Genomic DNA, 144,179 nt, shown 5'->3' with positions numbered 1-144,179 from the left:
GTACTGGGTGGCCTGGTGGTCCGGTGCCAGGATAGGGATGTGAGTTCCATCTATGGCCCCACCGCAGTTTGGGAATCCCATCGCTGCAAAGCCATCTATGATCGCCTCCACGTTTCCCAGGGTCACTACCTTTGGCAGCAGTACATCAACGATTGCCTTGGCTACTTGCATCACAACAACCCCCACGGTAGATTTGCCCACCCCAAACTGGTTCGCGACTGACCGGTAGCTGTCTGGCGTTGCAAGCTTCCAGAGGGCTATGGCCACTCGCTTCTGTACACTCAGTGCAGCTCGCAAGCGGGTGTCACTGCGCTTCAGGGCAGGGGACAGCAACTCACAAAGTTCAAGGAAAGTTCCCTTCCGCATGCGAAAGTTTCGCAGCCACTGGGATTCATCCCAGACCTGCAGCACTATGCGGTCCCACCACTCAGTGCTTGTTTCCCGTGCCCAGAATCGCCGTTCCACGGCATCAACATGACCCATTGCCACCGCGATGTCCTCGGCGCTGGGTCCCCTGGTTTCTGACAGGTCCGTGCTACTCTCAGACTTCAGGACATCACCGCGGTGCCGTAGCCTCCTCGCCTGACTTTTCTGCATCTGCCTCAGGGAAACCTGTATGATAAGCTGCGAGGCGTTGAGAGCGGCCACAACTGCAGCGATGGTCGCAGCGTGCTCCATGCTCGCAGTGCTGTGGCGTCCGCGCTGTCAATGACTGGAAAAGTGCGCGAAATGATTTCCCGCCGGCGCTTTCAGGGAGGGAGGGCGGGAGTGATGGACGGATGACGACAGTTACCCAAAAGCACCCTCGTCACATTTTGTTACCCAGAAGGCATTGCCGGCTACACCCAGAATTCCAATGGGCAGAGGGGACTGCGAGAACTGTGGGATAGCTGACCACAGTGCACCGCTTCGAATGTCGACGCTTTCACCGTTAGTGTGGACGCACAAAGTCGAATTACTGTCCTTAGTGTGGACACACACATTCGACTTTGCAATATCGATTACAAAAATTCGATGCAAGTAAAATCGAACTACTCTCGTAGTGTAGACAAGGCCTCAGTAGATTTGGGAGCGATGTGTTTCTGGGTAGAGGGGTGCGGTCAAAGGATATCCATTGTTCTAATGTCTGCAGCATCAACCTTGATAAAATCACAGAATTTCCTTTGGAAACTCCTGGTGGAGTTAATACAGACTGAGTCAGCATTAACTCTGAGGTCTTATCAGCAGCAATCTCCTTGGGAGGGGGAGTCAGTCACTGCATGGCTCTGTGTTGCCAAGGGAGATGGGAGAGAGCCTGGAAGATAATACAGAGGGATCAGCCTGCCATGTGACACTCTGGAGATCCACAAGTCTTCCCACAGATCTTGGGCTATCTATGACTCAGGGGAGAAAAGAGGAGTTGGTTATGCCCTTCGTCTACTGTGACGGAGTAGGGAGTATTAACCTGGTAATGTTGCATGGGAGTTTTACTAGTTTACTGGCTTCTGCTAACACGGGACATGCCTCCATTTCCCTGGGGTACTGCACCAATACTAGATGGGGATGGGAAATAAGGGTGTGACTTCACTGAGGGATGATACTTGATGGCCAGCACGTAACCAATGGTGGCTGCCCTTCATAACCTGAGCCCAGGAGAGGGTTGAGGCCGGGTGACACCTTCTTCCCAGGAAGCTGGACAAAGGCTGGAGGAGGGGTCAGGAGAGTGGGGGTGAGGGAGCAGGAAGGGGTTTCAGTTTGGAGCTGGCTGGGGAGATGCGGGGAGGCCCAGAACCTGAGTCTGGGCTCCCCACCTCCCAAGAGGGACCTGACTGAGGGGTCCTGTTTTCTTTACCTACAAGTTCTGTTTTAGACTGCCTTCCTGTTTATTTTACTGGCTGGCTGAGAGTCACGGTGAATTGCAGGAAGTGGGGGCTGCAGGGTCCTGACTCCCCCACACTCCATGACACCTACTTTCACCAAATCTTCTAAATACCTTTCCCCCCTACTGAAGGCTTTTCTCATAGAGAGGATTGAGATGGTCCTATATCTGCTGTGATTGGTTATTCTATTAGTTATTGAGTGCTGTCAGCATACAAGACCAGTCTCTGTACAAAGGGGCTTAGAAAAATGCAAATAACTTTTCATTCCACTGTTTAGAATAAATTCAATGTGTGATGTGAGGGTTTAGTGTTTATAGTACTAAATTTGGATGGCATTTTCCCAGCCCTTGAAATGTTTAGTTTCAGATTCTGATTAAGATCCGTCTCTATGTAGATTTGTTGATGAGTAAAGGCTTCCAGTACTTTATGCCTCAGTCCTTTACTGTTCACAGTTGCATTTATCTTGGCATTCTCTGTGTAAACAAATACAAATGACCTATACACAATGGTTGAATAATTACCTTATTTTGACTTTTTCTTCCCACCCACAGCCCAACTTTCCCCCAATTAAAGTGATCAAAGGATCAAATGCTCATGGCCCCTGCATAGCAGCAGCAAGACTAAAACACCACCGAACAATTTAGGCTTTGCTGTCTCAAGGGAGGAGAAAAAGAGGAATGGTATGACAGTTCCTCAGGGTGCCCAGGAGTATGAGTCACCTTTTTTACCCCCCTGCCTCACTGAGAGAGAGGCTTGCTGGTGCTTAACTGGGTGTCAGCTCCCCAACAGCACCAGTCTGTTAACTATCCAGACAATATCCTCTGTGCTCTGCCTTACTTGGCCTTGCATGGTAACAATAGGTGCATCCCAGTACCTGAGCCCCTCTGAAAGCATCCTCCTGTAGTAGCTAGTCCCTGTCACTGGACACTCACAGTATTTACCAAGTACACTGTTCCCAAGGGAACAGTATACACACAGCTTGATTGGGACAACTCAGGATCAGGTCCTTTATAAAATCACAGCAAAGAGATATATTGATAGTGGAACAATCATAATTTTTTTATCAAAAATTAAATTTTAAGAGCTTCTGAGTAAGGGTAATGGAAGCAGAAATGGTTACATAGAAAACAAAAAGTATAACACACTTCACAGAGTCTCAACTAACAGGCTAAAATTCTTCTCTTAAGTAGTTTCTCATCTAAAACTACTTCCCAGTATCAACAACCAACATGGTTGGGATCCATCTTTCATGGATGCATAAAACACTGTCCTTTTTGCTCCCGCCATGATGGAGAACAGGGTGCTGCCCCTGTCCCCCAGTTATAGACCAATAAACATTTCAAATGCACATCTAGACAAAGCTCATTTTCCCCTGCTGTTTGTCTCTTCCTGTTGATTTCCTAGCCCCCTGTTGACACAAATATAAATGGGGCATCCATTGCTTGGGCTAACAATGCATAGTCTACATATGAATTTAGGCAGACAGATGAATAAGCATCCCTTTGTGTGGCAAAACTAGTTTCCCCCCTCTGCTGGGGGGTAACACCTTAATACAAACTATAAGGACATATTTTCAGTATAGAGACCATTTTAAATATTATCTTTATGTACATTCCCCAATGATATTAATGACCAGCATGAGCCTGGCTTTCATTTAAGGTCCTGCACCACATTCTGTATAGATAAATATTATGGCAGCAGTGTGTTGGATGTAGTGAGTTTGTCAGGCATTACTGTTACAGAACATCATTTGGGGGGAGAGATAGCTCAGTGATTTGAGCATTGGCCTGCTAAACTTAGGGTTGTGAGTTTAATCCTTGAGGGGGCCATTTAGAGGTTTGGGACAAAAATCTGTCTGGGGATTGGTCCTAATTTGGGCAGGAGGTTGGACTAGATGATCTCCTGAGGTCCCTTCCAACCCTGATTTTCTTTAGGGGGGGGAAGTGAACCCAACATTTAGGTATCACTAACATCACAGAACCACCATCCCTAACCATATTGGCAGTTATGATTTTGTTGGTGGGCATGTACAAAGCTGCCTAAGGGTATGTCAACACTTTGCCCTGGGGTGTAATTCCCAGCTCAAGGGGACACTCTGACCAACCTAGCATGCTAAAAAAGAGTGTAGCTGCAGTACTGCAAAAGCTACCTGTCTGAGACTCGAGGCACAAAGTTGGGGTGTCTGGCCCCTCACACTGCTCAGGCCCCTGCAGCTGCACTCTATTTTTAGCATGCTAGCTTGATGAGAGCAAACATGGGTATGTCTCCTCAAGCTGGAAATGACATCCTCAGATTGAAGTGAAGATATACCCTCAGGCTTGAAGGTGCCCTACAGCTTAAGAGCTGTTTGGAGCCTTTGTTCATGCTTAAGCTTTAGCAGGATTCTAATATGAGATGTTCCCCTCCCTCCTCCCAGGAGGGCCTGCTCCAGTAGGCATGCTCAGACCATGCCTAACCCACACAAAGACGGCTGTGTGTGAGAAGGTCACAGATGTTTTGTAACTGGCAGGCATGCATGTGTCCCTCAGAATACCCACTCTCCTGCTGGTTAGGACACACACCTGGGGGTGGGGGAGTCAGGTTTAAGGCTCTGTTCCAGTTAATATGTGTTTATACAAAGCTGAGCAGAACAAGAGAGATTGAGAGAGATCAACCACAGAACACTCAATCACTCGGTGCCCAGGGCGCTCACCTGGGCGGCGTGAGACCCAAGTTCAAGTCCCTGCTCCAAATCGGCTATAATGGGGTGGAGGTGTCTGTCTCCCCTTTTTTGAGGAAAAAGGCTGGCCTGGCTTAGGTGCCTAAGTCCAGGAGATTGTTCACAGCTGAGAATCCTGAGTGGGGTTAAGCATCTCCCTTAGGTTTTGTTGCGAATTATACCTATAGGTCATGTGCAGTTCTAGTCTAGGTTGAGGCACATAAACAAATCCATAACTGCAGAGTATCCAAAGATAACAGGTTTATTATGCCTGAGCGTGGTGCCCCCCTGCTAATCAGGAAGGGACCCAAAATGGAGGTTACACAAAGATTATATACCTTTAAACCACATGATTTGGGGACTTCAACAGCAGAGTCAAGGGAAAGGGTAGGGACGGCTTTGTGGCCTGCATCATGCGGGAGGTCAGACCAGATGATCATAATGGTCCCTTCTGACCTTAAAGTCTATGAGTCTTAAGCAAGGCATGCTGCCCTCGTGCATCATAAGCCTTATGATGCACGAGCCAATAAACAACCCTTTTTCTTATCTACCACCTATCCCCGCTAGGCCCTTGCCTGTGCTGTCTAAGGTTGCAACTACTTAGGCATGCAATTAGCTTTTTTCCCTGTTGCCCTTATCCCTTTGTGTCCAGATGTCCCCCTTCCTCTCCCCTTGTCTCCTGGTACACGATGTGCTTGCTTCTAGCTAAGGGCGGGCCCAAACCAAAATGGAGTTACATGAGCAAACTTTCCTTAACAGTTTTGGGCACCTGACTGACCAGCCAAAGTCTGTTTGTGGATCTAGGCCTTAAGCCCTTTCCTCTTGCACTTCGCTCCTGGATAGCTTAGTTGGCTTTGCACTCAGTTAGCTGGTTTCTGAGAATCCCTTTCTTAGGTGCCTAACTCTCCTCTTGGCAAGACTGGCTGGGGCCTAACTCGAAGCTGTGAATTCTACTTGAGGGCAGGGCACCTAAGTCCCCTTTGTGAATCCAGTCCTTGTCCCAAGTCTGTCCACTAGCCATACGCTCGTTTGAGAAGAGCTGGTGCACAGTAGACAGCAGCGGCTTCTACACATGGGTTGAAGGATTTGCTGAAGCTCAATTACACAAGTGCTTTGCCACTGGGTGGGGTCTGGGTGGAAGAATCTGTTCCCACCCTCTGCCCCAGAGCACCCAACATGCAGTGGAACAAGTGCAGTTCTATCGTGCAGCACTGAGGAGGTGGGAAAGATGTGGAGACCCTGTGTCCCGCCTGTGCACCATGGAGCCCAGCTGATGCCAAGACATTTCTATCATACTGCTTGCTCACTGTGGGTATTTTATAAACTTAAATGGAAGCACTAATGAAACATACCTTAATGAGGGTGATTTAAAAAAAAACATTTAAATGACATTATGATAGTGTAAAATGTTTTCTGTACAGTTACTGTTTTGCAGATATTTTTGGATTAAGTAGGTTTTCCTATTATCAGTTTATTTCTGTGCCATGTATTCAGTGGTCTCTTGTCTTCCAAATATGCATCTGACTTCCATGCACTCAGAGTAAGCATTGAATAGAATCTCAATGGGCACAGCCTGGCGTAGGGAGCGACAGGCAATAAAAATAACTGGGAGCTCTTCCTGAGTAAAGATTGACTAAAAATGAAAGAAGGGCTTTACTCTTTGCCTTAGGTAAACAACAGTCAGTGTTCACTGAACTTCCACCATAATCCCTCTGATGTGTGTCCATATCCCTCCAAGCAAATCTTAGGCAAAGTTAAAGGTGTCTTTGCAGACAAATAGTTTGTGCCATCTGTATAACTTCCATGTTGTGTCCAGGTGACACAATCAAAACTTTCCCAAGATTTTGTAAAAATTATGCAAAGTGAAAACCCAAACTTCTGCCTGCTTCTGGTACAATAGAACTGCCCTGCTAGCTTTAGTGGGCTCCAAAGTGATCTTGGCTTTGAAGAAAGTTTAGTGATCAAATGCTACACTGTGCCTCTAAGGTAGACAGCACAGAACCGTCAGCCCAGGGGAAGAAGGGCTTTAAGCCACCTTTGTGCTCTCCTGATTCAGGGTTGCTCTGGGGGTTGGAGAGGCCCATGGTGTAACTTAAACAGATGGGGCAGGGGTGTGTGTGTGTGTAAGTTGTGGCAGTCTCCTGGGAATGTCCTATTGGCTGCAGCAAAACCTGGAATTTTTGCTGTGCTCTGGCCCTGCCCCAACATATCTCTCCGCCAGTACACTCCCTCTGCCGGAGCATACGAGGGGGTCTTTGAGAGGCAGTGTTACAACTGTGGTCCACAGTGCCTCCCCAGCCAGAATGGGGGAGTTTAGGGACTCTTTACCCCATTTTGGCCAGAGCAAGGGAGAGGGTCTCGCTGTGAGGCTTGTATTTGAAGATTTATGTGGAAAAAAAAATTAAAATACATAATGTGAAAAACCAACTCTGTGTCAGGAAGAGATGTTTTCGACTCTATACTAACCTGCCTTTCAGCACACCTGTGGCGTACTCCTACTTCCATTGAAGTCATTGTGAAAACTCCCATTGAATTCAATGGGAACAGGATCCGGCATCTGTACTAGCAGTTCACTCCAAGTGTGGAGAATTATTCTTTCGATGACAGTATTTCCTGGTTTAGTTGATTTGATTATTATTAGGTCCTTATGTAGTGCTCATGTTTTTGGTTAGCTTGACTGAGTCAGTAAGATTAGAAAGCCCCATAAGCATGTCTGCTGTTTTCTGACCTTTGACCAAATGTTCTTCTGGTGAGGTCCTTAAAAAAGTGGAAGAAGAATGTCAGAAGATACAGACTGTTGTACCAATGACTGTCATTATTTCTCCCATGACCTGACCCTACTATATATGGAGTAGCACCATAGAAGTTTCTGCACAATAAATTAATAGCTTAATATATCAACAGTCGAATCCTTTCCAGTAATGTACTGACAGAAGTCACTTTGACATAAATATTTTAACAATGATGAATTGGTTGAAATGCTCAGGCTAAGTCCTGTGCTCAAGGATTGTTCTGTCTGAGTAGAAACATGGTGAGGAACACATGGTTTGGTCCATTTTGAATAAAATCAAGAGCTAGATTATTTTTAGATGTTACTGGCAAATAATTCACTTTCTGATTTTTCAGGCTTCTTACTCTGCTCACGTGCCATAGGTTTAAATACCTTGGGCCCAGGTTTTCAGTTGGTGTCAGTTGTAGCTCCACTAACTTCCGTGGAGTTATGCCCACTTTGATTGGTTGAGGATTTGGCACCTGGCAGTGAATTATTACTCTCAGTTAATGGGTCTAGTTCTATTCTAAGTTAAAAGGGTGAAGCTTCCATTGACTTGATTGTGAGTTGCAGCTGTGTAATGGAGAATAGGAGATGCCCCAAAGAAGCCAATTTAAGTTATTCTAATTAATACTGTTTTAAAAATATTTCTTTGGTACTGTTTCAGTTTCTATTCTTTTGCATCCACATACAGAGTGGAGGAAATGCTGCCCAATAATCTGCAATAGCTAGGTGCATACATGCCCTCTGGAGCCAGCAAAGACAAAAATCAGTGTTTGAAAACACACACATCTGTTTTTCTCCTTTCAGAGCATCCCATCTAAGACTTCTCAGCAAGATATTGATGTCCCAGCTTCTCAAAGAAGAGCACCTTCAGCCTAAAAATGTAACAAAATCAAGGGGTACTTAGAGATTACATTCTTTAATTCTGCCCTCAGTTACTTTCATGCATGCCCATTTGGCCAAATTCTGCCCTGATTTACATCTTGTGGGCTCATTTCATTTCGGGTTTAAAAACCATTTATTCCTTTAATGGGAACATGTGTGCTATAAGTGGTACCAGCTGTTCTGATAATTCATTCTTTGTCTTCCTGAAAATCTTATTTGGTTAACAGGGGAAAATGTAGAAGTCTCTGCTATAACAATTCAACATTTTAAACAATTATTGTTGGTTTATTAGTCATATTGCTATATGCTATATTGCTACAGCGTTGGCCACTCTATAATCAGCTTTAATTATATTTAATGGGTTACTGAGAAACAAAATTACATATGGGCTACATATGTGATAGAATGAGCACATGTTCCACAAAAGTTTGGGGTAAAATAAATGAGGGGCTATGAAAGGCTATTGCTGATTCACAGTCATCTGCTTTATTATTGACATTTTGACCATATTTAATGTAGAAGTCACTATCTGCCATGACAGAAGGGTACAGTTACGAAACTGTATGGTGGGAATAAAGTAGTACCTATTTAGTAGGAGGGGAGTGTTTCCATTTCTCCAATGTGGATATTGAATTTATGAGCACACTATTAGATTCCAGTTCAATCCACAGTGAAGTAATAGATGGTAAAGTGAACTTGTGCTCTTGGATTTATAATGATGGGATGGGCACATGTCTGGTGAAATGAAGGTGGCTGGGAGACTCAGGGACTTAGGATATCTCTAGGGAACTTCTGTCTTATTGCTGTTCAATAACTTTGGGGGGCAAAAGAGGAACACTTTCTGTGCTGGGAACTTGACATCAAGTTTGGTAGGACTCTGGACTGGTTGCTGTGTTTTGAAATCTAAGCTTGGTTACTGACTCTCTAGGCTAGATTATCCTGCAGTTAGGCAAATTAGCACCTGCTTTTTAGCAGGGTTCTTAGTTTAAAGGAAAGATAGTGGAATATATTATTAAACAATCAGTTTGTAAGCACCTAGAGGATAATATGGTTATAAGGAATAGCTAGCATGGATTTGTCATGAACATATGCCAAATCAGCCTAATTTCTCTCTTTGACGGGGCTACTGCCCTAATGGATAGAGGGGAAGCAGTAGACATAATATATCTTGATTTTTAGTAGGGCTTTTGACTCAGTCCCACATGGCATTCTCATAAGCAAACCAGGAAAATGTGGTCTAGATTAAATTATTATAAAGTGGGTGTACAACTTGTTGAAAGACCATACTCAGCGGTTCACTGTCAAACTGGGAGACCATATCTAGTGAGGTCCCATAGGAGTCAGTGCTGGGTCTGGCACTATTCAGTATTTTCATTCATGACTTGGTTAATGGAATGGAGAGTTTGCCTATATAATTTGCAGAAGGCATCAAGCTGGGAGAGGTTGCAAGCATTTTGGAGGACAGAATTACATAAGAACATAAGAACATAAGAAAGGCTGTACCGGGTCAGACCAAAGGTCCATCTAGCCCAGTATCCTGTCTACCGACAGTGGCTAATGCCAGGTGCCCCAGAGGGAGTGAACCTAACAGGCAATGATCAGGTGATCTCTCGCCTGCCATCCATCTCCACCCTCTGACAGACAGAGGCTAGGAACACCATTTCTTACCCATCCTGGATAATAGCCATTAATGGACTTAACCACCATTAGAATTCAGAATGACATTGAAAAATTGGAGAATTGGTCTGAATACGACAAAATGAAATTCAGTAAAGACAAGTGCAACGTATTTCTCTTAGGAAGGAAAAAATCAATTGTACAACTGCAAAATGGGGAATAACTGGCTAAGTGGTAGTACTGCTGAAAAGGATCTGGGGGTTATAGTACATCACAAATTGAATATGAGCCAACAATATGATACAATTGCAAAATAGGAATTTTTTTTCTGAGGTAAATTAATAGGACTGTTGTATGTAAGAGGTGAGAGATAATTGTCCCGCTCTACTCAGCACAGTGAGTGAGTCCAGAGGAGAGCATCAAAAATGACAAAAGGGCGAGAAAATCGAACCTATGAGGAAAGGTGGAAAAAAACTGTGCATGTTTAACTTGAGAAAAGAAGACTTAGGGGCAACCTGATTACAGTCTTCAAATATGTTAAGGGTTGTTATAAAGAGATCAATTGTTCTCTGTGTTCTACCTTCAGTGGACAAGAAGTAATGGGCTTAATCTGCATCAAGGGAGGTTTAGATTAATATATGGAGATATACGTATCTCATAGAGCTGGAAGGGACCCTGAAAGGTTATGGAGTCCAGCCCCCAGCCTTCACTAGCAGGATCAAGTACTGATTTTGCCCCAATCCCTAAATGGGGGATTGAACTCATTACCATAGGTTTAATAGGCCAATGCTCAAACCACTGAGCTATCCCTCCCCCTGAAAAAACTTTCTAACTTTAAGCAAACAGCTGTCAGGAAAAGCCTAGTTTTACTTGGTCCTGCCTCACCACAAGGGTCAGGATTTGATGACTTCTTGAGTTTCCCTTCCAGCTCTACCTGTACTTCTGACCTTTGGTTAAGCTGATCTCCAATTCAGATCTAAGATCTATTTGTGATCTATCTGTGACAGAAGTGTATGATCTGTAGTAATTTATGAACACTATATGTGATCAGATAAGTGAGGGGAAGTTATTTTATATTGGGTTATAAGATTTTGCTGTGTGGACACATTGATCTCACTTGTACTGGAGCTATGGGATGAATAAACAGGAAGGGACACAATGGCTGCCCAGAACTAGAACACTAGAACACTACACAATAGAAAGACAGTGCAAGCTGTTTGACTTCCAGAATTTCCTGTCTCAACAGGTGCAAACTTGTTTTGCCAGAGCCAGGATCCTAGAGATGAAAAGGAAATTAAAGCATTATAAAGACTTTCTGAGGGGAAGAAGTCTTTCACTTCTCAGCAACTATTTAGCAGCCATATGCCTCTGCTTTAATGTTTTTATGATGGGGTTTCTTTTTTTAACTTTTTCATTGTTTTTATATACAGTATAAATACATAATGAAGTAAAACACATAATCATACATGCACAAGATGGAAATACCATATAAACAACAAAATTCAGTGTTCATTATTTGTAAAACCTGAAAAAAAAAAACCAACAACAACCAACCAACCAAACAAAAACCTGAATCCAGAAAGGTCATCAATTATTAAAGTGATTAAATAGATAAATAAGTGAGAACATAAAAGTATCAGGGATTAATATATACTAAACTTTATGTAATAGTTTCATGTGTGACCAGATTTCCTCATATTTTTTCCAAGAGTTTCTATTAGACAGAGTCATTTTTTCCATTGCAGTAGTAGAGAGTTCACTAAGCCAGTTTGTATATGAGGCAGGAATTGAAGATTTCCATTTTCTCAAAATAACTCGTTTGGCCACTAAAATAGGTACTGAAAATTTGTTAATGCTAACTCAATGCATCTGGCACCCCTAAAATGCACAAGTTTGGCAAAGGAAAAATAGCAACACAAAGTTTTTGAGAGAGCACCGAATATGATGATCCAGAACATGTGCATTTTTGACAAGTATAGAGGATGTGTGAAAGGTTGGCATGGGGCTGTTTGCATGTCCAACAGTCACCGTGTGTTGCCAATCTAACTTTGAAGTTAAACAAACATTCTGGAGTCTAGTAATAGCTGTTTAATATCTTGTTCTGGAAGAATCACAAAATTAAGCCACAAAAACAACGAGAAGTCCGGTGGCACCTTAAGACTAATAGATTTATTTGGGAATAAGCTTTCATGGGTAAAAAAAACCACTTCTTCAGATGGGCTTTTACTCACAAAAGCTTATGCCCAAATAAATTTGTTAGTCTTTAAGGTGCCACTGGGCTCCTTGTTATTTTTGAGAAGAGAATTAGTAAGATCAGATGCAGTAATTGTCTTAAAGTGTTGGAGGATCCCCCATGTAGATGTAAAGATTGGATTTTTCCTTAAGGGTGTGGGTAGCCTTTTAAGGTATATAAAAGAAGAAAGGGAACCAAATGGCATAGCGATGACTCTAACTAAGGGTGGTGTGTATATAGACCCACTGGAAGGGAACCACCTTACAACACGATGCATTTGGAATGCTAGATAATATAGAATTCTTTTCCAGGTGTCTAGCTGGATCTTGCCGACATGCTCAGAGTCCAACTGATCATCATATTTGGAGTCGGGAGTGAATTTCCCCCCAGGTCAGAATGTGAGAGACCCTGGGGATTTTTCGCCTTCCTCTGCAGTATGGGTCAGTTGCAGGCTTAATCTAGTGTAAATGGTGAATTCTCTGTAACTTGAAATCTTTAAATCATGATTTGAAGACTTCAATAGCAGAGCCAGAGGTTATGGGTCTATTACAGGAGTGGGTGGGCACCATTTTTAGCCCAATTGAATTATAAGTCTATTTATTCAAGCAAAGGAGATACCTTGAAAGGCAATAGGCTAATGATATAAATCATTCTTGGGCAGATATTCATTTTGGCTATTTCTGTTCTCCCCAGTAAGGACAGAGGGAGGAGATGCCACCTCTCTACATCTCTGGGAATTTTTTAGAATATATAGTCTGTATTTTTAGAAACAATTTTGAATGTATTAGGACAAACCTTAACACCTACATAAGTTATTTCCTTGCATATTTGAAATGGAAAATGCTGAAACTGCGCAGCATCTGATCTTTTGGATACATCCATTGCTTGTGATTATTCCAGTTTATGCGAAAACCAGAGATCTTTCCAAAAATATCAACTTCATTCAATAATGATAGGATTGATGAGGATGAATTCTTCAATAGTACAAAAATATCAGCATATAAACTGAATTTGCATTCCTTCCTGTTTATAGTCACACCTTCAATGGCTGAAGGCTGATGCATGTGCATTGCTAGTGATTCAAGAGTGAATTAAAAAGGAGAGGCGAGATGGGACAGCAAGATGGGTTTTCTGTGTAATGTTTTTGTTCTAAATCAATGATACTTTGTTTTAAGGGGCAACAGAGGGTCCTGTGGCACCTTTGAGACTAACAGAAGTATTGGGAGCATAAGCTTTCGTGGGTAAGAACCTCACTTCTTCAGATGCATCTGAAGAAGTGAGGTTCTTACCCACGAAAGCTTATGCTCCCAATACTTCTGTTAGTCTCAAAGGTGCCACAGGACCCTCTGTTGCTTTTTACAGATTCAGACTAACACGGCTACCCCTCTGATACTTGTTTTAAGGGGTCAGTCTGGTCACTGATTACCATGGTCTTTGCTCCAGAGAGAACAAAATTGCAGAGTCTGGATGGACATAAGTCAGAATTGCTCAGAGATCCTGGTTGATTCACAAGAGACTACCACCCAGCACCTCACCTGACAGCGGGAGAATTGCGTGATTCCATCATGAGACAGGTGATGGCTTGAGACCTAGAGGTGGTCACCTGGAGATACCAGGAAGGGGTGTCTGAGGTGCAGTCAGTTAACTGTGACACTATTTGTTTTTCTTCATTGTTTTTTTTAACTGTGAAATACATGACTGAATGCCTGCAGCTGCTCCTATGCTGAGACCTAGTTAAATTGTTTATCATAGAGACTTTATCTCCAGTCTTGTGGGGCCAGTGGCTGCAGCTGTCTAAACAGAGTGTAGAAAATCCTGAATTCCGTTTTTTTAATCAGCTATCAACTGAAATGTAAGTAAAATATTTCAGACATCGGGAAAGCTGAATATTGGAATTTGTTCCATAAAAACCAATGTGTTGACTTAAAATACTCTCCATGAAGTTATGCAAGTTCAATATGACTGAGTATCTAAGTACTGCTATAATTATTGCATATTTATAATATTATTACAACTACCCTTCTGCCTCTACACTAGATCCCAGTTTCCCTCCTCTGATTTAGCATGACTCCATGTCCCATCACCCGCAGTACTTCCTGTCGTCAGATGCTACCAGTGTGGTCAGGGCTGGCTCCAGGCACCAGCTTAACAAGCAGGTGCTTGGGGCGGCCAAAGGAGAGGGGCGGCACCTGCAGCAATTCGGGGGCAGCAGATCCCTCACTCCCTCTAGGAGCGAAGGACCTGCTGCTGAACTGCCGCCGCCGATCGTGGCTTTTTTTTTTTTTTTCCACTGCCCCCTAGGCTGGACCAACACACCACCCCGGGATGCATTCTTATATACAGGTACAAACAAGTTACACATCACTCCTGAAGTATTGAGGTGCAACCCCTCTACATAGCAAGGTATAACCCCTCTACGTAGCAAGGTGCCGCCTCTCACCTCGTACATGTTGGTTTGAACAAAACAGCTCTATTCATCATTTATTCTTTTGGCCCTGTCATTGGGATAGGTCAGCTTGTTCCTTGTTATCTATATGTAGGGTTACCATATTTTAGTTTTAAAAAAGGAGGACACTCCACAGGGCCCCGGCCCCGCCCCAACCTCTGCCCCCTCCCCTGAACGCTCCGCCCCCTGCTCCTCCCCCTCCCCTGCTTCCCACGAATCAAATGTTCGTGGGAAGCCTGAAACAGGGAGGCAGCAGGTAAGCTGGGGCGGGGTGCGGCGCGGCCCAGTCCGGCCCCCCTGGCCAAGTGGCTCCCTCTGGCGGCCTGCCGGCCCAGGCCAAGAGGCTCTGGCCCCGGCATCTCCCGCTCGGCTCGGCTCGCCACGCCCGGCCCTGGCCTGGCCCCCGACCGAGCACCGCCGGCCCTGGCCCCGCACCGCCAGCTCCGTCCCGGACCCCAGCCGAGCACCTCTGGCCCCATCCCCGTCCCGGCCCCGGCCAAGCACCGCCGGCCCCGGCCCTGGCCCCAGCCCCGACCCAGCACCGCCATCCCCAGCCCTGGTCGAGCACTGCCGGCCCCAGCCCCGTCCCCGTCCCAGCCCCAGCCGAGCACCGCCGGCCCCGGCCTCGGCCCCGGCCCGGTCCCCGGCCGAGCACCGCTGGCCCCATCCCCGGCCCAGCCCCAGCCCGGCCCCGGCCGAGCACCCCCGGCCCCGGCCCAGCCCCGGCCAAGCACCGCCAGCCCTGGCCCCAGCCCTAACCCCGTCCCGGTCCTGGCCGAGCACCGCCGGTCCTGGCCCCAGCCCGACCCGGGCCGAGCACCGCCGGCCCCAGCCCCGGCCCCGGCCCAGCACCGCTGGCCCTGGCCCTGGCCCGGCCCCCGTCCGAGCACTGCTGGCCCCAGCCCGGCCCCGGCCCCCGGCCAAGCACTGCTGGCCCCAGCCCCCGGCTCCGCACCGCCGGCCCTGGCCCCCAGCCCAGTACCGCCGGCCCCGGCCCCGCACTGCCAGCCCCGGCCCCCCGCCCCTCACCGCTGGGCCCTCCCTCCCTATTTTCCCGGACATGTCCGGCTTTTTGGGATTTCCTCCCAGATGCGTATTTGAGGCCCAAAAAGCCGGACATGTCCGGAAAAATCCAGACGTATGGTAATCCTACTATATGAAATGTGCAAGTATTGGAGTGTTCTGATATGTAGTGTTCAGCACCTTTTAGGTATGTATCTTCTTGCAGCATCAGCCCTTTCCTTGCCAGCTTCTGTGAGCAGGGCCTGCCTCTGGCTCACAGCTTAACTTTGCTTTATATTAGCAAAGTCTTGACCATTACTTTAGTTCAGGCCTCATACTGGGCCTCTGATAAGGGTTTATGTTTCAGGGCCTCATCTTACTACACTTCCTATTTCCCACACATCCCAGCTCCAATTTTTTATTACAGTCTGTACTTTTATTCTTTTTTTCACAGATCTGGAAACTAAGGTCCCAATCCTGAAAACACTGACAAATGCCATTGAAGTCAATGGACACTATGGGCCTGATCCAAATCCAATGGCAAGACTACCTTCCAAGTTTATGGTAAGAAGGTTATAAACGGGTTTGCCAAGATTCTCCTCATCCTGGCGTAAATCAGAAGTAATTCTGTTAGTCAATGGAGATACACCAGTGTAAAACCGATCTAAGTGAGAGAGGATTCGGGCCCATTGATTTCCATGGGAGTGCTCGCATTGGTAAGCATTAAATGTCTGATCCAGCACTTGTTGAAAACAACGGGAGTTCCATAGGTCCTATGCTCAGCAGCACGTGTCTGACAAATCCAGGTTTATTAATTCTAATGTGCCAGTTCTCTGTATGTTTATCAAACTTCATATATGTTTGTGAACAAATGTTGGCTGTCCTCTGGCATCTGTCCCACCCCCACCTTTTCCGCTGCTGAAGCACATACGATATTCTTTAATTAGGGCTAAGTGTGTTTTGGAATCAGTTATATACTTTCCTGAGTTTCTCCCACCCTCCACTTCACTTTAAAACAGTGCGGTTGAATGAGGCTATAGGAAGGAATGTCAAAGGAACCACAGCCCAAAGTTAACCACAATACTTTCTTCATTGTTGGTAAACTTAGTATTGACAGGGACTTAGAAGTCAAGTTGCCTAAGTGAGGAATTTTCCCTAGCTGACTAGGTCCAATCCCTATGGTCAGCAAGGAAACATGAATAAAGTGTTATGCAGAACCCAAAGACTTATCAGAAACAAAGTGGTCATTAAGAACATTTGACAGCGCCTGCTAGTTCTTCTCACTTTAACTTTCCAGGAGAGTGGTTGTAAATTCAAAAACAAATTAAGTATTTTAGCTCTGGAGGATATTGTCTATTTGATCTGATTAGCGTTTGGTTTTGATAAAAAGCTAGAGTGTCTGATAGTATTGCTAAAATTCTTAATGCATTGTTATGGATTTTCTATAGTGTTATAGAATGCAAACTGGTTACATGGGATGATGCCTGTCTAAGCCTGACAGCAAACTATTGATTCCTAACACTCGACAGGTATAATGTATTAACTTTTTAAGTGATGCTTTATGTACCCTGGTATATGGCGCAAAGCACGTCAGGTGCTTCCCCATTAATGATCAGGAAGGCACCTTTCTTCTTCGAGTGCTGTCCCTATGGGTGCTCCACTTCAGGTGATGGTGCATCCTGGTACTGTTGATCAGAATTTTCGGAAGCAGTGCCTGTTCGGGCCAAGCTTGCACCATAGCTGTCTTGTGGCACCATTGGAGTCTTGTTCAGAATGCGCATGGCCCGACCCCCTAAGTTCCTTCTCAACGGTCCTTGGCTGAAGATGGAGCTCAGGGGAGTGTGACAGCTTCTCCCCTTAGAGATAATAAAAATAGATAGTTGATCAATTCAGTTATTTGTTTCCTTAGCTAGATAGTTAATTAGTTTGTAGTGTTTTTTTAAAAAAAGAACATTTTAGTTTCTTTCCCCGGTTCCTGGCTCCCTTCGGAGCACAAACCGCAAAAGTTCTCTGTCCACCTGAGACAGTAGCTTGATCATGCCAGACTCTCTGGCTTCAAAATATGCGGCTCCTGCAGGGAGGCCATCCCACGGTCCGACGGGCACTCTCTCTGCATGAGATGCTTCAGAGAGACACACATACCATCCAAGTGCACCCATTGCAACAACTTGAAGGCAAGAGCCCGGCGCGACCAGGATTTCTGTCTCAAAATTATCCTTATGGAAAAATTGCTCCAACTAGGATCAGAAAAGGACACCCCAAAGCCTTCTCCCAAGTGCTCACCAACTCGGCCTGAACCAACCAAGAGCATGGCTCCATCCTCTCAAGAAAAAAGGAAGCAAGCCTCAACCGCTCCGCAAAGGGAACCGCACAGAAAGAAACAGTGCCCTGCGAGGTCGTTACTATTGGTGCCGATGACCCTGAGAGTCAGTACGTATGACTTCCCCAGCACTAGCCACGTCATAAATAAGAGCAAGGAGTCGAGACACGAACCATGCCATGTCTCCTCGGCACCGACCATACCGACGACCACATCGGATACAGCACCGACCATGCAACCTCCACCAGTGCCAATTATGACCATGATGCCTCTGCCTTGCTCAGTGCTGACAGACAGCACCGCAATGGGCCCACCGACCCCAACAAAAGTGAAACAGAAGCTGACTAAACACCTGACTGACACAGATAAAACATCATGTCACATCCACCAACATCACAACAATTTTTAACGCAGAAAGACATCACTGTTGCGTCTGTGCCCCCAATCACCTCTCCTCGACACAGAAGGACCACCAGTCCTCACACAACCAACATCGCCTACGGCACCATCAGTGTTGAGTGACAGTGACAAAGGACCAAGAGGATGGAGTCTTTTCACCACAATGCTCCCCCACACCTCAACATAAATCTACTGGGGAGACACTGCAACCTAAAGACCATCAGGCACAACCTCACTACCCATGGTACAGCCCACCATGGATGGGTCCTCCCATGGCATTCCCCATGGGACCCAGGGGCAGCATACAAAGCCCATTATAATCAAACATTCTCGCCATGTAGAGGAGAGCTCTGATCCCCTCTGGTATCTCCAGTTCCTATGACATTAGTAGCCATGGAGGAGATGGTCAAGGAACCAGAGGAAGAAACTGGTTCTGAGGAAGTGTCCATTGCACACAATTCTTCTTCCTCTCCTGATGAAACCATTATGTCACCTCCACCCACACTGGCTGATGACTTTAAACAATTCCAGGAGTTATTCAAATGCATAGCAATTAGTCAGGACATTCCCCTAGAAGAAGTCCAAGAAAATCAGCATAAGCTGTTAAAAATCTTGCAACCATCCTCTTCATCGAAAATTGCTCTACCCATAAACGATGCCATCCTTGACCCTGCGGAAACAGTCTGGTAGACTCCTACCACCACCCTTCCAACATGCACATGGGCAGATGGAAAATATTATGTGCCAGCCAAAGGAATGGACTTCCTGTTTTCCAACTCACAACCAAATTCTCTAGTGGTTGAAGCAGCTAACCACTGGGCCAAACAAACTCAACACCGCTCTACATCATGAGACAAAGACCACAGGCGACTGGACCTCTTTGGTGGCAAGGTCTACATATCCTCAACGTTACAATTCTGGATTGCCAACTATAGTGCCCTCCTAGCTAAATATGATTACGACAATTATGGAAAACTTTTTGAGTTTACCTTGGATCTCTTTGAGGACAAGAGAGCACAAATCAAATCTGTGCTCATCAAAGGACAATTAGTCACCAGGATGGCCCTACAGGCCTCCCTGGAAGTTGCTGATACTGTTTTGAAGGCTTGGTCGAAGCCTCCCTTTTACACCACTTGGTCACCACCTGCATCACTTTTACCAGGCGTGGGAGCACATTACACAAAACCATTGGGTCTTAGAAATAGTACGATTGGGCTATTCCCTCCCCTTTACTTCTTGCCTCTCTATCCTACCCCACCCCTTCCCCATCCCTCTTCAGGGACCCTTCTCACAAGCACATTTTAAGACTGGAATTAGATCGCATGTGGCACCAGTACCAATACAATACAGAGGGAATGGTTTTTATTCCCACTATTTCCTGACCCAGAAGAAAAGTGGTGGATGGCGCCCGATACAAGACCTACAAAAAAATCAACAAATTCATACGCTCCCAAAAACTCAAGATGGTCACCTTAGGCACAATTATCCCCATGCTGGAATGGGGGGACTGGTTTTCAGCCCTTGATTTACAAGATGCATATTTCTACATTACTATACATCCTGCTCACAGATGATTTCTCAGATTCACAGTGAGACACTGCCATTTTCAATACAGAGTACTTCCATTCGGCCTGTCTACTGCACTGAAAGTATTCTCCAAAACCCTTGCAGTAATCGCAGCTCACCTGTGCAAACAAGGGGTCATATTTTTTCGATACCTAGATGATTGTCTTCTCAAAGGACACATATACAGAGACAGAAACAATCACACAACTGACCATCTCCCTCTTCCTAAAACTGGGGTTGCAACTGAACATCCAGAAGTCAACATTGGTACCCACACAACATCTAGACTTCATCGGAGCACACGTGGACTCAGTTCAAGCCAGAGCATTTCTACCTCAGGCCAGATTTCAGGCCATAAAACATCTCATAGACACCATCTCCATCTGCCCACAAATCATGGCAAGGACCTGTCTACAACCACTGGACACATGGCCACCACCGCATTTGTGGTAAAGCATGCCCAATTACACATGCAGTGTCTACAGGGCTGGCTGAATTCAGTATACAAGCCGACCAAACACAGCCTCCACATAATGGTAACACCAAAGGTTCTAGCATCCCTACAGTGGTGGGCAAGACCCAAGAAACCTCTGTGAAGGGATCGCCTTTCACCAAAGACCTCCCTCAATCATGATCACAACAGATGCTTCCCTACTGGGCTGGGGGGCACACCTAGATCTCCACACAGTACAAGGCAGGTGGTCACCATCGGAGACACGCCTCCACATAAACGTGCTAGAATTCAGAGCAGTAAGGAATGCCTGCCTCCACTTTCTACCACTCATAAGGAACAAATCAATATGGGTGCTGACAGACAATGTCATGTGCATGTTCTACATTAACAGACAAGGGGGCGCCCGATCCCATTCCCTATGCACAGAGTCCATGAGGCTATGGAATTGGTGTATCCATCCACCACATCGACATTTCAGCTTCCTACCTTCCAGGATGCCAAAACACCGCAGCTGACACACTAAGTAGAAGGCTTTCCCAGGAGCATGAGTGGAAAATGAATCCTGCTGTGCTACAACAGATATTCCATCAATGGGGGTTTCCCTCAATTGATTTATTCGCCACAGCACAGAACCACAAATGTCCCCTATTCTGTTCCAGGGTGAGATTAGGGCCCTGATCTTTGGGGGATGCCTTCACATGGGAGAGGACACTCATGGATGCCTTCACATGGGAGAGGACACTCATGTATGCATTTCCCTGAATCCCACTACAACGCAAGATCCAGGAAGACAAGGCCAAGATCATCATGATTGCTTCAGCATGGCCCAGACAGACCTGGTACCACTACCTGCTGCATATGTCTGTTCATGCCCCATGAACTCTCCCAATGAGAGCAGATCTTCTTTCACAAGCCAACAGTCGGATCCTACACCTGACTTGGAGAAACTCCATTTGAAAACATGGCTCCTCCGTGGTTCCATTTACATGAGTTAACCTGTTCAGAACAAGTCAAACGTGTTATTGAACAGCAGACATGAATTCACACGCAATACTTACCTGCAAAAATGGAAATGGTTTTCCACATGGAGCCTAACCAAACAGCCTAACCCCCAGCTCACACCCCTACCTATGGTGCTAGAGTACCTTTTAGAACTGAAGAACTCAGGCCTGTCCTTAAGCTCTATCAAGGTACACCTCGCGATGATCAACACTTTCCATGAGAAGATCAGCAGATTCTCGATATTTACACATCCAACTACAAAACATTTTCTAGCTGGCCTCCAGAATCTCCACCCTGATGTTCACTTACCCACTCCCACGTGACCTAAACCTTGTCCTCAAGGGACTCATGAGACCTCTGTTTTTAGCCTCTGGCTACCTGCTCCTTACTACACATGTCCATGAAGCTAGCATTCCTGGCAGCTATCACATCTGCGAGAAGGGTTAGCGAGGTAAACGCACTGATGGCCAATCCACCATACATGATCTTCAGAGACAAGGTCACACTGTGACGTCACCTGAAATTCCTTCCCAAATTGGCAACCTTCCACATTAACCAATCTATTCATCTCCCTATATTCTACCCTAAACCTCACAAAAATTCACAGGAAGCAGCATTACGCATCCTGGATGTTAGGTAAGTGATAGCCTTCTACCTAGACAGAATGAAATCTTTCCGTAAATTCACAAGGCTCTTTACCTTGATGACGGAATGGTCCAAAGGGGCTGCCATACCCAAACAGAGGCTTTTAAAGTGGATATTGAGCTGCATTCATTTGTGTTACCAGGTATTGAGCTGCATTCACTTGTGTTACCGAACAAATAAGACGGAACCCCCGATAGGGATCAGATCCCACTCTACGCAGGCCATGGCAACATCCATTGCATTCCTGTACAATGTACTATTTCAGAAATTTGAAGGGCTGCCACATGGGTATCAGAACATACTTTCACCAATCACTATGCGATCACACGGCAGATGCCATACTAGGCCTTAAGGCCCTCTCCTCTTCCACTATGCATATAACTCCAAAGTCCCCCCAGCTGTAAAGGACACTGCTCTACATTCACCTGAACTGGCGCACCCACAGGCACAGCACTTGAAGAAGAGAGGGTTACTCACCTTATGCAGTAACTGTGGTTCTTTGAGATATGTGGCCCTGTGGGTGCTCCACTACCCACCCTCCTCCCCCTACTTTGGAGTTCGATACTAGGACTCTATGGTAGAGAAGGAACTGAGGGGGTCGGGCTGTGTGCACGCTGAACGAGACTCCAGCAGTGCTGCGAGACAGCTACAGTGCATGCGCAGCCCGACCAGGCACTACTACCGAAAATCTCCAATCAACAGTGCTGGGACGCATTGTCACCTGACCACTACAAGAACACCCATCTCGAAGAACCTCAATTACTGCACAAGGTGAGTAACTTTCTCTTATGTTCCACCAGAATGTACAAACTGCAGAGAAGCATTGCTGCAACCTACTGCAATGTAGAAGCTACAGTAAACACAGAAGTAAAGGGCCCTGGTGGAAAAGAAGCACAAGTTCAAGGACACTTCCAGGAAAAATGTTTGGTTTGGGCAGAAGATTCCAGACAGGACACTCAGCTTGAATAACTCTTCTGGTAATATACTCTGAGTATATTTGATAGCTAAATGCCATGAAACTAATTGAGAATGTCAAATCTTTCAGCGGTGGGGTCAGAAGAAAATTGTTGCCAATTTAATGACAAGAATTGCAGACAATATTTTTCTTTATGTAATTACAAAACTTTTCAGTAGCAGAATGAGTAAGGCCACTTAATAAGACAGTAACTCTGCTCAGCGCAAAAATAATGAGGGGGTTTTTTCTCCAAAAGGCACCTAAAATGTTAGTGTTAGTAGTGCAGTCACAGAGTAGCTGTCAGTAGGGAAAAAGAGAACTCTCAAACAAATCATTAGGGTAACTGTAAATTAAATGGAAAAAAGTACAAGCAATTGTTTAAGATCACAAATCTGTACAACACAAATACAGCTCCCACCTCTGGGTACAGAGACTTCCCTGGAAGTGGAACAACTACAGCATGTTATTTGATTCATTGGTACATTGCTTGACCCAGGGCCTACATCACTTTTGAAAGTGGGACTTGGACTCCTAAGTCACTTCTGTGTTTTTGAAAATGTTATTTCTAATCCTCAGTGAAGTTCTTCTGAAGTCACCTGCCAAGGACTGTATTGCTTTTTAATAAGAAGGAAGAAGGAACCTACGATGTAGCTATGCAGTCCAAAGTCAGATTGAGAAAGCAAGTCTTTGCATGCACCTGAGTTGAATTCAATATAACAGATTTATCATTAGAAAAAATAAAGGTGTGGTGGTGAAATGTGAAAAAAGCTTCCTGAATTGGAAAGGATGCGAAAAAGAATGTCATGTAACCTTAAGTTCCCTTATATCTCTTGGTGTGTTATTGAACATGACTTGGACTAAGTAGCAAGCTTCAGAAATATACAACCAAAGGACAAAATAGAATTTACTGGAAGGATAGCAGGATTAGCATATTCAAGCTAACTGATAACTTTTCAAGGAAGAGACTGTCTGGCTGTGCTTTAAAGAAGACAGACTTTCCAACTCTTTCCTGTTGTCTGGATGCTATCTTTGGCATTCTTTGTTCCTAGACTTTCTACTCTTTGTTATCATATAGAAATCTTGGATTTCCCTTTAAGTACAAGACCTTATTTCCTATTTGATATCCTTCACAATGTTGCATTGCAAAGAAAGAACAGTTAGTTCATTAGGAACAAAACAGGGTTTGGTGAGCTAGGAAATTCAAAATCTCTATGGTGTAATAATTACTTTACAGTAAGTAATTCGTTTTTGCTGCCCTCTGCAACCCCACTTAAGTCAATTAGGCTCAGATCATTCAATGGGAGATTGGCACCCAAATACCTTTGAGGATTTGGGCCTCTGCCACAATCTTCCTGTGTAGCCTTGGACTAGTTATTAATCTTGCCTGCACCTTTTCTCTTGTGTTAAGTGGGATTACACCTCACACAAATGCTCTGATTCCAAAATAATGCATGTTTATATAGTGTTTTGAAATCTTCCGGTGGAAGAGAAACAGATTGATTACTTGAGGCTGATGTCAGGTTTCCCAATGTAACATCCTCACAAGCCACAATCTGCTTGAAGCAGTGACAAATCTGCTTGAAAGCCACTTTTTTGGCAAGAAAAGGGTAAGATGTATGGTGGTATGGGGTTAACAGTGACTAACCAGAGCTTTTGTGAAACAAAACACAGAATTGAAACTGGAATGCAGAAAATATAAAACTCAGATTAAAGAAATGCAGGAAGTAGAATTGAGAAACAAGGTCACTGAACTATTGACACTATGTACAAGTTTGGAGGCTTTGAGAAAACTCAGGAATGTGAGTGTCTTACAGTATGTCTACACTGCGTAATGCTTGAGCTTGGGCTCAAGTCTAACCCCCCTTGCATCTATGCTGCAATTGTGCTAACCCAGGACTCAAACCCAGGCTCACAGGACACCACAAGGTCTGAGCACAAGTCAAGCTGGGACTCAAGGTTCGCTCTATTGCTTTGCAGTGTAGACGCTACTCCTTTTGACTTGTGTCCCAGTAGTCTGTCAGAAGTATCCCACAATTCCATGGGACAACTTCCTTAGTCCTCTCTATCCCAACAATCTCCAATCCACTCTAATGAAAATGGAAGTCACCCTCTCCCCGCTTGGGGAAATGGCAGCAGCTCAGGTCAGTGTTAACCCATTCCGTTCTGATCACCGGTCTGCAAGCACACGATCATATCACTCTCTGGGTTTGCAATGAAGAATGATCCCCTCAAGCTTTTTGCCAAGCGAACTGCTTCATGGTGAAGGGAGTACAGCCAAATTTTGGTGAATCTCTGTTGTGAGGCCAGTAAAACTGTGGACTTCAGCAAAAGCACCAGGAAGTGGGCTGTAGTCCACGAAAGCTTATGCTCTAATAAATTTGTTAGTCTTTAAGGTGCCACAAGTACTCCTGTTCTTTTTGCGGATACAGACTAACACGGCTGCTACTCTGAAACCAGAAATTACATGTGTACCAGAGATAGCTAAAAAGCTGGCAGCTCTGTGTGAGGTTTTCCAGACAGGTGACCAGTGCAGGGAGCATATTAAGAAGCTGAAGAGTGAGTGCTGGAAGACCAGGGACAAGAACCACACCTCAGGCAACTTGCCAATGCCAGGCCCATTTTATGATGGCTTTGACCAGGTTCTGGGCACTGCACCCAGCACAGAGCCAATCATGCTTCATGACGTCCTGGCAGCCGGGGTGGTGCCCTGTTGGCCCCTGAATCCAGCATGGGGACTGGGGGAGCCCGCAGCAGGTTCCCAGTGCGAAGTTTGAAGTGTCTTTTTAAATGGAACCAGTCCCAGAGTAGGCTCTAGATCAGGATCAACAGCAAATTCTCAGTCCCTATTCGGAAGAGTGTTTGATTTTCCCCTCTTTCCTCCCCTCCCCTGGAACAACCTGCTACCGAGCCAGCAGCACATCCACTGGAGACAGACACTGCCCCCGAGTCTGGTAAGTGTATGACTCAAATGCACAGTTTATTATCACATGAACGGGAAGGATTTCTGCTCTAAGAAGCATTACAAAAATGATGAGCCTCAGCTACCAGCATGTGGCCACTATTGGCAGATTGCATCACAGTAGCCCAGAGCTGATGTGTGTGGGGGGGAAGCCGTACAAATTACTGGGGCCCAGTGGTCCAGAAGGGGGCCCGGGGCCCCGCTTCCTCCTCCCCTCCCTCATCGGCCCTGTTTAGCCAGTCCGCCCTTGCTGGGGGGCCCGGAAATTATTTTTCACCGGGGCCCGAACCCGCTCTCGGCGGCCCTGCCTTGGCCTCCCCCATTCCCCTCCCCATCACCACATGGAGTTCAAAATGGTGACCTGGAATTTCAAACAACCCTTACAGCTTAACTGTTAAATCACAGAAGTCCTTTCAGTAATAAGAAATTTTACTCCTGTCTCTAGGAAGCTGCCTGTAAACAGTGAACTGAGTGTGTGTGTTTGTGTAAGCGGGGGAATGGTCCCGCTATTGTGGGGAACTTTCCTGGCTTCTGCACTACCCCGGTGAAGTGGGCTGGCGAAAGGATCCGAGTCCTCGCTCCCACTTCCTTTACCCAGAAGCCTCTCTGCCCTTGAGGACTCCCCTTCCACTCTCCTGTCTGGCAGAGTCCTCGTAAACCCCGACAAGGCTGGGCCCAGGATTCCTGGGGGGCTCGACCCCCAACCCTGCTGTGGTCACCCAGGACAGGGGCTAGGGTGTCCCCACTCCGGGGTACTCTCTTTGCACTGGGCACCTCCCTGACCCACTGATCATTTTATACAATTTTATACATTTTATACAACCCTGCTGTGGTTGACCACAGTGGGGGGATTTGGCTTCCATTTGTCCTGTATTTTATTACATCTCCGGCGTCTACGGCTACGAAGTGGTACACAGTCACCAGATCTGATGAGAGCCCTACTGGACTTGCTATCATAAGTCCTTTTTCTACTTTGGGCTGTGTCTTTAGTTGTACTGAGAGCAACTTTCCAGGCTGTCTTCAGCCTGTCATGGTGACCTTTGACCTGGTCATCATAATTGGTCACCTCATTCTTAGAAAAGACTTCTTGATGCTTCTCTGGCAACGCCCTTATGTTAGCCACATGTGCAGGAATCAGCCCTTGACGTGCCGCTTGAACTGGAACTGGCAGTCTCCCATCACATCTTTCTTGAAAAAAGGTAACTCGTCCTCCCTTCTCCTTCGTCACCTGCAGCTCATTTCCTGGTACACAGCTGTGTTCGTCAAGGATCTTCCCTCTCCAAGGAGGAATAATGGTCTTCCGTTCTCTGCCCACTTTAACATTTCCCATATGCCTTGTGGGGCCCAGGGAAAGACTCTGCCTCTCCTCTCGAGCCAGTACTTTACTCAGCACAGCATTCTTCATAGACTGCTCATGACAGTTCATCCTCCTGGTCCCTTTTCCTGGTAAGAGTAGCTCCTTCAGCTCACTAATGATGTTCATCCCTAGAATCCCTGGGACTCCTTCTCCTATATGGCTCCCTTTTGAGGCTTTGTCTTTCAGGATGAAGATGCATTTTCCTGGCAGAGTCTGGCCCATATACTCTATGTCTGCTTCAAGGCACCCCACCACTGGGATTGCCAGTCCATTAACAGCTGTTAGACGTACAAATCGTGTGCTGTGCATGGTCAGGTCCTTGTCCTTCAAATATTTTTGAAAATGTGACTCAGTAATGGTGGTGACTTCTGAGCCAGTATCTAACAAACATCTGGTCTTCACCCCTGCTATACATACTTCAGCAGTTAGACAGTCTCCAAATGCTCGCTTACAGAAATCGCTAGATATGCTGGCACTGCCCATGTTCCTCTCAACACTATATGCAGAGGGATTTTCCATGAAGGACAGGCCTAGGAATCCTTCTGCCACTGCTTGGCCTTCTATTGTACATGGACCACTTGCTCCTGGTGCCCCATTGGTTTCGAGTGCCTGGGACTCTGTTCTCCTTCTCAGTGGATATTCTCGGCTAGTATGTCCTGGCCTTTCACAAGTGTAACAAATGTATCTTCCCAGCTCGTCCTTCAGTGGGGCTCTTCGGGATCCCGGTGCCCTTGGATACTTTGGCATACTAATGGGATTTTTTTCTTTCATCAACTCAGTCATTACTTTCAGTATCTCCCCCTGTTGGACCGCCAGTTTTTGGACAGCTTCACTTAAGCTTTCCAATGTTAGCTCTGTTTGGGGCAGGGCCTTTTCCCCAGCAGCTGCATTCACTAGGCCCCCACTTCGTGTATGGGGGTTAGGCTTGGCCGCCTCTGCCACAGGAACTTCCTCTTCTTCTGACCACATAATGGCAGCCTGCATGAGTTCATGGAACTTCTTACTGGGCTGTTCTTTAAACCTCCTTTTCATTTCACGTTGGAGGGAGTCGTCATGAAGCCCCAGCACCAACTGCTCTTTCAGAACCGTATCTGGGTCTGGAACTCGCTGAGGGTCTCGCCGCTCCACTTTGCTCATTCTCTCCTGGAGGTCATATGCGTATGCCCGGACAGTTTCACCAGGCTCCTGCTTTTTCTCAAAAAACTCCTTTAGTCGGGTTCCAATAGGTACCTTGTCTCCATACACTTCTCGGAGGAGTTCAAATACCTTTTCCACATCTTTCTTGTCTGCCACTGCCATGAACTTTACTGTGGCTTTGGCCTGGCCCTTGAGGTGCTCCTCTATGAAGTCCACATGATCTTCTTCAGGTACTCTTAGCACACGCAGAGCCGCCTTCACAGACTTGACCCACTCCTCTACTGTAATGTCTCCTGGTCTAGTCGGGAAGCCACCAAACTCCGTGACCTTCCGCTCCCGTGGGACATAAATAGTAGGGGGTTTCTTAGCTTCTGCTGTCTGTTGGTCTATTACTGCCTTGGCCAGCGATAAGGCTTCTCTCTGTTCAGTTCTAGCTTGCTGTAATGCCTCCGCTTGGTCTGATAATCTGCGCTGAAGTTCAGCAAACTGGGTTCGTAGTTCTTCAATTCCAGCCATGGTAGGGTGCTCAACCAGGCCTGGACCGTGCTACTAGAACTTAACCAGAAAACCAATGGGGTGGACCCTGTGGATAGGATCCTGTTCGTGACGCCAATTATGTAAGCGGGGGAATGGTCCCGCTATTGTGGGGAACTTTCCTGGCTTCTGCACTACCCCGGTGAAGTGGGCCGGCGAAAGGATCCGAGTCCTCGCTCCCACTTCCTTTACCCAGAAGCCTCTCTGCCCTTGAGGACTCCCCTTCCACTCTCCTGTCTGGCAGAGTCCTCGTAAACCCCGACAAGGCTGGGCCCAGGATTCCTGGGGGGCTCGACCCCCAACCCTGCTGTGGTCACCCAGGACAGGGGCTAGGGTGTCCCCACTCCGGGGTACTCTCTTTGCACTGGGCACCTCCCTGACCCACTGATCATTTTATACAATTTAAAGCAAATACAAGTTGTTTAATTAACAATTAATTTTAAAAAAGAATAAGGAAAAATGGGAAAAGTTAAAGGAAAACACATCACCCTGCTCTGTGGCAGGGAACATCACAAACAGTGTCTCTGGACATCAGGGCAGTTCACAGTCTGTTCCTTGTAGGTCCCAGGCTCCTTCTCAGGCCCTGGCTGTGCTGCAGGGACGCTGTGGGTTGGACACTTGCTCTGGCGGTGGCCACACGCTCTCAGGCTTTAGGTGGCAGGACCCTTCTTCCCAGCGTTGCCCCCGCCCTGTCAGGTTTACGATCCCCCCTCCAAGTCTGGCCGGCAGAGCCTCTTGGCTGAGGTGTCTCCCTGCGCTGGGCCCACTGCCCAGGGTCCCCCTCACTCTCCCCAGCTGCTCACCGCACCCAGCTCCGGACTGCTCCAGCTCCAGCTCCGGCTCCGGCTCCACTCTGCCTCAGCCCGGCTGCTGCTGCTGCTCTGCCTTCAGCTCCCTGGGCTGCTTCTCTGGCCTCTCTGGCTCTGGTTACTACAGCTCTGCCCCCAGGACAGATCGGCTCCGCAGGCTGCTTCTGTGACTCTGCTCCCAGCTCTGACCTGCTTCCTGGCTGCTTGTCTGGCCCCTCTGGCTCTGGTTGCTACAGCTCTGCTCCCAGGGCAGGTCTGCTCTCTCTGGGCTGTGCTCTGGCTTTGGGGCTGCAGCTCTGCTCCCAGCTCAGCTCGGGCCCCTGCTCTCTCCTTAGCTCGGCCCCACTCTGTCTGACTCAGGCCATTCCAGTTCACACGGAGGACGGGACCCCCCCCCCCGGCCTCCTGACTCTCTGATTAGCCTGCCCGCCCTGTCAATCAGGCTGATCTGGAGCATTGGCCTCTCCCCATTGTTCCTGGGGACAGTCAGTCTCAGGCTCCTGATTTACCATCGACCCTTCCCCTTTTAGTGCTGGGAGCAGCCAACCAAAACACCCCCACTGAGTGTTAGTAAGGGGGCAACAGTCCCCTTACATTTGGGAAGCAGTATTCTGTTTCCAAATCTAGTCCATTTCAGCTAACGAGAGTCCATGCGGTCTGTGGGGCACAAAATCATTTCTCCAAAGTATAAGTGGGGTGTCAGTTTTTTTCCCAGAACTGTGCTGGATGTGGAGTGGAGAAAAGCTGTAGATTTCAGCACATTTGCGTACAGCAATAACTGGGTAAGCCGTCTGTGAGCTAATACAGCATCATGTTGGTTCCCCACGGATTCTGACTCAATCCTGGCCACTGATAGCTGCAAGCATTTCCTGAAGCAGGAGCTCCAGATAGCTAGTTATACAATGTGGGGAAGGGTGTATTTTCCAGGCCCCCTCTATAGCTGACTAATCACTTACAAATGTGCTGTTAAATACGTCAGTTGCATACACCGCAGGTTTCCTTTCAACAGCTTGGAATAACATTCTTCTCTGGCAATAGGGCATCAGAACAGTTATGCCTTCCAAAATGTGAAAGATCTAAAATAGCAGAAAAGCCTTTTGCAGACAGGACACTACACACATCTCCCTCACCACCAGCCCCATATGGCAGTTAGTTATGAAATTTCTATGAAATAGAAAAAAGGTTATAATTTTAAATGTACCATTGTCTCTGCACTTCTGTAACTACAATTAACAAGGCTGTATCCAGAGACAGTATGAGGTGTGAAACACCCCTTCACAATATGTGTTGGTTCACTTTAGAAATGTTACATTTTATGTCCTTGAGATTCCACAATAATTAATTCTGCTCCTCCTATGGGCTAGTTTAGATAATAGCCTTCTGTTTCTTGGCCTGTTTCAGGCCCCTCAGCCTGCACTGCCTGCTGTTCTTCAGGAACTCAATCCCTATGTCAACGTACCTTCACCGAATGTTCCAAAAGGAAGCGTTTCCGTGATGAAGTTCTGAGAGGGCAGACCAGCAGGTCCAGTACCAGAAGAAGAGGGACAACAGACTGGAATAACGGCATGCTGACAGGCAGGAGGAAAGACTGAGGCACGCCGCCCCGGTGGAGGAGGAGCTCAACGAGGGAGCAGGCACTTGCAAAGCAGTTCCTGGAACAGGAACAGTGGCTAAGGGAGGAGAACAGATTTCAACAGAGAGAACTGTTCCAGCAACTCCTGTCCATAATGGCTCCTGCTGCCTCCTGAGCACCATGACATGATGATCACCCTGCAATGTACCCTCAGTACAGCAGTAGCTTGGACAACTCCATTTCAGAGCAGCCCATGCATTCATGACTCACGAGCAGGGCTGGCTCCAGGGTTTTTGCTGCCCCAAGCGGCGGGGAAAAAAAAAAAAGCCGCGATCACGATCGGCGGCAGCTCCACCGCGTCGCTTTCTTCTTTGGCGGCAATTCGGGGGCAGGTCCTTCCCTCCGAGAGGGACCGAGGGACCCGCCACCCCTTCCACTTGGCCACCCCAAGCACCTGCTCATGAGCGGCTGGGCCAAGGTAACTAAACCCCATGCAGCCTTCCCACTTCACCCCCTCTCTGGTGGAACCTCTGCTGCCAAGTGAGGGGAAAATGTGTAAAGCAGGGAAAGGAGAACATGGGGTCAGGGGACATGCAGCTGTAGGGGCATTGTGTCATGATTTACTATTTCCTGCCCTTTTTTGTGTCTGGTTTTGTAATGGCAGCTGGACTGGTTTACTATTTTAAGACTTGTTTACAAATAAAGCTCATGTTTTCAGGAAAGTTTATTGCTATCATTGCATCACGTCATACAATCATGATTTGAGATGATAAAGCTACAAACATGTTCAGGAGCAATTAAGCATTAGTAAGCAAACAGTATTCCTCCGTTTAGCTAGGGACAGCAATTCACATTTCTATACATTGTCAATACACCCATTCTACCCCTCCTACCTCACCCCCCCATTCACTATTCATCATGTCATTCAGTCTTACATTGCATGGCAATCAAGCCCACCCTCCTCCCAAGCACAGCCCTCCTACTCCCAAAAAATTGAGCCACTTTTCCCCACAAGCACATTTGTACAGATATTATTCCCCCCTCTTCTATTGGGCCAGGCAAGTCCATAAAGTGAGAACACAAAACATTCCCTACTTCTGCTGCCTTGGTGAAACCAGCTCCCGCAGAGGTAGGTGCACTTTCTGGCTGAACATACCAATCCAGTGTCCCCTCACTGTCATAGGTCTATTCAGGAGGTTGTGAAGAGTGCAGCAAGCCACAGTAATGTGCACAGCATTGATGACTGGAATCCAAATGGGTCTGTAGACTTTTCCAAGGGGATTTTAATCTGCCAAAAGCGCATTCAGTAACCATTCTGCATCTGCTGAGAGTGGAATGAAATCTCCTTTTGCCAGGGCATCTGAGATAAGGGTATGGTTTCATAAGCCAAGGCAAAAGTGGGTACTCAGGGGTCCCCCAGAATAACAGTGAGGACAGTAACCTTGTTTATGTCAGTTGGTAGGAGTAGCCTCCCAGCCTGTCCATGAATATAAACTTCTCAGCAGCCGAAAACTGTGGCATCATGAACTTGCCCACATTGACATGCATAAATGTGCCTCTGGTCCACTAGTGCCTGCATAATAATAGAGTAGTATCCTTTGTGGTTTACGTACTTGTGCTCCTTGAGGAGGGCAAACTATGGGAGTGTGAGTCCCATCAATGGACCTGGCACAGGCAGGAAACCCCATTCTCTCAAAGCCAGCAATTACCGCTGGAATATCTTTAATGCCTGCCACCTTGGGGTAAACTGCACGCCTGATTGCCTCAATTACTGTGCCACAACTTTACCCACAGTCGACTTTCCAACCCCAAACTGGTTGGCAATGGACCTGTAGCGGTCTGGGGTAGCCAGCTATCAGACGTCTATAGGAACCCACTTCTGGATTGGCAAGGGTGACCTGAGTTGTGTCTCATTATGCTGGGGTGGAGTGGGGGCAAGCTGCTCACAAAACTCCAGAAATGTGGCTTTCTTCATGCAAAAGTGCTGGATCCACTGCTGGCCATCCCAGGGGTGTGGATGATGTGGTCTACGTAGAGGGCCGCAGTCGCTATGTCAGTTATACTGAGCAGCATCTGCCAGTGTGAGTCTGCGATGCCAGGGAACTCCTCCTCCTCCTCCAGTTCCATCAGGGTGGGACAGAAAATGCCACCAAACTGTTCACTAGTGCCTTGCAGATGCTCTGCTAGTTTCCTGACACAGGAATGAAAGTGCAAGCAAGAGAAGTTTATCAAAAGGCTCCTCTTCCATGTTGCTGACTCCAGTGGCTAGGAGTGCACAGACCCAAAGGATTGCTCGACCGGCTGGTCAAACTTCCTGTAACATGCAGGGCAGGCAGTTAAGGTTTCCTGCAGTTCATCACTGTCCTGGGTTTAGAGCAGCCACATTTCAGGAGCGAGGCATTCTGGGATAGGGTTACTTTGACACAAGTCTCTGTGCTGCAGTGTGGATGCCAGAGCCCCAGGTTCAAGCACAGATTAGAAAGTCTTAACGTAGGGTTAGTGAGACAAGGTAGCTGAGGTAATATCTTTTTTTGGACCAACTTCTGTTGGTGAGAGAGACAAGCTTTCAAACTTATTCAGAGATCTTCAGGTCTGGGAAACTTAGGAAGTAGATGTCACTGTTGAGTTTTACTTCCCTTTTCTTCATATTATGGCTTAAAAACAATGTAGATGTTCAAGACCCAGGAGTTCCCTTACATGGCTCAATTGTGTCAAGTCCCACTAACCTAGGGCTTATACTGCAGTGTAGACATGCCCTGAAGGAGCAGCATGGTACATTGTAAACACAGTTAGAAGCTGTTGGAAAATACAGAACTGACAGGAACTTTTAATCACAGTGAAACTTTTGGAAGGAAAAATGGCATAATGTGGACAGTGTTGCACTGTCTGAAGTAGTTCCAGCTCCTTATAATCCACTTTTTCGTTCCTTGAAAAATCTGGATTCTAAAGCCCTTGGTGCTGTGGAGCCTATAATCACGTCCAGAGTCCAAAATAATCAGGGTAGTGGTACCTGTACAGATGTGAGGGTTAAAATCTTTTGCCCAGAGAAGGCTCAGCCATAATGAAAGAAATAGGTCCTTGGCTCCGAAGTGGGAGCATAGAGGAAGTTCTACAGTGGCTTGTGAAAACTGGGGAGCAGGTTGAATTTTGTGATCTGATTAGAGGAGATTGGGAGAGAATTTTGCAAAAGGGCATCAGCTCTGGGGTTGGGCAGCATATTCCACAGGGCTATGGAGCTTAGGGACAGTGGCAGTTCCTGTGGTCAGAGCTTATCTGAGTTTTATTCAGGTCTGTTGTGGCAATCACCATTGTTGGTGCAGTTAAGCAGAAAGCGAACGAGCCCCGGGCAGAATATGAAGAGTGACTTTTTTTTCTTATTCTCTGATCGTGAATAATTCAACTTGTGATGGTCCAAGCTACCCACAACTTGTTATTGATGGGCAACTTCCAGAGGTGAGAGAGGCAGCTAAAATGGGGTTTGATAGGGGCCGTACTTACATTCAGATGTTGGTTGAGAAAGCAGCAGACGGTGCTTGTCAGCATACCCAGGAGGGTAAGGCTCAGGACCCAGGGGCTGAGAGGATCCAATTCTGAGGGTAACACAGGAACCCCTGGGTATTGGAGAGGATGCGGCCAAGGAAAAGGAGGCAGCCATGAGAGCCCCTGGATCACCTTTTATGACGTGCAGAGGCATAATGAGGAACTGGAGGAAGAGGTGCAGAAACTCTAGGAGCTGACCTGGGGGACAGAGCATAGTCCACCAGTTGGAACTGCTTCCTCCATTCCTGCTAGATATACTGCATCTCCTCCCAGTCATTGAGGATTTACTCACATTATTTTGGATGAGTGAGGATGCCTCGAAGTGTTATCAGTTATGTGAAGCAATTGTAGGCAAACTGTATTTGATAATGGAGGGTCTGTCTCTTTAACATCTAGAATTCAGGCAGGGGATGTCCCACAACAGTGTATTACCATGAGCAGCGTGACAGGGCAAGGAGCCACTGTCTGGCTTACTAAACCCTTAGATGTCACTGTAGGTAGTTTTCTGTTACTCATAGCTGTGTGGGTGATTATTCTACAGAGATTTTAGGAGCAGATTGGATGAACGCTGGGGGTTGTATGGTGCATTTGCTGTGGAATATCTCTAAGGACAAAGAGAACATATCAATAGCTATGGCTCACACAGTGTTTACAGTTAAGGAGGTTCATTCTTTAGATTGGCAGAAGCATGTGACAGATGCTGAGGTTTTGGAGCTGTGCATGCCACTTGTTGAAATTTTTGCTGAAGATGAGTGTGGGAGGATAGATATATGTTCCAGGTTCAGGGACAGGATTTTCCCTCCCTAGAAATAGTATCGGTACCCTAGAGAGGCAGCGGACTCTATCCATGTGATTATTTACAGCCTGAGACAACAGAAAGCAGCCATCCTTAAAGGACTGTGTATGGGAGTACAGTTTTGCAGACAAACTGTGCTAAGCTGAAAAATGAATATAAAAGGCACAGAGGTAAACTTGAATCTGCCAAAAACACTGGCTGAAAACTGGATCATTCTGGGTGAAAAGTTTATAATCCCAGATTCAGCAGCCAACGAGGCCTTGGGAAATGTTTTACTTGACAATGAAAAACTGATGCTGAGTGATTTCAGGAAATGTGAAGTTAAAAGCTGTTTTCCACAGACTCAGAACACTGCAGAGCTCAGAGGAAAATAGACAGCCGGGGCAGTGCAAGTATTAAAGTGTTAGAGGGGAAGTGCAAGTGTTTAAAAGGATGTCTATAATTAAACAACAACAATAAAAACAAAAAAGAGAAGGGGGAAATACCTAGTAAGTAAAGAAGAAAAAAATGAATAACACAACAGCTACCATCGCCTGTCAGAGAAAGAATAGTAAAAAATGTAGCAGTAGAACTACTGAAATCTATGTTGGCTGAGCCTCAGAAAAGAACAGAGAAATCAAAGTGTCAGTAAAATGTAATGTTGCCAAAATATAGCAATTAACAGAGCCCAGACCAAAAACAATAACAAAAAGTTCTCTCGGCTGTGAAAAACATATTCAAAGCTTCAGAGTGGTAGCTGTGTTAATCTGTATCAGCAAAAAGAACGAGGATAGAAAAATAAAATTGCAGTTTAGAATGTGAGCTGCTTAATTCAGGGGAAGGCAAGTGAAAAATTAGAAGTTATTTCTATGGCCAAGCTTCTGGCAAGGAGTATGAAGTTAGGGAGCAGGGATTTGTGCAATATGTTTCAGATAAAAAGCCCTTCCAAAAGCCATTTGGGAGGGTCCTGGGTAATGGAGAAAGCTAGTCCATCAGTATATCTGGTTTGGATAAAGGACGAAAAGGGGTGGTGAATCAGTGGCTGTGTGTTACGCAGATGAAACCATACAAGGGGAAGGACAGGAGAGAATCTTAATGTAAAAAAGAGGGAAGCGAGAATAATTGTTTTCTCTCAGGTTTTGATCATCTTGTGAGGCATAATATGCACTATGTTAGGGTCTGTGGAATTTGGGATACAGCAGAGAAACAAAGCCGTGACAGGTGCATAAGAGGTAGAATGCCACCCTAGCCTTACGGTTCCCAAGTAATCGTGCAGGAAAGCCTACAGTGTTCCGGTGCAGACTGGACTGCAGCCAAGATGAAGGATCCTGCAGCCCAAGTAAATCTCAGGATCAGGGACTTGGACTGGGGGATCTGCAAAGGGTGATGTGTTTAAGGGGTGATAATGGCTAAGGTGGCTATTCACAGCATGCAGTTAATACACACAGGAAATATTACAGTTACTTGAGCAGATCACTGAACTGTTGCCCAGGAATCCACCCACCATGTCAGGAAAGTGAAAGTGACTGAGACTTTGACCGGCTCTGGGAATGTCATTAGGGACTGGCAGAGTACCACTACCACTCCTGAATATACTGGAGTAAGAGTGTCTCCTACTCCAGAACTGAACCAAGATGATGAACCGTGCCCCAAAAGAGAGGCAGGACCTGACAATGGACTAGTGATAAATTGTGAACATCAGATTATGTATAATGTACAGTACCAAATGATACCTGTAGTAATGAATTTAACCAATTTTATATTACCACAGCAGCTCAGTCATGCAAAATATGTGCACTTCTATATGCAAATGATAGCAAAAATGGTGCAAATTTTTAGACAATCAGTGGACGGGGTAGCATTAGAGGAAATTTGGTGGCCTTAAAAGGGAAAGAGGCAGGGAGAAAGATGTAAAAGAGATATAGGAACAGTACTAGGAGTTGGGGCATTGGCAACATCACCATGGAATCATATGTATATCACCATGTTGTGGGAGGAAAATCAGAAAGTGAGAGTTCAATTGCAAAACTTGTTAAAGTTAAGTAAATGACAGAATCAGGATATAAGGGAGGATTTAAAGGATGTTTAGGGTGCTAGAATAACAGGACAGTTGTTCTAGGGAAATGGAAGCAGTCGTCCATGAAATGGGAAAAATCATGAACTAATGTATTGAAGGCAATCACCTGTTTGTGGTATGGCAGCTTCTTAATACAGGAACTACAGGTAGGACTAAAGGAAACTCAAGGTGTGGAAGTGCCTGGGTTCATAACAAATAAGATGTTGGAATAATGGACAGAAATAAAAGAAGTAGATTTGTTGAGGATTAGGTGTAACTCAAGGGTCTCTTCACACTCAGAAGAGGTGCAATCTTGATGAAACTTGGATACTTCCCATGATACTAGCAATACCTGTAGCCACAGAATTAAGTGAGGTATTAAGTGTATAGTGTCCCATCCCTAAGGATGTTGGAGCCTACGATAGCAGGTAACACATCAAAGGAATATGTCATTTGTCCTCAGGTACTGCTAAGGATGGGAGGGGGTATGGGAAGCCCCAGATATCTTATGTTGTTTCAAGAGGCATGGTACTTGGCTATGTCATTGTGATGTACTGCAAAGTGCATTGCCAGTGTTTGAGTTCCTCTTGGATAAAGAAACCCAAAATTGCATAATATGGCTGAGGCAATGGGGACAAGGTCAAGCCAAGGTTGCAAAGGCTGGAGAAGGCAAATATTGTGCAATCTCATGCGTCAGACACTTTCAATATGGGACACAAGTTTGATGTTATGATTGGTCAATTGTAGGCTTAGGTCCAAGGAAGGTTACCCGAATAGGGGACAAGGTAATTTTTCCAGTTCCCCAACGTGAGATCCACAGTCTGTCAGTTGATGGTCCTCTGATTGGTGTTGCCCAGGTACTGTGAGGTATCATTAAGTCAAATGATACCACCATTACATTTAATGTGCAGGCCTTAATGAGTCAACTTTCAGAACATGTGTTGACCTTAAACCGGGAGAATCAAAATATTCAGTGACATAGATATGCTGGGAAATGCTCCATGGTGGAGGTTAGCATATAGCATTGGGGAACATTCAAGGATATGCATGATATCAATTGGCTTTGTAACTGCAAGACATAATACTAGTGGTGTTAATTGCATTGATTTGGAAGGTTAGGAGCGTGGTTAGGCTGTTAGGAAAGAGAAGAGATATATATGAATTACAGGCTTGATGAAGCCATAGAATAGATTCTATGGCTTCACAGTAGGGAGTGTTGGAAGTGAAGCCATATTTAGGTGTGATTAGAAGCCTCGTGTTATTTAAGAGTCTTTTCTGATCATGTTTAACAGCATATGCATAAGTGAACTGTATGTGTAACAAATTGCAGAGTAATCGTGTATAGTGTTGCACAAGTGTAAGAAAGATGCAGAGTAACCATGTTTGTAAGGAAAATAAAAGAGAAAGCTAGAAGAAACTGGCTTGAACTAACACTAAACCTGTACTGACAGGGGAAGAGAGTTAACATGGAAATGGGAGACTAATACATGTATATACAGTAACTCCTCACTTAAAGTCATCCCGGTTAACATTGTTTCGTTGTTACATTGCTGATCAATTAGGGAATATGCTCATTTAAAGTTGCCCGATGCTCCCTCATAACATTGTTTGGCAGCCGCCTGCTTTGTCCACTGCTTGCAGGAAGAGCAGCCCGTTGGAGCTAGCTGGTGGGGGCTTGGAACCAGGGTGGACCGGCAGCCCCCCTATAAGCTCCCTACCCCCCTATCAGCTCCCCGTTCCCCTAAGTTCCCTGTGCAGCAGCCGCCCAGCAGGCTATCAATTGCCGGTAATTCAGCTGTCCCTCCCCCCACTGCCCTCTGCCTTGGAGCTGCTCCCGGGAGCCTCCTGCTTGCTGTGCAGGGGAGGAGGGAAGAGGGAGGTTAATGTCAGGGTGTCCCCCTCCCTCCTACTCCTGCCCCCTGCTTACCCCTTCGCCATATAGAACAGGGTGGGGACAGGACAGGGCTCAGGATGGAGAGAACTTGCTGGCCGCAGCTGCTATCTCAACTTACTGATCTTTTTAAAGGCAATGTACTTAGAATGGTGTCAGCATACTTAAAGGGGCAATGCACATCTCTCTCCCACACACACAGGGTGTGTGTCTCTGTCTGTCATGCTGTCTCCCCTCTCTCCATTCATGCTGCCTTGTAGAGTGAGGCTACATTAACAACAATCTGTTAACCCTTGAGGGCTCAGCCGAGTGCTAGTTCATCATTTAGCAGCAAGGCATTCCCTGGGAAATAGCCTACCCTCTTCCACCCTCTAACTTCACCACCTCAATGAAGCTTCACAATCATCATTGCTGTGAACAATATTAACTTGTTTGTTTAAAACTTATACTGTGTGTATATCTATCTATCTATCTATCTATCTATCTATAAAAATAGTTTTTTGTCTGGTGAAAAAAATTTCCCTGGAACCTAATCCCCTCATTTACATTAATTCTTATGGGGAAATTGGATTCGCTTAACATTGTTTCAATTAAAGTCGCATTTTTCAGGAACATAACTACAACGTTAAGCGAGGAGATACTGTTTAAGAAAAGATAACAGAAAGTTATAAATAAGTTTGTAACAGATTGAAGCTGTATTGTCCATTGCTGGAGGTGACTGTGATGAGATTGTCCTGTTGTGGTTTCCACTTGTATCTGATCACTACTTTCTGAATGGTTTGCCTTAATCAAGATTTGTTAGACTCACCTGCTGAGTAAGTGAATCTCAGTCCAGCAGTTTTAATACTGGTGTGTATAAAGGTGTGCACTCAAGGAAATGGAGCGTTGCAAGAGTCTCCCGCACTGAGTCCTCATTGTCTTCCTCTTTTGCATAGGACAGAACCTTCCAACCCTGACGTCAAACCAAATAATTCCTGATTATAGTACTTTGCTTCTAGCTGGTTTCATTGAAAAATAGGAGAACCTAGGAAACTATATTTAAAAAAACAATAGTTGAGACCATTACATTTACATGGTTAATCAATGAAGAGATGAGAAATAACACAACTAAGTGAGCATACACAACCTTAACTCTGCCTTGTGCTACATGGGTTAAGACCACAATTCAAGAAAATATTTCAGCACCTCCTTATGCTATCAGGAAAGCACACAGGCATGTACTTAAATGCTTTCCAGGATAATACTTAGCTCTTCTATAGCACTTTCCATCAGCAGATCTCAAAGCACTTCACAAAGGAAGTCAGTAGTAGCATTATCTCCATTTTACAGATGGGAAAACTGAGGCACAGCAACTTGCCCAAAGTCACCCAGCAGAGCAGTGGCCAATCTGGGAACAGAACCAAAGTCTCCTGAGTCCTAGTTCTGAGCACTATCAACTAGGCCATGCTGCCTCCCCTGAATTGTTTTCCTGAATTGGGGCCTAAAAGTGTCTAATTACGTGCTTTTATACTATTTCTTAAATAATATAACTAATTTCCTCCCGTCCCCGGCAGTCCTGTAGGATGCTCACTCCAACTCCCCTGAAGTGAATTTTGTTGCCTGCAGTGGGAGTTGGATCAGGCCCCAATCAAGGGACAGTTGTTCTGTAAAGGCTAATTTGATAAACTTCTTGGGCAGTGTGAGGCCTTGTCTACACTACAAAGTTTTGTCGGTAAAAGCTGCTTTTTGCCAACAAAACAGGGGAGGTGTCCACACCACAAAGCTACTTTTGGTGGCAAAACATTGCTGTTTTGCCGGCAAAACAAAACCACCTCAGCAAGAGGCATACAGCTTTTTGCAGCAAAGTGAAGTGACAAAGTGTCAGTGTAGACACTGCTGTTTGTTTTGTCGACATAATTGGCGTGGCTCCCTTGACACCTTCGAGGAGCAGTGGGCGCTGTCCGGGGTTTTATGCTCGGTGTCCCTGTCAGATTCCCTTTGTTTAGCCCTGTGATCTCACTCCCGTTCCTGTTAGGGTTACCATCCGTCCGTATTTCCCCGGACATGTCCGGCTTTTGCGTCTCTAAATAGCCGTCCGGGAGGAATTGGTAACAAGGTTAAAATGTCCAGGGTTTTTTTCTCCCTCGCCTCCCTCCCTCCCTTCCATGCAGAGTGTGGCTGCTGATTGGGTGGCTAGGCCGATTGACCCACTCCCATTGGCCTCCAGCAGCCAGAGCCCTCCCCTGCTCCCCCCTCCCTCTCTCTGTAGTCCTGTGTAACACACAAACCGACCCACGTGGAGCCAGAATGGTAAGAGGAGTGGGGGGGGGGGGCAGTCAGGGAGTGGGGGAGTGTTGGATGGGTCCCCAGCCTCCACCTGCCACCCCCCCTCCGTGCATCCCCCCCTCGGTGGGTCCCCCATTCCTGTCTGCCTCTCCGTTGTCTGCTGTGCTGGCTCTGGCAGTACACGCAGACAACTGCTGTCTGCTGCCCCCGGGTCCTAGTGCCCCCATCCACTAATGGGAAGACAGGCTGCCCTTACCCTGTCCTTCCACCCTAGCCCTGAGCCTCTCCAACACCCCAAACCCCCCAGCCTTCATCCCCACACACCCTAATCCTCTGCTCCATCCCTGAGCCCCCTCCTGCATCATGAACCCCTCATCCCCAGACCCACAGCCCTCACCCCTGCATCCCCTCCAGCCCCAAACTCCCTCCCAATCCCCCTCCCCCCTTCCCACACACCCCCTCCTGCCCTCAAACTTCCTCCTAAAGCCTGCACCCCCTCCCTTTGCACCGCCTCTCACCCCCAAACTCCATCCCAGAGCCTGCACCCCTCACCCCCTCCTGCACACCCACCCCCTGCCCCAGCCCGGAGCCTGCACCCAGCACCCAAACTCTATCCCAGAACCTGCACCCCTCCTGCACCCTAATCCCCAGCCCAGGACCCGCACCCCAGACCTCCTCCCCCCACCCAACCTCCCTCCCTTAGGCAGGTGGGGTGGGGGGTTCTGGGCACCACCAAAATTTCTACAACCCTGCCACCCATGCGAGTGGATAAGGGTCAGGGCAGTCAGGGGACAGGTAGGGTCCTGGGGGGGGCAGTTAGGGTAGGGGGTTCTCAGCAGGGGACAGTCAGGGGACAAGAAGCAGGGGGGGTTGGGGTTCTGAGGGGAGCAGTCAGGGGGTGGGAAGTGGGAGGGAGTGGATGGGGCGGGGCTAGGGCGGGGCTTCCCCCCCCCCCCCAGTGTCCTCTTTTTTGTTTGTGGAAATATGGTAACCCTAGTTCCTGTTATATCTTTAGTTGTCCCCCACAATCATTTGGAAGCCCGGACTTGTGGATCCTTCCCTTAGGCTGGGGGGAGGTCCTTTGGCTTCCACCCATCCCACTTCCTGGATCCCAACAGGACCAGTATCCCACAATGCCTGCCATGACATCTCTGCTCACTGTTTTAATCTCTGCTGCCCTGCAGCGTGTGCCCCTCCCCTTTCAAAGCTTCGGGAAGTATCTGACAGCTGAGCGTGTTGCTCTGCTCCAGGAACTAACCATTAACATGGAATGGTCCTGTTCTGCCCTGAACTAGGAACAGCCGCAGGCAGCCTGCTGTCACAGGGAGCGGGAAGGGGGGCAGGGTGGGAGGAGAGGGACTGCTGTGCTGCTTTGACATTTCTCAGCAGGGATTGCTCACAGAGCTGCTCAGGATACTGCTCCCAGTAACTGAGACAGGCTGTGGAGGGGGAGAACTCAAGGGAATCACAGAACCAGGCAGGCAGAGCAGGCTGCTTCGGGAGAGACTGCTGTGCGGAGCAGAGCTGAGAGCTGACGTGGCGGGGGGAGAGGATATTTCCCTCCCCCTGGTTCAGGATAGGTTGGTCAGCCTGCTGTCTCCTCAACCCCCGACACACTGCTCTCCTCTCCCCCACCCCACCTCAGTTGAAAAGTGGCTGACAACCTACTCGGATGCCCCTGGAACGATGGAATTGAGAAACCTGCATCATGTGATGCCGTACCTGCCCATGAGGCATTGCAAACCCTTCCCAAATCACCCTACAGCCAGTTGCACAGTGGGGTAGCTACCCACAGTGCACTGCTCTCTGTGTCGATGCAAGGACTGTTAGTGTGGATGCATTCTGCCGACACAAGGAGCTAGTGTGGACACGCAACAGCAGTTTTATTTAACGCACTTTAATTAAAGCAGCATAACTTTTGCCAACAAAACTTTGTAGTGTAGACAAAGCCTAATTTGTGCATGAAACTGGCTGTTAACCAGCTGCTTGCTGAGGCTACATGAATGGAGAACATGACAGGAGCCAGGTACACTGATTAAATTGTAAAATTTGACTTTTTCTGTCAAGTACCAAATATCCTCAAATACTCTTGATTTGTTTTAATTTTCTAGTGGATGCACCAGTGAAATGATTCATTCTTTTGTTTACAAAAAAAAGAACTGTTGCCAACAAGCAACCCGCACTGTGGTTATTATTACAAATATTTCTACAACTGTAACAGAAGTAATATGTTTAACAATGTTTAAAGTTCTGTAGTTTGCTGAGATAACATGTAAGCAAAACCAAGACTTAGCTGTTAATACAGGGATGTTGTGGAAATTGATGTATTTATTCACCCGCCAAGTCAGTTGGAGCTGTCACATTTCCAAGAAAATAAGTGATTATTTATTAACTAAACACATTTACTCGGCCTTCCACTTCATTCAGTCCCCAGTAAATTTGATCATTGTTTCAATTTGATGATAACCTCTGGCACCTAACTACTTGTGTGTAGTAAAAATTGTAACAGTAACAAAACCTCCATCCTTTCCAGATAAATTTGGATCATTTTAAGCACACACTGTTGGATAATTCAACCCTAGAAAGATGTACTTATTTAGGAAGGCCAAAATTCTGGATTGCCTACAGGTCTTCCCTGGACGTAATCCAAGTGGTGTTATTCAGACATCATTAAGCTCTGCTCTTTGCTAGATTTTTTAAAATTTTTTTTTTAGAGAGGAAAATACTGCATTCCTCCTTTCTGCTGGAGAGAGTCCAAACTATTTTTTTAAATGTAAGCACCGATGTTTTTATTGCTTATGTGAATGTGTATCAGGACTCTATTGTAATGCACGCATACAAGCAGTACCCACTGCTCTGAGGTGAGGGCTGAGAGGGGTTGGTGTAGAGCTGGCTATGTGCTCATGAAAGAGTCTATTATGCCAGGGGAATGCTTGGCAGCTAGGTGGCTTCAGGTAAGTCAGTTCATATCTGCTTTAGTTTCCCCATCTACAAAATGGAATAATACATCACCCTTTGGAAGTTTACTGAGTATTAATTAGTCAATTAACAATGATAGGCATATGCATTATATTAAATGGAGGCAGACAATTTGGAGCTCAAAGAAGCTCAATAAAAATGAGGGACCTACAGCAACTGATTCATGAGTAGATATTAAGAATTTAGTGGGTTTAGCTCAACTTGGTGATGACTCAGGGAGGGATGTGTGGCTGTCTACAGGTACAAAGAAGAGGGAGAGGAATTATTTAGTGTGTGCAAGGAGGTCTGATTAGAAGCATAGTCCTGGGAACTTAAAATTCCACTTGTTGAGCCGAATCTTCTACTCATTGAAGAATACCAAAATATCAAATTCTAATTCACTCCCTGAAGGACAGTTGGCAGACTAAGGGTTTGTCTACACTACCGCTTAAGTCGATATAACTTATGTCACTCAGGAGTGTGAAAAAGTCACCCCCCTGAGCTACGTAAGTTATATCAACTTAAAATGATGTCCACACTGTGCCATGTCGGTGGCCTCTTGTTGAGGTGGAGTAATTATGTTGATGGGAGAGCGCTCTCCGGTTGACATAGTGCGTCTTCACCAGATGTGCTAGATCGGGGCAGCTGCATCAATGCAGCTGCGCCAATATAGCGCAGTAGTGAAGACAAGACCTGAGAGTCTCAAACTGGAATGGAATGAAATTAAAAAGAAAACTTAAGCGGAATATCAGGAAAACTTCCTGACGGGGACAAATCCTTTCCTCTACAGAAAAACTTGCAGGAAGAGGAAAAGTTCTACCCTAATACCAGCATTGTGTGCTTGTGGAATTTCCCATGTCAGGGGTGAAAAGAGGAGAACAGTCTGAAGTCTTGTAATTGTAGTGTCAGAGGATCAGCGGGAAATCTAGTATCAGTGGTATGGAAAATCTTGGTACACATTGCCATCTGGTGGGCAATTAAATTTAAGAATAAAACATTTAAGGAGACAAATCTAGTTGTCTGTGGGAAAAGATGGTATTTTGTTTCCATTGAACAAAAAAAAAAAACACCCAGAAAATTGCCTTTTTTCTTATGGTATTTTAACTCAGCTTGATTTGGAAATCAAAATAGTTTGCAGAGTGGTAGGAACAACTACAAAAACTGGAAGAAAAACAAGTGTAAAAGAAACTTGATTGAGACATAAAAAATAATTAATTGGATAGTGAAAACTGATCCTTTTTACCATGTCTGTCTCCCTTCAGAATACTGCGCACCACTGTGGTGCTGTAGGGTACATCTCCACTACACGCTTCTTTCAGCGGCATGTAGTGCAGTGGTTCTCATCCAGCGGTCTCGGGCCCACTAGGGGGCCGTGAGCGGGTTTCAGAGGAAACATCAAAATAAACCAGAGAGTAGGGCAGGTGTTCAACTCACTGGGGCTGAAGCTGAAGCCCGAGCTCCACAGCCTTGGGCTGAAGCTGAAGCTCAAACAACTTAGCTTTGCAGGTCCCCTGTGGCATAGGGCCCCAGGCAATTGCCTTGCTTGCTACCCCCTAATGCCAGCCCTGGCTTTTAATCTACTGGATATGCAAAAAAGGAGTTGTTGTGGAACAGGTGGGCCGTGGAGCTTTTATAGCATGTTGGGGCTGCCTCAGAAAGAAAAAGGTTGAGAACCCCTGATGCAGTGTACATACACGTAGACCTCCCCTAGCATGGAGGTAACTAGCAGCATAGACTGTGAGCAAGGCGTAGGCAAGTACAGACATGCCTGCAGGGTGTGGCTATGTACCCGAGTACATACCCTACACGCCTCTCTACTCCCCACACATTGCCTTCCTGTCTCCACTGCTGTTTTTAGCAGTGTAGTGTCCTGCTGCCTCCTCACCACTGGAGTAGGGAAAGATTCTGGCAGGGTGTGGACAGTGGGGGAAAGGCTGAACCTTCCTCCACTGCCCACCCCCTGCCAGAGTCTTGCATTGCCACAGTGAAAGGCTCCAGCAGTGGGGGAGGATTTTGAAAATACTGATTTCTCCAGGAAAGTGTTTGAACAAGATTCAACCCTGATTTTTTTTAAATAAGGTTTTGCAGAGTTTGTCTCCTCACAACAGTTTCCTTTCATAATTTGTCTGCACATGTTGAGTCACTTTATGCATGTACAGTTTCAGTTTCTCCTTCCTATCTGCTTTCCTTTAGCTTGAACACATTCGGTTCTCTAAGCTTTCCATACATAGTAGGTTTCATTTTCCAAACATTCTATCCTTTCTGTTGCTCTCCTTTAACTCTTCCCAGTCTGCTCTGAGGCCTACCCAATGCTCAGAAGAGAGGCATTTTGAATGTCTGTTTCCATGCATGATATAGCTATTATCCTTTGGGGTGAAAAGTGTCTTAAGGTGTAACTAGAATTGTTACAAACCCCACCACCACTCTGCTAGTATAGTCACTCTATCTGTGGCAGCATCGTGTTGCAGTTTAAAAAAATGAAAGAGTAATGACTACCAGGCTTAACAGTATTCTGGGTTCAGATCTGCAGACTTCTCAGAGGGAAAATATGACTCACTCCTTGGGGGCTTTTTGTTTTGAACAGTCCCTCTGACAGTGCTTTTTTGGGAAATTCCAATGTATCTAGACCCAATTTCACACTAGAGTTCACTACTACAAATGTAAGAAGTTCATTTTAAGGTCCCTCTGTTCCAAACTGGACAAGCTGTGTGACCCACTCAGGCCTTAAGAAATGGGCACTCATAACTTGCACTGGTCAATAAAAAGAGGCCAGAGCCTGTGCTGCACCTCCTCATAAGCGAAGCCAGAATGAGAGCCCACAAGGAGGAGATGTAGATGTGCCTTTAAGCTACTTCTTGTACTTCTCTAATTCTGGCTTGCTCTAGGGGTTGGCATGGCAGACTACAGAATGTTTGGCCACACTCTCTCCCTCCTTCTTCTCCTCCACCTACACGGGGACTACATAGGAATGTAGCGTAGCACAGTCCATACTAGCCATATTCTACCCCTGCATTGGGGAATTCCCAGGAGGTCATTCCATCCCCTTTATGGCAGTGGAGCAGCATAAAAGGGCTGCAGTGGGGGACGTAATCGGCCCCCGGGGGTGTGAGATCTGTACACAGACAAAGGCAAACAATCTTGTTACTTATTACTAATTATTCATATAGTATCAGCGTGCCAGGCAGTGCCGTTCAGCTCCAGCAACTCTTCCGATCATGTGCAACATACAGAACACAGAAGTTAGATCACCTGTCTCCGAGCTATCATTGCAATTAGTAAAGGGCTACTTGAGGAAGATTGTGAGCGTTTTGGCACTCTGTCTCTGACATCAGCATGCTGATTGGCATTAATACATATGGGTTGGTCATTTTGAATGTATAAGCATGTACTAGATGTGAAGTCTTGCTCCACGCATGTCAAGTGATGTTTCCAAAAGTGCAGCATGCGTGTTCTATGTAGGAATTGAGGTGTAGTTGTGGATCCTAAACTAGGTGCAGGCTCTATAGCCATAAAAACTCCATGGACAGAACCATGAATGGCTGAACTTTCTCAAATGAACCTTATTGAGAGGATTGTCTCTCATTTTAAATTCAAATTTATCTGTTTCACACAAACCTGGCTTTAGCACTGGGATCCATTCAGGTCAATCTTTCCTTCACAGCCCTCCCAGGTCATGCAATCCTGGAAGATTTACTGTATTTCACTGGTAGCGTGATCATTAGTAGCAGACACCTAATACTGGTCTTAGCATTACACAGCTGCTCAAGCCTGCCCTGTAGTTGATTCACAGCACCTGATGCTCCTTTGCCTTGCACCCTTGTAGTCATTTAACTTGGGCAAAGTGCTACTTTTCTGTTTACAACCACTTACCATAGCTGTAAATGACTTCATGAGTGCAAAGGCACGAGGTGCAGACGGGGGAGAAACAGGCCCATACTCTTTGAGTAGCCAAAGAGCTGTTAGTAGCAATGTGGCTCATGGAAGCAGTGTTAGGCGGTGCACCGAGTGTGACTAATGGAGTTACACTGAGAGGCAGTGAGTCAAAGAAAAAATAGTAAAGGCATCATGTGACCGGAAAATCTCAGTCAGGAAGAAGAGCAGCGTTCACCAACCTAAAAATTCTAATGAGACTACCAATGAGCTGCATGGAATCAGTGAGTGGAGGGGGAAAGACAGTCCCCAGACTTCAGTGATGAGGCGGAGCCCTCCACAGGAGTCATGAGAGATGGGAGACTTCCCTCCACAATCAGCCCAGGTAACTACTTTTCTTTTCAGCCAGCTGCACAGGGATGCAAGAAAATTAACATGATGGACAAATGATGTGATACAGTGTAGCAAATATTTTCACCTCACTTTCTCGTGGAGCTATATAAGGGACCCAGGAGAGAGAGGGAGAAAAGGAAATAGGTCCAGCACAAGAAATTTTGGTTCATAGGAAGTAGGACACTAACAGGCTTACAGATTAACCTTTCTTTCCACAGAGTAGCCCTGCAGTTCTCTAGATTCTTTTGGAGGTTGATAAACTATGTGGCAGCCTAGTCATGCTGAATAGATTGGTCTGGTGCACAGCTTTCTGGGCTTCATATGGTCCTGAGATGAATGGAGTTCTCAGTTTTCATTCCTGTGGTTTACTGATACTATGAATCTGAAATCTTGAAACTGAGGTTATTATAGGCCAATTTATACAAATTAAAGGAAAGAACCATACACTATTTCAAGCTCTTCTTTTATTGCTGCTTGTGTCTTACTAGCTTTTCTAATGCAAAGATTTAAAGTATCAAACATTTGGGCCTTGGAGAGATCACAGCTGGTATTACAGACCTTTAAAAATTGAGGACCCAGTTCTGTCCTTCAGATATACAGGCACAGATCCCATTTCATTTCATGGATTTCTTTTAAGACCAGAAAGGACCATCATGATTATTGTAGAAGGCAATAAGCTGCACCCACACATCTGAGGTTAGTTTGGGGTCCTTCATGAAATATGTACATGTGCATATGCTTTCACAACTGAAAGTACCATTCAAAGTAATCTATAAAAACAAGTATATTCATCTTGCAAATACTTACACAAGTGAATAGCCCCACTGACTTCAAATGGGATTTCTCATATGAGTAAATCTTTAACATGTTTACAGAGTACATTAAAGTTAGTCTTTACATTTAAAATAAGAACTGAAATCCTTTTTTCCCTAAGTATGTTTGCTGAAAATATTGTAAACATAACACCAGAGTTTTCATTCTTTTACATAAGGAAAATAGCTATAAACCATAATTTCAGCATAACTAAACACAAAGATCACCTATTGTCTGGGACCATAAATCCTTAGCTAAAGCTTCAATCCAAAATGTTGGCTGACTTTTTTGTGTGTGACACAGAAGCATTGTGAGTCCTCTGCATGAACTCCTATATTGTTGCTTTTTTAGTCACTGCTTCCCAGAATCTCTGTTCCCAGTCCTTTACAAAGAATAGGAAAATCTCAATCTTTGAAGTGCACATCGATGCATTTCCAGAAGTTAGCCATGCTGTCTGTGCTTGTTCACTCACCTCTTCTTTAATCAGTTAGAAATGCTGAAGGAAACGGTCTTTGAAAACTTTATTTACAACATAAAAATAATACTTACCAGTTTAGAAATATTTTTCTGCTGACTACACATTATGCCCATCAGAAAGGGCACTGCTTTGCTCAGCAGTATTGATATTTGATCTTCCGTTTTCTTGACTGCTGGAAGTGACTACATTCAGTTTTTTCTCAATTTTATCAGCAACAGTACGCATACTAAGTTTTCTCAGACTGACGATCAAATTTCCATAAGCCCCCTTCATTCCATGATGTTGATACCAGATATGGAACAATTTGATTTTCTGCTCAGTTGAATCATTTAAATAGTCCTGGACTGTCTGCTCTATGGCAGGTTCTGGGATTTCATGTCTCCGAACAAAATTCTTGACTTGTGTTAGTGTCATCTCCTCCACAATAGCAGGAATGTAGGTGCTCAGGTCAACATCTGACAATACAAATAACATTTGAAAACACAAACTCATGGCACTAGTATTTTACTGATCTTTCGCATGTTTTAAATATTCAAAACAGATGAAGTTTCAAGCCAAATGAGAGAGCAAGAGAGTCTTTTACAGGGAAATTCATAGTAGGAATGGGTCAACATGCTACACTTTCCTTTATGTTAGAAAATTCAAACATTCAGGTATGGACCCATATCCCCGTCCTGTGACTTCAAATAAGCCCTCAGATCTTTCTATAGGACCCTTTCTTCTTCCCTTCCTCCCATCACCAAATGTATGAATGTCATGTTAAGCAGGCAAGCACCTCTGGCATCCTCTTAGCTGGGCACTGAATCTCTCCGTGATGATACTTCCATTGCTTGACTCATGCACTTGACAGTTCAGGGTCTAGAAGCCTATCTTCTGGGCTTTGCGTACGACTACATTTCAATACTACATTATCTGTAATACAGGGTGAATGCCTTTGGCTTTGGAAGCTGCAGCATCCAGGAGATTAGAATATATGAATACCTGAGATCCGGCAACAAGCTTGCCAGCGGATCTACTGAAACAGTAGTGGGTTTCCTAGTTAGAGAGTCCTGTGGGACAAAATCTTCAAAAATTTGCATATACTCACAATTTTTTAACAAGCAGGAAAACAGTTAGGTGCTTATCCAAGCAGAAACATTTTGGGTTTTTCAATAACTAATTCCTGCTAACATGTATCAAGTAACATAGAGTCTGCAGCCCTTACCGAGGCAAAACTTTCTTTGATTTAAAAACAATGAGAGTTGTCTTAATCAGGACTGCAGGGTTGCTTCCATAACAGACATTTATTTAATAAGGAGAGCTACAAATCAGTGAGGAGTGACAGCTTTTCAAAACAGAGACTGACCTGGCATTAAACTGAACAAAACATATATTCTTGCATATGGTTTCTAAACCATATTTCTCACCATTTCTATAGAGAAAGTAAAATGTTATTTCATACCTGGGTACACAAGACGCTCCATTTCCTGGAAACAGATAAAGAAAAAAGTGTAAAGGAGGCCCTGCAGATTGTAGAGTTCTGCCCTCCCCCCTCTCCCCCGTTTTTCTTGATTGTTGATTTTGTTGTTGTTGTTTTCTCACTTTTTTCCATCTTCCCTTCTTCTTTCAGTGGTAAAGTCCCTTTTGTACCTTATTGGGGGGTGGGGTTGGGCTCCCACTACCAATTTTTTTTAAAACACCAAATTATGCAAAATGCTAAATTTCATGAAATTTGGAGTTTTCTCCCAGCTTTATCCATGACCCCTCTCTTTAGTAGCCAGGCCATGTTTAGAATACAGTGCACTAGCCAATTTTAAACTGAATAATAGAAATGAAGGAGGTCTCTATATGGGTCACCGGACTAGTACAAGAACTTCAGGATCTTAGCTATTCAGAATGCTTAAGCAATGTATGGAACATTCTTTAGGAGAGAAATGATCCTTTGTCTAAGTGAGGAGCTCCGTATTAAGCTGGAGAGAGATGCTGCTGCAAGAAGGTAGCTTCCGCCAGCTCCACACCCTTCCTGTCTACAGCCCACAGACAAGCATCGGGGGGAGGGGGCAGAAATGATGCTCAACCCCTCCTCCTCCAGCAAACTTTGGGCCACTTTTTGCATGTTTCTGTAATGATCTGACCCTAATGAGTCAGGCCAGCAAATATGTTACATTTTTTTCCGCAGGTCCTCTGTAGAAAACTCTTCTGACCCCCACTCTCACTCTGCTTCCTCATGGTTCCCTCAGTGTTGCAACTGTCCTTTGGCCATAGAGAACTGGACGAACTGAGCCCCTCAGTGCTGCTCACAGATGGGCTGAGAGAGTAGAGAGGGTCACAGCAGAATGACACAATGTCCTCTCTTAACTGCTCGGCACTCACTGCTAGTCCCTTCCATTCTAAGGAACAATGTATGTTTAAACATAGGACTATTTAGGGGATAAAACCTTCAACTATATCTCAGGCAGAGAGACAGTGGAATGATCCGAATAAAATCCCTGACTTCCTTCCTAGCTTGTGTGTGTAGCTGGAATAGGAGGGTTTGAAAACTTCCTCTTGTTCTCCATATATACATTGTACTATACAAAACACTCTCTTTTTCAGAACTGCTTGGCAAAAATAACCTGGAACTCTCCCCCAAGTGTCTTTCTTTCTGTGGTGAAGTTCACTTCTCTCACATAAAGCCAGAGGGTAAAGGGAGGACAGGCCTCCACAATCTACACAGCCCCAATGTGGATTTAAGTGGTGCAGAGGGCCTCGTGCACCAAGCTGAATTTCAGCCATGCTAAGCAATGATACTTACAGGGGAGGGTGGTTTGTGGACAACCCAATGCCGCATCTGATTGTTCAAATTAAAATCCTGCCGTTTCTTCTTGTCTGAAACAAACCATGCCAAAGAATTTTAAAAAACAGCACAGAGTATGTATCAGTGTTAAAATGGAGCACCTAAAAGAGGAGAATTATGATTAATTAAGCAGTAGAGTAGTCAATTTAGTATACAGTATGGATGAAGAAAAGAGACTAACTTACAACAGTATACTGCTACGGCTGATAGTGATGCGATAGCGATTACGATTCCAACCACTACTAAGATCCACCAGAAGTTTCCTGATAATTTAGAGCATTGTAAAATTTACATAAAAGCAAAGCACAGAAAAACAGTGCAATACAACAACACACGTGGAACCCTTCACAGGATTATAAAGGTCAGACTATGGAAGGCCCTTGTATAGATGTGTGCGGTGTGGGGAGACGACCAGTGAGATGCAAGGAGTCTTCCTTCTCTGCTCCTTACATCCCTGTGCCAGGGCAAGACACATAAATTATTCCTGTTCTCTCCTGCCAACAGGGACTGCTCCCTGTTACTGTTCCCTATGGTACAAGCCATTCTACAAGGGGCAACCCTGCCACACCAGCCAGCAGAACTGACCAGTCCATGACTGGTGGCCATGGTCCACCTTTGTGCAGCCATGTGTGTGCTCTCCCTGCATACCAGGTGTCCCCAGGAAGCATTTTATATGGTGGTGCAGCTCCATGCTGCCTCAACCTTGGGCTTAACGCACACAATCTGGCCTACATTGCATATCTGATTCCACTGTATCCAACTGATTCTACCTGTGGAGATACCAAGATAAAGTAATTCATTCTCACTTTTACATATGGTATTTGTGGTCGGGGTGCATTCTTTTTCAATTGCGCCATTTTCACACCTAGAGAAAATATGAAAAATGTGTATGTATTTAATAGTAATTTAACAATAGAAAAACAACACAATCTGTCATGAAAACAAGGCAAAGTTATCCATGCCCCCCACACTGTTATGAGTTGGCTTTTAATATAGTAAGAAAGTGGAGTTTTGAATTTAGTAGGGAGGAAGAAGTGTCTCTCTAGTCCTCCAATGTTGTTATATTTAGTCTCTAGGGATTCTTGTCCAGTTTCCTGTAAGTCATGAGTCATAATGTAAATGATAATACCACTATTTACAGAGTGCATCCACATGGCCTTGTGATAAAACAAAGGAGGGAGCCTAATAGAGAAAAAGGAGTGAAGAGAAAGGCAATAAAGAAAGGACCAACAGCGCTCCTTCTAAAATAACCCAAACACATTTGGAATAAAGTTTTTACTTGCTTTTTAAAAGTAAGGAGAGATTAGGACAGAGTTAATTTTGGGAAGGCAGAAACAGTTCCACTCATTAAGGTGCCCAAAACCAAAAGCACAATTGCCTACACCCATTAATAGCTGAGGGGAGAGGGCACACCTTGATAGAACCGAAAAGCCTTATTCACAACAGAGCTGGTAATCAAACACTCATGCAGCAGGAAACAGAGGGTATGCCTACAGTACAATTAGACACCTGTGGCTGGCCAGTGTCAGCTGACTCGGGCTAAAATAATCTGGCTAAGAGGTTATTGAACTATGGTGTACTGTAGACAGTAGAGCTGGAGCCTGGGTCTAGGACCCTGCGAGATGGGAGGATCCCAAAAACTGAGCTGCAGCCTGAGTCCAAACTTCTACACTGCAATCAAACCTCTTTAGCCTCTTAGCCTGAGCTCCTTAGCCTGAATCAGATGGCACAGGCCAGCTGTGGGTGTCTAATTGCAGTGTAGACCTACAGAGAATTGCCTGTTGCACCAGGGCTACATGACTGTTTATGAATAGGAAACAAACACATCTCTCAATCTGCCAAGGCCCCAGTGTGGGATGCAGTCAGTGTGTGACAAAGACCCAAAATCAGAGACTTAAAATACTCATACCAGAAAACTAAAATGCTGAGGGATTCATTCCTTCAGCCAAAATCACTCTAAAATCTCAGTTTCATAATTTTAGATTTCTGATGAAAATTAATTTATGCAGTAAATGAAGGAATACCAAATCTGTATGCACTATACTTACTTTGTGACTAAAATGAGATGTATGCAGTGTTGTTGTAGCTGTGTTGGTCCTAGAATATTCGATAGACAAGATGGGTTACGCAATATCCTTTATTGGACAAATATATTACCTCACCCATCTTGTCTCTCTAAAATGAGTGATGTCACTTCCGGGGGGAGGGGGGGGGGGGCTAGAGGTATGGGTCCAAGGGAATTTGGCAGAAGAGAATATAAAAGGCACCTGCTGCTTTCCCTGAAGTTCTCTTCCTCTACAGACTGTCACCCTCTGGTATTGCCAGACCTTCCAACTCTACTTCCTCCCCCATCCAATCCATCATTCCATAATCTCCTGACATGGAATAATCTTCTATCCACCCCAACAGAACACACAAAGACAAAGCTCAAAAAAACTTGGAATGGGAATTATTAAAAGTGGCCTCTAAATGTGTGTGTAGATTTGTGCATTCAAATACATATTTGGACACAATTGTGGTAACTGTCCATGCAAATGGGGACCTATAAAATTTTAGGCCTTGTCCAGACTAGGTAAAAAAGTGCTTTTTCCCTCTAAATGAATGAGTTCAATAGAACTAGCTTAATTCAACTGAAAACCTCGTTAGGCTATAACTTGACCGCTAAACTGGAGCTAACAGGTGTTTAAGCATGTCTACATTGATGTGGGATTTTCAATTGAGTTAAGTGAGCTAAATTGATTGGAAAAACTAGTATCTTTCTTTCCTAATCTAAACACTGCCTTAGAGGCCACATTGATATTGACAAACTGGCTGAGTCTGGCTAATTCACATTAAATAACGCACCATTTGAATAGTTAAATAATAAAGACCTCAAACTTACTTGCTGCATGGGTCGCAATGATGACAATGGCCAGGAGAACTGCAAAAGTAGTGTTGTTTACATCTGCATTGTGTGTCCTGAGTGACGGTACAATGTTCTGCAACTTCCAAATCTAAAATAAATCCCAAGAGTTTTCTTCAATTAGAAGAAGAAGGTGGCACTCTAACTATTTTAGTGCACCATTAGCAAATGCTATGCTCAGGCCTAGTGCTGTTAGCTCTATTACTGTATGCAGCAACGTGAGCGGCTCATAATACCAAGCATCACCATATTGTTTTCTACATGCTCCTTCTGATTGTGTGATACTGGGAAGAGGAGGGAAGGAAGGAGTCCTCTGCAATCAAATGCTGCAAAAAAGAGCTGACAATAAGCACTTGCTTTGCTGGAAGGGGACTAGTATATAACATTACAAAATACTGGCAGTTTTTTTCTCATTCATCATTCTATGATACTTTATATAATTAATGGTCTGGTCTCCTGCATATTCAGTTGCCACTTCTGTAATGGTTCCCTGTGCATCTCCTGCATCATCTGCTGGCATCATCCTCTGGTGCAGTTCCCGGATGTCCATCTACTTATTTGAACTGGACATTGGGTAAAACAGACAAGTTAGGCAGTGCCGAGTCACTCTGTTTGGCCTGGTTTGAACTAGTTTAGTCTTCTTCTAGTAAGATCTTGCTATTTAAAGTCAACTTTTATCCATCATTGGCTATTAAGATTGACCTGACTGCAGAGATCTTATAACAGCACGAGATACCCATACAGTACCAGTAACACCCCTAGATCTGAAGGTGACCCTTAAAAATATTTTCTTTACCTGACAACAGTTTGAGTCCCAGGTGAGGCAGGCACTCAGATAGCGAGTGGGGACATTTGTCAGTACCTCGAGAGATATTAAAGGAAAGGACATGCTGCTGGAACTGAACCCCAGCCCCCACCTAAAAATGCCAATTTCAACAGCCACTGAGGGTTGTGATGTGGCTGCAAGAGAAGGCTCCTTGTGCCCCCTCCCACACACTTGCACAGCCAGAGGGCCAGACACAATCAAGCACAAAACCCTGCTCAGGGTCCTGAGATTCTAATAACTTTAAAAAGAAGTTTAAATTCATTTAAAATTAATACAACAATTCCTTATTGGTAACTTTTTGTAAGCTAAGGATTTTCAACTCTTTGATGTGACTTGTGGCCACTCTCAGCCACCTGAAAATGGGTTTCCTCAAATGCCTCTTCTAATATTATGCACAAATTTCTACTATGTCTTGCTTATGCAGAACCTCTGAGTTTGAGGAGAAGCAGCTGCACACCTGCTTCAGTGAGGATAGAGTGGGAGCAGGTTTATGTTCTCCCAGATGGTTGCTTTGTGTCATGGGTGTGTGTGTCCATTTTAAAACACTCAAAACTGTGTCTCTGAGAAAATTAAGTTGTATCTCACATTGTCTAGTTTTTTTTTTTTTTTTTTTTTTATCATAAGGAACGATTCAAGGTAACTTCTGTAAGCAAGGTATTAAATAGAAACATTGGTTTTGGTGTACCCTTTGTTAACATCCTAAATGTTTGAATATATCTAAAATGTTTTCACTGTGGACCAGATTGTGAGCCAAGGTAAATGCCAACACAAGGGATTCTGAGGGCATAAGGTGAGTGTGACCGACTGCACCCCTGTATTCTGACCCTACACAATCTTTGTACAAAATATGCCTTGTGAGGTATCATTTGAAAACTAATGACTCACTAGTCCAGGGTCGGCAACCTCTGGCACACGGCTCACCAGGGTAAGCACCCTGACGGGCCGGGTCAGTTTGCTTACCTGCCACGTCGGCAGGTTTGGCCGATCGCGGCTCCCACTGGCCGCGGTTCGCCGTCCCAGGCCAAGTGGGAGCTGTGATCAGCCGAACCTGCCAACGTGGCAGTTAAACAAACTGGCCCTGCCCGCCAGGGTGCTTACCCTGGCGAGCTGCGTGCCAGAGGTTGCCGACCCCTGCACTAGTCAATCATATCATAGTGAAATGCACGTAATGACATTATATGTACAGTTATGAACATAAGATGAAGTTTCAACTGACACGTGTTTACCAGACAAGTTTGGGGAGTGGGTAACCAGTTTCCCAAAGACAAAGGACAAGCTGATGCCGCTAACCAAGTGTCATCAAAGTTGACTGGCCATCGCCTGTCAAGTGGCCATACTTTGGCTGCAAGGTGGGTGGCAGGAACAAATCGATTCACATTTTAACTAACAACATGGAACCTCTTTCACCACGAGACCCCATGCCTCCACCACCATAGCTGGAAGGTAGTTGATCTAGGAGTAACCCTGAGGAAAATGCATTTCAAAGGGTGGCTAGACTATAAAAGAGAGGGGGCAAAAACACCCCAGGTAGAAAAAATAGAGAAAAAGACTCTCTCTCTCTCTTGCTTTTTCATCTAAGATGACAAAAGAAGCAGTCTTTGGACTTTGGGAGGGGTTCTGACCAGAGACCTTGGTCAGCCCTGTTGCTGGAAACATTTGGTAAGAACCTTAAACCAAGTCTAGTTTGTTAACTTTTAGTTACTAGAAAGCATTTTATCTTTATTTCTCTTGTAGCCATTTCTGACTTTAATGCCTTATACTTATACTCACTTAAGAATCCATCTCTTTGTAGTTAAGTAAACTTGTTTTATTCTTTAATCAAAATTAATCCAGTGTTGTGTTTAAACTGAATTGTTTGGTGACTCCAATTAAAGTAGCAAACTGTTGTAACAGTTTTCAAGTACGTAAAAGGTTGTTACAAGGAGGAGGAAGAAAAATTGTTTTTCTTAACCTCTGAGGAGAGGACAAGAAGCGATGGGCTTAAATTGCAGCAAGGGAGGTTTTGGTTGGACATTAGGAAAAACCCTGTCAGGGTGGTTAAGCACTGGAATAAATTGCCTAAGGAGAGTGTGGAAACTCTATCATTGGAGATTTTTAAGAGCAGGTTGGACAAACACCTGTCAGGGATGGTCTAGAAGATAATACTTAGTCCTGCCATGAGTGCAGGGACTGGACTTGATGACCTCTCAAGGTCCCTTCCAGTCCTATGATTCTATGATTTGACCCCTTACAGAGGAAATGGATCTATAATACCTGAACGGTCCAGGAGAGGGCTGGACAGAGTAGAAAACGCATTTTTTGGGGGAAACGTGGGACTGGGAATGTGTTGGGCCCACCCTGCAAGTGGAAACCAAGTGGGAGCTGGAGTTTGACTGGAGTGTTGCTGGCAGGTTGCAGCTATAAACAGATATTCAGGGTATGACCTGCACACTGTTTGTCTGTTTGTGAGGGGCCCAGGTTGGGACCTACAGCACCATAGCATTGTGAGGCACCCAACGTTGCAAGGCAGGTGGTGACACAACCCCTCACTAGTCTGGATTGCACCCTGGAATGTCATAGTGAACTACCCATATCACATGTCACAGTGTGGGTGAAAGAGCTATCTTGAGGGACTTCTACTTGCCCTCCAACACAGGTGGGTGGGGAGTGGACAGAGCCTTAACTCTGTTCCCTCTCAAAGTGCCAACAGTGCACCTGAACAATTGCTCAGGAAAAGCACTGCCATGGCATACTCCCTCCCCCTCACAGAGAAAAGGGGACCCAGAGACCAAATTGTAACTCTGTCACAATTTCCTCCCTGGTCTATCATAACTATATGCTACCCCTTTCTCGAAGCTTGTGGTAACTCCCCAGTCTTGTCCTACGGAAAGTTTTTGTTGCTTGAGTTGCTATTTTACAGACATACCAAGTTCAGAGTCACATGACTTGCACCTCATGCACTTATCAAGGGAATTGTCATAATCCACGTATGTTGATCCTTCTGTGCATGGTGTACAAATTGTGTTTTTGTCCTTTGTGCAATCACCAGATTTAAATGAACCTGTAAAAAAAAAAAAAGCGAAAAGAAAAATGAAAGTTGTAGTATCGATACCTAGAAGTTGTCAGCTGGAAGATCTGCTTCAGATTTTCTGTTTCTCTTCATCTCTTAAACTTTCTAATTTATGAATAATGACAGGATCAACATTTTCTAAATGCTACAGATAAATTATATGGGTTTCGATCCATACATGTCTTTTGGTAATGTAGCATATATAGGGTTGGATTTAAAATTCTAACTATTAAAAACAAGAAGGAAAATTTACTAAACAAATGATCTGTTCAATGAAAATACCCATTCACCAGTATAAATGTGGAGTTGTGTGGGCAAAAGAGCATGAATGCATTTTTTTTTTTACCTCCTTCAAAATTGTGCATGTAAATATCCCAGTGCTTTTCTATGAATCCAAGTAGCTTACACGGACTTGTCTGAAATCCATGGGAAGTTATTGGCATGAACTTAGTAAATATTTGTGTGTTTTTCTATGATTCTGCATTCTAGCTAAGCTTGGAACAGATCATGTGAAAGTACTCGCATAGCATGGAATAATCATATACATCTTTAGGGAAACAGCTTAAATACAAGCAGGTTAGAGTCCAATCCACAGAATACAGTTTTCAGTGCCCAAGGGATTTCTAAATGAAAATATGAAGCCAATGTAGTCCTGTCACTTGGGGGCCAGAGGAAGGCCCTATAACACTGTGTCCCAGTAGAAGCTTCAGCATGTAGAGCAGGGGTAAATTATTTTTATTTTCGGGGTCCATTCAAAAATGTCTGGCAGTCCAGATTTGGCCCACAGTCCACCTATTGACTCCCTCTGATGTAGAGTATTTATCAAGCAGTATGCAGTTCTGCCTGTGGCCATTTCCACTCACCTCTTTATTTTTCAATAAATTATTTTAAAATGATACCTACCAGGTGGACACATCTTACAGCAGATATTTTCTGCAGCATATTCTCCCTCTTTACATTTAAGTTCCCTTTTAGAAATATTCCTCTTTATAGACAGCTTATCATATATAGTGTGTGCAGCGGGTACATCACTGTCACATTGTGATCCAATAGTCCAACCAAACACCTAGGAGAGAACAGTAAAATTATAGGTGTGGGAAAATTGCTCAAACTCTTCCTCCTACCCTGTCTTCCTGCTATTTGTAGAATGGGCCACAGTAGCACTAGACCCTGAGAGAGAAGTAGATGAAGGCGTGGGAGCAGTACCCCACAGCAAGGGTTGGAGGAGAGGTGGGGAGGGGAAAGGGCGGAAACAATGTCTCACAATGTGTTCCATATCTCAGGGGGTCACCCTACACAAAGATGCCATAGTGACAGCATCATTGCCTCCTTCCAGGCCTGTGAGAAGATTGGCTCTGGGAGCCAAAAGTACTCTGAGAGCACTGCAGGGTGTGGAGGTGTGTCCGTGTCCCCCAGCGCCTGCAGCAGCTCTGACTAACTGCTTTGCTAGGGGACCTACAGCAGGGTCTGGAAACCCACAGTCCATGGGGAAACCTGTAGGTTAGCAGGTCTGACATTGTGAAGTGGACTACACACAGGATCAAAGAAGTAAAATGGAGGCAGAATGCCCTTAATTCATCTACTTGGGCTATCCTGACCACAGGTGCAGCACACAGGTGTAAATGGGGCTACACTGTCAGTAGGCCTGAAGGAAATTATGATGCTGTCCACGAACAGGAGGGCTGTGACTCAGAGGGGTTTCTGAGTCACAATGCTTCTCAGAGCAGCTCTTTGGGCATGTAGTCTAGCCATCATTCCTTGCTCAGGGCTGTGCTTAAAGTCACATTCTTGCTCTGAGAAACTGTTCATGTTCCAGAAATATTTATTCTCAGACACACGGGGCCGGATTCTCCTCTCCTTTGCTCTTTTATACCAGTAACAGGTGCAGTTCCAGCAATTCAGAGGAGGTAATATTGATTGATACCAATGTGAGAGAGAGAGAGAGAGAGGAGAATCAGCACCAGAGTATCAAGTCAGCAGCTGTCATTTGAAAAGGAGGATACAGTGTGGAACAGAAAGATAAATACAGGGAGAGCATACGGTGGAACAAGAATCAGTGAGCCAAAATGTACAGTGTTACACAAATTCCATTTAGTGCTAGGGACAGAAAGTGAAGGACAAATACAAGATGAGCATGAAAAGAAAAAGGTGTAAAGAATGGGGTAGAATGAGTTATTATAATAACTTTCTAAATGACAGACACGTGCAGAGCAAATAACTGATAACTATGCAGAAACCACACTAACAAACCCTTCTAGCTTCTACTACGTGCATGCATGAACTCAGAACTCTCCTCAAAACCACCAAAACCGCCCCACCTCTCCCCCTTGTTGACACAATAGGGAAAGACAGAAACATAATCTATAGTAACATATATAGAACCAATTCATTACCACAGATAATCCTGTACTTCCTAATACAATAAATGTGGACTACTTCTCAGGAGCTGTCTTTCAAGTAGCATCACATAGGCACGGCACGCAGAAACTTTATACATTGCCCTACACCTGATAGTCTTCCTTTTTTTGCTTCTCTTTATCCCCAAAGTGACATTCTAATTTTTCACAATATTACTTTATATCCTAGAGTCACTTTATTCTTTTTCTTTTGATTCTCCTTGGAATTGCCACTCCCACATGATATGCAGTCCTCTGAAATTAAAATTTAATTACTAATAACAAAATGAACACTAATGTTAACACAATTTGATGGTACGCTTGGGAAACCAATCATGTCCTCAGTAGTACCCATATCACTCAGTGGCAATAACTGAAGGTACATGCATGCATTAAGGGGATGATAGGTGCTTTTTGATCTGTTTTCATGAAAACAGATGTATACAATGTATGCTTTCAGCCTAGAATGACTCATAGAGACTTGGTTTTGTTCTTTTCCTAATCTAAAATAAATGCCATTTTTAAAACTAAAAGTCTAAACATCCAGTAGGAACAAAATAAATAGGGGCAACTAACCCCAGAAAAACCCTTAGAAATCATATTTTGGGCCAGATTATCAGTTCCAATTCCAATTGATCTGCTCAGGCATTAACCTTCTTTCAGAGCCCCTCTCTATACTGGGGAACCCATAGAAGTGCGTTCCAATGGCAGGCACCAGTCGGGGAGTCCTTGGCAGTGTGGCAATTGAGCCAAGCTACCTACAGAGCCAGGGCAGAACCATTGAGGACCTAGTGGCTCCTCCGGATCCATGTGATTTGTGGACAATATCAGGTCTCTTACACAGGGGGAACAGTTCCCACAAGTGGAAGACTTTAGAGGAAACACTATGTAGGGGCATAATGATCTAACCCTACCATTGTCGTAATACATACAATATTTGTATGTGAGACCCAGATGCGTGGATGGACAATTGCTTAAATAGTAAATTGCTTAAAAGAAATTCTCTGCTTCCTCTAGTCACCCATTCTCTTCTTTCATTGATTTCCCATCCCCACATGGGAGCGTGCTCCTGCATCTATTAATTTGGGGCCATAATTTTCATCCATTCAAAACCTCCCATCTGTTCTTGCATCAGTCACACAGCAGCAAGTGCACATAGCTCATTAGGGGCTTTCAAGAAATTTAAAAAGGGGGAAAGGAGATTTCCTTGCTTTGGTGTTGGATAGCAAGACATGGGAAGTTTCGTTTATGTTCTGATGTTTGTCTGCTCTTGGTAGTTCTTTCACTAATGATGACTTTATGAACAGTTTATCCCCCTTTTGCTATTTTAATGATTTTTTTCTTTTGCAAATTCAAAAGCTTACATTAATCCTAGCAAGATGGAACTATCAAACAGGTGGTAATTTTATATTATTTGGCAAATGGATCCTTTCCTTGCACTCTTTTAGATGAAGCAGACTTCTTACTATAGCAGGTGATCTCTGGTCCAGACATGCCAAACCCATGGGAAAAAATGCAGAAATTGGGCTTGTTTTTGGCTTAATTGGCTTGTGAGTTGCTTGTTGGCTAGTTTTGGGCTTGTAGCTTGTTGCTTCTGTTTTTTTATCAGCTCCCAGCAAGCAGGGACAAGGGGCAAACAGGGGCAAGGAGGGGACAGAGTCAGGGGTGCACAGTGGGCCCACCACAGTCCCAGACTGCACGCCGGGGGGGATCTAGTCACATAGAGTGTTGGGGTTCTTAGGGATTGGCTTGTTTTGGCCTTGTTTTCAAACGGGGTTAGCTTAATTTTTGGCTTATTGTGAAAGTCAGAGTGCTTATTTACCGTGTGAAAGTTGGCAACTGTGCTCTGGTCCAGTTTCCAGTAGCACATTTTTCTCTTTCCATTCCCTCCTCTTTTTGCTGTTTTTCATCTATCCTATTCTTTTTGACACTAAAATGAAATGGACAGTTATCAGTGAACTTCACTGAAGCAACCACTCAAAGTGACAGTTCCTCATGTTCCAAAGTTTTCAGCGCACTTGAGTCATGAGAACCAGTGGGGCCAGAAAGAGGAATTGAGTTTAATTTTGCGAAGTCAACTGAGTTACTGTGGTGTAAAACCCCTAGAATCTGCATATCTTTGGTGCTGAGGTTAATAGGATCTGTGTGTGTTCAGTGTGTCTGGAAATCAGACTCATAGGGGTATAAAACCCTAGTTCCCCCAAACAAGATCAAATTTGAAAATGTTGGCATTAATTTCTTGTCTCTGTTTCCCCACCTGTACAGTGGGGGTAATAACACATCCTTGTATCACATGAGTGTTCTGTGGATTTTTTAGAGTTCTTTCTCAATGCACATTTATTAATGGTTACTGTCTATTGTTAAAACTTGCAGCAACACTAACAGCTTCTATCTCATTGTTGCTACTCTGTGGCCGGATGTCAAAATGGAAGATTCAAGGGAAGCTTATGATCTGTTTTTTTCTTGTATACAATATATTGCAGTTCACTTTTCAGCATTTCCTGGTTGTTCAGTGTCTTGCATCAAAGTAGAAGAAAACAGAAATTCATCTTTGCAGTAGAATAGGTAAACATATTGTGCAAATACAGACCCAGTTATGCAAACACTTATGACAAGATTCACTTTACACGTGTCATCCAGTCGACTTGAATCTGACTATTTATGTGCATTCATTTTAAGCACGTGTACAAATCTGTGCACTACTAGAGTCATAAGGAGAATCATGGGTGGAACAAACACTTTAGTGTGAGGGCCTTAACTTCTAAGAGGTCTTTTCTAAATTCTCAGAAATTGGCCACTTATTATATACACAATCTTACTATATGAACTAGAAAATTATTGGCTAGTATTAGTTTGCTGTTTTCAAGGTACCCAAATCTGTTCCTATTAAATTTAGTTTTATATAGGTTCTGGTACCACACTCATCATCGTACGAGTGTCCTCCAGCTGTTTTTTCAAATGGCCTGTGTTTTGCTTTTTATATGAGGGCAGGTCTATGATTAATCTTTAGGTAACATAGAAGGAATAGTAAGAGCCTAAGGAGGGACACCTGATCAAACATCACCTAATGAAATTAATAGGCAGCAGAGGAAGTACTTTTTCATGCAACGCACAACTAAGTGGTGGAACTCATTGTCATGGGATGTTGTGATAGCTAAAGTATCACTGGGTTCACAAAAGGACTGGATAACTTCAAGGAGAATAGGTCCATCAATGGCTATTAGCCAAGATGGTCAGGGACACAGCCCCATGCTTGGGGCGATCCTAAACCTCCAACTACCAAAAGATGGGAGCAAAAAATAGGGGTGGATTATTCCATAATTGCCCTGTTCTGTATGCTCCCTCTGAAGCTCTGGTATAGGCCACTGGGTAAGATGGACCATGATCTTATGTGCTTAAGGATCTGCTTCTGCAACTGATGTGCCATGAGTACAAGAGTTTGCTTCTGTGGAATCATCTACAGGATCAAGGCCTAATAAACCCAACTACTTCCATGTTCTTGTGTAAGTAAATTAATCGACCAGACACATACTGCAGGGCTTTTTTTTCTTTTCTTTTCTTTTTTTTTTTTAAGTGTGGTAAAATCATATGTTAGAAAAATCAGGGAAGAGGGAATAAAAGGTTTCTGGGAGATCTACTTCCTCTCTGGCTAATGGGACTGGGATTTGACAGAGAGCCTGGTTTAGACGGAAACATCAGCCTATTGTGTATATTAAAGGAAGGGATGATGGGAAGAAGTTTTGTTTACACCACTATCAGTTTGACCTAAATTCAGAATATAGATGCATTTCTATTTCTGACTGTGATTATGTCTATTTAAGCGTGATATATTTGGAGTACGTCTCTGCAATTGGTGTGCTGTAGGCGTTCTCCCCTTTTGACACACGCAGCATACACTTCCGCTGTTTGGACGTTGAGCATCCTCTATACTATTTAATTTATATTTTGGTGTTTTGTGGAGTGGCACAGTTGTAAGGCTCCATAGTATAAACTGAGTCACATAACTGCATTACCAAAATTAATTTCGCACCCCTCAAGTGATGAATAAAATCTACTGTTAAAATTTTGCTACCAATCATCTCAATACTAGCCTCTGCTCCGCAAACAATCATTCAGTGCCAAATATAACCATGCTGCGGGAAGATCTTATGTGTGAAATTCAAGACCATATCGCTGAGAGAGTTGACAGCAGTAACTGAGGGACAATTCATACAGTTATGGTCCTCAGACAAAATGCTAGAAAACATCAGAAAGAGCAGGGGTTCTCAAACTGTGGGTCAGGACCTTGCAGGGTGTCGCAAGCTTATTCCATGGGGAGTCGCGAGCTGTCAGCCTCCACCCCAAACCCCGCCAGCATTTATAATGGTGTTAAATATATTTTAAAGTGTTTTTAATTTATCGGGGGAGGGGGTGTCGCACTCAGAGGCTTGCTATGTGAAAGCGGTCATCAGTACAAAAGTTTGAGAACCACTGAGAAAGAGTCTCAGGTCCAGTGTATCTCCCTGGAGTGGAAGAAGGGAATGATAAATCCCAGTCCTGCAAATACTTAAGCACACGTTTAACTTTACTACCCTGAGCAGTCTCACTGATTTCAATAGGAGAACTACTCACGGTAGCAAAGTCAAGAATGTGCTTAAGTGTTTGCAGGCTCGGGGCCATAATAAGTAAGTTTTATAAACTGAGGATGTCACATTTTCAGGGTCCAATCCTGCTCCCAACTGATATCAAGAGTAGTTTGTTCATTAATATTATTTAATTTCATCTCAAGTCTGCAGTTTGCATGGATCACCATTAAAGGATCAGTAATTGCCAACTGCTGGGACAGTTTTCTTATACTGGGAAATAGATGTGATAACTGTGTCGTGTTGGCAAATGTCAATTTTCAAAAATAGAACAACAGCTCTCCAAAATTAGGAATTCATTTGTAAGCCAGCCAAGGGCTATACCAACTCTGCAAAACATTCAGTTTGTCCTCTATTGCATCATGTTCTTTATAACTTAAGTACAAGTCAGGGAGCGAAAGACTTCAGTTTTACTGCATTGCTTCACTCCCCAGAAATACCCAAGTGACAAACGTACGGGTGAACGGAGGAGTTCCCTTTACAGCTACCTGGAGTCTCCCTTCACTAGTCTTTTTAAAACATCCCCAAAATCAAACCGCTTCTAGGAAACAATATTTCCGAGCCACGTCTCCTTCACATGGTCTCTGAGTCAATTGGCCCCAATCTTAAGGAAGCAGGAATACTTTCTGTTTAGTGCGGCTATGTCACGCAGCAGGCAGGACTTTATCTCTACCTGATCTCACTTCTCAGAAACGATCATTGTTTATGGTCGAAGTTCGAGCGAGCGAGCGAGGGATCGAACTTTACCTGCGTTCCCTACGTGGGCTGCACCGGACCAGCCGAGCCCCCGGCTCCTCCTCGCGGAGGGCGGGGAGCTGGTTTGTGTCCCGCGCCGTGCACCCCAGCAGAGTGAGGGAAGTGACAGGTCCTGTCCATCGCCCCCCGGCAGCTATCTGCGCCCCTACCCCAGTATTTACTGAGCGAGACACTGGCGCAAATAGGGGGTCGGAGATTCCCCGTGAAGTTGGCCCCGCTAGAGGCGCCGCGCAGTCCTGGGGAGACTGACAAGCGACCGCCCGAGCCGCGGGAATCCCGCCCGGCCCCCTCCCCGGACAGCCCGGCGGCGTGGCACGGGCGAGACGGGACTTACTAGGACGAGGCGGAGGAAGAGGAGCCCTGCGCTCATGCTGCAGCCGGCCGGCGCGGTGCCCGGGCAAGCCCTCCAAAGCGAAAGTGAGTCGCTGCCCTCGCCGCCGTCCCCCCAGGGTGTGCATCGAGCACTGGTGCCCAGCTGCAGCACCTGCCCCGCCCCGCGCTGTGCCGGCCAGGGGCGGGCTCCTCCTCCGGGGCCGGCCGCCGCCCGCCCCGCGCCAGTGCCAAGGGGGAGGGGGGAAGGAAAGCAGGGAGGGATCCCCGCGAAGGGCGAGGTGTAGGGAGCGCCTGGAGCACTAGGGGACAGTGTGGCCCGGAGAAGCTGCGTAGAGCCGCAGCTGGGACTGGGAGGATCCTTCTCCCAATAGACACCAAGTGTTGTTGCTACAGCTTTGCAAGGTGCAATGTGGGCTCCCCGCTCACCCCAGCAGCAGCCTCGTGGACAAGCGGCAAAACAATTGTATTGATCTCAACGTTAGGCGTTAGCACTGGATTCCTCTAGTCCTGCTCCTGGACAGGGCCCGGCTGTGGTTGTATCTGGCCAGCTTATGTTGGAAAGAGTCCCAGATGTCTGTCTCTTGCTACATGTTTAGGGTTGCCAACCCTCTAGGATTGGCCGGGAGTGTCCCGGAATCCCCATCGATCTGCCCCGGTGGCTGTTGAAAGCAATCTAGGAGATTTTAATAGGATATTTTAAGAAAATGACATTACCTCATGTTGGGGGGGAAATTTCCCGGAATTGCTTCAGTCAGAGTTGGCAGCCCATGCTCTTTCAGATGCCTGAGTCCAGAACAGTCTTGCCCTCAGGTGCCTCTGAGTGGCAGTTCTGTGGTGACCTATGGGGCGGTAATAAATTGTACTCCTATAGCACCTTTTCTACATACCTACATAGGTGTTTTAAAATGAATCAATTAAAGCTAACAATACTCCTGCGATGTAGATTTACAGAGGAAGGGCGTTGCAGTGGCTAGGCTGTTACGCTGGGACTTGAAGAGCTGGATCAGTTTTGTTCTCCTCTGCAGATTTCCTGTGTGACCCTTGGAAAGTGACTTAAAGCTGGATTATTACCCGTAGGTACGTAATGATTGCAGATAGCTGCCTAGTGGGATTTTCAAAATACCTAGGTGTCTAACTCCCATTGCTTTCAGTAGGCATTTTCAAAAATCCCATGAGGTGCCTATGTGTATCTTTAGGTGCCTAAATACCTTTAAAATCTGGATTAAAATCTGTTCTTTCTCTGTCTCAATCCCCATCTGCAAAATGGGGGAATAGTATTTTCCGGCCTTGCAGGGGTGTTATGAGGATAAATAAATGTTTAAAGGCTGTGTGGTGTTCAGATATGATGGTAATGGGAGCTGCAAACATACCTAAGATAGATAGTATTAAGCCACTTGTTAAAGTTTACACAGCAAATCAGAGATGGACCAGGAATAGATCTCATGTCCCCCCACTTCAACCACTATATGAGTTTCTCATCTTGGGGGGGTGACTGCCCTGCCTTTGTTTTATGTGTAGGTGTAGGGGTGAGGGAACCCAGATAGCATAGAAGTGAGTGGAAATATGAAAAAGGCTGAGACTTACTGCAATAGACAAGGCTGCCTTTCACTGTCTTGCCTGAAGGGGCGCTGACAAGGCCGGTAATGTGACCTATCATCTGTGGTGTTTCACAGTCTTTCACAAGCACATAATGTAACAGTTGTCTCTCTTGTGCTTGCCTTCAATGAATCCTTGGTCTTCCAAGCTCTACCTACAGTGTCCGTTGAAGGTAATATGACAGTCTCAATCAAGTATCAGATATTGAAATAGTTAAACATGTTTCAATTTATGTTTGCAAGACTGTGGTCGCATCTGAGCTGGTATTTCCATTTTAAAGCCCATTTTTCAGGGGTTTATGACTCACCCTTGTATTTGCAAGCACAGAAGCAGCTGCGCTTTGAGAAATGTTGCTAAACCAGTTAAGCTATGTTCAGAAACATTAAAAAATAGCTTCTCTTTCAGACATTTTAACCACTTCCGCCTAAAACAAAACTCTTCATCTAGAACTGCTGATACTTTGAGATGCTCCATCTTTGGTGTAGATATTAATGGCAAACTCCCCTGTCTCCCAAAATGAATTGAGATGGCTAAGAAGTATGTGAAATGTGGGCACTGTATATACACCATAGTTTCAGTTCACAACGGGCCCAAATCCCAAAGTGCTTACTCAGTTCACACTCTGGGCTATTGATTTTAATAGGAGCTAGCTTGAGTAAACACTGAGTACAAATTAAGTGCTAGATTGTCCTCACTTGCTGGAGGGGCTCTGCAAGATTACAGAGCTATTGCCAAATTCATCAATCAAGGGAGCATGGTTCACCTTAAAAACAACACACACACCCCAAAAAAACCCCATCCAATAGGATTGGCCCCTTGATATGCATCATTTTAGCATTTAAAAAAAATCCAGATTCTGTTCTACACCCCCTCATCACCATAGTCTCTGAGTGCCTTCCAGCAGTGCATTACTAAGTGACATGACTAACATCTCTCACATGTCAGTTGGTCTTTCTGTCATCATCTCTCCAGGGGAAGAATTGTGTGTGCAGTGTAGTGTGTTTTGTTTTGGTAAGTGTAGTGTATACACACTGGGTAGGATCCCTTTTAACTAGCTTGAGACCTCTAGTGGTTCTCACTGGCTTCTAGGTTTCAGAACCCTGCAGAACAGCCATTTATTTATGTAGCTAGGCCTTGCATGTGGTATATAGATAGTAAACATGTTGTTATTTAGACTTCACTGTATGTGTGTAGTTCTTTTAATTACCTTTGTTGTGTAAAGAGCAAAAGACACAACAGTGGGATTTTTTGGAAGGGAGAGGAGAGTATTGTTGATTTTTAAAAATGATAGTCCATTAACATTTCTAATGTACTCTGGTGAAAGTGTTTGGTTTGTACACTGCTACCGGGACTGTAGCAGCTTCTTTGATTGGAGGGAATGGCCGCTGTGACTCTGAATTTCTTTTCTTCCCCATTCCCCCTCTGTTTAAAGGCTTGTCTACACTCAAAATTCTACAGTGGCACAACTATGCCACTGCAGAGCTTCAGTATAGACACTACCTATGTAGCCCTGTACTAGCTTTAGCATTTATTTTATTTAGCAGTAATGCAAGAATCCTACAGGCCTTTATCCTGTATGACATTGGCTTCAGCAGTTAGCATGAGGGCTGAGGCCTATGAACTTTGGCACAGATAATGGCCCAATGGTCACCCCTAAGTTTTGGGGAACTGGGAACAGAGTGTTTAAGGGGGAAGTTTGTCCATAACGACACCAGCCAACCACGGGAATATTAGCTAACAGCAACTTTTGGATATTTTAGGATGGGAACATCTGCAGATGTCTGATCACAAGTGTACCATGGCTACAAATTGACATTTATGATAATAAGCTGAGGTAATTAATATACTAACCAATAGGAGAAGGGCACCCTAACATTAATAGGGCGAGGAAATACAGATAAGGAAGAAGGGAGAAACCCCTACTGAATATGCATTAGACAGAGTAGTGTCAGTGTAACATATTATAAAAGTTGTATCCCAGCCTGTGTGCAGGAGGAGGGAAAGATGTAGCCCTTGGGAGATGCTAGGATGACGGCCATTGGCGATAGTGATGAGGAAGATAATGGCTAACATTTCAGGCTGTTCTGTAAGGGGTGGTGTGAGTATATGGATGTTCAGATGTACATTCTGCATTATCTCTCTCTATTTTGCTGTGATAGAGTTTTTGTGACTTTGCTAAGTGTATTAATATAACTATTACAAATACAGATAGCTTCCTAAAGTGAGTGTTGCAACCATGCACATTGGGGCTACCAACTGAACAGTAATTTTAATAATACAATCCATAGAACAGGCAACACATATGCCGACAGGAGGTGTTCTCCCATCGGGGTAGGTAATTCATCTCCCTGAGAAGTGGTAGCTAGGTTGATGGAAGAATTCTGCAGTCGACTTAGTGCTGTCTGCACAGGGACTTATGTTCTTATGACTTAAGTCATCTTAACAGCGCTGCTCAGAGATGTGGATTTTTCACACCCCTGACTGACATTGTTAAACCAACCTCATTTTCTAGTGTAGACCAGGCCTAATTCTTAATGTGAACCTGGATTGTACTGTTTCAAGTTAGAAAAATGTAACCTCTGGCCTTGACTATACTCTTTTGCCACTAGATGTCCTCATAGCTCTCACCGCAGAATAGTTATAAAACACGGAGTTGTGCCTCCAGCTACAGTTAATGCACAGGATCCTGAACTTTTCATCAGGTCATTCAGTCTTTGAAAATGTATGCTGTTACAGTGAACACATCCATTCATAGTTTAATCTTCTCTCCACACTAGTTTGATTCACAGTGGCCTTTCTTTTACACCCATGATGATGGCCTAATCATCACAAAGTAGATTGGAGAGTCAATAGAAAATCAAAGGAGTAAAACTTCGACTTTAAAACACATGATTGTAGTGTTCTGCTAATAAGAATCATGATGTTTTAATTTATATTTATGCTTGAGTTGGTGTCAGGGTTTCTCTCTTTTCCCTAAAGGTGATCTGGCACTTAGGAAAATGGTACCCAACAGGCATTATTGCTTCTTGGAGTGACTATTAGTATAGTCTTCTCAAAAACTGCCTCTATAGGGGAAGAGAATCAAGACATGGTGGGGTAAATCAAGACCATAAGCCTGTGATCAATAAGAGGGATACAGCATAGAGCCTAGGGCCCCCAAACCATAATGGGTTGTTTTCAACATTTTGAATAGTTTTACCTTTTAGAAGAGAGAGAACCAGATAAAGACAGAAAGAATCTAGATTATTATAATGCAGTTTTTTTTATTTTTTGAAACATACCAAATGTCCGCAAATGCTATGTTTACTTTTGAGATGCTTTCACATATGTGTGTGTGTGTCTCTTTCACCAACAGAAGATGGTCCAATAAAAGATATTACCTCACCCACTTTGTCTCTCTCATATAGGGTGACCAGATGAGAGACATGAAATATCGGGACGGGGGGGGGCAGCGGAGTAAAAAAAAAACAGCCGCCGGAGTATAGGAAAAATTGGTGGGGACTGAGCACCCACCGGCAGCTCCCCGTCCCGCACCAGCTCACCTCCGTCTCCCCTGGGCGGGCTGCCGCGTCCTACTTCTCTCCCCTCCCTCCCAGCGCTTGCGCCACCATACAGCTGAGTCGCGCAAGCCTGGGAGGGAGGGGGGAGGAGGATGCGGCATGCTTGGGGAAGAGGTGGGGCCAGGGTGGAGATTTGGGGAGGGATCCAATGGGGCAGGGAGGGGGCAGAGTTGGGGCGGGGCTAGGGCTGAGTTGGGGGCGGGCGGGGCGCGAGCCCCCTCTGCCTGTGCGCCAGAGTGCAAAATATCGGGACAATTCGCATCCCGACCGAACATCGGTCGGGACGCGGGACAAATAAGTAAATATCGGGACAGTCCCGATAATATCGGGACGTCTGGTCACCCTATTCTCATATTCTAGAACCAACATAGCTACAACAACACTTCACACAATATTACAGTGACAGTCATTCTGCATTAATGTATGCTGTTATTAGGTTAAATTGTGCTACACTAACTCACACAAATAGTCCCGTTGACTTAAATTAGGCTTTGACCCAGGGTTCATTTTAGGATTGTTGCACAAAGGAATGATGGTTGTCTTGATGCTAAATTATTAAGACAGGATTGGTATTTTGTATCTGAACAGCAGCTGTTAGGAGGTTGAGTGGCTGATAAGAGATGTGGGCTAGAAGCTAGGTTCCTTTTCAAGTTGGAAGAATTAACTAGGTACCTAGCTGGCTTTTACTGCATCTTCATTGTTCATATGCCTTATTCTGTAACTTTATTTTTTACACAAATATTAGATTTTTTGTCAAAGTTGCTAATGAGTCAGAATAATGAATGAATCAGGCAATCATTACTTCAATGTGATATGGCTTAGTTCTAGTAGATTTTATATTTCCACTTACCCATTTCACTTTCTAAGTTTGTATTTTTATTTTTAATCATGCAGGCAGGAAAATGAATGCAAGGATCTCAATGTATTAGATCATCCAGTCATAAAGATTACAGAGGCCCAAATGTACTTCTTCCTTTGTGAATGGAGCAGAGCTGACATAGAAGTATGTGGGCAGGAAGATAATGCCTGGGTGGAGAGCTGTGGCAATGGCACATGTTCCACCCTTGCCTATGATCACCCTTTGCATAATCACCAAATGGTGGTGGTACCATAAGCTTTGGCTAGTGGGGGTGCATCAGATCTGAAGGGGATGCATGTGGGGAACATCCATTGTATGCAGCATGCTCCCATTAGAAGAAGGCTTAAAGTCTGCAACAATTTGATGGTCAGGCTGTAGAATTAATTTTATGGAAGACATTGTAATGTACATCCATGGGGGAAGTATTGCCCAAAAGCCAGCCATGCTGCCAGAGACAGGATCATGAAGGACACATGGAAGATAGGTTTTTTGCTTCATGACTCCAGTCAGGGTCTGAGGGTTGGGACTACATTTAACAACAGATCTCTAGGCTATACAACCCCACCTACTTTCCTTTTTCTGAGGCCACTGTCCTTGGTATCTGTGGGGCTGATATGATTGAAGTATTGCAGCAGGAACCTCGCCATCCATAGTAAGTAATCTTTTCCCCCTGCAGTTTTTTCATTGGAGGGAATGATTGGTCCATAAAGATCAGTGATTTGGAATAGTCCCTGTCATTCTTGAGGGAAGTTAAATTATATGTATGTCCTGTCTATTACAATTCAGCTTGTTGTTACAGCCCTGAGCCCCATGTTTTCATTAAACAGAACCAAGTTTGACAAGGTCAATGAATTTTTTGCAGCAGAAAAAATAAAATTCAAACCGACTGAGCATTTCCTTAGACTGGAAGAGTGAACTGGCTGGGTGCCTGCTGACTCTCACAGCCAATCACTGTAACGTTACCATAAATGTAGATCTGTTCCATCTCAGAGTTGACTATCTGGCTTTGTTATTTTAACCATGTGTTATAACACTCTCATGTGTGTTCTATCAATGAATGCTGAGTTTTGTACTGATCCCTTCTGATACTGTATTATTAAGCAGTCATTTCTCATCTCTAGGTACTCTTTATAAAACGTTACTTTGGTTGCTTGATTAAAGGTACTGTAAATGCAGCTGCTTATTGTAAGCATTGAGATCTCTATATCTCTTCAGATTTTTAGCAGCATTAGCCAGTTTCAATACCTGGCCTGCTGTCCATTTTTAAAGTTTAGCTCCCATCAGTCATTCCCATGGAGGTAATAGTACTAAGGTTATGCTACACACCCGTAAAGCTTGGTACAAACATGGAACAGCTGTGAAAGCTGCACAGGAAGTGTGATGGGAGTCAAGATCCCAACCAGAGATTGTCAAGGAAAAGTTTAACTCTTTCCCTCCGACCAGAGAAAGCGCACACATGTCTGTATAGGATAGCAAGGCTGAGTCAGTCTAAAGAATTTATTAAACCTCTCCAGCATATGCCATGTTGAGTGCAGGTCTGAAGCTGTCAGTGAAACTAGGGAGAAAAGACCTGTAAAGGGGAACGGGAAATATGGCTGATGTGAGCCACATTTCAGACCTTTGCTTTGGATGTGGCTGTACCAGGCCACATCATATACCTTTCCTTTAGGCTTTGGTTAAGGGAAGCCCTATCTTTCACCCAACTAGGCACAGGGCATTCTTTTACAGTTACTTTTCTCCATACTCCATCTAAGCAGCAGAATCCTTTCTTGCTCTGTCTGACCAGCTAGTCACAAAAAAAATTAGGAAAATGTGGCATTAACTTTTTGATAAGCTTTACTAGCCTTAGGAACTTAGTGTAAAACGTAGTGTAATGTAGTGTAAAGCCGGTGTAAAATGTTTCACTATCCCTTTATTTTTAAAGAGCTATTTTAGAGCACCAAACATTTGTGAAAAGGTATTAAAATGTTTGTTGTTTTTTAATTGGTTTTGGACTTATTGGTTGATGAATCTCACAGCCCATTTGTCATCTTCCCATCTCTGGGTGCTTTACTGAAGTGAAAATAACATACCTAGAAAAAATGATGCTGAGTCTCCCCTCCAAGTTCTCCTCCTTCTTACTCTTTCTACCTACCTCATGCCTCCTGACTTTAAAAAAAAAGAATTTAACAGAGCTACTCCCTCCGTCTCTCTGTGTCAGTCTCCTGTGACATCTAACTGTCTCTTTCAGAAAGAGAACAGGATGCAGTGATCTCCGTCTGAATGTTAGCTTAGAGGTTAGCAGCATCATTCCTTCTCTAGTATCAGAGGGGTAGCCGTGTTAGTCTGTATCCACAAAAACAACAAGGAGTGGGGTGGCATCTTTAAGGTGCCACCGGACTCCTCATTAGTCCTTCTCTACTAGCCAAAGGTTAAAATTCCCACCCGGTCAGTGGCATGCATTTTAACTAGGGTTGCCATATTAGGTGTATAACAAAGAACACGGCTCTTAGACAAATAGCTGTTAACACCGGAGATAATGCTTGCATGGTTTGATGTCTAAAGCTGAACTTGGCCTGCTTTATGCCAGCTCAGATGTGCCAGCTGGTGCTTTGGGAATGGGGAGAGTGGTGTGGCTTTGCCCATATCTTGCTCTTCCTCCCTCTCCCCCCACCCCCCGCAGTACCTGCTTCCTCCTGCACACCCAGACCCAGACTCAAAGTCTGGGAAGGGCGTGTGCAATGGTGAAAGGGGGTCTTACTCCCCCATGTCACCTCTTCAGGGCACAGCCCAACGGGCGATTAAGCTCTATGTAATTATAAATAAAATGAAATTACTAGAAAATGGGAACTAATTATTTTTGCCTTGAATAACTTACCAGGGAACTATTATTATCTACCTATGGTTCTTATCACTGGAGCATCTGTTCTGGAAATGGGGGGACTGGATTTCTCTAGGGACTGATGCTGATGAGTAGGGATGCAGTGAAGTTTAGTTTTAAATAAGTATATCACTACATTCCAGCCAAAAAGATGATATTCAACTTCAGCCAAATAATTTTTCAAATACCTCTTTGAAGCCAAATATTTCAGAAGAGGCATCCTTCCCTCTCTGTGCTATGTACAGCAGTTTGGCTGCTGCATCTTACCTCTTCTTTATAGCCAGTTCTGATGATGTCTCACCAAGGCTCAAAGTGTCTGTGTTGGAGATAAGGTGGAAGAGTTAGAAGGGGATGAGTAGAATGCTGCTTTCTGGTCCCTTCTAGCAGCATCATATGCATCTCCCATTATACTTCTGACTAGTTCAATCTATTGCTTAAATTATCCTCTGTGCCAGAAGACTGAAGAATAGCTAATGTAACACTAATTTTTTAAAGAAGTCTCCAGAAGTGATCCGGGCAATTACAGATAAGTAAGCCTAACTTCAGTACCAGGCAAATTGGTGCAACTATAGTAAAGAACAGAATTATCAGACACATAGACTAACAAGATTTGTTGGGGAAGAGTCAACAAGCCTTTTGTAAAGGGAAATCATGTCTCACCAATCTATTAGAATTTTTTGAGGGAGGGGTCAACAAGCATGTGGACAATGGTGATCCAATGGATATAGTATATGTGAACTTTGAGAAAGCCTTTGACAAGGTCTTACACCAAAGACTCTTAAGCAAAGTAAGCAGTCATGGGATATGAGGGAAGGTCCTCTCCTGGATCAGTAACTGGTATTTAACAGTATTAAAAAATAGGAAACAAAGGGCAGGAATAAATGGTCAGTTTTCACAATGAAGAGAGGTAGGTAGCTCAGTCCCCTAAGAATCTATACTGGGACCTGTGCTCTTCAACATATTCATAAATGATCTGGAAAAAGGGGTAGACAGTGAGGTGGCAAAGTTTGCAGATGATGCAAAATTACTCAAAATAGTTAGGTCCAATGCTGACTGAAGAGTTATAAAGGGATCTCACAAAACTGGGTGACTGGCCAACAAAATGGCAGGTGAAATTCAATGTTGACAAGTGCAAAGTATTGCACACTGGAAAACATAAGGATTAGAGGTATGGAATGGCTTTAAAGATTAAAAAGATTGGGTCTGTTCACCTTAGAAAAGAGACGACTAAGGGGGGATATGATAAAGGTCTCTATAATTATGAATGGTGTGTAGAAAATGAATAAGGAAGTGTTATTTACCCCTCCACATAACACAAGAACCAGGGTTTACCCGATAAAATTAATAGGCAGCAGGTTTAAAACAAAAGGAAGTACTTCTTCACACAATGCATAATCAATCTGTAGAACTTGTTGCCAGGAGATATTGTGAAGGCCAAAACTATACTGGGGTTTAAAAAAACTAGATAAGTTCATGGAGGATACGTCCATCAATGGCAATTACCCAAGATGGTTAGGTACGCAATCCATAGTCCAGGTGTTCCTAATCCTCTGACTCTCAGAAGATGGGACTGGATGACAGGTAGTGGATCACTAGATAAATTTCCCTGTTCTATTCATTCCCTCTGAAGTATCTGGGACTGGCCACTGTCAGAAGACTGGATGCTGGGCTAGATGGACGATTGGTCTGACCCAGTATGGCCATTCTGACCTTCTTAGATCCTTAATTTGTCATTCATTTTCTCTATATCACCCCATGTCAGAGTCCTCCCCTGCTCATGAGGATGCTCAGGAACATCGCAGATTTGAAGTAGTCAATCAAGGGGTTCATTGCTTCATTCCTCACTTTTGTGGGAGAACCAAGATGGGGCTCTCATCCTTTAAGTATAATGACAGGTGCAGTGAAAGTCTCCTACCCCTGTAAATAGATGTTGTGGACCAGATTCTCAGCCATTCTTAGCTCTCATTGCACCACTCCAGTGGGGCTGGGATTTCACCCCTGAAATCAGTGGGAGTTTTGCCATTGCATGTGGCCAGGATTTTGCCCTAGGTGCACAAAGGAGACATAAAGCTGCTTTAAGGCAACAACTGGGGAATTCTTCTATTGTTGGGGAATTGTTCTGAGGTGCAGGGGTGGCGGGCATCCCCTGTTAGCCCTCAGTGTAGGGGCATTAAATGCTGCTATAAATTATGCAGGGGGCCAAATTTGCCCTTGGAACATCCCAGAGTTTTGGTGGTGAAAAGGTGTCCCAAAGCCACCTCTCTTGGCTGTAACCTGAGAGGCCCAGAGGTGAATCTGACCCCACTGTTTTTTGTTCTGAAGTACCTAGGTGAAGAAGAGGATCTGACAGAAAGCTCTGTACACAAGTAATTCCAGTGCAGGGCTACACCTTATTAAAATATTTTCTCATGGGGGCAAATCAACCTAAGAAGGAAAATATAGCTCTAGTAGAAACAGTAGCTTATATTGTATACTTCTTAAGCCTTAAAAAAGCCTATCACCACCACACAACTATTAGAATATTTCCTTGAATGTGATTCCTTTCCAGTGTTTTATGAGATGTCCAAACTGTTTACAATCTCAGTGGCACTGAATTACTTTAGGATGCCTATAATAAGCCTAATCTGTTTTGATTACACACTGTTCAGCAAGAGGGAAGTGTTTATACTTAAGAGCTGCTAATTGCATAATTTTCTCATTTATTAAACAATGTGTTCACCCTGTATAACACAGACTGATGAGTGCACAGCAAAGGTTTATGTTATACTTGAGAGGCTTGAGCATCTGACATCATAAATGGATTCCCAGAAACAGCTAAATTCCAGCATATAAGTAACAGCGCTAACTGTGAGGATGAAAATGAGAGATGGGCAAGGCTCTTGTAAGTACTGTGGAACCTGAATTTAAGAAACTCAAACCTGACAGGAAGTTGGTTAGGCTGCTGTGTATTGTGCCAGAGAAACTAATGGATATCTGGGGGAGTGTTTTCCTAAGCTGAATTTGCTAAATCAGAATCTTCAAAGGAAAGCTGGACTATGTCCTTATAAATACTAAGCAAGAGCAAACTGGACATGCCTACGTGTGATCACAGAAGCCATAGTCCCAAGATTTAAGGTATGTAGAAAGCCTTGGATGCATTTTATTGTAATCTATTCTCTAATTTGTAAGAACAGGAAATAATTTTTAAACAGGGAGCCTTACAACTTCCTCTCTACATATACCGGAGACCAGTGCTTAATATGTAATGAAAGGGATGCCGGGGCTCAAGCAATTTTTTTTACTTTCATAACCGATGTGCCAAGCCTAGAGGTGCTGGGGCTATGAACTGCCAAGCCTAGAGGTGTCATGGCTCAACCCTGGCAAGCCCTGTAATGAATTAAGCACTGCCTGAGACCCTCTCCAAACATTGAGACTGTCCCAGTGATGCCAGGTAATATATTTTCTCCTTATTCAAGTAGATGCATGAGAATGAGGTTCGTATTTAGTAACAGACACTACCAATCAACATAGACTATCTTTATATATAAAATTACACAGACTAATATAAGCATTTGCAATTCAGACAAATGGAGAGACTCATGTTGACCTCAGTCGGCTTTGGTTCAAGCCCTATGGGCAAATCCTGCTCCCCTTGATTTCAATGGGAGTTTTGCCAATGTCTTCAATGGAAGAAGAATTTAGCTGTAAATGGCACCAAATGAAATAATTAAGAGCTTTGCAGAATCTTTCTCCTAAGCTGAGAAAAAAATAATTGATCATCTCTCTGAAATTAGTGAGTGTAAGACTTTTCTTGTATTAGTAGATGGAAAACTGAGCAAAATGATATTATTTGGTCTAGATATATGAGAGGAAGTCTGAGCAAACAAACATCTGTGGGCATTAAAAATTCATCTTGGGGGAAGAGAAGGAACATTATTTGGCCATAAAACATGGACAAATGCTCAGAAAACCAAACCAGAAAAAGAGAGCGCAGTTCTCCTATTTCACACAGTTGGCAATATAGCATTATGTACTGTACATTTCTAATCTATCTACATTCATCAGTAAGGGCATGATTCAAAGCCTATTGCTATATGAGTTTCTCCATTGATTTCAATGGGCTTTGGATCAGGCCCATTATGAGAATCTGAAAAAGTGAGATCACAAGCGTTGTGTGTATATTGATTCTCAGACAGAGAATTTCTCTAAATCCACTATGCAGTCACAACTGATAATGGTATTTCAAACACAGACTATCAATTTGACTCCCCAGATCTTGCAAAAGAGGCTGTTGACACCAGACAGGACTGTTTGTGGAATTGAAATTGTTACTTCACTGGAAGAAGAAAGTGTGTGTGTGTGTGTATTTAAAAGAATAGGGAAAAATTATTACATAGGTCAAATCAATAAGATATATTTCAGAAGTTCTCCCTGGCCATCTCCCTAATCATTATTCATTGACAGTCTCCTGTATGTGGGACAGTAGAAACGGGCCTTGAGGGTTAATTTGGAGAGAGTGTTCCATGAATAACGGGCAGCATGGAAGAAAGCATGAAGGTACTTGTGGCAGAAGCAGGCGAACGGAGTACGGAGGCTGGTGTCACTGGGAGAGTGGAAGAGGCAACCCATTACTTTTTCATTCCTTGCTGCACTCTAGTGAATAATACAAGCTCTGAGCTTGTATGTTTCTCTGCACATTCTTATCAACAACCAAAATAATTTTGGGCAGGGTAAGGATGAGGGGTCTTTTTACCACATATTCGAGCTTCGAAGAGGCCATATGTCATGGCCAGCATCCTAATGAGAGGACCAGGGCCGGCTCCAGGCACCAGCCCAGCAAGCAGGTACTTGGGGCAGCCAATGTGAAGGGGCGGCACGTCGGGCTGTTTGGTGGCAATTCGGCGGCGAGTCCCTCTCGGAGGGAAACACCTGCCGCCAAATTCCTGCCGAAGAAGAAAGCAGCGCGGTGGAGCTGCCGCCGGAGTGCCGCTGATCACAATTGCGATCGCTGCTTTTGCTTTTTTTTTCCCGCCACTTGGGGCAGCAAAAATCATGGAGCCAGTCCTGGAGAGCACTCCCTTCTGCACTAGACAGTGGCTGGCAGTGGCAAGGTCACGGTTATGCAACACAAAGCAATTGCTTCCCCTCAGCGCAGTGGTTCAACCACATCAAAAAATTGGGAAATCAGGAGTGAGAATGTTAGTCTAATAGTTGCACTGGGGAGGGGCATACAGAGGACAGTAAAGAATTGCAGTAGGAATATGTTTCCCTTGTCATCTCCAGCAGCGGTACCTATGCTTCAAGAGTTTTGTGCCCTGCTGGTGGAACCCTCCAAGCCCAAACAGCTAGAGAAGGGGACTGGAAATTGGTCTTCTGTATGGGAATGCCCACGTATACACTGTAAATTCTGTTGAGGGGGACTGTCTGACTCGGCAGTTTTTACTGTCCAATTTACATATGTAAATAAGGCATATATAGTACCAGGGAGATCAGAAGGCAAGGTTTCACTCTTCCGCTTTCATAAAGGAACATGATGACCTGCAGAAGGACTCTTCTTTCACTTCTGCATTTAAACAAGGAGACCAGAATGAGGTGAATATTGTAACCATGACTCTCAAAGAGGAAACAGAAGTTAGAGCTCTTTTGAAATGCAAAAAGCTGCTGGAACCCCAATGCCAAGAGTTTCTGAAACCCAGAATAAGGCTATATAAAAACAGTAGAAATAAACGTTGGGCAATTCCCATACACTCACCCATGTATTATTATCAATCAAACAACAAATTGACAGTTGGCACAAGTGTAGGCATCATTAGAGCTGCTAAATCATTGATAGTGACCACCTAGAACAGTACAGTAAGTGAAGCAGTTCTGTAAAAACATATATATATATATAATATAATAAATTTAAATGGTCAAAGTTATGATTTATAAACAAACTTTTCTTCTTTGAAATTTCCATTACACTGAAATTGAAATTCAATTGAAAATTGAAATTAATCTTCAGTGGGTCTGAAAATTTCCCCACCTTCAACTCTTGCCTAAAATTTGATAAACAAAAACTTTACTTCAAATGCCACCAACCAATAAATCTCAAGCAGTGAAGGGTTTAATACTGGTCATAGTGAGGTCATGTGGGTATGTATATCATTTTTAAAAATATTTTAAAAAATGTTCTCTAAGGACCGTTTTCCACAGCTGAATGACTTAGATAGGGAACTGTAATAGCTTGAAATAAGCACCAGGTTAATGCAGCTGTGCACAGAAGTAGGCATATTGCACCTATATACATGCATCTTTGATTGACTCTGCTTTATAATGGAAAAATGAGTGGAGAGTGAATGGCTCTGGAGTTGCTGATGCCTACTTGTAAATGTTAAATGGATATCAGATGGGAAGACTTCATGTCCAGGCAAATACAAACAAATGAAAACTTTGCAAAATCAGTCCTGATCGAATGGGCCTGATTATATTCTCACACTAGTGTGAATCAGGAGGGACTTAATTTAAGTTAATGGAATTATACTAAGGTAACATCAGTGTAAGTGAGAGTGTATAAATTGGAGCGGAAAAGAACTATTCACTCATTTCAGCTGTGAATATGCCTCTTGGATTTTGCACTAGGAGGATCTTTATTAGAGAGATCACAGAGCAATATGCTCTGGCAGTAAGGTGGAAGGTCAGAAGTGAATTAATAAACTAGAGTCTCCTTCATCCCCCTACATGGCATGGTGCAGAGGGGAATAAATATTTCCTTAAAGCTCCAAGAGCTGCAAGGAGGAAGCAGAGCCACCAGGCATTGGTTTAGATTTTCAAAAGTAACATGGTTTGAGGGGTGCCTCAGCTTTTGAGTGCCCAACATGAGACACCTCAAAGAGGCCTGACTTTAGAAAGGGTCAAGAACTTGCCATCTGAAAACCAGGACCCTTTAAAATGTCTCAAGTTGGGTGCCAAAATGGGGAGGCACCCAAAATCACTAGTCACTTTTGAGAATATAGGCCACAGTATCTCTCCCATTGCCCTCCTCCCAGTGCAAAGAGCCTCGTGAGGCTACTGCATGAGCCTGGAGGCTATTCAAACTTGTGTGAGTTGATTGCAGCTCCAACAGAGCCACTCCACCAATCAAAACTGCACTCTGGCCTCACCCATTCCTGCCCCAAAATGCTCCTGATACCGAGGCAGGGCTGGCATAGTGCTGGCTACATGGAACCTACAGCTATTGAGGAGTCTCCTACAATGAGAGAATCCTCAAGTGCTGTCTTAAGGTAACCGTTAAGTCCCCTTCAGGCAGCTGCAGCAGTGCAAAAGGCACTTACAAGGGACTGAGGATCTGGCCCAAAATATTTAGCTAGTATGCAGTACTGAACAGCCAATAATAGTTTATGGAAAATCCTAAGCAAGAAAGAAAGTCTGTTCCTCCCCCACTCCTATCCCATGTTCTGGACTTGCTTGAGCTCTTTGGGAAGCAGTCAGTGCCTCCTTAGAGAGGCCAGTGTCAGTCTGAGAACAATGTATTAGCAAGTCTGTCTACCTGACAGTTTATACTGGGTCTGACATTTCACAAATACATCAAACTGTATGACAGCTGCAGTAACTGAAGTTGTTAAAAGATCATTCTACTCCCTAAAGTTCTGTTTCTCTCTTTACTGAGAAGTGGAGAGAAATGCTTGAAGCCTATCAGTGAGATACAGGAAAGCACCTGCAGATAGATGAACCAAAACATTTAGAGGTTCTGCTATTGCTAGCAATATGAAAGAAATCCCTAAATCAAAGGGAGTCAGAGACATTTTTAGCTGAGCCTTATTCCTGAGCAGCCAATTAAAACTAAGCAGGAAGATCTTTACAGAAACTAAGAAGTTGCCTTCCCTTATAAAGTAAAGGCATGTAAGTATTTTGTCTACTATGTGTAGAGGGGTTACTTTATTCACGGTTTTCTACAGAAGTCAGGATAACATTGCAGTTTCAGGCCTCCTTTACCAAAAAAGTATGACATCTACTAGTTAGTCCACAGAGTTCTGAAACAGTATTCTTTAGGGCAGAACTGTACTAGCAGCCCAGTTCCCAGGCATATAAGCTGTACAGTTACTGCTAGCATGGATTCCCAAGCACACTTTCTGTAAGTGTCACATCTCAAAATTCACATGATAAATTAAGTCAATACCTTTAAAAAAATAAAAGGAATCGGTAATTAACTTTGCCATGGATGTCTTGAAAAATACTTGAAGACCGTGAACCAGATCCTCAGTGCACCAGAGCTTTGCTTGGTCCCATTGAGAAGAGATGAAAGGGGAGCAGGAAGAAGGGACAAGAGTGGCTTTAAGCCCCGAGTCTCATCATGCCCTTTCTCCTGACCATGCTTCTGCCATGCCATCTATGCTGAGAACTGCAATGGGGAATGGTATGGGCAAAAATGCAGGGTTTTGAACACGCTCACACACCTTTGCGCACACACTGTTCACGTGGAGTTCTAGAGGCAGATTTAGAAATTTGGCCCCTCACATGCTGTATTTAGATTCTGGTTCTCAATAGCCTCGTTCTTCTTTGCTATTCTGCTCTGTTCTATTTGGGGCCTCCTACTTGTCTGGCATCAAATAATAATAATAATAAAAATACTAAGTCGCCAAGATAGAGTCCACTTGACTAGGCTGTTTTTTCTCCCATGCTCAGAGTATGTCTCCAATGTCCCTGTGACAACAATTCACGGTGAGATCCCCGAAAAGGATAAATATCCAAGATCTACTCTACGTTTCCTCTTCCTCAAGCTAGAGTGATGTTATTTCCTTGCTTCCCTGGCACCTAGCTGAAGCAGGGATGTTGATGAGAGTGAGCTGTTTGAGCCTCAGTCTGGATACAACAGTCATGTTACTGATTGGCCATGAGAGCAACTAGAGGATTTGGCAAGGATTTGGAACTGCTTTCTATTGGTAGAGTATGTTCATCCTAGGAGGTTCACTACTTTTGGCTACTTTGGGACCTGGTCTGATCTTGGATTCCCAGATAGCAGTGATAGCTTGCAACATGTTTTAAAACCTGCTGTTACCTAACCGGTGACAAGCTTTCTTTAGTGCAGGACTCCCCCCAGCCATTAATATCTGACACCTCCAGATTGGACTCTTCCAATGCATTCCGTTTGTGACTAGTCTTGAAGACCACATGGAAGCATCAGGTGGCATAGGGACTCGCCTGCTTAGTGGACAGGATCAGCACGAACAAGTTACATCTGTCATTGCATGCATTGCACTGACTTTACTGCTCCCTGATCCAATTCAATGCGTAAAGCCACATGTATACACTGGGATTTGGTTACCTTCAAAATTTCCTCCCTCTCTCTATACACCATTGCCACAGCTAAGATCAATTGTAATGCTGTGGCTGATGGTCCTTAGTTGGGCATAGTTGAAGATGCCAATGGAGTTACTCTGATGTAAAACTGGTGTGTATTAAAATCAGGCCCAGCTATCTTCAGGGGCAGGTCCTGGGATGTGAAACTCTCATGCCCTTTGATTTGAACATACTAATTTATAGACAATCCTACAAGATACATCATTTTGGTCAACCATTTATTTGACTATTATTCTTTCCTGGAGAAGATTTTATTTTTTTGATGGTGACAAGCTGGAGCAATACAAGGAAAAGTCTATTTATATTGACTGTTGTGGGAAGTTCACATTGTTGGGTTTTTTTATTTTATACCACATGCCCAGACACCCTTGTGATGGGTAAATGGAAATCATTACATAAATAATTCTGTAGCCCATGCTCCATAATTTCCGTTAGTTTCCTTCTCTGACCTTCAAAAGAAAATAAATTCCTTAAAAGTTCCTTTTGGTCCTCTATCGATAATTCTTTCCATCTACTACCAATACTACTTGCCTAATACTTAAGTCTAGACTGAGCAAGAGAGTATGGCAAAACAACAAACTGACAGAACACACAAAGATCTGTGTGCATGTGTTATCAGCACACTTTTATATGAGAGTGAGACATGGACCTTATACGCTCATCAGGAAAAGAGGCTCGACAGCTTTCATATGCGTTGTCTTTGTCAAAACTTTGGAATCTCCTGGAGTGAGAGTCACCAACAGTGAGGTGCTCAAGCATGCCAGATACCCAACACTCCTCAAACAGAGACACCTCTGCTGGCTTGGGCATGTGTGCCAAATGAATGATGGGCGCATCCCAAAGGCCATCCTCTATGGCAAATTGGCATCTGGAAAAAAGACCCATAGGATGCCCAAAATTGTGTCTCAAGAATGTGTGAAGCGAGACCTCAAATAAATGGACATGGATGTGGACAACTGGGAAGATCACACTCAAGACCGCAGCCTTTGGAAACGGGCTTAACAAAGGTCTTCGGAGTTACAAGAGGATGCCGTCCAACTTAGCAGAGGAGAAAAGAGCTTGTAGAAGGCAGAGCCCAAAGGCTCGAAACGTCACCTTTAAATGTGACAGATGCTGCAAAGATTGTCCCTCTCAAGTGGGTCTCTTCAGCCACATACACAGCTGCCATAAAACCAATCCAGTAAATTCTTTACCTCTCAGGGGCACATACCCATGGCCTCTCGAGACTGAAGGATGCCAACTAATCCTTAAATCTTTCCACTGGGAAAACTCCCATTCAAATCTTATGGGAGTTTTCTTGCATTAGGGCTACAGGATTAGACACCAAACATTTTGTGGGCATGTGCACACAGCCACACGCATCCGGTTAAGAAAAGGCTCATAAAGCAGTGATCTCATCTCATCTCATTGGGGCAGTTTGATTTTCATAATGGCTCAGTGATGCAAATGTTAGAGAATGTGGTTTTTGGTCTCTGTTTTTTACTACAAGCCTAATGGCAAAACAGTGTTATCCCATGAAAGAGCTTTGCTACTAGAGTCTGCCTCTGTAGAGAACAGCTGGCTACAGCTGTAAAATCCTGGGAATAACTTTTCAATATGTAAGTAGAAACCCTCATTTTGATCACTAAATATAGCTGTGGAGTTAGCTGTGGGCTCATAATGCAGCAAACTATATCTGAAAACATGTCTGAGATATAAATTTAATGGACCAAGTTTGTCCAGTGAGTAACACAAGGGAAGAATTGGGCCTGGAATTTCCAGTGATTTAAAACTCAATTATGGGAAGTAAAAGAATTCCAGCCCATCAACAATGTCTGTCTACAAGGGATTGTTCTTACAGTGCAGCTTTACAATCAGTACAGAATTAAAGCATTTCTACTGTGCCTTTACATAACTATGTGCCCCAGAGAGCCAAATGAGAATGCCCTTCAGAACTCCTATTCCCATTAGCGCTATTGATCTACTGGAGTCATCTATTTATATGCCACTTTCAACAGCATTTGTGGCAAAGTACAGCAACTCGTGTGTTTTCCACAATCATTTTTATTGCTTTTGCCAAATAATCTTTAGCTAATGTGAACATGAAGGCAGGGGTTTTTTAGAAACCCCCTTTCTATAACTGGCTGCTGTCTCCTTAGCTTTTTATGCTACTTTGTATTTTGCAGATGAATCTCTCTGCCACTGGTACAGTATCTCAGTGCATTTTAGCAGTTATCCTGAAGTTTTACTGTGTTTATCTTACACAGCTGAATTCTCCTCCTGTTTCAGGAGTAGTGCAGTGGAATGCAGTGGAAAAGACCCGTGGCCACCCAGATCAGAGGTTTTTGTGCTGAGGTCCCTATATGGTTCTGCTAGACTGAGAGATGGATTTGAAGTTTGTCTCTGCTCCTTGTTTGGGAAGCTAGTGGGAGGGGAACAGGCCAAGGGTCTATATAACCAGCAGTTTTCAGCTTCACAGTGTACCGTCCCAGAGCAGCTATCCACAGCCAAGCACTCTCAGGGTAAGTGGCACTGAACCAACAGTTTGACAGATTTCAGGAGGACTTTTATTAACAAAGAAAAAGCAGAAAGTGTTCAGGAGGATGTATTATTCTTCTGTAACTTGTCATGTATTTCATATTAAAATTGCACTGATAAACATTCCAATCATTTTATATTTTATTGCCTTTTTATTTAAGATATTTTACAGTCTTGGAAAAAGTTTAGTTCTACCAAGTCATTTCACCTGTCTCATCAGCAGTAAAATAATATTAAGAGGTATATTTAAAATATTTACATGATTGGAATTGTGACAGAGTTCCTATTTAAACACACTGGGCCAAATTCACCCCTGGTATATCTGCTTTGGATTCAATGGATTAAATTGGCCCACTGGATCTAGCTGTAGGATGGGATTCAGTTTACGGTTTCTCATGGATGTGTCTTAGTGCTGTAGACTTCCTGTACATTGGCATGCTGGGTTAGAAAAGATTATTGGAAACATGCTTTTAAATTAGCTAAATATGTGAAAGATGGTGATATTGGTGTCTAGCATGATATGATGATGGTGATGTCTATTTACACAGAAAACTACTCATAGTGTAAAACACCAAGCATTCTATATAAGGAATGGATTACAGATAGAATGTTTCTTATGAGTTTGAAATCTTTTATCAGTCTTGTGTGGGAGGGTTCTGGGATCAGTTTTCTCTCTCTCTCTGAACAGAAAGCATGCAGCAACAAGGTGGGTAGCAACTAAATCCATGCTTTAATCACCTGAGATGTATAGTGCATATTTACCTTTTCCAGAATGTTGTGTTGATTGCTACTGTAGAATGTTACTGCTGCACTCCATGGCAGTCCTGAGCTGTAAATCAGTGTTTGGCAGCAGAGAGTCCTGCCTGAAATCATTCAGCTTTGATTTCTTCAACTTTGGTGCTTTATTACTAAATATGGTTTTCATTTAGAGTCCACTAAGCTCAGAAATGTAGCATTTCCTTCTCCCTTCCCCCAAGTGATTTTTGGCACAGTACTAGTTTGCATTGGTTTGAGCAAACCCCTGACCTCGAACTCTGTTCCAAAAGCAGACTTTTGAGAGTCTATTTCCTAATTAGGAAATGATTTGTTCCAAACTGGGCTGTTCATGCATGGTAGATAAGTCGTACTCCATTAAGTGAATGCTTAAACATAAATAGCTCTTGCCCCTAAGAAATGGACAATTGTGTACAACTATAAAACTCCTCCTTTTTTCCCCAATACATAAAACCTAGAACATTTCAAGTTAGCATTTATGTATCAACTTTTCTTCTGGCAGCCAGCATCTATTCAGCATACAGTATCTGAACTGGGCAGTGTCTCCTGGATTCCTTTTCTGCACAGTAGCAGCACAAATCGCATTTTGGGAGAATTTTCCATTTTTCACTCTTTAGTCTGTTCTGCTATTGAGGGCCAACCAACATAGACTCAACTTCACCTCAGCAATGCATCACTTCAACCTGACTCCCACCCTTTCCTACATTTCTAACACCCCCGTTTCGGAATTTCTTAATGAGTGTGTGCAGTCAGCTGTGTCTCTTTTCGTCCTTGTCTCACTTAGCCCTCAACACATTTTTGAAACATTTAATTCCACATGTAGGCCTTTGCAAGCCAAACAGTGGGTCCAGAGCTATTCAGAGGATTCTCCCTAACAATATGAATTGCTGACAAACGTGTCTCTGCAGCTCTGCACAATACTTGTTTCTCTCATTGATTTCATTCAAAATACTTCAAAGCATTTTATGTGTCACTTTCCTTTCAACATCATTTTAGAAAGGGAACTAATTTCAGTGGTATTTACTCCATCTGGGAACCATGGCAAAATAAACATGGATAGTAGCAGAGAGTGATCTTTTAGACAACTTTGAAATGAAACTGCAGTGTGTTTTGTGGCTGTTTTAGATGAAGATGCTGTCTATGATTTCCAACTTTAATTTCAAGGAAGGACATCTTCGCTGGAGCACTAGAATACTGTTAGGAAAGGGGTTTGATTAGCATAATCACTTTCTCTTTTTAAACAAACAATTGTGTGTATGAAATGAGTTGTCCATCTTAGCCCTGTTTCTAGTCTCCACAACAAAAATGCCACTATTATAATGGTTCCCATCTGACAACATTGTTGGCAAACTCAAAGAAGCCCATGGCAAGTTAGCCTCTCACCCTTAGAAGTGTTCATCCACGGCAGGGGTTTGGCCTGGCGATGTGTAGCACTGGGAAACTTGCACTGCCCCTTCCTATAATGTACCTTTTATCTCTAGAGCTGTCAGTCAAGCACCTTTTTTGAACACTGAATGTATACACTAAAATATAAATATATGTACCATCCTCAAGCCATTAAAACTCCATCTCTCCTAGATCAGACTTCCTGTCCTTCAGGGGGAATTCCACTGAATAACATTGAATTCCTGGGGGTTGTTTTGTTTTTGTTTTAAACACCTCCCCTTCCTGCAGGGCAAGTGGAATATGAGGCTCCTGCACTCTGAGATTAACACTCTCTTTTGAATCCTTACATTGTCTATTAATAACGTTCTTGTTTCTACTGGATGTCATGCATATCCTGACTGTGGCAGGTCCACTTCATGCAGCAGCCCCTGCATTTTGCCTGCAGAATTGTTCCATTGTCTGTGTGTTGTTTTTGTAGGGCTCTTTTTGTCCGAAAGGCCTGCGGACGTTGACATAGAAGATGTGTGAGGAAGAGGACAGCACTGCCCTGGTTTGTGACAATGGATCAGGACTTTGTAAGGCTGGCTTTGCTGGGGATGATGCTCCAAGAGCAGTTTTCCCTTCCATTGTGGGTCGTCCCAGGCACCAGGTGAATAATCAGTTCAATTATTCAAGCACAGCATGGGGGTAAAACAGAATGTATTAGAGATAGTACTGACTCAGCTCCTTAGATATCAACACCATTTCCTGGAGCACCCAGCTCTTCCCTGAAAGTACTCACCAGCCCCAGTCCTGATTAGTTTGATCTGGTGAGACCACAGAGCCAGGTGTTTTAGTTGCAAGTCATTAATTTGTATGATATTTCCAGATAAAATAAGACCATGCAGGCCCTGCAGGTGTACATGCCTGAGTTAGCTCTGATCAGTTGTCTGGCGGAGAAGTCCTTTTCCCGAAAGTTTTCAATATCTCCTTCTTTTTCCCTTGGCTCTGGATCACCCTGTCACTGGGCCCACCGTCTTCTCTGCTTTCCTGTGGTTAAAAAAAATTAGCTGTTTGTACAAATGTTGACCACTCTAAAAGCTGTTTGAAAACACAGCCAAAAACAAAAAAACAGTTAAAACAAAATGTCCAAAAAATGTTGCCATTTTTTTCACTGAAATTTAAAAACTTCTGATTTTTTTTTTCACCCAGCTTTCCTAGTAACCTTGTTCTGCTTTCTTTACTTGCCAGAAAGAATTTCATAAGCTTGGAGGCGGGGGATAGGGGTGATTAGTTCCCAGATAAGTATTTTACAACATAACATATGACAGGCTGTATCGTGTGTGCTAAGGCATTTTTCATCTGAATGCTATAGAATTTACACAGCTTAGGAGCCACATCCTTAGCAGAACAAGCTAGGGCAAGCGGCAAGCAGTTCCTGTGGTGCTGAGGCACCTAGCTCACACCCTGCTGGGATGGCTGCTGGGACTGGGGGCTTTAGGATCTGCTCCAATCAAGGATCCCTGTGCAATGGGAATCCTCCGGTGGTAAATTAGCTTTAGGGTAATTTAGGACTAGGGACCTGAACCACAGCCCACTGAAGACAATTGTGAGGCTCCCATTGATTTCAGGAGGCTTTGGATCAGGTCCTAGTACTGTAACACTGTAAGGAGAGTAAAGCTTCCCTAATGTAGCCCATGATCTGACCTTGTAGCTGAAAGTGTTCACTCTCTTCCTGGTCTGCTTTCGTAACTATGAAAGAAGCTAACAGCATGGCATTTGAATTACATCTGTTCTGTGTCCGAGACAGATTAGCTAGAGTAAAACAAAGTGGCAGCTACTACCCATTTTGAATCTTTTTATGCTTATTATACTGGACAATTCATTGCATGTGCTGTTGGGTACCTTGTAATGGTTTAAGTGCCCGGTCTCATGGAGAGGATGGCCGAGACGCTCCAAAGCGAAGTGCCTGAGACTTCCACAGCATGAGCAAGAGGATGCTGCTGTGCCATCAGAGGCTCCCCCACCCCCGGGGCAAGTTTACAAAGAATTCCTTTTTTCCATTTCCTTTTCTTTTCTAAAGCGAGGCTGCATAGCGACCATGCAAATAGCGGTTGGCACTGTAAGCTCTTTGTGAAAGGGACCCGATATACCTCTACGTTTGTACAGCACTTAGAACAACAGGGCCCAGATCCTGCTTGAGACCTCTGGGCACAAGCATACTGCAAATAATAAATAGTAATTCAAATGCCATTTTCTATAGCCAGTGTACTGATGATATTCATTGCTCAAAAACAGATTAGTCATAATGAAAATAAGTGCTTGCATGCAATTGAATGCAGCTATTTAGAATCATCCACATCCTGGATCAGCTCTCAGACTGTCTCACGGAGCTACAGACATCATAGATCACAAGATCAAAGTAATCAGTCTTCAAGATAGATCAGTCTGAAAAACAGAAGGGTTGGAGTATGTAATTATCAGGCTCTGACAAGAACACAATATAGTTAAGGCAGCCAACTGTGTTTACATTTTCAAAATTGCCAACATTTTTAATAGCTAGTGATAGCTGTTCTTCCACTCTGGAAAATACAGACAGGCCCTTGGGTAAATTTGAAAAATATAGTGTTCATTATTTACCACTAAATGGCACTATTCAGAGTTTTTTCCCTCTAGATTTGTATTTGGTTGAGTGATAGTTTCTTCCATGACTACTACTTATGGATTGAATTATTATTTAAAAGCCCATCTTTAATTTCTCTACATTGTATTGATGATTTTTATATTAGGCTTGTGTTGCTTACTCTACATACTTAATTATAATAAGAACATGAACTCCAGAGCTTTATAATATTGTAAGTAAACTAACAATGTAATTTTTGTATTAAAGATAAAAGTAATACTCCCAAGATTAGTAGTCAATGAATGTTTTGTAAACTTGCTAGCAGTTAAAATTGCATATGTTCATTTCACAGTTAGTATTCTGATTGCTTCTTAGCACCTTTCACTGTGATAGTCACATTCTTTATGTAATTTATTAGGGCGTGATGGTGGGTATGGGTCAAAAAGACAGCTACGTAGGGGATGAAGCTCAAAGCAAGAGAGGTATCCTGACCTTGAAATACCCCATAGAACATGGTATCATCACAAACTGGGATGACATGGAGAAGGTATTTAAACATTTTGTTTACTTATGTCACCAATAGACATAATTACTTGGGTGCAATAGCAAAAGATTACAAAGTAATTTGAAGGTCGAAGTGTCATGTTATCCAGTAGTATTGTATTTTATTTATGAATATTGGAGCTGATCTAGTAATAATTAACATCTATGCAGCACCCCAGAGCTAATCAGTGTTAGTTATTATTTTACTCTCCAAGATGATGTGTACACCTAGCTAGTTACTGTAAGGTATGTGAATATTATACCCATTTTGTAGATGGAGAAGCTGAGTCAGAGAGGTTGACTTGGGTAAGGCCACGTGTGTCCCGATCCTGCAAAGCATTTAAACTCACCCATGACTTTGAAGTCCGTGGGACTACTCATGTGAGCAATGTTATGCATATGCTTAGCAGGACCGGGGCCCTAAGGAGTCAATTGCAGAGCCACCATTCAAATCCAAGACTTAGTGCCTCTAGAACCAGGTCTGTTGCCACAGACTGTTGAAACTTATCTATAAGATGTTGATGATGTAGCTATTTAAAGTAGTTCTACAGAACTAGAGCAGTTTGGAACTGTGCAAGCAGTACAACACATCACAAAAGTGCTCTGGCCTAGACAGAAGTTTTCCTATTGGCTTTAACAGCAGAAGGATCAGCGCTTTAGCAAGATAATGACACTTCCCCAGTCCAAAGGCCCTAAGTGTAAACTGATCTGTGATCACCAATGTTTTGAAAACAATTTATATTGTATATAATATCCGATATAACGCAACCTGATATAACACGAATTCGGATATAACGCGGTAAAGCAGCACTCCAGGGGGGTGGGGAGGGTTGCGCACTCCGGCGGATCAAAGCAAGTTCGATATAACGTGGTTTCACCTGTAACGCAGTAAGATTATTTTTGGCTCCTGAGGACAGCGTTATATCGGGGTAGAGGTGTATATATACATATAAAATTCAATACAAAGAAACAATGTACAAGATGTTACTGTTCATCAGAATGTTAACTCCTTTACTGCAGCTGACTTGGCCCAAGGTTTTGTATTTGGGAAGAATGAAAGTTAATAGTGGGAAGACAATAGATACAGTATTTTTGTTTATTTATTTATTTTTAAACTGAATCTGCTTGGAATAAAAGCAAATTGCTTGTGGGGCTAGTCACGAATTCTTAGGAAACAATTGGCCTCAGAGAAATTCTACAAACAAGAACAGGATGTATTCACCCATGAAATCTAGTCTTCTCCATCTAGGAAATAGTTTTCAGTAGCCCTGTTATCTACTGAACGGTATTACAGAGCCATGCAGATGTTATAGATAGAGGCCAACGCCAAAGACACATTGAGGAATATTGGGAAACTGGATTTAATTGCAAGACTATTTTAACTCCAATCTTTGCTGATAGAACTTTTGAGGAGTCTGCCCCAGGTCTGAAGGGCCAAATTCATTGGATCCTAAGGTGTGTCCTATTTTACCAATGTTGCTCATTAGAAAGAGTCAGAAAATTATTGTAGCAAAGAACAGTGTGTATACACAAAAACTGATCATTGCCTGTATGGATGCCACTTTTATTATAGTTTATTCCGCCTACAAAGAGTCACATTGCAGTCTCTAAGTTGTTCAGGTAAATCTATTTTCATGGACCTATTCCCTTGCCATCTGGAGTGAGAGGTTTTCTTTCCTTCTCTAAATGGACAGATGGCTAGTGTGAAAAAAAATAATTAATCCAAACAGAACTGTGATCCAAGTTGTTTCAGTGGATGCTGTTTCACTGTACATTTTTCTCTAAATCAAAAACAATATAAAGGGCTTTATCTGCTTTTTGAAGCTCAATGTGTTTATTTTGTATTAACTTAGGAGTCCCAAAACTGATTTACAATAAGCAAAACATTATTAGTGGTAAAACCTGAAGTAGGTTGCAGATGCTGATCATTTAGCTTTCCACTATGAATTCAGTCATGTCCATCTGGGATAACTGCACGTCAGATATTGTTGGCCAATTTCTGGTGCTAGAAGCACTTGTAGCTGTGGGGCATGGTATGTGGCTGGAAGTAACTGCAATGCTTATGGACTGTTGGTTGCTGATGTTTCTTCATGTTGCCTTTTCTTATTGCCTCCAGATCTGGCATCATTCTTTTTACAATGAGCTGCGTGTTGCCCCTGAAGAGCACCCTACTCTGCTTACTGAGGCTCCATTGAATCCAAAAGCCAACCGAGAGAAAATGACCCAGGTAAGCATACCAGTATCTGAATACAGAAGGATCATTACTGGCTATTTAGAAAGGTCAGTGCTTCCCTTCTATGCAGAGCAAATGACAGATGAGGGTGCCAGGTAAATTAAGAGACAAGTAACAAAGGATACATTTTCATACCTAGAGAATCACATGAACAGAGATCACCCACATCAAAGCTTCCCAGTAAGTCAATTAAATTAATGAAATAATGTTTAACCTTATAGGAGCAAGAGCATTCAGAATGAAGGTATTATTGTACTCATTATCTGCTGTGCTAAAACTCCAGAAAAACCTAGTCACTTTTGGGTTACTATGTACCACAGTTCATACAAATTTAGAAATTGTAGTTAGGTGTTGAATATAAAGTAGCAGTCAGAGCTCTGAATTTCTATCCTTTGCCCTGATTAAATTAGATTTCCTAACCATATTTTTTAAATGCTATAATATGGTGAAAGGACCAAGACCCAAACCCCTTTCTGACACTGTAATGGCATTGAGACACTTCCTCTGAAATCATTTCAATCTCTGTGGATTCTGTATGATTTTTATATGATCATTACAATTACTCACAACAATTGTACATAAAATAGTTATGGATGGGAGGGCAGACAAAGTGGCTAGTTGTCAAATTGTTTGTACTATTGTTGAAACTATGTTGGTCCCAGGATATTAGAGAGACGAGGTGGGTGAGGTAATGTCTTTTATTGGACCAACTTCTGTTGGTGAAAGAGACAAGCTTTTCAAACACTTTCAAAAGCTTGTCTCTTTCACCAACAGAAGTTGGTCCAATAAAAGTTGTCAAATTTACATTTCTGTAGTTTAAACTTTTTTTAAGGTCATTGAACTAGCGTATACAAGTTGCCACATTTCAGCTTTTAAATCTTTTTTTTAAAATGAAAGGCTAGTTTAAAAAAGAGTAATGGCTTTTTTTTCCATTCAAAATTCTGATCTCAGCTATTTGATGGAAATAAAATACTATAAGTGATGCTGTGTGTGTGTTTGTGTGTGTGTGAGAGAGAAAATGCACACATGAACAAATCCAGAATAGTTGGTGTTCTATTTTTAGAACATGTTTAGAATTTAGATAGAATACCCCTTGATTTTCTCCCCACTGCTTGCCAATAATCTGTACTAAACCCCCCTTTCCCCCTCTCTAACGAGTTACTTATTGTTTGTAATTTTAAAAAATAAATGCCTATAGCTACAGTGATTTGCTATTGTTACATTTCAGATAATGTTTGAGACCTTCAATGTACCAGCCATGTATGTAGCTATTCAGGCTGTTCTGTCCCTCTATGCTTCTGGACGTACCACAGGTATGTGACTTTGGGATTTTGGGGAAGGGAAAATGTGAAATTTAAACAGTTTTTAAAACATGGAATCTGAGGTCAACTGACATCTGTACTCCTTTCTCAAAGGGATTGTACTAGACTCTGGTGATGGTGTCACCCACAATGTGCCAATCTATGAAGGCTACGCCCTGCCCCATGCCATCATGCGTCTGGACCTGGCTGGCCGAGACTTAACCGACTACCTCATGAAAATTCTCACTGAACGTGGCTATTCCTTTGTGACTACTGGTAAGGACAATAATAAATGAGAAGATTTGCTTAATGTGTAAAATTTGTGATAGCTTTAAAAGATCAGTGGTTGTTCTTAGAGCTGCAGCAGAAGCATAAAGAAATTGAGCAGAATATAAAATACCCACTGAGCATTACTGAGAGAGGATTTATTTTCACAAGTTGTTTGGAAAAGCTCGTAGGGTAATCGGTTAAAATGCATGAATCTTTAACTCCCATTCTAAAGTCTGAGTCCTGCCAACAGCTGAACGTGAAATTGTCCGTGACATCAAGGAGAAGCTGTGTTATGTGGCCCTGGACTTTGAAAACGAGATGGCCACTGCTGCTTCTTCCTCTTCTCTGGAGAAGAGCTATGAGCTGCCTGATGGGCAGGTGATCACCATAGGTAATGAGCGTTTCCGCTGCCCCGAGACCCTGTTCCAACCTTCCTTCATTGGTAAGTTAATCAATTTCTTCTCTTGGTAAATTATGTTAATAGCTCATCCCTGTGCTCCTTTAATTCCTATCCATACCCTGCTCCACATTCGTTTCCTTAGACTATAGCATACGGTGCCTATAGATGCATATGCTCTAGTATATATTTTCCATTAATATGGGTCTATATTATAACCGCACCATTCATGTAAAGGAGTTTAATGTCAAGTCACAGTTCATCAGCTAAGTAATAAACACTTTCAAAATAAAAACAAAAACTACTCATTCCTGTTCTCCTAAATAGAGATGAGCATCATTTCATATATTGTACAGTCAGCTACTGTGCTTTAATAGCCTTGGACCAACAAGTCACTCCCCAGCCCATTAGTAGACAAAGCTGATGCATGTTAAGGATCCAAAATTAATGCTTTTAAAAAAACGGGTCTAATTCAGATCTGGCTTAAGTGGGTGAACTATCACTGGAGTCCTAGCCACCACAGCAGCTCAGAATTTGGCCTGAAGATTTTATTTCTGCTTTGTCAGGATCATTGTTCATTGATCATTGCTTCCCTGGGACCCCTGTGTACTTCCTATAAAACCATAGACACCACTGGAAATTCAAAATTCACTTCTGTTTTCCTTCTGTATCGTAGGACCATTAAATGAAAGCTGCGAATACCGGCACTTCTGACCCTTCCTGGTCTCTCCAAATGTCAGGTTTAAATTTCTCTTGGGGTGGAATCATGGGATTCTTCCACTCTCTGAACAGGCTCTGGGCTGTGCTCCCCAGTGATCAGCTGTGATTACCTCAGCAGATGTGACTTATGTTCAGCACCTGCTAATCTGCTCTCTCCAGGAGCAATGACAGTGGTACCCAGTAACCAAGCAGCCTCCTTAAAGCAAAGTAGTATTTATTTAGGTCAAAACCATTTAAGAAAAACTAGGTCTTTCAGCAGTAGCCAGACTTGATGAATATCTTGCTTACCAGGTGTCTATCCATCTTCCACATGGGGATCCCGGTCTTAGCTTCCTATAGACCCCTAAGGCCCATAGGGGCTGGATTACATAGTCTGTTCCCTTTACTCACAAAAAAATTTCACTCCCCTTTGGTTCAAGGAGAATCCATTTAAAAAGCTGTTCATTCTTTTGATTACCCTCCTTCCCAGAGAACAAGCTATTTAATTGTTTATAGAGCTTTGATATGTATGTTCCCCCACATTGGCAAAATTGGTGTGTAACTTTGGGTTGGAGACAGGAGGTAGGCCACTGTATTGTAATTTCCCTCCAAGTGTTTGCTAGGAAATGGTAAGTTGCGTATATTGTGTTGCTTCCCTGCTTCTTTTTCTCATACCCCCTATTAAGGTGGATCAATACATTCATACAGGAAAGTCTTATAATCCAATATACAATAATTTCACCTCACTGATCAGGTCATACAGTGTTAAGAAAATTATTACATCTCCATATTCTTTGTATGCTGCTCATCATCTTAGATTGTAAACTCTTTGGGGCAGGGATCTTCTCACACCTATTTTTACAGCACCTTGCACAATGGGTCCTGATCTTTATCATGGCCTCTAGATGCTACTGTAATATAAATATTGAACAATCATAATTTGCTTTGACTGTATTTGTCCCCTTTTGTGTATGCTTTTCATAACTACCATAGAACAATTAGTTTATTGGCAAGAGGTTTATGCACAGAGCAGATTTTAAGCAAAATTGGAGAATGCTTTTGGAAAGTGAGTAATGAATTTGTAAATACAAAGATTCACACAGGAAACCCGGTGGTAAGAATTACTCATCCCGTCAGGAGACAGAAATAGTAAAGTAATATAACCATGTATTTAAAAAATAGCCAAGGAAGGCTGTACTTCCTCCCAGAGGTGTTCTTTAACTAGGAAGTGTCACTATTGTGCTTTCAATGTGCTAGTAGATGAAAGAAAAATGTCACTTTAATTCTTATGTACATTGGCTGCCTAAACCGGAGTATATTTGGTGTCTGTGCCCTAGGTTAGCACCATGTCATGCTAGTGAACAGATTTGAGCATAGGTTGTCACAAAACCAAATGGAATCACCTGTAAGTCTTGTGAGAGGGCAGGATTCCCAACCAGCAATAATAGTGTTACACACCTAACGTTCCTAGGACATACGTAGGGTTTTTTTAAAACAAACAATTTCAGTAAAGCTGTAAGGAATTCTTGTAGTCTGTTTGAAATTGGATGGAAAATTCTAATGGAGACTCTACTCCTCTTTCATTCCAGACCCTTTGGTTTCTTGTTTGAAACAATTATACAAGCAGTTTGTGCCCCAAATAACTTCTGACTTATGGCCTGGTCTATACCTAAAAATTAGATCAGCCTAGCTACATCACTCAGGGCTGTGAAAAATTTCACACTCTGTGTGACCTAGGCAGGTTGACCTAACCCCCACTGTAGATGCAGCTGGCTTGACAGAAGAATTCTTCTGTCGACCTAGCTACCACCTCAAAAAGATGGATTAACTACATCAGTGGACAAACCCCTTCCATTCACATGAGAAGTGTCTACATTACGGCACCAGAGCTGCAACGCTGTAGCTGTGCTGCTGTAGCATAGACATATTCTATGGGTTTGGCTACACTTGCGAGTTACTGCGCAATAAAGGAGCCCCTGGCGCCCTAGCTCACTGCCCGTCCACACTGGCAAGGCACGGAGAGCACTCTGACTCCACGGCTACAGCGCTGCTGGTACTCCATTTCAGTGAATGGAATAACGTTTGCTGCGCCTTGGCTACAACGCCGGGGCGTCAGTGTGAACGAGGTGTTGCATTACTGCGCTCTGATCGGCCTCCAGAAACATCCCATAATCCCCTTAAATCAAGTGGCCACTCTTGTCATTGTTTTGAATCACTGTAGGAATGCGGATATGCCCTTTGAAAGCTCCGTTTCTGACAGCCAGGAATGCTGTGTGTGAGAGAGAGAGACTTACAAGACAGCATGCTGACATGCTCTCAGTCCCCCCAAAACCCACTCTCTCTCCCCCCACATACACACAACACACTCCCTGTCACACTCCACCCCCCTTCCCCATTTAAAAAGCACATTGCAGTCACTTGCATGCTGGGATAGCTGCCCATAATGCACTGCTCCCAATGCCGCTGCAAGTGCCGCAAATGTGGCCATGCCAGTGCGCTTGAAGCTGTCAGTGTGGACAGACTGCAGCGCTTTCCCTACTGTGCTCTCCGAAGGCGGGTTTAACTCACAGCGCTCTACATCTGCAAGTGTAGCCATGCCCTAAGTAGTTTAGTTAGCAGCAAAATGACTCTGCACAAGCTTTGGAGACTGGTGTCTTCTAAACAGCAGCTTCTATTCATTTTACTTAATAGTTTTAAGACTACTTACTTACTTATTGCTTATTCTAAACCTTCTGCTATTTTTTCACAGGCATGGAGTCTGCTGGCATTCATGAAACTACTTACAACAGCATCATGAAGTGTGATATTGATATCAGAAAGGACCTTTATGCAAACAACGTCCTGTCTGGTGGTACTACAATGTACCCGGGTATTGCTGACCGAATGCAAAAGGAAATCACTGCTCTGGCTCCCAGCACTATGAAAATCAAGGTACAGCACAATTATTTGTAGGCAGATTTTTGCAAAAATGTGTGTGTGGGCCAGAGGAGTTCAGCTCTTTCATGTGCATGTTTTCTCAAGTAATCACTAATACATACCCTGCTTGCTAGCAAAAGGCCAGTTTTGCCACCCTGATTCATGATGAGCTGTACCTTACTCTGGGCTAGACTGTAACTGTATAATCTGCCCGGAGTAAGGGGTGGCAGGTAACTGCATTGCCCCAGAAGAAGAGCAGAGAATGAATTGTGACTGAATCCCAGTTCCTCCCTTGTTCCCGGCATGGAGTAAGTTACATCAGCTCTTTCTGTGTAGGAGCGTACTCCCCCCCGTGTGCCTGGCCAAGGACTGTCACATACCAGATTGGGCTCTGTACAAAGCACAGCCTGAGGATGTGCAGCTGCCCTTTAAACCCAATAACCTGGGGGTTAGAACACACCCCCAGGATGTGGGAGATCTAGGTTCAAATCCTCCTGCCTGATGTAGAGTAGGGACTTGAAACCAGGTCTTCCACCTCTCAAATAAGAGTCCTAACCACTGGGCGCTGGGATGTTCTGGGGTGAGTCTCTCTATCTCAGCTGTTGAAGACGTTCCAATGACTAATTAAGGATTTTATACCAAGTGGAGCAGGGGCTGGAGCTGGGGTCTCCCACATCCCAGTGAGTGCCGTAAGCACCAGACTATCGAATCAATCTTGCTCTCTCGTCCAGTGGATATTTAAGTATTTTATACAAAGTGGGGCAGCTTCCACAGGCGGGATTGAGACCCACCCAGCATACTCAATAGACCAGTAGGTAGAGCACTCCTCCGGGTGCAAGCCCCTGCTCTACAGAGTGGGGATTTAAAGCCAAGCTTCCCACACCCTAAGTGACTGCTCTAACCACAGGGCTATTGGGAAGAGAGGCAAAAGGACCAGCTTTTTATCCTCCTTTGTTTTTCTTAAGAAAGGGCTGGCCTGGCTCAGGCACCTGACTCCAGGAGGGGGTTCACAGCTGAGAATCCTGACTGGAGGGAGGTGCCGCCCTCCTGTTCAGAGTTAGGCACCTAACCCTTTTGAGGGGCAGGGCTTAGGCAACACCCAGTTCCTCAGCATTTTGCACTGGCTAGCCTAGGCCGTTCATTCTTCACATGCTGGATTCTATGAATCTCTTTGTTAGGGGACGAACTCTCCCCATGCAATGTACAGGGAGCCTGGGTGCCTAAGCCAGGGTTGTGAATTCCCATGGTGGCAGGGCACCTAAGTCCTCCTTGTGAATCCCACTCTCAGGAACTTTTGAAAATTTTACCCAAATTTAACATGTTTCCCACTAATGCCAGGAGTCTAAAGACTCAAAGACACAGCTATTGCTTTTCCTGGGCTTTGATCAGGCCCCTACTCAGGAGTGCTGGAAGTGTTCTAGAAGTGTGGGGCGGGGCCACCATTGCCCAAACTGTAGCCCCGCCCCCATTCCTTCCCTTCCCCCCCAAGGTCCCGCCCCCACACTGTCTCTTCCCGAGGTCCTGCCCCCTGTTCACTCCTCTGCACCTCCTCATCACCACTCACTCTTAAGGCAGGTAAAAAGTGATGGGGCCATGGCCTCCTTTCCCCCTCCTTCCATTCTGGTGCCCCTGCCCCTACTCCAAGCATTTTCCAATCTTTTCTTTCTACTGATCACTTTCGGAAAAAAGTTTCTCTCCTGTCACCCCAACCCCTCCATTCCTTGGCTCTTGAAATACCATATTCTCCATGCCATCAGGAAAGGGCTCCACAGACCACAGTGTGAGATCCACTGTCCATCCCTCTGCACTTGCAGGATTGTTCCTTAATATATTTCCAATCCATTAGCCAGTTTGGCATTAAATGTTTCAAGGATGGTAGCTTCCCCTGTTTCACTTGCAGTCACTGGTACTGCTTTGACTGGGAGGGTGCTCAAATTCTCAGTCTCAGCTAGGCTCAGACTATACACTGAGTGACTATGAAATATTGGCCCATAGCTCACATGTCAGTGGCCTAATGAAATGTGATAGATGCCACTGCAGCTTTTCCAAAGGGGTTCCATTAACATCAATATCATTGCTTAAGTCAGTTTGTCACCAAACACATTTACCCCATAACACCAGGTGGTATTTTTCTTTACCAGATCATTGCTCCTCCTGAGCGTAAGTACTCCGTCTGGATTGGTGGCTCTATTCTTGCCTCCCTGTCCACCTTCCAACAGATGTGGATCAGCAAACAGGAGTATGATGAAGCTGGTCCATCCATTGTTCACCGCAAATGCTTTTAATCTGCTTATCTGTATATGTATTTTTCAGCACATTGCTGTGAATGTATTCAGGAATAAATACGTTCTAATAATTTCATTCCAAACTCTTTCATAATAATGGCTCTAATTGGATACCATGTATTTTTTTGAATAAATAGTAAATATGTGTCTAGTAATCTCTTTTATTTTACAAAAGGGTGTGTGTGCTCTCTGGGAGGCTTCGGAACTGGTTTCATCTTCATTCAACAGTGGTAATGTCAGAATACACTTCAGTACCTGTCCCAGGCTTATTCACATTTAGGCACCTAAATAGAAGACCTGATTTTCAGAGATGCTGAGTAGCCCCAAGTAGAGCCATCAATTTGGTGTCATCACAACAAGTTGTAGCTGTTAGTATTATTGATTGATACACACAGGCTTTGTGTGGGGCTGACCCATTCTTTTAGCATCAGGGGTGTGCGTGTGTGTCAGCCAATGCAAGGGCATTGCTCAGAAAGGTACTGTCAAGGTATTGTCTTCTCTACTGGAGCCAAGCAGCCTATTTCTGAAGTGTCTAAGCTGTGGCAATCAGGGTGAACTGGGGCTTCAATTCAGACCAGGTCGCTAGGTGGCTGGACTGACTTCAGCAATATTATTTTAGTGCTGTGAGTTTTGGCTACCTCTAGAACAACCAATATAGGTTAATCACCTAACATTTCCTTGGGATCACAATCAGAACAGCTAAAATGATTGATAGTTCTCAGTTTCCTTTTGGTGAATTTTATTTGCAGCTGATTTTTGACCATTGTTTTAGATAATGAAATAAATGTTTAACAATTTTATTCTCACTAGATCTGAGGAAGCTCAAGCCTGAGTCAATGAAAGTGCTGTCAGGAAAGTGCATATGCAGTGATATTATAGCTGTGTCAGTCCCAGGCTATTAGTAAGACAAGGTGGGTGAGGTGTGGCTTTTATTGGCCCACCTTCTGTTGGGGAGCAAGAGAGCCTTCTAAACTTATCAGAGCTTGTCTTCAGGTCAGTACTCTGTGTAAGCTCACAAGCATGTCGCTCTCACCAACACAAGTTGGTCCAATAAAAGACAGTACCGCCGCAACCTTGTCTCTGGAAAGTACATACTGAGTTTGTCAGAGATTCGTGAATACATTTCTCAGCAATTTCCAGGGAGCAGCTATAACTGTGCCTTACAACGAAGTTGGGAACAATAACTACATAACACGCATCCCATCAAGGGCATGTCTTTCTTTGTTTTGTTTTTTTTGCAAAGACCATCTTTAGCCGAACAGATCCGTGGCATGCACTGAGTGACTAACTCTCTCTCTCTCTCTCTCTCTCTCATGGATTCAGATTACTTTTTATTTTTGCTACCCTACATGCCCCCTCCCTCACCTGACCCACTTGTTAGTCTCTGTAGCCTAAGAGGTGGAAATCTAAAAATCAAGACCTAGCTGGGACAGGGGCTGTCACTATGTGCACAATGGGCTCTGTCATAAGGCAGGCCATGCTGGATTCCCCCTTGGTGTGACACCACAGACAAGTATTGCCTTGATTTCCCCACACCTGGGGTATAAAAACCCTTAAATTACATAAGTGCTCCCTTTTGGAGGGTCTCACTGATTAATAGCGAGTCCATTTTACACGGTTGCTGGGAGACTGCAGCAGTCTTAATTCTGTCTGTCACACATGAGTCCACTGTGCTCCTCTCTCCAGGCTCTGCCCCATCTGGTGTCCCTTGACTCAAGCCTTTGCCCCAGGAGGAAGGTCTGTACGTGGGTAGAGGCCTTCATTGGAGTCAGGGATCTGTGGTGGACTGTCAATATCTGCTGTTCCCTGTGGCAGCATCTCTAAGCTTCCTGACACTGTCTAAGGGACAGGGGCGGCTCTATGTTTTTTGCTGCCCCAAGCACGGCAGGCAGGCGGCTTTGGGCGGTGCGCCTGCGGGAGGTCCACCAGTGCCGCACCATCGGTGTCCCCACTGCCGAATTGCCGCGGGACCAGCAGACCCCCCACAGGAATGCCGCCGAAAGCCGCCTGGCTGCCGCCTACACAGCAACCGGCAGGCCTCCGCCCGCGGCTTGCCGCCCAGGAGCATAGCTGGCGGGAGCAGGGGGATGGCCGCTCCCCCACTGAGCATATTCACCAAAGGTGGAGCCTTGCTGCCGCTCCGGGGCTGGAGGGAACGCTCACGGGGAAAGCCCAGCACAGCCCAGCTCCCCAGTCCCCGCCCTGAGACCCCACCCAGCTCACCTCCGCCTCTTCCTCTGAGCGCCACGTTCTGCTTCTCCCCTGCCCTGGCTCCCTACGCTTGTCCTGCAAAACGGATTGGCCGCAAGCCTGGGGGGGGGGGGAGGAGGAGGGGGAACACGGCGTGCTGGGGAAGAGGCGGGGATTTGGGGAGGAGACCAATAGGGGCAGGGAGGGGGCAGAGTTGGGCAGGGCAGAGATTTGGGAAGGGGTCCAATAGGGGCAGGGAGGGGGCAGAGTCGGGGCAGGGCAGGGTTGTTCTTTGGCGGCAGACCCTTGACTCACTCCAGGTCTTTGGCGGCACATTGGTGGCGGGCCCTGCAGACCCATCAAAGACCCGGTAGGGAACCGCCCAGTGAGTACAAGCCCCCTGCCCCCCCTCAGAACCCGCAACCCATCAACCCCTCACCCCCTTGTCCCCTGACCACTCCCTCCCGAGACCCCCCAAGATTGCACCCTCTACCCAACCCCCCCGATCCCCTGACCGCCCGCCCTAGAACCTCCGCCCCCTCCAACCGCTCCCTGTCCCTTATCCAACCCCTCCTCCCAGCCCGGCCCAGCCCAGCCCCCTTACCATGCTGCTCAGGGCAGCGTGTATGGCTGCCACACAGCCCACTGGCGCTTGCAGCCCCATCCCCTTACCATGCTGTTCAAAGTGGCAGGAGCTGCAGAGCTGCCCAGGAGTGGACCAGAGCACTGGCGGCGCGGCATGCTGAGGCTCTGCGAGAGGGGGGAAGGTAGGGGAGCCTCCCCAGCTGGGAGCTCAGGCGGGCCGGATGTGGCCCACGGGCCGGCGTAACACACAAAAACCTCCCTCTCCCAATTGCCCACCCCTTTAACAACCGGTTCTAAACCAGCTTCTAAATTTAACAACCAGTTTAGGCGAACCGGCTCCAGCTCACCACTGGATACTGCCTGTGGAAGGCCAGGGTTAGAGAATACCATTGTTGAAAAATCTGTTGCACAGAAAATACCTGATGACAAGGACCTTGACCTCAACAGCACTGTACATGTTTTACCAGTGTTGTTGTTTGAAGCTCACTTTATTGTTGTATCGTGTTATTCAGATACATGTACAGCTTTTGTTTTAATTCACTGTGAACTCTGTCTTGACAGAACAAAATAACTTGAAAATGGCAAGAGCAATAAATATCAAACCATTAAATCTAAAATGTATAAATATAAAACATCAGTAATTGCTGAAAAACATCATTGGAAAATCCAGCAGCCATTTTTCTACTTGGGGCATCTGTTTGGTAGGCCATTTATCTTCCATCAGCATCACCTCAGATCCAGCACAATTATTTTTGTTTCTGTCCCAACTACATGTTTACAGGTCTGTAAAAGAAATCAACCCATTATTCACTGACAGCAGCCAATGAAGGTAATATATCATTTGAATGTCAGGCAAAATTGCATGAGCACCAGGTCCAGTTCCAAACCAAATCATAAAAGAGCTATTTCATATCCTGTATGTTCTTTCTGCTTTCTTCTCAGTGACAGCTACAAAAAAGTTCCTTCAGTGTTCCCAGTACTTTCTAAGGTGCTGAGTAACAGCTCTGGATACCAACACTCTCTATTTAGCAATAGAACAGTAAGCCACTGGCAGTGGCACTGCAAGTTCTCTCATACTACTCTGCCAATGTTCCTCACCCCTGACCAGCTCTACCACCATGGCAAAACGGGTAGTTCTGACGTTATTTGTATTCACATGGTGATGCCTTTGCTGAAACTGCTAATAAGGGTCAACCAGTGTTGTCAGCATGGTTTTGGAGGCTTGCCGTATCCACAGACCTAAAACCCACAAATCGTTTCATATAGGCCACAAGCACCCATTAGATGGCAGCCACTTTTGTTCACTACCAAACTGGGCTGGACTCCAATGAGATATGTGGTTTGGGGCTTCCTCTTAAGTTTTGAGCCTGTTTTATTTAGGCACAAGTTTTATTGGCTCCCAAGTTTGCCTGTTAACATGTACAGGGTTAACTTTGCAAGCATGGACTGAAAGTTTAACAGAAAAGTGACTATAGCTGCAAAACTCGCCATGTGTTCTTTAAAGAGAACAGTGCTGAAGGGTTAGATTTTTGCCACAGGCTATCACTCTTGTGCTCTCAGTTCTGTATCTGACTAGGCTGCCTGTAGCTTGGCTGGATATGCAGGGAAAAGGGGGAGCTGGGTGCTCACTATTCCTCATCTGGGACAGGTGGGCAGAGCCTAAACTATACTCCCGCCCCAGTAATGCACCAGCCAGCCAAACTGAGCTAGTTTCAGATATGTCAGAATTTTCAGCTGATATAAGGTCAGCTGCCATTTGCTACTCCGATGGGGGAAGCAGAGACGGACCTGTGCCTTTTGGGGGGTATTTGAGGCAAAATGCCTCTGGAGTTTTCTCTTACCCCCTACAGTTCACTCAAGATTGTGCTTAAAGATATAATCTAGCCCTAAATGATTGAATATGTTTGGAAACAGCCAAACACTGTTGGCCATAAACTGGCTTCAAAACATAACCATTAGGTTCTGGTTCAAGAGAGTGTGACACTGGCAGAGTAGGTGCCAGCTCATGCCATGGCCCCATAGGTCTCAGTGAACACTGACAAATGCATAGCAGGAAAGCAGTCTTGTTCACCTGTGTGTTAGTACGGTTAAAATATGTGTAGATTTAAAAAAAAAATGTGTTTAGGCTCTATGAAATGTGTGTAAGTAGCTGCCTGCATTCATCTCACACACACTATCTGTAGTCCATGTTTAAGGTAATATTTAAATGTTTGCTTTGTAACTATAGAAGCAATTGCAATGGAACTGCAAACCCCCATAGGCAGAAGAGGAGAATTAACAAGTGTGAAATACTAGTTCATCACAAGAGGTGTCATCTTCTGTCCCACAAAAGGCAGCCCATAGACACCAGCTGAACCATTGTGCAACATCAGTGGAGAAGAGATTGTGGGTTGCTCCCCTCTACACGCATGAAGAGGCGGCATGCATGAGCACAGCCCATCAGATTGAATTCTGGGGAAGGGGAATAAAATCCCTGTCAAGAAGAAGTTATCTTGATTCTGCTTGAACTATGAAGGGCAAAGATTTTTAATGTAAGCAAGAGTGGCCCAGTTCTTGGCCTGGATTAGCCCTAAATGACATAGCTTACAGCAGCTTTTCTTCCCCTTCTGGAACCTAAGACTAACTCATTTATGTGCATATGTTTACCTGCTTTAACCTTGTAAAAACATTTCTTTTTCCTAGTTAATAAATATTTGGTTAATTTATTATAGGATTGGCTACACGCATTGTCTTTGGTATAGGATCATTAGTGCAGTTGACTTGGGATAACCTGAATGTTGTTATTTTTGGTGTAAGGGACCATCTCTCACAAAGGAAAGCTTACCTGAGTGGCAGGACAGATTGGAGTACCTAAAGGGACTGTCTGTGACTCCATGTTAAGGCCTGAAACATTCACACTTGATCCTTGGCTGGTGAAATCTAAGTATAGAACTCTCAACCAATTTCTGATGTGTGCCCTGTTTCTTAACAGTTTGTCCTGAGGTTTGTACTCATGCTCCTGAACCACTCCAGGCAGCTTGACAGGAGGATTTTGTAATGTTATACATCAGCTTTAATACTTGTGAGTCAAAGGAGAAGGCTAAACCAGCAGAGGCACCCACAATGGAAGACAGAGACTTGAAACATAGGACAGACTTGTAACACTGGAAGACAAGTTATAAGATGACAGGGTGAGCTACGTTGGTCTCTGTGGGAAACGTAATATCTCCATGCTTTGTGATAGCAGTTGTGTACTTGGTGCCTTGTACAGAGAAGGAAGTGAGCTACGTAGCCTGGGATTGCCTTTTCAAAACATGGTTGTAATGTTCAGGAGCAAGAGCCAGTGTAACAAGAGCCAAAACAACCTGGGGTGGGATTTTCAAACGTGTTCAGCATTCGCCTAACTCTAGTCTCATGGGAATTAATGGGAAAACTACCATTAACGTCAACAGGGGCAGAGTTAGATTCATGGTCAACTTTTGAAAATCCCACCCCAAAGGAAACTAGAGCTTGGGTTCCAGCATTTGTATTCCACTTCCACTCCCCAAGGGAGAGGCTGTACCTCTATGTGCAGTAAGTCTGTGCTCTTATTTATCAATTCTGGCTAACACTCCAGTAGCCCTGTTTCCATATTTGGGAACTCTGCCAAGAGAAGGAATATTGCCTTTATTTCAAACAACGGAATGACATTTCTGATAATCATTAATGACTATTTAACTGTTCAGTCACAGATTCTCATTATAAACCCTTTAGCCATGTAAAGAGCACATTAGAATCTTTGACCACCCAACGAACTGGAAAACTACTTTGTGGTTACTGGAATGGCTTCTGAAAGGCTGGTGGAAAGGGTGAAAGGAAGCAGAGGTTCAATAGAGAAAATTATCCTTCATGATGGCTGTTAGCTCTGCAGGCTTACTGGACATCACAGCTGGGGAAGTCAGTTGTGATTCTTTGTTAGGAAAAGAATCTCTTAAGTGATCATGGAAAACTTCTGTGGGAATTCTCTGGCCCTTTTCCTCTTGGCATGGGACTACTGACCAGCTGTTAAGAAGGACAACAGGAGTATATTTTCCATGCTTAGGGAGCACTCAGACATCCTAATGTGGGAAAGCTTCTTTTCTGGCTGATATTATATTTCTCAAGTTAGGCAGAGAGCTGTTCGTAACATTTACTGGTTACTGCCTCTCAAGTAGTGATAAGAAGTGTAATCTTTGTTTTACACAGAAATACTCTCAATAACCAAATTAATTTCTTTAGGTTTGGCTCTCTGCTGTAGTTACAGATAAATTAGTTTAGTGGGGAACTGAGAGTCATAGAATGAAAGACTTTATTTAAAATAGAATAGTTGGTTAAAGCAAACAGGAATTACGACGAAACTATACACTGCAGTTATATTCACATTCCAAGCTGAAAGAGTTCATCTAGGGGCGATCAGTCCCCGGATAAGAAGAATGGGTGTATAATCCTTCCATTAACTGTACCATGATGGTAAATGAGTGCGCTAGTTTAAAAGTTAGTGTGATACCCTTTTTTATAATCAATTAATTAGTATTAAACCTGCTTTTTACCATATCTATATTTCTACTAATTAATTAAAATACCTTCTATTCTCTATGGGCTATTTAATATTAAACAGTATTAACATCTGCATAAATGCCATTCCAATAACTATCACTGTAGATAATATACTTCCAAAACATTCACATTACATCCAAAACTCTTGTTAAAACCAGTTAGAACCAAAGATATCAAAGAAACAGGAATTAATTCTGGGAAGTGCTATGGCCTATATTATACAGGAAGTCACACTAGATGATTACAATGATCACATCTTTGACTTTTTTTTTTGGAATATGTTAAGAATATTTTTTAAGTAATATACCTACATTAAATAGTCTAGGTTCCTTAGTATGTGGGTGAAACCCCTTCTTTTTACAAGCAGAAACTTCAAGCATGCCAGCATTAGTAAGTCTGAAGATCCCAGTGCTGGAAAGCAAAGAACAAAACTGACTTAAGGTTTGTAGCATTAAAAGAACTTGGTTCAAATAAGCATTAGTCCATCAAACACAAGTTACTGGGTTCAATACAGAGTAAGTGGGTGAAATTTAATGGTCTCTGATGTACAGGAAATCAGATAAGATAATAAAATGGTCCTTTCTGGCATTAAAAGCTATGAGTCTATGAAGCAGACAATATCCTGCCAGATACAGCTGATCTATAGTCTGCTTTGAGTCTTTATTACTAGTAAAAAAGAAATTCTACAAGAACAACGAGCCACCTGACTACAAATCAATTCACTTTGATTAATTTTCCTAAAACTGAATAAAAAATAGAACATCAGAAATACAAGTGGAGGGGCTGGTCCTATATAAACTCTTACTCAAGGATTAGTCCCGACTTACATGAGTAGTCCCACTGAAGTCAGCAACTACTCAGGTGAGGAAAGGCTACTCCTTTGAGTACTGAGTTAGAAAGATTGTTACAGAAGGCTTTGGACCCATCGTTTCACATTTGATGTACAAACTTTTGCTGAAGACTATTACTTTTGTAAGTCTGACGAGAATAATGAAAGATCAATTCTTATCCCCTGCCCAAAGCCCATGAAGATCGGCCCTTCTACATGTACTGGAGGGGCAGGGAAAGGGGGAGAAACAGAATCCCGTCTACCCTCCACTACCCAGGTCATGGCACAGCCATGTTACAGGTTGTTACTGCCACTTCTAGACCGCAGGAGCCGTCATAGCCAGCAATGCTTTTTGTATGGGGCAATTTTGCACAGGGGTTCCAGAGAGCTGTATCTTTGCCACATGTAGGGGGTATATGGAGACAGAATGTGTATGCTGGCTGTCTTCCTTTAGCTGTGATGAGTTAAGATAACATGCAGCTCCTGGGTAAAACTGCATTGCTAGTGATTACATACATGTGCTTTTTTATCATGGTCACACTTTAAGATTCTATTTCTAAATTGTTTGTAAAGGGTTAATAACAGATTAATCAATGTTACAGACATGAGTAAGACATGCAATAGATGTTACAAGCATAGCAGTAGAAGGTATTATAGATGTTTATAAGCCATTGACCTGCTCCATATGTCCATTTTTAAAAGCATGTAGGCATTGTTCCACTCAGCATTTCCTAAGGGTTAGATTCACAAGAGGGACTTAGGTTCCTATAGAGGAAGTTAGGTACCTAAGTTGAACATTTAGGTGCCACTGGCATTCACAAAACCACCACTGACCTGAAGGCACCTTCATTTCTGCTGGTAGGCATGTGCCAAGCCTCCTAAATCCTGAAGCCACCCCACAGCTCACAAGCTGCTCATGCCTGAGCCCTGGCTGGTGGGATTCTCAAACTAGGTGTTTCCCTGCCTATCTCACTTGCAGGGTGGTGTGCTACAATATACTCAACCTGCACAAAAGACAGCCAGGAATTTTCAGGGCTGGCTGGCGTACATGGGTGCCCCAGAATACCTCATAGCCCAGAGGTTAGGTTACTCCCCTGGGATGCGGGAGACCCAGGTTGCAATCCCCACTCTGTCTGATTTGGAGCAGGAACTTGAACCCAGCTCTCCCACCTCAGAAGTGAGTGCCCTAAACTTCACATTATTCTGAGGCAGATATCACTCAATGGCTCCTGTTGGAGCTGTTACACTTTGTATAAATAATTACATATTTATTGGAGCAGGGACTTGAAATTGACTGACCAACATCCCAGGTGTGTGCCCCAATCATTGGGATATATAGTCTCAGTCTCTTGCACTCATGCTGCCTCTAAAGGGGACCTGGAATACCAAATAACTTGGTTAGGACATGCACCTGGAACATGGGAGACCTACTCGACATCAGGCAGAGCAGGGATTAGAAAACAGGTCTCTCACATTCCAAGTGAACGCCCTAGCCCCTGGGGATGAACTATCATCAGCGGGGGTAGGAATGTTCATTACTCTTGTTTTTGCTAGAAAAGGCTGACCGTTCTTGGGCATCTAACTCCAGGAGAGGGGTCAAGCCTGTGAAGCTGGAGCACAGACAGGAGCCTCTGGCACCCAAGGGTACATATACTCTGCAGTTAGCCACCTGCGGCTGGCCTGTGCCAGCTGACTCAGGCTCCTGGAGTTCGGGCTAAGGGGCTGTTTAATTGTGGTGTAGAAGTTCGGGCTCGGGCTACAGCCCAGGCGCTAGGAACCTGTGAGGTAGGAGAGTCCCAGAGCCTGGGCTGCAGCCTGAGCACAAACATCTACACTGTACTTAAACAGCCTCTTAGCCCAAGCCCTGCTGGCACAGGCCAGCTGCGGGTGGATCTGGGCCCTGCCCCTGCCCCTTCTTTTGTATTTCACTCCTAGGTGTCTTAGGTGGCTCCCAGCTCAGTTTGCTGGCTTCTGAGAATCCCTTCCTTAATGCCTAATTCGCCCCCTGGGGAGCCTGGATATCCAACTTGGGTGTGTGAATTCCACTAGGGGGCCAGGCACCATGGAATTACATGTTGCAACACTCAGCATTGCAATGCCTAAGCCCCTTGTGAATCCAGACCTTAGGCCTTGTAACGCTGAGAGGAGCAATGCTAACATACCTTTACAAATTTGGCCTGTAACAAATGTACTTTAAACCGCTTTTAGTCATGTATTTGTACTTTATAAACCATTGGTAAAACAGAACCTTAATATAAAGTGTAACTTATCTCTAACCTCCCATCACTTCAGTGTTTTTAATTAACAAGCTAAAAAACCTACACCATCCACCTTCTTCACTAAGGAGAGTGCAGTTTGGATTCTGTGAGACACCTGACAAGGAGATCCATGAGGTCTAGAACTACCACAGTCCTATGCGGTTACTCCTATCAAGTGGAGTGGAGCGTCACCATTTACAGAATTTTAAAATGAAATAGGAGACAAAGTGAAGTCAAATAACATTGCACACACAGGCTCACTGGAATGCAAGCCTAGATCAATTTAGAACACAAGGGGAAAAAAACCACACATATATACTACAACCTTTTATCTCCTTCACCTTAGTTGACATTCAGATGCTGTTTTGCAGGTGATCTAGTTTTGAGATAGCTAAACATTACTTAGAAAAAACAGAACTCACTCATTATGTTTTGGTGAACAAACAATTGCAATAGCCTCTGGCAACATTAGCTGATAAGAACAATGAGTATGAAGATCAACACTGGATAAGAATGCAGTTTGTGTTGGATGCGTCTACAAAAAGAAAGGGAAAGCTCTGCATAGTGAAAGTATTTCTTAGTCAAGTCAAGGTCAAAAATCCATTCAAGAAGAAACAGGATTTTGTAACAAGAGAAAGTGTTAGCATTTCCCCCAGATTCAGTTTTTATTATTTGCTACTAAACCTTAACTTTGCCATGGCACAACACACCTCTGAGGATAATTTTCATGAATGACTCAGCAATGCAAAGCTAAATGCTAGTGTCAGGAGTAAATCCCTAATACCATGTGTATGAAGGCTTACCAAACAATTTTAAACTCTTCTGATTATCAGATTAATGTTCTTATGAAAGGAAACAAATCTAGATTGAAAAGGCATGTGTGAATATAACAAGATGGCAGACAGAGAGCAAAGGACTTAAATTAATTGTCCAAAATTCCTATAAGAGGGATCATACACCAACCATATCAAGTAGAAAGTAAAAATTAGAACATAATTGAAAGTAACTGTCATTAGAAGGTAAAAAGTGAATCAACACCTATAAGAAAATGGAAGCCTGAAGCAGGTTGAAATTTTACATGGTGTTCACATTACATCACTGTCTTTGGTTCCAATGCAAACATGGATTTAATATGAAATTGACAGAGCTGGTGGCTCCAGTAAACCATTTTCCTGTCCCATGAAAATTTTCAAGTTTAAAAAAAAAAAAAAATCCTGACCCAAATCAGGACCAAAAATTGAAATCTCAAAAATGTTTGAGAACTGAAAGTCACCAAAATTATTCAGTTCAGTTCAATTGAAATGTTTTGTTTTGATATTTCAAAATGTTTTGTTTCCATTTAACAATTTTACACTATAAATTAAAAATTTTAAACAAAAAGTTACTCCAAAAGGAAAAATTGAACTTTTCTTAGAAAAAGTCAAAGTGGGATGTTTCAAAAACTTCTAAAAACTTTGATTTAATTTTTTTTCAAAATTGGAAATTCATCAGAACCGACCATTCCCCAAAAGGTTTCAGTTTTGACAAATCAGCATTTTCCGATAACAAAATAGTATAGTAAAAAAATTCCAGAGTGGCTATCAAATTGGTGATTTATACATCTGGAGTGCGTTTCTGATCTCAGATGCTCTGGCTTTCAGAGGAGCTATTCCTGATTTACAGTGGTATAGGTGAGATCAGAATCAGGCCCCTGAACTCCAAAGAAGTCAGGCATTACTGCACCATTTATGATTTTAGTCATTAATGCACTAAGTCTTGGAAGTTCACTTTTGAGTTGATTTACTCATTTCCACAGATATTTATGTTTAATGTTTCATTTTAAAATTTCATGGACTACAAGATTAGCCAAATTTGCAATAGAAAAAAAAATCTAAGAGATATTCTAACAAAACAGAGCCTCAAGTTTCTTTTGCATGCAGGTTTCTTTTTGTCACGTTTGCTATCTTAAAAAAAAAATCTTCTTCACTATTGATTTTTAAAAAAAATTATATAACATACTCAGTGAAGTACTCTACTTTTTAATATTTATTTCACAACTCGTCCTTCTCACCATGCCTGGAATAAACTCCCAATGCTCAAAACTGCTTGATCCAAACTCTGCAGTTTGAAAACCTGCAAGTAATGGTTTTAGAAACAGGATGTATCTAACACAAATAGGCCAAATTCTGCACTGAATTCTATCTTGTATACATTAGGATTTTAAATGGCTGTCCGTCACCGTAGCAGCTGAGTGAATTCCATATAAAATCAATAGCAAAGTCCTAGGGGACTTTATGAAGTCTCGGTCTCTTTTCCTTTTTGAGGATACATGTCAGACATGTAAATGGAATTGAATGAGGTGTATGCAAGACAGAATTTTGGGCCAAATTCTGCCAACAGACAGACAGCTCCTATTGTCTTAAATAGAATCTGCACAGGCAAAACTGGGCCCACTGTATCAATGAAACACTTTACAGGTTCCTAGAAATAATGAACAGCTTGTATCAGTGGATGACATTTATGTCAAATCAGGTCATCAGCACAAACACTGAGAGAGAAAATTAGTTTAAATCATGCAAATTATTTCTTTAAACTGGGGTTTTCAGTGCTGGTTCTGTATATCCTATCTAGCCAATACAGAGAAGTCAACATTCACAAGGCATACGTACATGGATCCACCCCAAAGTGAGGAGATTGTGTTGATCCTGAATGCTGAATAATTCTTCCACATTCTCCATGTCGCAGTAATCCGGTCCTGCAGACTGCTTTGGCACTATTACATGGGTAATAGTAAATTCATTATGTGTCTGTAAAACACATGGTAGGAAGATGACTTGAATTAATGGTCTTCTAATGAACAAATGCTGAACATGAATCGGAGGAGAAAAGGGTCAGATCCTCAGCTGCTATAAATTGCAGTAGCTCCACTGAGTTTAATTAAACTATGCCAGTTTACACCAGCTAAGAACCTGGCCAGTATTTCATCACAGCAATAGACAGAGAAGCAATAAACATATTTGAAATGGGTATACACAGAAAAATGTTAAAAGGAGAGATGATGTCTGTTAAGAATGAAAGCAAGAGAGTTAAAAATACAATTACTTTCTTTGAAGCTTGGAAACACAACATGCTTCCCTGTTTTTATTATTCTTGGTTTTTGTGTGTGTCTAATGCACGTTGAACTTCTTTGTACTTGCCTGTCTGTGCATCAGCATCAGTGGTGCTATCCCCCCTACTCTGGGAACAATCTGATAATTAAGTTCTGCTGCAAAGTTAGCTAATTGACCACTAAACATTATCTAAGATATCGGAAATAACAAACAGCAGTGATTTTTGTTTTATGTGGATTTTTTTTAGAATTTGATAACACCCACCAATAGCTTCTAACATTTTTAATATCCAGTTTTCCTGTAACTAAACCTCATTTTGTTTGATGAATACCAAGGAATGTTCTTGAAAAATCCTACAGTGGAGGTTAATTGTACAGTTTAACAACAGTACATGACCACAATAACTATGGAGAGTTAAGATCAAATAGGTCTGTAATAATGCAAACAGCAGACCACAATTCAATAAAATAATCTTGTGGATCCATAAGATTATTTTATAAAGATAATTACATTACACACGGAGGGCTTGTCTCTACTACTGCTTAAGTCAATGTATGTTATGTCACTCAGGGGTGTGAAAAAAGCCACCCACCTGAGCGACACTCTCCTACCAACACAGATTCCACCTCTCGTTGAGGGGGAATAATTATGCCGATGGGAGAGCGCTCTCCCGTCGACATAGCGTATCTTCACCAGACGTGCTACAGCAGTGCAGTTGCATCGATGCAGCTGTGCCAATGTGGCACGGTAGTGTAGACTAGCCCTTACACTTCAGATCTGCTTTTGCTTTGATATCAGTTAATTACAGGAAAATACAGTACTATCAAAAGTGCCTTCCCCATACAAATGTGAAGGTTCAACTGTACCAGTTTTCCACAGAGAATTCCACATGTCTCTATTCCTCTTACTGTATTTGCCTCCGCTAGCAGCAGAAATTTGTGACAAAGATCTGTGGGTAAAACTACACCTCGGAGTGCTTCAGTCACTTGATCTAATAAACAAGGAGAAAGGGTATTTATAATTTAGTCTTCAGTGCAAAATTTTCTAAGGTAACAGGTTTACACAGTTAAAGATCAACTGAACTGAGATACATAGGGAGTGCCATACTTGCCACAAAGAAGTTTTGGTTCAGAATAATATAGAACTTTACAGAGCATAACCTTTCTTCTATTAGATGAACATCAAAGAATACAAAATGTTAACTGGCTTGCATTCACTAAGGGTAGGTCTACACTACCCGGTAGTTCGGCGGCAAGCAAATCGAACTTCTGGATTCGACTTATCGCGTCTTGTCTGGACGAGATAAGTCGAACCCGGAAGTGCTCGCCGTCAACTGCGGTACTCCAGCTCGGCAAGAGGAGTACCGCGAAGTCAACGGGGGAGCCTGCCTGCCGCGTCTGGACCGAGGTAAGTTCGAACTAAGGTACTTCGAACTTCAGCGCGTACCTTAGTTCGAATTGGGGGGTTAGTGTAGACCTGCCCTAAGGCAGTGAACTAGCACTATTTCCTGGTCCAAATTCGGAAGCACTCTAAAAATGCAATCACAGTGGACCTGGTCCTGCTCCCACGGAGTTAATGGCAAAATTCCCATTTAATTCAATGGAAGCAATTGGGCCTGATGTCTGCAGGCCTAGCTATTGGAACTTGTAGGTGTGAAATGGGTAATCTCAGATGTACATATCCATTTTAGGTGAGAAAACAAAGGGTAATGCACAGACACACAAATATTCCAGGAACATTTGGTCCTCCATGTCAGAGAAAGCTACAATGAAATAAACACATGCAGGTCGATATCATATAGTATGTTAGGAGAGGAAGAGGAGCATTACAGCCCAACTGAACACTTACTCTGAACAGTGCTTAAAGTGGCTGCTGGCTTTAAGGCCTGGTTTACTGGAGGAGACTGTCCAGCAGAAACAGAGGCATCACTCTTACTGGCTTTCCCAGAAAATGTGGTAGATACGGAGTTATTCTGATGCATAGAAATGCAAGACAACACACTTCCATCAGTCTGTTCAGACATAACCATATTCTCTTTAATTTTCTGATCTCGGGCTAGTTCTTGCTTCTTAAGCTGATCTTCAAAGAACTGAAACTGCTCTGTTTCAAGCTGCTGTTGTCGCATCTGCGCAATTCTCTTCTTTTCTGCTTCTATCAACCTCTGCTGCTCCAGTTTCTTTAAGAATTCAGCTTTACATTTGTTCTGCAGCGTATGTAAATAAAGTGGTCAGATCTTTTAGACAAAGTTAAAAGCGTCACAAAATAGTGAGGGGAAAGCTAACAAACTGATTAACTAGTTATTATCAGACAATAACGACACTGTTTGGAATACATTAGCCACACTGCCCAGTACAATTGTGCCCACAGAAGTGCTCTAAAATAATAAACATGATGTACTTAGGGATAGAGGACAGAGATCTCCCATTCTGCACACCCCTGATACATTATGCATTTACCTCAAATAGTATTTGCCATTGACCCACTTATATTCTAGCAGAAATAATTACAGTCTAAAAAAAGTCATTTTTGAATAGGGGGGTTAGGGGAGGAGGCACAAACAAGCCTTTATCATCAAGGACACATTTATCTTCAGGTGGATTTCACAGCACAGTTCTCTCTCTGGCACCTTCTCCTGCCCTTTTCCTTTCTTCACCTCAATTTCCCTTGGACTGCTTCCATGAAACCTAGGGTATGTCTACACTTAAACCACTGCACAGACAGTCACTACAATGAAAGGGGGGTTCTCCCATCGCTGTAGTTAATCCACCTCCCCGAGAGGCAGTTGCTACGTTGAAGGAAGAATTCTTCCATTGACTAGTACTGTCTACACCAGGTGATAGGTCGTCATAGCTACATCTCTCGGGGGTGTGTGGAGCTATGCCAATGTAAGTTTTCAATGGAGATCAACCCTTAACCTTGCATTGTATGGATTTTTCCACACTACTTATTGTTCTGTCTCGGTCAGTAGGTCTTCACTGTACTCGCATCTCCCTCCAGCTGCCCAACACCAACTGCTATTCCACAAACTGCAGGGAACCTTCAGGTTCCAACATTCCTTCCCCACTTCTGTTAAAGAGATAGCAACACAAACTTTCAGAAGCAAGTTAAAATATAGATACTTAAATCAATAACCAAGAAACAAAACAAAATAAAACCTCACAAACAAATCATAAATGGAAACTTGGATTCTTGTTCCAAATTCCAGGAGACACATTGTGGGAGAAAGAACAGTGTTCCTTACTTCCTCTACCTCTTTCCATTACAAGCTTTTGAACTACAAATCCTACTCTCAGTGACTTTATTACACAAAGTGGGAATATGACTATGCAGCCCTTAATAGTTACTTAAATACACTCACGAGTCAACCAGAACCTAGCCTAACTTTGTACCTTTCATAATGCCTTAATGGATGTCAGCGTTCAAGGGAATACTAGTTGTGTTGTGGTCTAATTTTGCTTTTTCTTCAGGGAAAAGGGAACGATTCAAATACTCATTAGTACAGTATCTGATTTTATCAAATAAAATAGTATTAACCAAACTGTACCAAACAGCAATAGAGACTTTTTCTACAATAGATAAAGACAGCCAGACATTAAGCATTTCTATTAAGTAAATACTAAAATATTTACATATTTATTTCTAAATAACCACACGTATACATCACTTATTTTCAAATAAACTGCTTTATTAGAAGTTCAAATGACGCAGTTTCTAATAGTGCCTAAACAACTGTAAAATTTTGAGGTTTTGCTCATACAACTGCTTTATTTGAATTTTGATTATGTAATATTTATAACTAACTGATTAAATAAACATTCATATGAATAATGCTTTAAAAATTAAATGTGAATTCAGATAAGACTTACTTTGTCTTGCATATATTCTTGGTATTCCACATTATATTTCTTTAAAAGATCCTTCTTCAATTCATCTGTCCTTGGAAATGCAACCTCTTTCAGTTTCTTTTGGGATGGGGGGAGGGAAGGGAAGGAGAAATAAAAAAAAAAAGTTAAACTGATTTCCTGCCTTCGAAACAAAAACAAACAAAACAAACAAACAAAAACAATTAGCTGGGAAGGAAAACCAGCTGGAATGCAGATTAAAAATGTCAATCATTTCAAAACAAAGTTAAAAATACTAATTACAGGCATGTCAAATATATAGGGCCATATCCGTACCTGTTATCAATTGGCACAGTCCATTGAAGCTATGCCAGTTTACACCAACTGAGATCTGGCCAACAGATTTCTTATAGAAAAGGAAAATCACTTTTCCAACCAGTCTGAGGCACAAATGACATGTGACAAATGGCATTACTGGCTCAGGTGAAATTTATTTCTAGGTTTCAGATCAGCTTTGGCCCAGATCCTGCAACGAGCTGTCTGGGGTGAGCCTAGATGGGACTCCACTCAGATGTAGGGTTCTGTTTGTGGAGAGTTCACCACAGGAATGGGGTCTTTGATATTACATGTTTCAAGACCTTAATTTAAAGTACTTAAGCATGTACTTAATCCCATTGATTAACAGAATTTAAGCACATGCTTGGTCACCCTCTCTTGAATGCTTTCCTGACAAAATAAGAATTGGAAGAAAATTATGTGGCCCAAGCCTCAAAAGGAACCTTATTAAATGTATTAAACTTACAATGACAGACCTCAACCACATGGCACTTTATATATACTTGCTTAGCTTTACTCACATAAGTACTTCTATTGAGTTCAATAGCTTGGGCCCATAGTTATTGGGGTGTTTAAATAATTCAAACAAACTGGAAAATTTAACATCAGTGTAGCATTTTGCCAGATGAATCTGAGTATATACAAATCAGTGCACTGCCCCCTTCTGGAATGACTTGGAATGCACTGTGGAATGGCAGCATGAGGCACAAGGTTCTTCTAGAAGAGACAGTTTTCCATATTTCAGTGAATATCAATGGATAATTTCAGGTGTTTTAAACTGAGGAGGGAACTAATTAAAAAGTTCATCCATTAATTAAAGCAATGATGAAACCAATATAGTACTGGAGAAATTGAGAAAAAAATTAAAAGGAAATGGAGTACATATTTTAGTGTTAAAGAAAGCAGAAAATACTTTGGCTTATCAGCACATGTTAAGCAGATAATATACAGTGCACTAATAATTCCAAATGTCCCTCCGGCATTCAGAGGTCAAGCTAGCTTCTACTGAAGTCAAGGGTCATTCACTTAAATGGAAGCAAGATGAGATCCTAAATGCTTTTAAATTAAGGTATTTAAATTATATGTATCCTTTAGAAACAGATTAAACTAAGTGTCGAACAATCCATATACTATTGGCTCTGTTCAGTGATACCAATTAATTCACATTTTAGGAGTTGCAATTAGAATCCCAGCAATGATCAAGTGACTAAACTGAAATGAAACTTTGTTGCTAATGGAGCTAGTTATAAGAACTTAGTCTTGGTAGGCTGAGTTGGTTCCGAATGTATCTGTTAGTTCTGGGGAAAGAACAATTCAGTTACTGAGAGAGCAATTTGAGAAATGCCAGGAAAAAGCAAACCTACCTTCATGATATCCTGTTTTTCTGGTACTGCACATTGCTGATAGTCTCGGTGACTGGGCAGCTTTTCTACAAATAAGCTAGAAAATGAAACACACACATTTTCCCCCTTATTAGCCAAAGGAAGATCCACAACAGCTTTTATGCTGGGAGGAAAACAAGTTTTGCATATCACAGATGTTGAACACTGCATTCCAATTTGATTTATAGCAGTTTTCTATGCTTTCACAGGTTTAAACCATGTCACTGAAATTTCAGCACAAATCTTAACCCTCACTATATTATTTTCTGTAGCTGCATGCACTTTTCCTTGTTCTTTGGTAGCAATGGGTAATAACAGGACTAACTAACACATGGCACCAGAAATTACCATGCTGGGCACTAGCTAGCCTTTGTAACCAGATCTTATCAGAATCACCCTTGTCCTTCCATCCCCCTTTCACTCTGAACACACTTGTTAGGTCTTGTCTTATTTAAGATCTTCAGGCCAGTGAATTTCCTTTATTCTATGTTTGTTCGTGGATTGGAGCCTCCAGGAGCTACTGCAATGCAAATAATAATAATGATAACATGGCAAAGGTGTAGGAGAGAAGGCTGCCAACAGAGGAAGTCTCTGTAGAGACTTGCATTACTGCAGCCCACTTTTAACCAGACCAATCTGTGCTATAAGGTGAAACAAATTATTATATAGCACAGGCAGAATCAATCACTATTGTGCACGTAGGATGCACACTGGATACCCCCTGTTTACAGCCATCCATAGCTTTCTGAAAAGTTCACCTTCCAGACTAGAAATTTCCTGTCCCTCTCTGTTCCCAAAAGTTGCATGTGTTTGTTTAAAAACAAACAACAACAAACAAAAGCAATAATGTCTGAACAAACAAACAGGATACCAAGGTGAGGGAAATTCCCCCCCATTATTATATATTTAACTTTTTTTAAAGCTCTACCGCCTAACTGGCTGCTTAGAAAGCGTAAATCTGGTGTGGACTTAGCTCTCAATTAGGAAGTAACTGAATGTTCTAGTGAAATCTGCTTTTGATTTGATGGAGTTATGACCTTTGGGGGGGGGGGGGGGGAGGAAATCACATGCTAAGCATGCACAGGACAATTTGCAATGGCTTATTCATTCAGGGACAGACTGGGTCTAGTCTTTGTGTGGAAGAATAGTAGAATGAGGGAGTAAAAAGCCACTCTTTTTGTGGTCTATTTGATGCGAAATTACCAAACCAATCTATCCATCAGAATCATTAAGGTAAAAAAAAAAAAAACCTACAGATTATTCCTTACGTTATAAATTTATTATAAAGAACAAAAGCATTCTCCAGGTTTCCTTCCTCCAGATATACAGATGCCATGCGCTCCATCTCTACTCCGGATCTAAAGTAACGACGTGGCGTAATATCCTCATTGATTGTGATGTTACATGCAAGCTTGCTTAAGGCACGTACTCGCTCCTCTGGGTTCACTGAAACATCTGTGTGGTCAGGCATAGCTGCTAACTTTTTCTGAAAAACAAGCAACACATCACAGGTTACATTTCACCTTGGATGGCTGACCCCATTCACACATGACCTTGTTCAAGACACTGAGGGAAATTTAAATTTAAATCAATAAATCAATAAAATAAAATCAATCAATCACCACAAATGTTAGTAACAATGAAAAAACTTTATCATGCTTCTTAAATAGCATTAAAAACAATGAAAAAATTATATTAAAAGCACAAAAGTTGTGAAACAAGATAAAGATAAAATTAAATTAACTGGAGTGAAACAAATAAAAGAAAATAAGCCTGATTTGGCAGCTTCCTAGATTTCCCAAGATATGAATTCCCATAAAGTGTCCCATTTTTATAGACATTTAAAGTATTCTACCTAGGCCTGATCTACACTTGGAACTTACACAGACACAGCTACATCTCCTAAGGATATGAAAAATCCACAAATTGGAGAGACATAGCTATGCCATCACCCCTCCTCCCTGTGCAGACAGTGCTAGGTCAATGGAATAATTCATCTGATGACCTAGCTACCACCTCTTGGGGACATGGAGTACCTCCAGCAAGGGGAGAAGCCCTCCTGTTGGCATAGGTTGTGTCTACACTGGAAATGCTACAGCAGAGCTGTGGCTGTAGAATTTCAAGTGTAGGCAAGCCCTTACCACTGGATGTAATGTTTACTATTGGATGCAGCCTAACTGATGACAGCAGTTAGAATTTGCAGGATCACACCAGAAAAGTTCATTTCAGTGTTAACTTTACAGATTAAAGCATTCATTTACAGCTGAATAAACTAAAGCTATTTAACAGGACAGGAAGAGAAGCCAGCAAGAAAAGCCATGAACTCATGTTCTAAAAGGTTTAATACATTTTCTCTTTCATACCATTACTTAAATAATTTTGATTAGATTCCTGAATGAAACTGCTGCTGAGAAACTGCTTCATCTTATTATATTTTAAAGGCTTCAGTCTTTCAATTCAGAATGTGTATACAAACACATACCCAGAGGAAGTGCACAGTAACTAAAAGAGGGAGAAACCCAACAAACCAAATGTATTCAATATAATATTTTTAAAAAATATTTAAATTCCAGCGTGCTACACTCCATGCAAAGGGGCAGCTGGGCAGAGAATAAGGGTGGTAGCAGGAAAGGTGGTTAGAACCTTGGAAAAACCCATGAGCTGGTGGTCAGCACAACTAAACTAGTGTGGGTGGTGTCAGATAGTTTGCTGCTTTTTTGAAACTCTGGATGCCAAAGCATTAAATAACAAAATGTAATACATACCAATGAACTAACAGTGAATGGCTGTTCCATGTTGCCCACGGTCTGCAAACCAAGAAGATTACTATTTCTTTTCAATCTCTCCATCTGGTCACAAAGAACAAAATGGGGGGGGGGGGGGGGCACAGGGGAGGAGGGCAGAAAAAAAAAATCAATGCAATATTCAGTGTTAGCAGTAAGTTACCCCTTTCCCCCCCCCCCCCCTCCCCCCCCGGGGCCCACAAGTCATGGTTTATTGGGCAAAGAGGAACTTCAGTACAAATATTCTGATTGTCACCATGTGCTAACATGAAATATGATAATGAAGTCATTTTAACTGGAAATATCTTCAAACATCTATCTATGTTCTTATGCCATGCCAAGTACCATAACAGTTTAAAATCGAACACAACACAAACAAGTCAAATTGTGCATTTTAATAAACATGTTACTACAGGTGGCCTCAGTATATAACAGTATATTAAGTAGTTTTAAAATAAATTGATCATATTTTGTTAAGTTGTAATTAAAATGATAAACTACTACTTTTCAAACACTGGGAGGGGGGGAGGAGAGTCCAAATCAAAAGTTCAGAGACTAATAAGTGCATTTGTTTTTCCATCTGCATATGCCATGGTAAATGTATCTATGTACAGTGTGAATTTGAGCACTTTTTTCTAGCAGGTCTAGAATTGTAAATTAAATCAGGCAACTGTCCTACCTTAATCTGGAAACTACATGTTTAGTAACTAAAAGTATATGAAATCTTTCCAGCACTATTTGAACCATTTCTATAGCACTGGTCAATTGCAAGAAGTGATCGAAAACTGCACTCAGCATGTAAGAGATATGAGTTAGTAAAGGCAAACCGTCAGTAAAGGCAAATAGTAACAAGTACGACAAATATTTAAAAGTGCTGCGGTGATCAGCAAAAACTGCTTCTGACAAGGAAATGATTCATTAAGTTATACTTTAATATGAATCTGAAGCTGGTAAGGTGGCTGCTCTAATTCCTAACACTTCAGTGCTCAAGCTAGAAGATTGGTCCTGAATGTCAAAGGTTTTGTGCAATATAGAAAATGCACATTACAAACATCTAAAGGCTAGACTGGTTCATCACAGAAGCCCCAGACTACGAGGAGTTGCAGCAAAGACTTAATGTGGACTTCTCCCTCTCTGGAGGCTAGTTTGAACCCTAGCAGAAATTAAAGCAGCCCCTAGGGCTGTTTTTCTGTGCCTTTTTACGAATAAAATAATTAGTTATGTTTTCTGTGACTCCATTATTTCCTGTCTTTGCTTCTCAAAAACTAATCATATCTATTAGGTCAGCCTTTAGTTTTAACCATTATCTTAACCATTTTAGAGTCAACAATTTCATCCCAGTTATTAACTGGCCAGTTTTCTTTCTTTTTTGTTTTGTTTCCTCCTTGATTTACTTGTAAATTCCTTTACTAATCCACTTATTCCCTTTGATTAGATAACTAATTCTACATTGTTGCAGTCATTATAATCACCTAATAAGTCTTACTGACTACATATTCTTGCTTGGGTACATCCCCTTTTTCCACTGCCAGCCCTGATTCTTTTTACAATCATTGCTAGATGTGCTACGAGTCTGTGAATTGGACTTTAAGGTGTACATTTTCAAGCAGACGTGTGCAAAATACTTGCATGCTTTTGCAATGCTACTTTGAAAACTGGATCCAAAATGTAAATTTGGTTCACTCACATTTACTGTTGTATTTACACCCCCCAAAATAGTTCTAGTCTAGAGATTCTAAACTTCAGCCAAATTAAAATTCTCAAGACAGGACATTAGAAACACAACTATGAAACCTGATTGTAATATGATGCTTCGTGTTTCATGTGAGAATCTCCTATTATATGTAAAAGTGAAAATGTGCTCCATATACTAACATGGAATACTATAAGTAGTGAAATCTTTTTCAAGAATAAACCATGTTCCTGTAATGAGTTAGGTATGATTGTTCCATGAAGTGTTTCCATCCAAAGAGCGACATTAAAAAAAAATCCACGAAATTTTATAAAGCAAGAAGTTTTGCTACATGTTGCAAAGAGGGACCTTTTCTTTTACAGAACCTAGATATCAAATGCAGAAGTCAATTTATTCAGGGGAAATTTTGAATTCTGTTAACTAAAAAGATCACCTTAACATGAACAGATTTTACACAAGTGAATTTAATCATCTTCCAATCAATCACAATAGCCCTCAGCTAAGTGAGAGGGTTTTTTTTGTTTGCTTTGTAACACTAGAGACAAGCCAGTAAAGTCTCCAGATTTATTCTTCAAAGTGTTATTTTGTCATGTTTCCTGGCTCAGTCTTTACTACTGTTCAATAAGCTGTACTGTGACTTCAATGCACGGTTCTGTAATCAAATTTTAAAAAGAAGTCCATGGTAGCTGCTGGGTGCTTGGCACCTTGGAAAATCAGGCCACTGTAAGGATTTACAAGGGGCGCACACACACACACACACCCTGTATTTTGGGAAAGGGAGAATGCCAGAACACTGCCTATTCCTGGTTTGTAGAACAGACCCTTGAGGCCTCAGCAGCTGGGCACAGCAGGCTCCTTGTTCTAAAATACAGCAGGCTACTTGCTCTAAAATATATCAAGGGCTAAAGGGGCCCTTGGCCAGCTTCATGCAGACCCACTCAGCTCAGCCAGACTATTGGAACTACAGTACTGTAGCCAGTGTCAAGAATCAGGACAAAAATAATGGGAGGCAAGGAGCTCATTTTCATAAGCTTTTCTACCCCTGCAGCCCCACAGATTCCCTTGGTGGAGATGGAGAAGTATTTTTTGATCTTCAGCATGAAAGACAGAATCCAGTCCTCTTTGATTTATGTGGCACAGAAAGCAAATGCCTCTGAAGGATCAAAACTTACTACAATATATATCCATATTAAAACAAAGGGTATGAAATCATTCCCTCCTTCAATTACCGGTCAAATCCAAAGCTCAATATTTTGTGTTTTCTGTGTATCTGCACAGAATCTATAAAATGTGATCAAATCCTGAACCCAACAGTCCTTACTTAGGAAATCCCTCACTGAAGACAACAGACATTTTACCTATGCAAGTACTTCAGTGTTTCATCTATTATGCAGGAACTAATTATTAATTTTAAGTCTACCCTGCTACAGTTCTATTATTTTTCAAAAGCATTACTATTCACTCTTTAAGGAACTGGGGAAGTGTGGAGGGGAGGGGGGGATAGAAACTGATACAGGATAGATATCAGGAATGAGCATTTACCTTAGATCAAAAATAGTATTCCCCACCCCACACAACCAACCTTAAACAAGAAGTGAAACACTCCAATAAGTCTGTTAAACAAACAAACAAACAAAAAAATGTGCATAGGCATGTGTCTGAGATAAAATCTGCATTACAATGAACTGATTGAGTGATAAAATAGATTAAATTTCATTTTAAAAACATCTTTCTCCTTATAAAATGTAAAAGTTTATTAAAGAAGTGGCCGGTTCAGGAGAAGGACAATCTTTTCATAACTAGGTTCCTGGTCTGAATCCAACATGGGTCAGTGGTGACAATGTACCCCCACAGCTTTAACACTTTCCCCCACTCCTACTAGCCAGGCTGAAACATACTGGTACCCTGAGCCACACCCCCTACTGCCCCATCTCTCATTGGTCAGGTATCACCCATTCCTTTTGCCCAGAGCTCCCAGTCTCCGGAGGGCTGAACACTGAGCCAACCATAATGCCAACCACCACTAAATGAATCAATCAGTGCTGCTCTGCCCCCACCCAATAAATCATTTTATGTTGGCCTCACATGTGGAACCCTCTGCTGAAGAAGAACAGAGGTTCCCCCCTTCCTGGATCACACCACAGTCCATTCTCAAACAGGAAGCAGTCGGCTGTGGAGCAGGAAGGCCACCAATGATGGGCTCTTTGTCTGCCACCATCCCAGAAGAGGTCTCTGTTGGGACAGGGTCCCCCCCATACAAACAGATTCCTCTTTCAGGGAGCCACAAACACCCATCAAGGAATTCCCCCCCCCGCCCCAACCTTCCCAGCATGCCTTAACACTAACAGTACAAAAGTTTAAGTTAAACGGTTACATCTGCCTCATTAATGTCTTTAAAATAAAGAAGTGTTAATAGGAAATAAAGTTCAATTACAAATTCAGGCATATTAAGAGGAGACATCTGCTGGCAGCAGAAACTCACACTTCCTCAAATGATGCACTGGTGTTTGTGAAAGCCTTGAAGAGCAAACTCCTGCACGTATGCACACCGTGCCAAGATACAGCAAAAGAGGTTAGCAGAAAAGTCAAGACAAATAGTGAAGCACTTGATTTAAAAAAAAAAAAAAACCCTCATGGATTCCAATGTAGAAGGCAATTTGGGTTGGGGAACAATATTTAAAATTGATACAATAAATACAGTACTAGGACAAACTTGACATTTTTGTAAAAATTTACTGTAAAAAGACACAAATGTTATGCTTAATACCACACACAGCACAAACAAAAAAAATATGGCTACAAAAGCACTGGCATGTTTTATAAGGATTCTAATATGCTTTCTGACCAATGTATCCAAGTGTAACGAATAATGAAGCAACTACTATTATATAGAAGATTAAGATTCTTAAAAAAAAATGACATTGGCCAGCTTTGTTTGCATTTGCACATGAACGTGTTATATGTTTGTACAGTGCACAGCAAAAGAAATACCCTTATCCTGATTAGGGCCTCTAAGTGTTATTGAAATACAAGCTAATAATAAGAGTAATGAAGTACTTTACAGGATCAAGGAGAAATTTAAATGTGTAATCCCTTTGAGTGAAATGGAATGTAGTTTTATTCATTTTTCAGATATAGAAAACAATTATGTTAATATGTAAAACCAGGGTGGATAAAAATCAATGATTTTTCTTAAAAAAATATTTTTTTTTATTTAACTTGGATTTTTCTGATAAAATGCTTTTTGAGGAAAACACCTATCTAAAGATAAAGATTCATTATAGCTCAATGATATCTCATCATAGAATAGGCATTATAAATTCTAATTCTATAGTATGAGACAATATATTCATGTAATATTTAAGAAAAGTTTTGTAAATGAGTTCCAATAGTTCATGGATTAGGGACCCAATCTTATGGGGTTCCAGGGGCTTCTGTATAGATTATCTTTATATCTTCCCAATGGGGCTCAGTTTAGAAGATATCATCAGAAATGCTTAGTTTTGCAGTTCTCAAACTGTGGATTTGCATCTCCAGAGATAACATGCTTGTTAACAGCAAAAATGGTTGTTATTGTTGTTTTTAAGTTGGTTGGGTTTTTTAAATATTTCATTTAACTATTTTAGTTAAAAACAATTTTAACAAAAACAAACCTGATTTTAAAAAACTTGAATGTTTAACTAAATTCAAAGTGACAAAGAGTCCTGTGGCACCTTATAGACTAACAGACATATTGGAGCATAAGCTTTCGTGGGTGAATACCTACTTCATCAGACTAAATTCAAAAATTCATATGCTTGTTTTGTTAAAATATTATGTTAGCTGTTGAACAGAAAAAATCCAGAATACATAACGTTGTTGTTTTAGTTAAATAAAACAATGTAAATGCCTGGTGATATTCTCCTCCTAATACAGCATGGCAAGAAAATCCTTCAAATATTAATGATTATTCTATTGAATAGGAGATATTTATGAAGTCATTGGGAGGTGAACTATCTGCTTCAATTACCTTTGGTAAATGAAATAACCAAACAATCATTCATTTTCTGATATAGCTATAAAACTAATCTGAAAAGTTATCAAAATATATCACTTAAAAATGTATAGTGTGTACCTTCTAAAAATGAAACCTACATCTATCTCTGAGTTGTGAAGAATATGTATAAAGTTATAACAACCAACAAGAATGCACTTTTATCTAGAAATCCATGATTAAATCGCGTCTTCCTGACTAGTGATTTAAATCAAATCCACCCAGTGTAAAACCCCCAATGCAGGGGATATGAGCCATTATACTAACTGGGAACCATCTCAGCCAGTTAAGAGTGTTGGAATGCTATAGATCTACTGACATATTTCTCACTTATCCAATCCTGGGCACTTCAATTGGCTGAGAGTAAATCAGATTTGCATAACAAGTATACAGTTATTTCTTAATAACTAGACAGTGTGCAAATCCATATAGTGATTACTTAAATGCCCTAAGAAAAATGGAACACAAGATTTACATAATCACTGAATGGCTATTTCTTCATATATGTATAACAATTAAGCAAATTCTCCCAGTCCCACTGGTAGCTACATACAGAACATCAACTTGCTCACAAAGAGCATGGCACCTACAATTTCTGCCCTGCACCTACCCCATCATACCACAATTTTATTACAAATGTTATAATGACCAAGATGTATCAAAAATGCAGATTTTCTTCTAGTGTAAAAGTGTGCATCTAGGAAAAGAGTTCAGTCACTACTGAAGTCATCAATTTAATGAGGAAAAATACAAAAACACAAGAAACTTTTAAACTCCTAATTACAGGCCCAAACTGACTCAACAACTTTTAAATAAGACCATGATTACCATAGGTGGTATTCTTAAAAATTAGTGGCATGGCATTGCCCTACCTTTTTAAAATCCACTGTATCAAACCCAAGAGTAAAAATAAATAGTTTGTACAGAAAGTACAGGCTGGCTGAGCATTTCAAAGGAGCCAAAGGAAGTTAAGTGTCCATCTTCCACTGCATTTCAATAGGAGGTAGGCACCTAAATAATGTAGGCTTCTTTGAAAATTTAAGTCATGTGACAGAAACTCTGTCTTTATAGATTACTTGAAGATAATCAAAACAGCAACAGCTGCCTCCTAACAGTTCAGTCTGTACAGAAGATGGCTGTCTATAAATAAACATGGGCTTTTGGAATAAGTGTTCACTACCAGAATGATTCAGTTAGCATAAAGAGAGCAACAGCCTGTTTCAGACAAAGATGTGAGAAGGAGATAGAAAGACTAAATTAATTTAAACAAAGAGGTCTACTGATACTGTGCAAGGACTGTATTAAGATCATGTTTGGTAAATAAGAGGCAGGTGGAACCAGAAATTAGACCTAATTGGTGGACAAAATAATGAGGGCATGAGCTATTCCATCTTCACCCCTTTTGGGGGCCCTTTAAAAGAGTTTTTTGGGGAATGGGGGGAACACAACTACCAACACTACAACAGCCACTGTGAAGAGATTTTTCATTATACTGCCCAGAAAGTGACACACTCCTGACCATAGCTGCTGCATCAGTGAGGGTCGCAACATGATACAGATGAGATCCTGCTCTGTCTTCCCTTCCTTCGTGTGCCCCTTTTGGCACAGCCCATCTCCCCTCCAACTCTGCCCCTCGCCCATGCTATCTTCCAGCTGTCCTCTCTCTCTCAGCTTTTCACCTGATCCTGAAACTAACTGCATGGCAGCATCATGGCGAGATGAGACAGCCTATCCAGTTCTGCTCAGCCAGAGAAGGACCAGTGAAAGAGAGGGACCGGACCACACCAACCAAATGATGTCTCTGCCCAGGGAGGCAAGTCAGAATCCAGAGCAATAGCTGTTGGGGCCGACCAACCGTCGGAAAGCATCTGTCCATGAGTCATGACTGATTAATTTTCTAGTGCGTTTGCTGTGGTATTAAGCAGGCTGAAGCCTTTATGTACCAAAGTGTTTAATCATGGACAGTAGCTGGCACCTTTAACTCTTTCGGCCCACACTGGCAGTGTTCTGTTAATTTAGATGGAAGATAAGTGTGGATGATCCCCAGGAATCCATGTCATCCATTTAGAGAACCTTGCCTCCATGCAGGTTCTGCACCCAGTGCTTCTAGTCAGCAGCACAACCCCATTTGAACTGACTAGCAGGTCTCCCTTGAGCCCTGGCAGTCCCTATGACCACCTCCACTGGAAAGCTGGAGAGCAATACAAGAGACATTATAGTGGGCAGGGTTATATTCTTTTCATATAATTTCCATGAACCAGAAGAGGGATGAAGTGCTTCATCCCAGCCTCCACCCATATCTGCCCAGTCTCTGCCATCTCCTCTGTGCATAACCTGTATAGAGTTGCCAGGTGTCTGGTTTTTGACCGGAATGCCCAGTCAAAAAGAGACCCTGGCGGCTCCGGTCAGCACTGCTAACAGGGCCATTAAAAGTCCTGTCAGCGGCATAACAGGACTAAGGCAGGCTCCTGCCTCCTGTGATCTGTGTGGCTCCTGGAAGAAGCCGCATGTCCCTCCTCCAGCTCCTATGTGTAGGGGCAGCCAGGTGACTCTGAATGCTGCACCCGCCCCAAGCGCCAGCTCTGCAGCTCCCATTGCCCAAAAACTGTAGCCAATGGGAGCTGCAGGGGTGATGCCTGTGGACGGGGCAGCACACAGAGCCACCTGGTCACGCCTCTGCATAGGAGCCAGAGGGGGAATGTGCCGCTCCTTCCAGGAGCTGCTTGAGGTAAGTGCCACTCGGAGCCTCCCATGCCCCAACCCCCTGCCCCAGCCCTGATTCCCCTCCACACCCTCTGAACCCCTTGGTCCCAGCCTGGAGCACCCTCCTATACCCTAAATCCCTCATCCCCAGCCCCACCCCAAAGTCTGTACCCCCAGCTGGAGCCCTCCCCCCCACACACTAAAACCCCCTGGCCCCAGCCCAGAGCCCCCTCCCACACTCTGAACCCTGTGGCCCCTGCCCAGAGCACTTTCCTACACCACCCAAGCCCCTCATCCCTGGCCCCACCCCAGGGCCCACACCCCCAGCCAGAGCCCTCTCCCCTTCCACACTCAAACCTCCTGAGTCAGCCTGGTGAAAATGAGTGCATGAGTGAGGGTGGGGAGAGTGAGAGACAGAGGGAGGTGGAATGGAATGAGGGGGCGGGGCCTCAGAGAAGGGGCAGGGTAGGGCAAGGGTGTTTGGTTTTGTGTGAGTAGAAAGTTGGCAACCCTAAACCTGTACTATACAGCAAGGCTTCTTTGCCGGCTTAGTGGCAGAGGGGTAGGGTTCTGCAATGGCAAATTAGCACAAAGCGGGAGATCCTACCTGGAGAGGACCCTATGTGCAGTGCTAGGGGGCATAAGCCTGGCGCCATTTGTCCAAGTGATTAAACCTCTCTGTGCTATTCTTTACAGTCACACAATTCAACTTCACTTCTACAAGAAAATGTGAGTGAAATTAAAATAGATTTTTCCTTAAAAGCAGCTGAATAAGGGTGTAATAAGCCCTTCCAAGACTTATACTTTAAAGTTAGTCTGCAATTCTTCAGAGTAAGAAAGCTACTGAAGTTCAATTCAGATGTGACATTTTTGGTGCGAGATCATCTATTTTACTTGTTTTCTAACGACAGATTTCTTTCTGGAACAGATTCACTTTTTACATACCACTGTTACCACTTTAAGATTGACTCTTAAACAGAGATACTTCAGCAACACAATGAGAAGGATTTGTTACAGTGTGTCCAAGGGCTCTGATATCGAGCTGCAATACTGCTAATAGCACACAAATCAAGTTATCAGCAATCTGGAGAATGACAACACAATTTTTACTCAGCTGTATTGTGTGTCCATGATAATAAAACTAGTTTCTCATTAACTACTGATTTTCTCATTTCCACTCAATGTAAATCACAGACCATTCATTTGCTATATTGGGCACTAACAACAACATATTAAAGTTATCTTTATATTCCCAGATTATTCCGCGCATTCTTAACTTTATGAGGCCTGTATTGTTTCAGTTTTTTCCTGCCTTGTGGTATCTACATGCTCAATTCGTAGATCACTAGACGCAGCCGCTGAAATCAATTGTTAACAAAGGCAGATAGATGAAATGGAAAAATTCCGGACACATGTTTATAATTCAGCATATTGATTCAGTTGATATGCAAAATGGCTTAATAGGCAAAAGAAAAATTACCACAGCTAAGAAAACAGAAATTCCAGTCATTGTAAAGTGAAATTTGAATTCATTGACAAAGACAGTAGTAAACCTCATTCTACATAGCTTTAAAGTGTAAAGCAGGACTCTAATCGTCATCTATTTTATGCATAATGTTGTGAAGCTCAGCTCTAATAATACATCACATATAAAGTTTCTAATGACTACATCACTTTTTAAACCCCGCTTCTCCCCCCCCCCCCCCGCATACGATTACAGGTATTGATTAAAATGAAGGATTAAAACACAATGACGTGTAGATGTGGTCATGTCTCCATCCAGAAATGGAGGGGAAGCTGCTGTGGGGTGGGGAGAATACAGCTGAGGAGTATAGCCCAGAAAGCAAGCAGAGCCCAGTCTGGCACAGGGACAGCGCTAAGATTCCTGACACTCCATGAACACAGACAACAGCAAGACAAATAGTCAACTTTTTATTTCTGGTTTCAAGACATCTGCTGTGCAGTTCTTGCCAAGATTGCACCTACAGAGATCTCATCATTAATTAAAGATAGCCTTCCTTGATGGCATCCCCAGTGACACCACCCACCCTCCAGCACATACGGGGTTGGAACCAGCATCCCCTATCCTTGTGGGGTCACAGCCAAACCAATTGAAACCAAATTCTCTATCTTACAGCCAAATACTGCCCTCAAATACTTATTTACCTCAGTTGGAGTTGAGAACAAGACTGACTTCCAGAACAGAAATTTGGCTCTCCAAATCTTAGTATTTTAATTGGCATTTCAAACAAATCACATATTTTTTAATAATTATCCTACATTCTTTATGTGCATATAGTTTCTAAAGAAGACAGCTGGGGACTTGTACATAAATAACTGCATATTAGTACACATGCTCTCCACCTTTATATTGACGCTACTGAAGAAGCAAATTATCATAAACTAGTTCACTAAAGGGCCAAATTCTGAAGGCAAAAAAGGCATCCTTTGGGGGAAGTGTGCAGCCAGTAGATCCACTGAGAAATTCATGTCTCATCACACCCTGGATGAGCGAAGGGCCCTGAGCTGTAGTAGCGGCGGTGGCATGATCCAAAAGTTTAGTGAGGGAGGAGAATGGACGCCTTCCCAGAAACTATGGAAAACCCACACAATGCCTGTTCATTTGAGCTTTCTGAACCAATCGTGACCAGGTTCAAATTTATTAAGATACTCTGTAATAGTTTCTTTATGGGAGGCAAGCAGCTGGTCATTCCTAAGGGAAAGTTTTCAGAATGCTAACTGCTGGCCACTAACATGTAAGTTATTAAGAGAATTCTTCTTTTCTTGACTTGTGGTGTCAAACTAATAGTTGTATTTTTTTCCTCAGATAACATTGCACAAAGATCTCAAAAGACAAGCAGAAAAGGATTTTTTTACTACATTGATAAATATCACCAGTGCCAGAATTTCATGAAGCAGATATTCCTTTAGGAGTAACAACATTCTGAACTAGCCATTCATATATTTACATTACACGCCTCATTACACCATCTTTCCAGTGGTCCATCAAAATTATGTCTGTAAAATCCCACTGTCAAAATCCCCAAAGGAAAACAAAAAGGCACAGAGTGGCAGATAAGACCCCAAAATCAAGGAAAATGGGCTAGAGTAGAAGTGTCAGCTAAAATTCATCAGCCTCCTTCCCCTCAGTGACCTGCTAAAGTCCCTCCCAAAGACCACTGCACAGGTAGGGCATCACAGCTTAGGGGGGGACATGTCAGGCCAGAGAGTGGGGGAAGCCAAAGAAACAATCATTTTCACATGACAAATTCCTTGACTAAGCAGCAGAAATACCACCAGAAATGGTGCCACCAGCATCAACGAAGTTAAAATACCACTTGCAAAATTAATCTTCATAGTGTGTCTTGTTACCTACTAAGGGGTGGAAGACCTGCATTGCAAAGGTAAACGAGAAAGGGGCAAAGAGCAGCATGGAGGGACTGGCACACTTCATAGATGGCTAGGACCTGCTGTGTTGGAAGCAGCATTCCTTGCAGATTTGCTGGTTGCATAGTTTCAAGGCAGTATCCCTGTCTTCTTCAGGGAGACTGACTTAGCACAGTGAGCTTATATCTATGAATAGTGCTCCTAGGCAGGGTGGATAAAAATCAATGATTTAAAAAAATAAAAATAAAAAAATTCGGATTTTTTTTAATTTAAATCGGATTTTTTTGATAAAATGCTTTTTGAGGAAAACACCTATCTAAAGATACACCTCTACCCCGATATAACGCTGTCCTCGGGAGCCAAAAAATCTTACCGCGTTATAGGTGAAACCGCGTTATATCGAACTTGCTTTGATCCACCAAAGCATGCAACCCCGCCCCCCTCCCGGAGCGCTGCTTTACCGCATTATATCCGAATTCCTGTTATATCGGGTCACGTTATATCCGGGTAGAGGTGTAGTTTTAATTAAGATACATTATAGCTCAAAGATATCTCATCATGGAATAGGGATTATAAATTCTAATTGTATAGCATGAGACAATATATTCATGTAATGTTTTAAGAAATGTTTTGTAAATGAGTTCCAACAGTTCATGGATTAGGGACCCAATCTTATGGGGTTCCATGGGCTTCTGTATAGATTATTTAGGTTAATCTTTCTATCTATCCAATGGGACCAGGAGTTCCCAAACTTGGTTCATAGCTTGTTCAGGGTAAGCCCCTGGCAGGCCGCGAGATGCTTTGTTTACCTGAGCATCCGCAGGCACGACCACTTGAAGCTCCCAGGGGCCACGGTTAGCCGTTCCCATTCTAAAATATTAAGTTTACTACAACAATAAACCTAGATCAGTGGTTCTCAAACTTTTTTTTCACAGACCACTTGAAAATTGCTGAGGGTCTCAACAGACCACTTAATTAGATTTCCAAATGTTGTTTGTACCATTAGCTAACTATTGTAAAGCGATTTGGATAAAAGCATGATCTAAAATACACACAATAATAATTAACTTTTTTTTCTACAAATAAAAGCACACAACTCATATTTTCATATCAGTAGTTTTACCTTTCTAATGTGATGGATGTGCCCTCTCTCCCTTGCTACGGCAGCCCCTGAGCTGGGGGCTGGGAAAGAGGGCTGTCTCTTCCCGGCAGCCGCAGCCCCCAAGCTGGGGAAAGTCACCTCTTTCTCTGGCCACCGCAGCCCTGCACATCCCAAATTCCCCCCACCCCCTCTTCTCACCCCACTGCACTTTACCACCTACCCCGTATTGCCCCCAAGGCCACCACCTCACCTTACATGTGCATCTTCTCCAGGGTCCAGGCACCTAATTAGTGGAGATACACCTGCCCTTCATTCTCTCATGTGCAGCTGCCCAGGCGGGCACCTTAGAGGGAACTATCCACAGACCACCTGAATGGAACTCACGGACCACTGGTGGTCCACAGATCACAGTTTGAGAACCTCTGACCTAGATGATTTATCCTAGATGATTCAGAATATTTCATGTTTATAAGCACACTGAAAATCACGTACAGAAGAATTTAGAGTGCCTTAATGAGTACTATTTTTCTTACAAAAAAAAAAATTGGCAGATACTTGTATCACTTAATTTTTTATATATTTGCTGAGGGTGTGAATTCTGGCCACAACTCTGCAAACAGTTATATACATGCTTAACTTTAAGCACATCAGTAGTCCCTTTCACTTCAGGCACTTTGATTAGTGGATAATTCATTTTATATACAGGTAGGGTAAACATGTACTTTTAAAAAAATGGGAGCAAAGTACATCCTTTTAAATTTGGCTTGTGAATAGTGTTTTTAAGGCACTTGTGACTGGATTATACTTCTAGACTACTTAACAGAGCCAGGCAAATAATTTAAAAAAATATTCACTACGTATCATATTTGTCAAATCATTTTTTTAACAAACATTATTCAACCAATTCTGTGAGAAACTAGACATTTGTGTCAATGGGTAGTAATGGCACAATTAACTTTTCTTTCCTAAGACAAAGGTGTTCTACTTCAGTAATACCCATATTGCACATTTCCTCTGACCTGATAATCAGAGCTACAGAAGAATCTACAATTTACAGAGAACTGAAAAAAATAATAATGTAACTACTCATAAATGTAAGCTATTATTCTGTATAGTGTTGCATTCATATAGGACATATGGTCAATATTGGTCTCCTCTTCCAGTCCCTAATAAATAAGATTGGGATATTGTGATAATCCCGCCCTTCACCACTGTCAACTTGGAGATTTAATTGGTAGTTACTGTTTATAGGAGCTGTATCCCTAATTCTCCAATACTTTAATGGAAGAACAGGCAGAAAACATTTTCCCTTCAGTCAAGCAAAAATCATCTTATTGATAAAAGTATTATTTAAAAATAATATACAGCTGGTTTCTGATTCATTTTTAATTATTTTTAATCAGGAAATAATATCCAACTACCAGGAATTTTAACAGCAAGCACCCATTGCTTTGATATAATGAAGTGATAATTTCATTAACATTGTAAATTGTGACCAGGAAATTTTTCTGAAAGATTAACATTTATCTATTTATTAAAAATAAAGAAAAATACATTAATTAGAAAGTAACACACAATATCAATATAACATTTGACAAGGAAATAACATGTGAGTCAGACAAGTACAAAGAAACCTGTTTGTTTAAATGTTAAAGAAAACAAAGGCTCAGTATTTATTTTTATCAAACTTTTTTACAGTTTCTTTAACAAAATTTGCCTTGTCATTCCCTCAACAGCCCAGGATTTAATTATAACTTTTCACCTTGGGCTATCAATTTTCCCTAAGATGGTAATCAATTTCCAGGAAATGCCTTATGACCTGATGTTGCGCATATTTTATGCATGCTAGTTAACTCACATGAGAAGTCTTATTATACTACTCAATTCAGTAAAGTTACTCGTATGTATGTTTGGAGTATCAAGCCATTACATCCCATTATTTATTTCATTATCACAATATTTTAAAATAAAAATCTCATGTTTACAATTATTTTAATTGGCACAATATTATCTGTGATATGTTCAGTAAAATGTGTGCAATTATAACTAATTAGTAGCTACAAGAAACATTTTCTACCATCTCAAGTTGGCTATGGGACCACAGGGGCCGGCTTCTAATTTTCCCCCGGAGTGCTCAGCCACGGGCTTCACCCCCACTCCACCCCATCCCCCCATCCTCGCCAACTCTTCCTGTCCCCACTCCACCCCTTGCCCCAACCCCCCCACTCTGCCTCTTTCTGCCCCCCTCCTCCGAGCACACCCCATCCCCGCTCCTCCTTCCCAACGCCTCCTGCACACCACAGAACAGCTGATCTGTGGTGGGCAGGAGGTGCTGGGAGGGAGGGGGAAGAGTTGATTGGCAGGGCGGGAGTGGGGGTGTGGGAGGGGAGCTTGGCTTGGCTGATGGGTGCTCCAGTCCTGCAACACTCAGCAACATAGGCTACCATAAGAGCTAAAACCTGTCCTCCATTCCCTATACTGACTTCTCATAGAATACTGAATCATGTTCAAGGTCTTAGCCTTTATGTTCAAGTGCTCTATGGCCTGGGACCAGGATACCTAAAAGATCCATTTAAGCTTCAGGATGCATACCAGAGATGCTGGAACAGGAGGAGCCAAGGGGCCATGGCCCCATCACTTTTAAAAGTGGGAGGGCTATGCCCCCCACTTTTTACCAGCCATAAGGGTGAGCGATGGGGGGGGGGGCAAAGAGGAGAGATGGGGAGGGGGGCTCCAGGGAAGAGGCAGCACAGGTGCTCAGGGAGAAGGGGCTTGGGGCGACAGTTCGGGTGCCGGTGGCCCCCCCTCACTTTTAGGGATCTTCTGTTGCCCCTGATACATACCATGGTCAACAACTGCGCTCCACGAAGACAATGGAACTCATATTAAGGGTAAAGCTCATCATTGCAGGAGACAAAGCCTTTTTGGGGCCCAGACAAAGACTTTGGAATGAACTCTCCCAAGAAATAAGAACCATCATGAACCTTCCATTTCAAGTGCAAGGCACATTTCTTTGGCTGTACCTTCTCTGACAAACACATAGCCACATGTGACTACTTAAATAAATATATTTAAATAAATTCCAAAACAAAACACTCTCCTACACACTTTCCCCCCTGGGGAGAGCATGAGAGAACAAACACATGACAGATGTTAGTCACATTGCTTAATACAAGACTGGAAGGCACTTAGATACTAGGGTGATGGACCACAGTACAAGAACCTGCATACTTTAAAAGTCTCAGGTTTCCAGACACTACAATTAAATATTGCTTCTATTTCATTCTTTTTACCCTCTTCTTCCACTTTCCAAACTGATAATGTTCTTTGCGTGATTGTGTATGTAATTTAAAAAAAATCTATTATCATGATGCTGCTGTTCTTTGCCTGACTGCATATATAAGGCCTGGCCTACGCTTAAAATTTAGATTGACCTAAAAACAGGTCTGGGGTGTGAAAAAATTTACATTCCTGAGTGCCATAGTTAAGCTAACCTAAACTCCAGTGTAGACAAAGCTGGGTTGAACTGAAGAATTCTTCCATCAATTTATCTACTGCTTCCTGAAAAACTGGATTATCTGCATTGACCCAAAACCCCTTCCGTCTATGTAAAAAGCATCTACACTAAGATACTATAGCAGCATAGCTTTGCAGTTATGCCACTGTAGTGCCCAGACCATATACAGGGTCTAAGAATGTGTGCAATTAACAAAAAATCTATTACCATGATATTTTTAAAAACTATAGAATATCGGATCAAACTTTGCACCTAGATTTACACAGGAGGGCAGAATTTGGGCCATTCCTACTACAAGCCCTGCAAAATGTAGTGTCATAAGTTATGACACCATGTCAGAGCTGGCCATGCCCCAGCCATGCTCCTCGCACATCAAGAGCTAACATGGATGTTGACCCCCTTTCTGCCGAGGGTTATGCTATTCAAAGTTTCTCCAGGCGCATGCTATAGGTGCCATCTTACAGCTGTTGTTTTCCACAGGGCATTGGTGCTGGAACTGGGGGTCCTGGAGATGCTGCCTCTCCCCATGGCTTGAAGTAGTTTCCATTATAAAGGATTTACAGTTTGGTTCAATGGCTCTCAGCACCCCCACTGTACAAATTGTTCCAGTGCCCCTACCACAGGGCCACTGGTCAAGGCACTCTGATGACCCTGAATTGGCTATGGTACAACAGGACGCCACCGCTATTGGATCGTGGACATTCCTGGTGCGGCTGCCTACGGGGGCCGGGGTGCTGGAACAATTTGTACAGTGCGGCTGCTGATGCTGAGTGCCATTGAACCAAACTGTAAACCCTGGATATAATGGAAAACACTGCAAGCCAGGGGGTGTGGCAGCATCTCTAGTTCCAGCACCAATGAGGGGGCTGCACCCCAGGCTACCCCATGTGCCATTACTACACCTGCAGCCAATAACAATAGGCGCACAAGGAAAGGGGGGTGGGGGAGAGATACCGTCCCCTACAGCTCTTGACCCTTTAGGGAGATTTCTGTTTTACCCCCCCTCCATACCAGCAATCCCCAGATGCGGTAGGTTTCGTTTCCTCCCAGCGCACCCCACGCCGGCTCCGAGCGCATCTGCGCCCTTGCAGCCGGCGGCGGCGCCCCAGTCCCTGCAGCGCCCCGCTGGAGGGAGAGGCAAATGCGCGCGCGGGGAGGCTCTTACCAGGAAGCCGGGCTGGTCCCCCGGCGCAGGCTGCTGGGGCTCGCATCCGCGGGACGGCGGGCGGGGGCTGCGAGCGGCAGGCGCGTTGCACCGGGACGCGATGCTAGGGGCCGCCGAGCCTGAGGCGGGTGGCTCCCGGCGGCCAGCAGCCGGCTCCCGGGGCAGGGGGATGCCCTGCCTGGCCGCCTGCGTCCCCCCCGGGCGCTCCAGCGAGCTCGGCGCGCAGGCGGGGCGCCCCTCCCGCTCAGCAGCAGCGGGGCCGGGCAGCCCCACGCCCAAGGCGGTGCGGGGCACAGGCGCCCCCGGCCCCTGCGGCAGAGCGGAGCCGGTTCGGCGCCTACCGACGCGAGCCCGCCGCAGTGAGCCGAGCCGCGGCCCCAGGCACGGGGAGGAGGAGCTCCGCAGCCCGCCCTGCCACTCAGGAAGCAGCATGGCAGGAACAGCCTCCCCCTCCCCGCTGCCGGTCCGGCTGCAGGGAGCGAGCCTGGGAGTCACGGGGCACCGTCCTCCCGGCTAGAGCCAGCGCCAGAACAGGGGACCCCGGCGAGGGAGCCTCCCCCAAAGCACGGGGTAGGGCTAGTCCCTGCCGCGGGAGGCCGGCTGGAGGCGATGCCCGCAGGGCGCGAGGCATGGGACAGGTATGTGGCAAGGCAA

At 43.5% G+C, this 144,179-nt stretch overlaps 3 protein-coding genes across 9 annotated transcripts; 1 reads left to right on the top strand and 2 right to left on the bottom strand.

Moving 5' to 3' along the window:
* Positions 1-49,420: 49,420 nt before the first annotated feature.
* On the bottom strand, positions 49,421-68,095 carry FAS (Fas cell surface death receptor). The gene is made up of 9 exons (XM_005292512.5): positions 67,963-68,095; positions 60,758-60,920; positions 59,711-59,845; positions 55,959-56,070; positions 53,884-53,942; positions 53,263-53,340; positions 53,036-53,109; positions 51,704-51,728; positions 49,421-50,717 (listed from the first exon to the last, which is right to left on the bottom strand). Exons 1-9 carry the CDS (start codon positions 67,996-67,998, stop codon positions 50,359-50,361), a joined length of 1,041 nt encoding a protein of 346 aa, XP_005292569.2. The 5' UTR covers positions 67,999-68,095; the 3' UTR covers positions 49,421-50,358.
* ACTA2 (actin alpha 2, smooth muscle) lies at positions 67,906-104,228 on the top strand. Of its 4 annotated transcripts, none has more exons than XM_065552048.1 (9): positions 67,906-68,045; positions 91,310-91,480; positions 93,852-93,980; positions 96,093-96,203; positions 97,438-97,522; positions 97,625-97,786; positions 98,031-98,222; positions 101,626-101,807; positions 103,934-104,228. In XM_065552048.1, exons 2-9 carry the CDS (start codon positions 91,352-91,354, stop codon positions 104,075-104,077), a joined length of 1,134 nt encoding a protein of 377 aa, XP_065408120.1. In that variant the 5' UTR covers positions 67,906-68,045; positions 91,310-91,351; the 3' UTR covers positions 104,078-104,228. The 4 variants fall into 4 exon arrangements, with proteins under 4 accessions (XP_065408120.1, XP_065408122.1, XP_005292567.1 ...); XM_065552050.1 differs by lacking the exon at positions 67,906-68,045 and adding an exon at positions 79,692-79,950 and having other exon boundaries at positions 92,062-93,980; XM_005292510.4 differs by lacking the exon at positions 67,906-68,045 and adding an exon at positions 88,520-88,655.
* Positions 104,229-107,321: 3,093 nt separating this feature from the next.
* STAMBPL1 (STAM binding protein like 1) lies at positions 107,322-143,959 on the bottom strand. Of its 4 annotated transcripts, XM_005292507.5 has the most exons (11): positions 143,526-143,956; positions 125,908-125,991; positions 124,411-124,628; positions 123,125-123,200; positions 121,449-121,544; positions 119,431-119,785; positions 118,449-118,573; positions 117,142-117,279; positions 114,916-115,028; positions 111,718-111,817; positions 107,322-107,635 (listed from the first exon to the last, which is right to left on the bottom strand). In XM_005292507.5, exons 2-11 carry the CDS (start codon positions 125,989-125,991, stop codon positions 107,579-107,581), a joined length of 1,362 nt encoding a protein of 453 aa, XP_005292564.2. In that variant the 5' UTR covers positions 143,526-143,956; the 3' UTR covers positions 107,322-107,578. The 4 variants fall into 4 exon arrangements, 3 of the variants coding, with proteins under 3 accessions (XP_005292564.2, XP_042712770.2, XP_005292566.2); XR_255669.5 differs by lacking the exon at positions 114,916-115,028 and having other exon boundaries at positions 143,526-143,957; XM_005292509.5 differs by lacking the exon at positions 111,718-111,817 and having other exon boundaries at positions 107,487-107,635; positions 143,526-143,958.
* Between the last annotated feature and the right edge of the window lie 220 nt (positions 143,960-144,179).

This window comes from Chrysemys picta, chromosome 7, assembly GCF_011386835.1.
Source record: "Chrysemys picta bellii isolate R12L10 chromosome 7, ASM1138683v2, whole genome shotgun sequence".
Classification (NCBI taxonomy): domain Eukaryota; kingdom Metazoa; phylum Chordata; order Testudines; family Emydidae; genus Chrysemys; species Chrysemys picta.
This window is presented reverse-complemented; position numbering and strand designations above follow the sequence as displayed.

Bases quoted from the DNA above. Each gene is read 5' to 3' on its own strand.
- STAMBPL1 (XM_005292509.5), bottom strand. From the start codon at position 143,957: ATGCTGCTTCCTGAGTGGCAGGGCGGGCTGCGGAGCTCCTCCTCCCCG. The intron at 117,280-118,448 runs GTACAGTTGAAC...TGTGTTTTACAG, and splicing joins GAATTCTCTGTGGAAAACTG to ACACATAATGAATTTACTAT. The intron at 115,029-117,141 runs GTACGTATGCCT...TTCTTTTTGTAG, and splicing joins TCACTTTGGGGTGGATCCAT to ACGCATCCAACACAAACTGC.
- ACTA2 (XM_065552048.1), top strand. From the start codon at position 91,352: ATGTGTGAGGAAGAGGACAGCACTGCCCTGGTTTGTGACAATGGATCA. The intron at 91,481-93,851 runs GTGAATAATCAG...GTAATTTATTAG, and splicing joins TGGGTCGTCCCAGGCACCAG to GGCGTGATGGTGGGTATGGG. The intron at 97,523-97,624 runs GTATGTGACTTT...CCTTTCTCAAAG, and splicing joins TGCTTCTGGACGTACCACAG to GGATTGTACTAGACTCTGGT.
- FAS (XM_005292512.5), bottom strand. From the start codon at position 67,998: ATGAGCGCAGGGCTCCTCTTCCTCCGCCTCGTCCTA. The intron at 59,846-60,757 runs GTAGGTATCATT...TTTTTTTTACAG, and splicing joins CTGTAAGATGTGTCCACCTG to GTTCATTTAAATCTGGTGAT. The intron at 51,729-53,035 runs GTAAGTATCATT...ATCTGTTTCCAG, and splicing joins TCCACAAACCACCCTCCCCT to GAAATGGAGCGTCTTGTGTA.